At 39.5% G+C, this 144,179-nt stretch overlaps 6 protein-coding genes and 2 pseudogenes across 6 annotated transcripts; 4 read left to right on the top strand and 4 right to left on the bottom strand.

Moving 5' to 3' along the window:
- The first annotated feature begins 45,171 nt into the window (after positions 1-45,171).
- LOC148932595 (uncharacterized) lies at positions 45,172-48,575 on the top strand. Its single transcript, XM_089065174.1, has 2 exons — positions 45,172-46,473; positions 46,812-48,575. Exons 1-2 carry the CDS (start codon positions 45,172-45,174, stop codon positions 48,573-48,575), a joined length of 3,066 nt encoding a protein of 1,021 aa, XP_088921300.1.
- An 11,617-nt stretch (positions 48,576-60,192) lies between these two features.
- LOC148932592 (RNA polymerase II transcriptional coactivator KIWI-like) lies at positions 60,193-80,310 on the top strand. The gene is made up of 3 exons (XM_089063685.1): positions 60,193-60,315; positions 63,028-63,145; positions 80,243-80,310. The coding sequence occupies exons 1-3, from the start codon at positions 60,193-60,195 to the stop codon at positions 80,308-80,310; spliced, it is 309 nt and encodes a 102-aa protein (XP_088919811.1).
- LOC148932594 (E3 ubiquitin-protein ligase ATL42-like) lies at positions 60,562-61,709 on the bottom strand (annotated as a pseudogene).
- Positions 65,321-67,431, top strand: LOC148932593 (uncharacterized; annotated as a pseudogene).
- Positions 80,311-97,388: 17,078 nt separating the features above from the next.
- On the bottom strand, positions 97,389-102,048 carry LOC125204329 (protein OSB1, mitochondrial-like). Its single transcript, XM_048102989.2, has 4 exons — positions 101,779-102,048; positions 101,565-101,706; positions 98,378-98,459; positions 97,389-97,960 (listed from the first exon to the last, which is right to left on the bottom strand). Exons 1-4 carry the CDS (start codon positions 102,024-102,026, stop codon positions 97,686-97,688), a joined length of 747 nt encoding a protein of 248 aa, XP_047958946.1. The 5' UTR covers positions 102,027-102,048; the 3' UTR covers positions 97,389-97,685.
- A 30,756-nt stretch (positions 102,049-132,804) lies between these two features.
- LOC148932591 (uncharacterized) lies at positions 132,805-133,344 on the top strand. The gene is made up of 2 exons (XM_089063857.1): positions 132,805-132,882; positions 132,976-133,344. The coding sequence occupies exons 1-2, from the start codon at positions 132,805-132,807 to the stop codon at positions 133,342-133,344; spliced, it is 447 nt and encodes a 148-aa protein (XP_088919983.1).
- Positions 133,345-134,682: 1,338 nt separating this feature from the next.
- Positions 134,683-135,348, bottom strand: LOC148932590 (protein FAR1-RELATED SEQUENCE 5-like). Its single transcript, XM_089065170.1, has one exon. It carries the CDS (start codon positions 135,346-135,348, stop codon positions 134,683-134,685), a length of 666 nt encoding a protein of 221 aa, XP_088921296.1.
- An 81-nt stretch (positions 135,349-135,429) lies between these two features.
- LOC125196820 (protein FAR1-RELATED SEQUENCE 5-like) lies at positions 135,430-137,003 on the bottom strand. Its single transcript, XM_048095462.2, has 3 exons — positions 136,946-137,003; positions 135,595-136,357; positions 135,430-135,478 (listed from the first exon to the last, which is right to left on the bottom strand). Exons 1-3 carry the CDS (start codon positions 137,001-137,003, stop codon positions 135,430-135,432), a joined length of 870 nt encoding a protein of 289 aa, XP_047951419.2.
- Positions 137,004-144,179: the final 7,176 nt, after the last annotated feature.

Here is a 144,179-nt window from a genome sequence, read left to right as displayed (position 1 = left end):
AGAATACACTCAAAAGGATTGGGCTCGGATGTATTACTAAAATAAACAAAGATAGGCCCTAAATTTTATTCTTTGACCACTCATTTATATTTGAGAAAAAAATATAATTTCTAATTTCTCCTCAAGAATCGTGTATCATTCCTCGATAAAAGAAAACAAAGGTGCAAAAATTTCCCGGTGCTCAAACGACATCCCTTTAAGAACAAAAAGAAATGTGGAAAAAGTCGGGGTGTTACTATCTACCCATCTTAACAAAAATTTCATCCTGAAATTTGGTTACGTCCTTCGAATAACATTATTCTCCATCATCTTGTCTTTCCATTTCTAAGGATAGAAAACACAATTGAATCGCGACTAGGGGAGGATTAAAGAAGAGGGGAAGAAAGGGGAAAACAACGAAACTCGACCATAGCTCGAAATAAATGGGAATAGCTCGAATAAAATCAGAGTGTCTCAACAATCAACAACTTGAAAAGAATATTATCTCAACAATACAAGAACTCAAAAGAAAGAGAACTACTCAGCGGAAGCATTCGAGAGAAGGAATATGCCACGTGTGAAGACATGACACATTCTGAACACTTATATTTCCTTCACATTTTTAAAACATATGCAGGGCTGAGTACTTGATGTACCCAGTGAACACATGCCAAAATAATTCAATAAAATATTGTGTCAGCATTTAAAAGTGAACTCGGGGTTTTACAAAAGACCAAGTCACCAAAACATTTCTCGCTCAAAAGTATGGCTGAAGCCCATTTTTCTCTCTCCTCATACCATATCTGAACCTCATATGTGAAACGAGAACGTGGCCACATTCTCGATCACCGCACCGGCCAACTCGAAAGCTAGTGCACGATCCCCTCTGTGTCCACTAGCTTGAATAGGGACTCACTCCCTAGACAACCCCGAATTCGATTAAACTCATAACTTCTAGTAGGGACTCACTCCCCACTAGGGCGATCAGATAGTGGCACATCCTTAAAAACAAAATACGGCATGACACAACATATTTGAATTTTAAGTACATAAATCATACTTGAAAGATATTGCGTAAATTTAAAAGTTAGCCTACACAGTAATGTAGGATAGAAAGGCCACCTCGTTCTCTTAATATTCTTAACTTGAAAATTCTCACTCTGCCTAAACTCGCTTGCGAAAATAAACCCTGCAGAAAAATCTTGGTCTCTACTCACGGCTTTCTCCGTACTCCTCTATTTTCCCTCTCTCAGATTTGAATGTGATGAAACGTGAAATCGTGTGGAGAGTATATATATATATATAAAACGGATTGCTATTGTTGGGGGAAAGATATATCAAAAAGATCCGATTTTTAGTTGGAGATATTTAAGGCGGTGCGATAAGGATGAAGCCGTTTAGAATTGGGAGTGGAAGAAAGATTTGAAGAAAATTTGGGCTTCTCCCAGAATACACTCAAAAGGATTGGGCTCGGATGTATTACTAAAATAAACAAAGATAGGCCCTAAATTTTATTCTTTGACCACTCATTTATATTTGAGAAAAAAAATATAATTTCTAATTTCTCCTCAAGAATCGTGTATCATTCCTCGATAAAAGAAAACAAAGGTGCAAAAATTTTTCGGTGCTCAAACGACATCCCTTTAAGAACAAAAAGAAATGTGGAAAAAGTCGGGGTGTTACAATCTACCCATCTTACCAAAAATTTCGTCCTGAAATTTGGTTACGTCCTTCGAATAACATTATTCTTCATCATCTTGTCTTTCTATTTCTAAGGATAGAAAACACGGTTAAATCGCGACTAGGGGAGGATTAAAGAAGAGCTGAAGAAAGAGGAAAACAACGAAACTCGACCATAGCTCGAAATAAATGGGAATAGCTCGAATAAAATCAGAGTGTCTCAACAATCAACAACTTGAAAAGAATATTATCTCAACAATACAAGAACTCAAAAGAAAGATAACTACTCAGCGGAAGCATTCGAGAGAAGGAATATGCCACGTGTGAAGACATGACACATTCTGAACACTTATATTTCCTGCACATTTTTAAAACATATGCAGGGCTAAGTACTTGATGTACCCAGTGAACACATGCCAAAATAATTCAATAAAATATTGTGTCAGCATTTAAAAGTGAACTCGGGGTTTTACAAAAGACCAAGTCACCAAAACATTTCTCGCTCAAAAGTATGGCTGAAGCCCATTTTTCTCTCTCCTCATACCATATCTGAACCTCATATGTGAAACGAGAACGTGGCCACATTCTCGATCACCGCACCGGCCAACTCGAAAGCTAGTGCACGATCCCCTCTGTGTACACTAGCTTGAATAGGGACTCACTCCCTAGACAAACACGAATTCGATTAAACTCATAACTTCTAGTAGGGACTCACTCCCCACTAGGGCGATCAGATAGTGGCACATCCTTAAAAACAAAATACGGCATGACACAACATATTTGAATTTTAAGTACATAACTCATACTTGAAAGATATTGCATAAATTTAAAAGTTAGCCTACACAGTAATGTAGGATAGAAAGGCCACCTCGTTCTCTTCATATTCTTAACTTGAAAATTCTCACTCTGCCTTAACTCGCTTGCGAAAATAAACCCTGCAGAAAAATCTTGGTCTCTACTCACGGCTTTCTCCGTACTCCTCTATTTTCTCTCTCTCAGATTTGAATGTGATGAAACGTGAAATCGTGTGGAGAGTATATATATATATATAAAACGGATTGCTATTGTTGGGGGAAAGATATATAAAAAATATCCGATTTTTAGTTGGAGATATTTAAGGCGGTGCGATAAGGATGAAGCCGTTTAGAATTGGGAGTGGAAGAAAGATTTGAAGAAAATTTGGGCTTCTCCAAGAATACACTCAAAAGGATTGGGCTCGGATGTATTACTAAAATAAACAAAGATAGGCCCTAAATTTTATTCTTTGACCACTCATTTATATTTGAGAAAAAAATATAATTTCTAATTTCTCCTCAAGAATCGTGTATCATTCCTCGATAAAAGAAAACGAAGGTGCAAAAATTTCCCGGTGCTCAAACGACATCCCTTTAAGAACAAAAAGAAAGGTGGAAAAAGTCGGAGTGTTACAATCTACCCATCTTAACAAAAATTTCATTCTGAAATTTGGTTACGTCCTTCGAATAACATTATTCTCCATCATCTTGTCTTTCCATTTCTAAGGATAGAAAACACAATTGAATCGCGACTAGGGGAGGATTAAAGAAGAGGGGAAGAAAGGGGAAAACAACGAAACTCGACCATAGCTCGAAATAAATGGGAATAGCTCGAATAAAATCAGAGTGTCTCAACAATCAACAACTTGAAAAGAATATTATCTCAACAATACAAGAACTCAAAAGAAAGAGAACTACTCAGTGGAAGCATTCGAGAGAAGGAATATGCCACGTGTGAAGACATGACACATTCTGAACACTTATATTTCCTGCACATTTTTAAAACATATGCAGGGCTGAGTACTTGATGTACCCAGTGAACACATGCCAAAATAATTCAATAAAATATTGTGTCAGCATTTAAAAGTGAACTCGGGGTTTTACAAAAGACCAAGTCACCAAAACATTTCTCGCTCAAAAGTATGGCTGAAGCCCATTTTTCTCTCTCCTCATACCATATCTGAACCTCATATGTGAAACGAGAACGTGGACACATTCTCGATCACCGCACCGGCCAACTCGAAAGCTAGTGCACGATCCCCTCTGTGTACACTAGCTTGAATAGGGACTCACTCCCTAGACAACCCCGAATTCGATTAAACTCATAACTTCTAGTAGGGACTCACTCCCCACTAGGGCGATCAGATAGTGGCACATCCTTAAAAAAAAATACGGCATGACACAACATATTTGAATTTTAAGTACATAAATCATTCTTGAAAGATATTGCGTAAATTTAAAAGTTAGCCTACACAGTAATGTAGGATAGAAAGGCCACCTCGTTCTCTTAATATTCTTAACTTGAAAATTCTCACTCTGCCTTAACTCGCTTGCGAAAATAAACTCTGCAGAAAAATCTTGGTCTCTACTCACGGCTTTCTCCGTACTCCTCTATTTTCTCTCTCTCAGATTTGAATGTGATGAAACGTGAAATCGTGTGGAGAGTATATATATATATTTATATAACGGATTGCTATTGTTGGGGGAAAGATATATCAAAAAGATCCGATTTTTAGTTGGAGATATTTAAGGCGTGGGATAAGGATGAAGCCGTTTAGAATTGGGAGTGGAAGAAAGATTTGAAGAAAATTTGGGCTTCTCCCAGAATACACTCAAAAGGATTGGGCTCGGATGTATTACTAAAATAAACAAAGATAGGCCCTAAATTTTATTCTTTGACCACTCATTTATATTTGAGAAAAAAATATAATTTCTAATTTCTCCTCAAGAATCGTGTATCATTCCTCGATAAAAGAAAACAAAGGTGCAAAAATTTCCCGGTGCTCAAACGATATCCCTTTAAGAACAAAAAGAAAGGTGGATAAAGTCGGGGTGTTACAATCTACCCATCTTAACAAAAATTTCATCCCGAAATTTGGTTACGTCCTTCGATTAACATTATTCTTCATCATCTTGTCTTTCCATTTCCAAGCAGCTTCCTCGTATTGATAAAACTAACAACTATAGTTAAAGGTTGTATCTTCATATTATTTTTGTAATGTCACAAATGTCATTCTCGTAGAATATTTTAATCATCCCCGTGCTTCTATGCATGCTCTAAAGGTTCTCTCTGTCGTGTCGCCACTTTTAGCAAATTACGCAAGATTAGCGTATACAAATTTAAATCGCGAGTACGATCTCTCGTCGTTGCATGGTTACATCACTTGGCATCTCCTCTTGTCTCACACTCTTTCTCGTCTGAAAATTCTTTTCATTTTGAACTTCTTTTCTTCTTGAACTCCTTATCGCACGCAACATCGTTTTGTATTCTCCTTGTTTTTAAGGTTCAGGGAAAATGATAGGAAATTGTAACTACCCATCTAAACTCGAGCTCAACTACAGATTTTAGTTAATCTTATCACTCAGGAAAGTGGGGTTGCAGCTGAAACTTCTTAACTAAATTCGAGCATGTTCATCCTAGCCTATCTCTTAGTTACTCTATGTTCGCACGCAAAGCTCATTGTCTCATACTTCACTTCCATCAACAATTTCATAATCTACCCCATACCTCAACATCTACAAACCATTACTTAAAACGTCATTCATATCTCACATAATTAAACATGCATAAACACATAACACCTCGCATCCTATGTCGCAGCACCTTCGCGTTTCTCGTTCATTTCCACAATCCAAGCTCTTCGAAAGAAACAAAACTTACTCGTTTTCACTTGAAACTCAAAATATTTTTGAAACTCACGCATTTTCTCCAAACTCAAAAGCCTTTGCTTTCAAACTTTAAAAGGTTTTGACTCGAAACAAACATCATCAAAAACTCTCAACTTATCTTAAAAAAAAATTGAACTGTCTCTCTCACTTTCAAACTCAAAATTCAAACTCCACTCAAACTCAAACTCAAACTCATCATTCCTCTTCAAAACTCGCTCTTTTCTTAAACATAGCAAATACTCATCTCAGTTTGAAATCAGTCCCTCACGGAAAGATTTTACTTCCTCATTCTTACAAAAATTTTCTCTTCTTTCTTTCTCAAAAATTTTCTTCTTCCTTTTCTCATAAAAATATATTACCTCTTTCTCGGTTGAGCGTGGTGAGTCGGGATGTTGAGCCTTCAATACTAAAACGGTTTAGTCTAGTGAAACGAAACTAGACTAACGCTGAAAAAGACTCTCGGGTCCAGAGCGGAAAGAAAAATTGCTCTGATACCAATTTGTCACGACTGCATTTTCTAAGGATAGAAAACATGGTTGAATCGCGACTAGGGGAGGATTAAAGAAGAGGGGAAGAAAGGGGAAAACAACGAAACTCGACCATAGCTCGAAATAAATGGGAATAGCTCGAATAAAATCAGAGTCTCTCAACAATCAACATCTTGAAAAGAATATTATCTCAACAATACAAGAACTCAAAAGAAAGATAACTACTCAGCGGAAGCATTCAAGAGAAGGAATATGCCATGTGTGAAGACATGGCACATTCTGCACAATTATATTTCCTGCACATTTTTAAAACATATGAAGGGCTGAGTACTTGATGTACCCAGTGAACACATGCCAATATAATTCAATAAAATATTGTGTCAGCATTTAAAAGTGAACTCGGGGTTTTACAAAAGACCAAGTCACCAAAACATTTCTCGCTCAAAAGTATGGCTGGAGCCCATTTTTCTCTCTCCTCATACCATATCTGAACCTCATATGTGAAACGAGAACGTGGCCACATTCTCGATCACCGCACCGGCCAACTCGAAAGCTAGTGCACGATCCCCTCTGTGTACACTAGTTTGAATAGGGACTCACTCCCTAGACAAACCCGAATTCGATTAAACTCATAACTTCTAGTAGGGACTCACTCCCCACTAGGGCGATCAGATAGTGGCACATCCTTAAAAAAAAATACGGCATGACACAACATATTTGAATTTTAAGTACATAACTAATACTTGAAAGATATTGCATAAATTTAAAAGTTAGCCTGCACAGTAATGTAGGATAGAAAGGCCACCTCGTTCTCTTAATATTCTTAACTTGAAAATTCTCACACTGCCTTAACTCGCTTGCGAAAATAAACCCTGCAGAAAAATCTTGGTCTCTACTCACGGCTTTCTCTGTACTCCTCTATTTTCTCTCTCTCAGATTTGAATGCGATGAAACGTGAAAACGTGTGGAGAGTATATATATATATATAAAACGGATTGCTATTGTTGGGGGAAAGATATATCAAAAAGATCCGATTTTTAGTTGGAGATATTTAAGGCGGTGCGATAAGGATGAAGCCGTTTAGAATTGGGAGTGGAAGAAAGATTTGAAGAAAATTTGGGCTTCTCCCAGAATACACTCAAAAGGATTGGGCTCGGATGTATTACTAAAATAAACAAAGATAGGCCCTAAATTTTATTCTTTGACCACTCATTTATATTTGAGAAAAAAATATAATTTCTAATTTCTCCTCAAGAATCGTGTATCATTCCTCGATAAAAGAAAACAAAGGTGCAAAAATTTCCCGGTGCTCAAACGACATCCCTTTAAGAACAAAAAGAAATGTGGAAAAAGTCGGGGTGTTACTATCTACCCATCTTAACAAAAATTTCATCCTGAAATTTGGTTACGTCCTTCGAATAACATTATTCTCCATCATCTTGTCTTTCCATTTCTAAGGATAGAAAACACAATTGAATCGCGACTAGGGGAGGATTAAAGAAGAGGGGAAGAAAGGGGAAAACAACGAAACTCGACCATAGCTCGAAATAAATGGGAATAGCTCGAATAAAATCAGAGTGTCTCAACAATCAACAACTTGAAAAGAATATTATCTCAACAATACAAGAACTCAAAAGAAAGAGAACTACTCAGCGGAAGCATTCGAGAGAAGGAATATGCCACGTGTGAAGACATGACACATTCTGAACACTTATATTTCCTTCACATTTTTAAAACATATGCAGGGCTGAGTACTTGATGTACCCAGTGAACACATGCCAAAATAATTCAATAAAATATTGTGTCAGCATTTAAAAGTGAACTCGGGGTTTTACAAAAGACCAAGTCACCAAAACATTTCTCGCTCAAAAGTATGGCTGAAGCCCATTTTTCTCTCTCCTCATACCATATCTGAACCTCATATGTGAAACGAGAACGTGGCCACATTCTCGATCACCGCACCGGCCAACTCGAAAGCTAGTGCACGATCCCCTCTGTGTACACTAGTTTGAATAGGGACTCACTCCCTAGACAAACCCGAATTCGATTAAACTCATAACTTCTAGTAGGGACTCACTCCCCACTAGGGCGATCAGATAGTGGCACATCCTTAAAAAAAAATATGGCATGACACAACATATTTGAATTTTAAGTACATAACTCATACTTGAAAGATATTGCGTAAATTTAAAAGTTAGCCTACACAGTAATGTCGGATAGAAAGGCCACCTCGTTCTCTTAATATTCTTAACTTCAAAATTCTCACTCTGCCTTAACTCGCTTGCGAAAATAAACTCTGCAGAAAAATCTTGGTCTCTACTCACGGCTTTCTCCGTACTCCTCTATTTTCTCTCTCTCAGATTTGAATGTGATGAAACGTGAAATCGTGTGGAGAGTATATATATATATTTATAAAACGGATTGCTATTGTTGGGGTAAAGATATATCAAAAAGATCCGATTTTTAGTTGGAGATATTTAAGGCGTGGGATAAGGATGAAGCCGTTTAGAATTGGGAGTGGAAGAAAGATTTGAAGAAAATTTGGGCTTCTCCCAGAATACACTCAAAAGGATTGGGCTCGGATGTATTACTAAAATAAACAAAGATAGCCCTAAATTTTATTCTTTGACCACTCATTTATATTTGAGAAAAAAATATAATTTCTAATTTCTCTTCAAGAATCGTGTATCATTCCTCGATAAAAGAAAACAAAGGTGCAAAAATTTCCCGGTGCTCAAACGACATCCCTTTAAGAACAAAAAGAAAGGTGGATAAATCGGGGTGTTACAATTTACCCATCTTAACAAAAATTTCATCCCGAAATTTGGTTACGTCCTTCGAATAACATTATTCTTCATCATCTTGTCTTTCCATTTCCAAGCAGCTTCCTCGTATTGATAAAACTAATAACTATAGTTAAAGGTTGTATCTTCATAATATTTTTGTAATGTCACAAATGTCATTCTCGTAGAATATTTTAATCATCCCCGTGCTTCTCTGCATGTTCTAAAGGTTCTCTCTGTCGAGTCGCCACTTTTAGCAAATTACGCAAGATTAGCCTATACAAATTTAAATCGCGAGTACGATCTCTCGTCGTTGCATGGTTACATCACTTGGCATCTCCTCTTGTCTCACACTCTTTCTCGTCTGAAATTTTTTTTCATTTTGAACTTCTTTTCTTCTTGAACTCCCTATCACACGCAACATCGTTTTGTATTTTCCTAGTTTTTAATGTTCAGGGAAAATGATAGGAAATTGTAACTACCCATCTTAACTCGAGCTCAACTACAGATTTTAGTTAATCTTATCACTCGGGAAAGTGGGGTTGCAGGTGAAACTTCTTAACTAAATTCGAGCATGTTCATCCTAGTCTATCTCTTAGTTACTCTATGTTCGCACGCAAAGCACATTGTCTCATACTTCACTTCCATCAACAATTTCATAATCTACCTCATACCTCAACATCTACAAACCATTACTTAAAACGTCATTCATATCTCACATAATTAAACATGCATAAACACATAACACCTCGCATCCTATGTCGCAGCACCTTCGCGTTTCTCGTTCACTTCCACAATCCAAGCTCTTCGAAAGAAACAAAAGTTACTCGTTTTCACTTGAAACTCAAAATATTTTTGAAACTCACACATTTTCTCCAAACTCAAAAGCCTTTACTTTCAAACTTTAAAAGGTTTTGACTCGAAACAAACATCATCAAAAACTCTCAACTTATCTTAAAAAAAAATTGAACTGTCTTTCTCACTTTCAAACTGAAAATTCAAACTCAACTCAAACTCAAACTCAAACTCATCATTCCTCTTCAAAACTCGCTCTTTTCTTAAACATAGCAAATACTCTTCTCAGTTTGAAATCAGTCCCTCACGGAAAGATTTTACTTCCTCATTCTTACAAAAATTTTCCCTTCTTTCTTTCTCAAAAATTTTCTTCTTCCTTTTCTCATAAAAATAAATTACCTCTTTCTTGGTTGAGCGTGGTGAGTCGGGGTGTTGAGCCTTCAATACTAAAACTGTTTAGTCTAGTGAAACGAAACTAGACTAACGCTGAAAAAGACTCTCGGGTCCAGAGCGGAAAGAAAAATTGCTCAAATACCAATTTGTCACGACCGCATTTTCTAAGGATAGAAAACTCGGTTGAATCGCGACTAGGGGAGGATTAAAGAAGAATGGAAGAAAGGGGAAAACAACGAAACTCGACCATAGCTCGAAATAAATGGGAATAGCTCGAATAAAATCAGAGTGTCTCAACAATCAACAACTTGAAAAGAATATTATCTCAACAATACAAGAACTCAAAAGAAAGATAACTACTCAGCGGAAGCATTCGAGAGAAGGAATATGCCACGTGTGAAGACATGGCACATTCTGAACACTTATATTTCCTGCACATTTTTAAAACATATGCAGGGCTGAGTACTTGATGTACCCAGTGAACACATGCCAAAATAATTCAATAAAATATTGTGTCAGCATTTAAAAGTGAACTCGGGGTTTTACAAAAGACCAAGTCACCAAAACATTTCTCGCTCAAAAGTATGGCTGAAGCCCATTTTTCTCTCTCCTCATACCATATCTGAACCTCATATGTGATACGAGAACGTGGCCACATTCTCGATCACCGCACCGGCCAACTCGAAAGCTAGTGCACGATCCCCTCTGTGTACACTAGTTTGAATAGGGACTCACTCCCTAGACAAACCCGAATTCGATTAAACTCATAACTTCTAGTAGGGACTCACTCCCCACTAGGGCGATCAGATAGTGGCACATCCTTAAAAAAAATACGGCATGACACAACATATTTGAATTTTAAGTACATAACTCATACTTGAAAGATATTGCGTAAATTTAAAAGTTAGCCTACACAGTAATGTGGGATAGAAAGGCCACCTCGTTCTCTTAATATTCTTAACTTGAAAATTCTCACTCTGCCTTAACTCGCTTGCGAAAATAAACTCTGCAGAAAAATCTTGGTCTCTACTCACGGCTTTCTCCGTACTCCTCTATTTTCTCTCTCTCAGATTTGAATGTGATGAAACGTGAAATCGTGTGGAGAGTATATATATATATTTATAAAACGGATTGCTATTGTTGGGGGAAAGATATATCAAAAGGATCCGATTTTTAGTTGGAGATATTTAAGGCGGTGGGATAAGGATGAAGCCGTTTAGAATTGGGAGTGGAAGAAAGATTTGAAGAAAATTTGGGCTTCTCCCAGAATACACTCAAAAGGATTGAGCTCGGATGTATTACTAAAATAAACAAAGATAGGCCCTAAATTTTATTCTTTGACCACTCATTTATATTTGAGAAAAAAATATAATTTCTAATTTCTCCTCAAGAATCGTGTATCATTCCTCGATAAAAGAAAACAAAGGTGCAAAAATTTCCCGGTGCTCAAACGACATCCCTTTAAGAACAAAAAGAAAGGTGGAAAAAGTCGGGGTGTTACAATCTACCCATCTTAACAAAAATTTCATCCCGAAATTTGGTTACGTCCTTCGAATAACATTATTCTTCATCATCTTGTCTTTCCATTTCCAAGCAGCTTCCTCGTGTTGATAAAACTAATAACTATAGTTAAAGGTTGTATCTTCATAATATTTTTGTAATGTCACAAATGTCATTCTCGTAGAATATTTTAATCATCCCCGTGCTTCTCTGCATGTTCTAAAGGTTCTCTCTGTCGAGTCGCCACTTTTAGCAAATTACGCAAGATTAGCCTATACAAATTTAAATCGCGAGTACGATCTCTCGTCGTTGCATTGTTACATCACTTGGCATCTCCTCTTGTCTCACACTCTTTCTCGTCTGAAAATTCTTTTCATTTTGAACTTCTTTTCTTCTTAAACTCCTTATCACACGCAACATCGTTTTGTATTCTCCATGTTTTTAAGGTTCAGGGAAAATGATAGGAAATTGTAACTACCCATCTTAACTCGAGCTCAACTACATATTTTAGTTAATCTTATCACTCAGGAAAGTGGGGTTGCAGCTGAAACTTCTTAACTAAATTCGAGCATGTTCATCCTAGCCTATCTCTTAGTTACTCTATGTTCGCACGCAAAGCTCATTGTCTCATACTTCACTACCATCAACAATTTCGTAATCTACCTCATACCTCAACATCTACAAACCATTACTTAAAACGTCATTCATATCTCACATAATTAAACATGCATAAACACATAACACCTCGCATCCTATGTCGCAGCACCTTCGCATTTCTCGTTCACTTCCACAATCCAAGCTCTTCGAAAGAAACAAAAGTTACTCGTTTTCACTTGAAACTCAAAATATTTTTGAAACTCACACATTTTCTCCAAACTCAAAAGCCTTTACTTTCAAACTTTAAAAGGTTTTGACTCGAAACAAACATCATCAAAAACTCTCAACTTATCTTAAAAAAAAGTTGAACTGTCTTTCTCACTTTCAAACTCAAAATTCAAACTCAACTCAAACTCAAACTCAAACTCATCATTCCTCTTCAAAACTCGCTCTTTTCTTAAACATAGCAAATACTCTTCTCAGTTTGAAATCAGTCCCACACGGAAAGATTTTACTTCCTCATTCTTACAAAAATTTTCTCTTCTTTCTTTCTCAAAAATTTTCTTCTTCCTTTTCTCATAAAAATAAATTACCTCTTTCTTGGTTGAGCGTGGTGAGTCGGGATGTTGAGCCTTCAATACTAAAACTGTTTAGTCTAGTGAAACGAAACTAGACTAACGCTGAAAAAGACTCTCGGGTCCAGAGCGGAAAGAATAATTGCTCAAATACCAATTTGTCACGACCGCATTTTCTAAGGATAGAAAACACGGTTGAATCGCGACTAGGGGAGGATTAAAGAAGAGGGGAAGAATGGGGAAAACAACGAAACTCGACCATAGCTCGAAATAAATGGGAATAGCTTGAATAAAATCAGAGTGTCTCAACAATCAACAACTTGAAAAGAATATTATCTCAACAATACAAGAACTCAAAAGAAAGATAACTACTCAGCGGAAGCATTCGAGAGAAGGAATATGCCACGTGTGAAGACATGACACATTCTGAACACTTATATTTCCTGCACATTTTTAAAACATATGCAGGGCTGAGTACTTGATGTACCCAGTGAACACATGCCAAAATAATTCAATAAAATATTGTGTCAGCATTTAAAAGTGAACTCGGGGTTTTACAAAAGACCAAGTCACCAAAACATTTCTCGCTCAAAAGTATGGCTGAAGCCCATTTTTCTCTCTCCTCATACCATATCTGAACCTCATATGTGAAACGAGAACGTGGCCACATTCTCGATCACCGCCGGCCAACTCGAAAGCTAGTGCACGATCCCCTCTGTGTACACTAGTTTGAATAGGGACTCACTCCCTAGACAAACCCGAATTCGATTAAACTCATAACTTCTAGTAGGGACTCACTCCCCACTAGGGCGATCAGATAGTGGCACATCCTTAAAAAAAAATACGGCATGACACAACATATTTGAATTTTAAGAACATAACTCATACTTGAAAGATATTGCGTAAATTTAAAAGTTAGCCTACACAGTAATGTGGGATAGAAAGGCCACCTCGTTCTCTTAATATTCTTAACTTGAAAATTCTCACTCTGCCTTAACTCGCTTGCGAAAATAAAATCTGCAGAAAAATCTTGGTCTCTACTCACGGCTTTCTCCGTACTCCTCTATTTTCTCTCTCTCAGATTTGAATGTGATAAAACGTGAAATCGTGTGGAGAGTATATATATATATATATATAAAACGGATTGCTATTGTTGGGGGAAAGATTTATCAAAAAGATCCGATTTTTAGTTGGAGATAATTAAGGCGGTGGGATAAGGATGTAGCCGTTTAGAATTGGGAGTGGAAGAAAGATTTGAAGAAAATTTGGGCTTCTCCCAGAATACACTCAAAAGGATTGGGCTCGGATGTATTACTAAAATAAACAAAGATAGGCCCTAAATTTTATTCTTTGACCACTCATTTATATTTGGGAAAAAAATATAATTTCTAATTTCTCCTCAAGAATCGTGTATCATTCCTCGATAAAAGAAAGCAAAGGTGCAAAAATTTCCCGGTGCTCAAACGACATCCCTTTAAGAACAAAAAGAAAGGTGGAAAAAGTCGGGGTGTTACAATCTACCCATTTTAACAAAAATTTCATCCTGAAATTTGGTTACGTCCTTCGAATAACATTATTCTCCATCATCTTGTCTTTCCATTTCCAAGCAGCTTCCTCGTATTGATAAAACAAATAACTATAGTTAAAGGTTGTATCTTCACAATATTTTTGTAATGTTACAAATGTCATTCTCGTAGAATATTTTAATCATCCCCGTGCTTCTCTGCATGCTCTAAAGGTTCTCTCTGTCGTGTCGCCTCTTTTAGCAAATTACGCAAGATTAGCCTATACAAATTTAAATCGCGAGTACGATCTCTCGTCGTTGCATGGTTACATCACTTGGCATCTCCTCTTGTCTCACACTCTTTCTCGTCTGAAAATTCTTTTCATTATGAACTTCTTTTCTTCTTGAACTCCTTATCACACGCAACATCGTTTTGTATTCTCCTTGTTTTTAAGGTTCAGGGAAAATGATAGGAAATTGTAACTACCCATCTTAACTCGAGTTCAACTACAGATTTTAGTTAATCCTATCACTCAGGAAAGTGTTCCTGGGGTTGCAGCTGAAACTTCTTAACTAAATTCGAGCATAGTTACTCTATGTTCGCACGCAAAGCTCATTGTCTCATACTTCACTTCCATCAACAATTTCATAATCTACCTCATACCTCAACATCTACAAACCATTACTTAAAACGTCATTCATATCTCACATAATTAAACATGCATAAACACATAACACCTCGCATCCTATGTCGCAGCACCTTCGCGTTTCTCGTTCACTTCCACAATCCAAGCTCTTCGAAAGAAACAAAAGTTACTCGTTTTCACTTGAAACTCAAAATATTTTTGAAACTCACACATTTTCTCCAAACTCAAAAGCCTTTACTTTCAAACTTTAAAAGGTTTTGACTCGAAACAAACATCATCAAAAACTCTCAACTTATCTTAAAAAAAAATTGAACTGTCTCTCTCACTTTCAAACTCATAATTCAAACTCAACTCAAACTCAAACTCAAACTAATCATTCCTCTTCAAAACTCGCTCTTTTCTTAAACATAGTAAATACTCTTCTCAGTTTGAAATCAGTCCCTCACGGAAAGATTTTACTTCCTCATTCTTACAAAAATTTTCTCTTCTTTCTTTCTCAAAAATTTTCTTCTTCCTTTTCTCATAAAAATAAATTACCTCTTTCTCGGTTGAGCATGGTGAGACGGGATGTTGAGCCTTCAATACTAAAACTGTTTAGTTTAGTGAAACGAAACTAGACTAACGCTGAAAAAGACTCTCGGGTCCAGAGCGGAAAGAAAAATTGCTCAGATACCAATTTGTCACGACCGCATTTTCTAAGGATAGAAAACACGGTTGAATCGCGACTAGGGGAGGATTAAAGAAGAGGGGAAGAAAGGGGAAAACAACGAAGCTCGACCATAGCTCGAAATAAATGGGAATAGCTCGAATAAAATCAGAGTGTCTCAACAATCAACAACTTGAAAAGAATATTATCTCAACAATACAAGAACTCAAAAGAAAGATAACTACTCAGCGGAAGCATTCGAGAGAAGGAATATGCCACGTGTGAAGACATGGCACATTCTGAACACTTATATTTCCTGCACATTTTTAAAACATATGCAGGGCTGAGTACTTGATGTACCCAGTGAACACATGCCAAAATAATTCAATAAAATATTGTGTCAGCATTTAAAAGTGAACTCGGGGTTTTACAAAAGACCAAGTCACCAAAACATTTCTCGCTCAAAAGTATGGCTGAAGCCCATTTTTCTCTCTCCTCATACCATATCTGAACCTCATATGTGATACGAGAACGTGGCCACATTCTCGATCACCGCACCGGCCAACTCGAAAGCTAGTGCACCATCCCCTCTGTGTGCACTAGCTTGAATAGGGACTCACTCCCTAGACAAACCCGAATTCGATTAAACTCATATCTTCTAGTAGGGACTCACTCCCCACTAGGGCGATCAGATAGTGGCACATCCTTAAAAACAAAATACGGCATGACACAACATATTTGAATTTTAAGTACATAACTCATACTCGAAAGATATTGCGTAAATTTAAAAGTTAGCCTACACATTAATGTAGGATAGAAAGGCCACCTCGTTCTCTTAATATTCTTAACTTGAAAATTCTCACTCTGCCTTAACTCGCTTACGAAAATAAACCCTGCAGTTGGTCTCTACTCACGGCTTTCTCCCTACTCCTCTATTTTCTCTCTCTCAGATTTGAATGTGATGAAACGTGAAATCGTGTGGAGAGTATATATATATATATATATATATATATATATAAAACGGATTGCTATTGTTGGGGGAAAGATATATCAAAAAGATCCGATTTTTAGTTGGAGATATTTAAGGCGGTGGGATAAGGATGAAGCCGTTTAGAATTGGGAGTGGAAGAAAGATTTGAAGGAAATTTGGGCTTCTCCCAGAATACACTCAAAAGGATTGGGCTCGGATGTATTACTAAAATAAACAAAGATAGGCCCTAAATTTTATTCTTTGACCACTCATTTATATTTGAGAAAAAAATATAATTTCTAATTTCTCCTCAAGAATCGTGTATCATTCCTCGATAAAAGAAAACAAAGGTGCAAAAATTTCCCGGTGCTCAAACGACATCCCTTTAAGAACAAAAAGAAAGGTGGAAAAAGTCGGGGTGTTACAATCTACCCATCTTAACAAAAATTTCATCCTGAAATTTGGTTACGTCCTTCGAATAACATTATTCTCCATCATCTTGTCTTTCCATTTCCAAGCAGCTTCCTCGTATTAATAAAACTAATAACTATAGTTAAAGGTTGTATCTTCATAATATTTTTGTAATGTCACAAATGTCATTCTCGTAGAATATTTTAATCATCCCCGTGCTTCTCTGCATGCTCTACAGGTTCTCTCTGTCGTGTCGCCACTTTTAGCAAATTACGCAAGATTAGCCTATACAAATTTAAATCGCGAGTACGATCTCTCGTCGTTGCATGGTTACATCACTTGGCATCTCCTCTTGTCTCACACTCTTTCTCGTCTGAAAATTCTTTTCATTTTGAACTTCTTTTCTTCTTGAACTCCTTATCACACGCAACATCGTTTTGTATTCTCCTTGTTTTTAAGGTTCAGGGAAAATGATAGGAAATTGTAACTACCCATCTTAACTCGAGCTCAACTACAGATTTTAGTTAATCTTATCACTCAGGAAAGTGGGGTTGCAGCTGAAACTTCTTAACTAAATTCGAGCATGTTCATCCTAGCCTATCTCTTAGTTACTCTATGTTCGCACGCAAAGCTCATTGTCTCATACTTCACTTCCATCAACAATTTCATAATCTACCTCATACCTCAACATCTACAAACCATTACTTAAAACGTCATTCATATCTCACATAATTAAACATGCATAAACACATAACACCTCGCATCCTATGTCGCAGCACCTTCGCGTTTCTCGTTCACTTCCACAATCCAAGCTCTTCAAAGGAAAAAAAAGTTACTCGTTTTCACTTGAAACTCAAAATATTTTTGAAACTCACACATTTTCTCCAAACTCAAAAGCCTTTACTTTCAAACTTTAAAAGGTTTTGACTCGAAACAAACATCATCAAAAACTCTCAACTTATCTTAAAAAAAAATTGAACTGTCTCTCTCACTTTCAAACTCAAAATTCAAACTCAACTCAAACTCAAACTCAAACTCATCATTCCTCTTCCAAACTCGCTCTTTTCTTAGACATAGCAAATACTCTTCTCAGTTTGAAATCAGTCCCTCACGGAAAGATTTTACTTCCTCATTCTTACAAAAATTTTCTCTTCTTTCTTTCTCAAAAATTTTCTTCTTCCTTTTCTCATAAAAATAAATTACCTCTTTCTCGGTTGAGCGTCGTGAGTCGGGATGTTGAGCCTACAATACTAAAACTGTTTAGTCTAGTGAAACGAAACTAGACTAACGCTGAAAAAGACTCTCGGGTCCAGAGCGGAAAGAAAAATTGCTCTGATACCAATTTGTCACGACCGCATTTTCTAAGGATAGAAAACAAGGTTGAATTGCGACTAGGGGAGGATTAAAGAAGAGGGGAAGAAAGGGGAAAACAACGAAACTCGACCATAGCTCGAAATAAATGGGAATAGCTCGAATAAAATCAGAGTATCTCAACAATCAACAACTTGAAAAGAATATTATCTCAACAATACAAGAACTCAAAAGAAAGATAACTACTGAGCGGAAGCATTCGAGAGAACGAATATGCCACGTGTGAAGACATGACACATTCTGAACACTTATATTTCCTGCACATTTATAAAACATATGCAGGGCTGAGTACTTGATGTACCCAGTGAACACGTGCCAAAATAATTCAATAAAATATTGTGTCAGTATTTAAAAGTGAACTCGGGGTTTTACATAAGACCAAGTCACCAAAACATTTCTCGCTCAAAAGTATGGCTGAAGCCCATTTTTCTCTCTCCTCATACCATATCTGAACCTCATATGTGAAACGAGAACGTGGCCACATTCTCGATCACCGCACCGGCCAACTCGAAAGCTAGCGCACGATAACCTCTGTGTACACTAGCTTGAATAGGGACTCACTCCCTAGACAAACCCGAATTCGATTAAACTCATAACTTCTAGTGGGGACTCACTCCCCACTAGGGCGATCAGATATTGGCACATCCTTAAAAACAACATACGGCATGACACAACATATTTGAATTTTAAGTACATAACTCATACTTGAAAGATATTGCGTAAATTTAAAAGTTAGCCTACACAGTAATGTAGGATAGAAAGGCCACCTCGTTCTCTTAATATTCTTAACTTGAAAATTCTCACTCTGCCTTAACTCGCTTGCGAAAATAAACCCTGCAGATAGTGGCACATCCTTAAAAAAAAATACGGCATGACACAACATATTTGAATTTTAAGTACATAACTCATACTTGAAAGATATTCCGTAAATTTAAAAGTTAGCCTACACAGTAATGTGGGATAGAAAGGCCACCTCGTTCTCTTAATATTCTTAACTTGAAAATTCTCACTCTGCCTTAACTCGCTTGCGAAAATAAACTCTGCAGAAAAATCTTGGTCTCTACTCACGGCTTTCTCCGTACTCCTCTATTTTCTCTCTCTCAGATTTGAATGTGATGAAACGTGAAATCGTGTGGAGAGTATATATATATATTTATAAAACGGATTGCTATTGTTGGGTGAAAGATATATCAAAAGGATCCGATTTTTAGTTGGAGATATTTAAGGCGGTGGGATAAGGATGAAGCCGTTTAGAATTGGGAGTGGAAGAAAGATTTGAAGAAAATTTGGGCTTCTCCCAGAATACACTCAAAAGGATTGGGCTCGGATGTATTACTAAAATAAACAAAGATAGGCCCTAAATTTTATTCTTTGACCACTCATTTATATTTGAGAAAAAAATATAATTTCTAATTTCTCCTCAAGAATCGTGTATCATTCCTCGATAAAAGAAAACAAAGGTGCAAAAATTTCCCGGTGCTCAAACGACATCCCTTTAAGAACAAAAAGAAAGGTGGATAAAGTCGGGGTGTTACAATCTACCCATCTTAACAAAAATTTCATCCCGAAATTTGGTTACGTCCTTCGAATAACATTATTCTTCATCATCTTGTCTTTCCATTTCCAAGCAGCTTCCTCGTGTTGATAAAACTAAAAACTATAGTTAAAGGTTGTATCTTCATAATATTTTTGTAATGTCACAAATGTCATTCTCGTAGAATATTTTAATCATCCCCGTGCTTCTCTGCATGTTCTAAAGGTTCTCTTTGTCGAGTCGCCACTTTTAGCAAATTACGTAAGATTAGCCTATACAAATTTAAATCGCGAGTACGATCTCTCGTCGTTGCATGGTTACATCACTTGGCATCTCCTCTTGTCTCACACTCTTTCTCGTCTGAAAATTCTTTTCATTTTGAACTTCTTTTCTTCTTGAACTCCTTATCACACGCAACATCGTTTTGTATTCTCCTTGTTTTTAAGGTTCAGGGAAAATGATAGGAAATTGTAACTACCCATCTTAACTCGAGCTCAACTACATATTTTAGTTAATCTTATCACTCAAGAAAGTGGGGTTGCAGCTGAAACTTCGTAACTAAATTCGAGCATGTTCATCCTAGCCTATCTCTTAGTTACTCTATGTTCGCACGCAAAGCTCATTGTCTCATACTTCACTTCCATCAACAATTTCATAATCTACCTCATACCTCAACATCTACAAACCATTACTTAAAACGTCATTCATATCTCACATAATTAAACATGCATAAACACATAACACCTCGCATCCTATGTCGCAGCACCTTCGCATTTCTCGTTCACTTCCACAATCCAAGCTCTTCGAAAGAAACAAAAGTTACTCGTTTTCACTTGAAACTCAAAATATTTTTGAAACTCACACATTTTCTCCAAACTCAAAAGCCTTTACTTTCAAACTTTAAAAGGTTTTGACTCGAAACAAACATCATCAAAAACTCTCAACTTATCTTAAAAAAAAGTTGAACTGTCTTTCTCACTTTCAAACTCAAAATTCAAACTCAACTCAAACTCAAACTCAAACTCATCATTCCTCTTCAAAACTCGCTCTTTTCTTAAACATAGCAAATACTCTTCTCAGTTTGAAATCAGTCCCTCACGGAAAGATTTTACTTCCTCATTCTTACAAAAATTTTCTCTTCTTTCTTTCTCAAAAATTTTCTTCTTCCTTTTCTCATAAAAATAAATTACCTCTTTCTTGGTTGAGCGTGGTGAGTCGGGGTGTTGAGCCTTCAATACTAAAACTGTTTAGTCTAGTGAAACGAAACTAGACTAACGCTGAAAAAGACTCTCGGGTCCAGAGCGGAAAGAAAAATTGCTCAAATACCAATTTGTCACGACCGCATTTTCTAAGGATAGAAAACACGGTTGAATCGCGACTAGGGGAGGATTAAAATAAATGGGAATAGCTCGAATAAAATCAGAGTGTCTCAACAATCAACAACTTGAAAAGAATATTATCTCAACAATACAAGAACTCAAAAGAAAGATAACTACTCAGCGGAAGCATTCGAGAGAAGGAATATGCCACGTGTGAAGACATGACACATTCTGAACACTTATCTTTCCTGCACATTTTGAAAACATATGCAGGGCTGAGTACTTGATGTACCCAGTGAACACATGCCAAAATAATTCAATAAAATATTGTGTCAGCATTTAAAAGTGAACTCGGGGTTTTACAAAAGACCAAGTCACCAAAACATTTCTCGCTTAAAAGTATGGCTGAAGCCCATTTTTCTCTCTCCTCATACCATATCTGAACCTCTTATGTGAAACGAGAACGTGGCCACATTCTCGATCACCGCACCGTCCAACTCGAAAGCTAGTGCACGATCCCCTCTGTGTACACTAGTTTGAATAGGGACTCACTCCCTAGACAAACCCGAATTCGATTAAACTCATAACTTCTAGTAGGGACTCACTCCCCACTAGGGCGATCAGATAGTGGCACATCCTTAAAAAAAAATACGGCATGACACAACATATTTGAATTTTAAGTACATAACTCATACTTGAAAGATATTCCGTAAATTTAAAAGTTAGCCTACACAGTAATGTGGGATAGAAAGGCCACCTCGTTCTCTTAATATTCTTAACTTGAAAATTCTCACTCTGCCTTAACTCGCTTGCGAAAATAAACTCTGCAGAAAAATCTTGGTCTCTACTCACGGCTTTCTCCGTACTCCTCTATTTTCTCTCTCTCAGATTTGAATGTGATGAAACGTGAAATCGTGTGGAGAGTATATATATATATATATATTTATAAAACGGATTGCTATTGTTGGGGGAAAGATATATCAAAAGGATCCGATTTTTAGTTGGAGATATTTAAGGCGGTGGGATAAGGATGAAGCCGTTTAGAATTGGGAGTGGAAGAAAGATTTGAAGAAAATTTGGGCTTCTCCCAAAATACACTCAAAAGGATTGGACTCGGATGTATTACTAAAATAAACAAAGATAGGCCCTAAATTATATTCTTTGACCACTCATTTATATTTGAGAAAAAAATATAATTTCTAATTTCTCCTCAAGAATCGTGTATCATTCCTCGATAAAAGAAAACAAATGTGCAAAAATTTCCCGGTGCTCAAACGACATCCCTTTAAGAACAAAAAGAAAGGTGGATAAAGTCGGGGTGTTACAATCTACCCATCTTAACAAAAATTTCATCCCGAAATTTGGTTACGTCCTTCGAATAACATTATTCTTCATCATCTTGTCTTTCCATTTCCAAGCAGCTTCCTCGTATTGATAAAACTAATAACTATAGTTAAAGGTTGTATCTTCATAATATTTTTGTAATGTCACAAATGTCATTCTCGTAGAATATTTTAATCATCCCCGTGCTTCTCTGCATGTTCTAAAGGTTCTCTCTGTCGAGTCGCCACTTTTAGCAAATTACGCAAGATTAGCCTATACAAATTTAAATCGCGAGTACGATCTCTCGTCGTTGCATGGTTACATCACTTGGCATCTCTTCTTGTCTCACACTCTTTCTCGTCTGAAAATTCTTTTCATTTTGAACTTCTTTTCTTCTTGAACTCCTTATCACACGCAACATCGTTTTGTATTCTCCTAGTTTTTAAGGTTCAGGGAAAATGATAGGAAATTGTAACTACCCATCTTAACTCGAGCTCAACTACAGATTTTAGTTAATCTTATCACTCAGGAAAGTGGGGTTGCAGGTGAAACTTCTTAACTAAATTCGAGCATGTTCATCCTAGCCTATCTCTTAGTTACTCTATGTTCGCATGCAAAGCACATTGTCTCATACTTCACTTCCATCAACAATTTCATAATCTACCTCATACCTCAACATCTACAAACCATTACTTAAAACGTCATTCATATCTCACATAATTAAACATGCATAAACACATAACACCTCGCATCCTATGTCGCAGCACCTTCGCGTTTCCTGTTCACTTCCACAATCCAAGCGCTTCGAAAGAAACAAAAGTTACTCGTTTTCACTTGAAATTCAAAATATTTTTGAAACTCACACATTTTCTCCAAACTCAAAAGCCTTTACTTTCAAACTTTAAAAGTTTTTGACTCGAAACAAACATCATCAAAAACTCTCAACTTATCTTAAAAAAAAGTTGAACTGTCTTTCTCACTTTCAAACTCAAAATTCAAACTCAACTCAAACTCAAACTCAAACTCATCATTCCTCTTCAAAACTCGCTCTTTTCTTAAACATAGCAAATACTCTTCTCAGTTTGAAATCAGTCCCTCACGGAAAGATTTTACTTCCTCATTCTTACAAAAAATTTTTCTTCTTTCTTTCTCAAAAATTTTCTTCTTCCTTTTCTCATAAAAATAAATTACCTCTTTCTTGGTTAGCGTGGTGAGTCGGGGTGTTGAGCCTTCAATACTAAAACTGTTTAGTCTAGTGAAACGAAACTAGACTAACGCTGAAAATGACTCTCGGGTCCAGAGCGGAAAGAAAAATTGCTCATATACCAATTTGTCACGACCGCATTTTCTAAGGATAGAAAACACGGTTGAATCGCGACTAGGGGAGGATTAAAGAAGAGGGGAAGAAAGGGGAAAACAACGAAACTCGACCATAGCTCGAAATAAATGGGAATAGCTCGAATAAAATCAGAGTGTCTCAACAATCAACAACTTGAAAAGAATATTATCTCAACAATACAAGAACTCAAAAGAAAGATAACTACTCAGCGGAAGCATTCGAGAGAAGGAATATGCCACGTGTGAAGACATGACACATTCTGAACACTTATCTTTCCTGCACATTTTTAAAACATATGCAGGGCTGAGTACTTGATGTACCCAGTGAACACATGCCAAAATAATTCAATAAAATATTGTGTCAGCATTTAAAAGTGAACTCGGGGTTTTACAAAAGACCAAGTCACCAAAACATTTCTTGCTCAAAAGTATGGCTGAAGCCCATTTTTCTCTCTCCTCATACCATATCTGAACCTCATATGTGAAACGAGAACGTGGCCACATTCTCGATCACCGCACCGGCCAACTCGAAAGCTAGTGCACGATCCCCTCTGTGTACACTAGTTTGAATAGGGACTCACTCCCTAGACAAACCCGAATTCGATTAAACTCATAACTTCTAGTAGGGACTCACTCCCCACTAGGGCGATCAGATAGTGGCACCTCCTTAAAAAAAAATACGGCATGACACAACATATTTGAATTTTAAGTACATAACTCATACTTGAAAGATATTGCGTAAATTTAAAAGTTAGCCTACACAGTAATGTGGGATAGAAAGGCCACCTCGTTCTCTTAATATTCTTAACTTGAAAATTTCTCACTCTGCCTTAACTCGCTTGCGAAAATAAACTCTGCAGAAAAATCTTGGTCTCTACTCACGGCTTTCTCCGTACTCCTCTATTTTCTCTCTCTCAGATTTGAATGTGATGAAACGTGAAATCGTGTGGAGAGTATATATATATATATTTATAAAACGGATTGCTATTGTTGGGGGAAAGATATATCAAAAAGATCCGATTTTTAGTTGGAGATATTTAAGGCGGTGGGATAAGGATGAAGCCGTTTAGAATTGGGAGTGGAAGAAAGATTTGAAGAAAATTTGGGCTTCTCCCAGAATACACTCAAAAGGATTGGGCTCGGATGTATTACTAAAATAAACAAAGATAGGCCCTAAATTTTATTCTTTGACCACTCATTTATATTTGAGAAAAAAATATAATTTCTAATTTCTCCTCAAGAATCGTGTATCATTCCTCGATAAAAGAAAACAAAGGTGCAAAAATTTCCCGGTGCTCAAACGACATCCCTTTAAGAACAAAAAGAAAGGTGGATAAAGTCGGGGTGTTACAATCTACCCATCTTAACAAAAATTTCATCCCGAAATTTGGTTACGTCCTTCGAATAACATTATTCTTCATCATTTTGTCTTTCCATTTCCAAGCAGCTTCCTCGTATTGATAAAACTAATAACTATAGTTAAAGGTTGTATCTTCATAATATTTTTGTAATGTCACAAATGTCATTCTCGTAGAATATTTTAATCATCCCCGTGCTTCTCTGCATGTTCTAAAGGTTCTCTCTGTCGAGTCGCCACTTTTAGCAAATTACGCATGATTAGCCTATACAAATTTAAATCGCGAGTACGATCTCTCGTCGTTGCATGGTTACATCACTTGGCATCTCCTCTTGTCTCACACTCTTTCTCGTCTGAAAATTCTTTTCATTTTGAACTTCTTTTCTTCTTGAACTCCTTATCACACGCAACATCGTTTTGTATTCTCCTTGTTTTTAAGGTTCAGGGAAAATGATAGGAAATTGTAACTACCCATCTTAACTTGAGCTCAACTACATATTTTAGTTAATCTTATCACTCAGGAAAGTGGGGTTGCAGCTGAAACTTCTTAACTAAATTCGAGCATGTTCATCCTAGCCTATCTCTTAGTTACTCTATGTTCGCACGCAAAGCTCTTTGTCTCATACTTCACTTCCATCAACAATTTCATAATCTACCTCATACCTCAACATCAACAAACCATTACTTAAAACGTCATTCATATCTCACATAATTAAACATGCATAAACACATAACACCTCGCATCCTATGTCGCAGCACCCTCGCATTTCTCGTTCACTTCCACAATCCAAGCTCTTCGAAAGAAACAAAAGTTTCTCGTTTTCACTTGAAACTCAAAATATTTTTGAAACTCACACATTTTCTCCAAACTCAAAAGCCTTTACTTTCAAACTTTAAAAGGTTTTGACTCGAAACAAACATCATCAAAAACTCTCAACTTATCTTAAAAAAAAGTTGAACTGTCTTTCTCACTTTCAAACTCAAAATTCAAACTCAACTCAAACTCAAACTCAAACTCATCATTCCTCTTCAAAACTCGCTCTTTTCTTAAACATAGCAAATACTCTTCTCAGTTTGAAATCAGTCCCTCACGGAATGATTTTACTTCCTCATTCTTACAAAAATTTTCTCTTCTTTCTTTCTCAAAAATTTTCTTCTTCCTTTTCTCATAAAAATAAATTACCTCTTTCTTGGTTGAGCGTGGTGAGTCGGGATGTTGAGCCTTCAATACTAAAACTGTTTAGTCTAGTGAAACGAAACTAGACTAACGCTGAAAAAGACTCTCGGGTCCAGAGCGGAAAGAAAAATTGCTCAAATACCAATTTGTCACGACCGCATTTTCTAAGGATAGAAAACACGGTTGAATCGCGACTATGGGAGGATTAAAGAAGAGGGGAAGAAAGGGGAAAACAACGAAACTCGACCATAGCTCGAAATAAATGGGAATAGCTCGAATAAAATCAGAGTGTCTCAACAATCAACAACTTGAAAAGAATATTATCTCAACAATACAAGAACTCAAAAGAAAGATAACTACTCAGCGGAAGCATTCGAGAGAAGGAATATGCCACGTGTGAAGACATGACACATTCTGAACACTTATATTTCCTGCACATTTTTAAAACATATGCAGGGCTGAGTACTTGATGTACCCAGTGAACACATGCCAAAATAATTCAATAAAATATTGTGTCAGCATTTAAAAGTGAACTCGGGGTTTTACAAAAGACCAAGTCACCAAAACATTTCTCGCTCAAAAGTATGGCTGAAGCCCATTTTTCTCTCTCCTCATACCATATTTGAACCTCATATGTGAAACAAGAACGTGGCCACATTCTCGATAACCGCACCGGCCAACTCGAAAGCTAGTGCACGATCCCCTCTGTGTACATTAGCTTGAATAGGGACTCACTCCCTAGACAAACCCGAATTCGATTAAACTCATAACTTCTAGTAGGGACTCACTCCCCACTAGGGCGATCAGATAGTGGCACATCCTTAAAAACAAAATACGGCATGACACAACATATTTGAATTTTAAGTACATAACTCATACTTGAAAGATATTGCGTAAATTTAAAAGTTAGCCTACACAGTAATGTAGGATAGAAAGGCCACCTCGTTCTCTTAATATTCTTAACTTGAAAATTCTCACTCTGCCTTAACTCGCTTGCGAAAATAAACCCTGCAGAAAAATCTTGGTCTCTACTCACGGCTTTCTCCGTACTCCTCTATTTTCTCTCTCTCAGATTTGAATGTATTGAAACGTGAAATCGTGTCGAGAGTATATATATATATAAAACGGATTGCTATTGTTGGGGAAAGATATATCAAAAAGATCCAATTTTTAGTTGGGGATATTTAAGGCGGTGGGATAAGGATGAAGCCGTTTAGAATTGGGAGTGGAAGAAAGATTTGAAGAAAATATGGCTTCTCCCATAATACACTCAAAAGGATTGGGCTCGGATGTATTACTAAAATAAACAAAGATAGGCCCTAAATTTTATTCTTTGACCACTCATTTATATTTGAGAAAAAAATACAATTTCTAATTTCTCCTCAAGAATCGTGTATCATTCCTTGATAAAAGAAAACAAAGGTGCAAAAATTTCCCGGTGCTCAAACGACATCCCTTTAAGAACAAAAAGAAAGGTGGAAAAAGTCGGGGTGTTACAATCTACCCATATTAACAAAAATTTCATCCTGAAATTTGGTTACGTCCTTCGAATAACATTATTCTCCATCATCTTGTCTTTCCATTTCCAAGCAGCTTCCTCGTATTGATAAAACTAATAACTATAGTTAAAGGTTGTATCTTCATAATATTTTTGTAATGTCACAAATGTCATTCTCGTAGAATATTTTAATCATCTCCGTGCTTCTCTGCATGCTCTAAAGGTTCTCTCTGTCGTGTCGCCACTTTTAGCAAATTACGCAAGGTTAGCCTATACAAATTTAAATCGCGAGTACGATCTCTCGTCGTTGCATGGTTACATCACTTGGCATCTCCTCTTGTCTCACACTCTTTCTCGTCTGAAAATTCTTTTCATTTTGAACATCTTTTCTTCTTGAACTCCTTATCACACGCAACATCGTTTTGTATTCTCCTTCTTTTTAAGGTTCAGGGAAAATGATAGGAAATTGTAACTACCCATCTTAACTCGAGCTCAACTATAGATTTTAGTTCATCTTATCACTCAGGAAAGTGGGGTTGCAGCTGAAACTTCTCTTAGTTACTCTATGTTCACACGCAAAGCTCATTGTCTCATACTTCACTTCCATCAACAATTTCATAATCTACCTCATACCTCAACATCTACAAACCATTACTTAAAACGTCATTCATATCTCACATAATTAAACATGCATAAACACATAACACCTCGCATCCTATGTCGCAGCACCTTCGCGTTTCCTGTTCACTTCCACAATCCAAGCGCTTCGAAAGAAACAAAAGTTACTCGTTTTCACTTGAAATTCAAAATATTTTTGAAACTCACACATTTTCTCCAAACTCAAAAGCCTTTACTTTCAAACTTTAAAAGTTTTTGACTCGAAACAAACATCATCAAAAACTCTCAACTTATCTTAAAAAAAAATTGAACTGTCTCTCTCACTTTCAAACTCAAAATTCAAACTCAACTCAAAATCAAACTCAAACTCATCATTCCTCTTCAAAACTCGCTCTTTTCTTAAACATAGCAAATACTCTTCTCAGTTTGAAATCAGTCCCTCACGGAAAGATTTTACTTCCTCATTCTTACAAAAATTTTCTCTTCTTTCTTTCTCAAAAATTTTCTTCTTCCTTTTCTCATAAAAATAAATTACCTCTTTCTCGGTTGAGCGTCGTGAGTCGGGATGTTGAGCCTACAATACTAAAACTGTTTAGTCTAGTGAAACGAAACTAGACTAACGCTGAAAAAGACTCTCGGGTCCAGAGCGGAAAGAAAAATTGCTCTGATACCAATTTGTCACGACCGCATTTTCTAAGGATAGAAAACAAGGTTGAATTGCGACTAGGGGAGGATTAAAGAAGAGGGGAAGAAAGGGGAAAACAACGAAACTCGACCATAGCTCGAAATAAATGGGAATAGCTCGAATAAAATCAGAGTATCTCAACAATCAACAACTTGAAAAGAATATTATCTCAACAATACAAGAACTCAAAAGAAAGATAACTACTTAGCGGAAGCATTCGAGAGAACGAATATGCCACGTGTGAAGACATGACACATTCTGAACACTTATATTTCCTGCACATTTATAAAACATATGCAGGGCTGAGTACTTGATGTACCCAGTGAACACGTGCCAAAATAATTCAATAAAATATTGTGTCAGTATTTAAAAGTGAACTCGGGGTTTTACATAAGACCAAGTCACCAAAACATTTCTCGCTCAAAAGTATGGCTGAAGCCCATTTTTCTCTCTCCTCATACCATATCTGAACCTCATATGTGAAACGAGAACGTGGCCACATTCTCGATCACCGCACCGGCCAACTCGAAAGCTAGCGCACGATAACCTCTGTGTACACTAGCTTGAATAGGGACTCACTCCCTAGACAAACCCGAATTCGATTAAACTCATAACTTCTAGTGGGGACACACTCCCCACTAGGGCGATCAGATAGTGGCACATCCTTAAAAACAACATACGGCATGACACAACATATTTGAATTTTAAGTACATAACTCATACATGAAAGATATTGCGTAAATTTAAAAGTTAGCCTACACAGTAATGTAGGATAGAAAGGCCACCTCGTTCTCTTAATATTCTTAACTTGAAAATTCTCACTCTGCCTTAACTCGCTTGCGAAAATAAATCCTGCAGATAGTGGCACATCCTTAAAAACAAAATACGGCATGACACAACATATTTGAATTTTAAGTACATAACTCATACTTGAAAGATATTGCGTAAATTTAAAAGTTAGCCTACACAATAATGTCGGATAGAAAAGCCACCTTGTTCTCTTAATATTCTTAACTTGAAAATTCTCACTCCGCCTTAACTCGCTTGCGAAAATAAACACTGCAGAAAAATCTTGGTCTCTACTCACGGCTTTCTCCCTACTCCTCTATTTTCTCTCTCTCAGATTTGAATGTGATGAAACGTGAAATCGTGTGGAGAGTATATATATATATATATATATAACGGATTGCTATTGTTGGGGGAAAGATATATCAAAAAGATCCGATTTTTAGTTGGAGATATTTAAGGCGCTGGGATAAGGATGAAGCCGTTTAGAATTGGGAGTGGAAGAAAGATTTGAAGGAATTTTGGGCTTCTCCCAGAATACACTCAAAAGGATTGGGCTCGGATGTATTACTAAAATAAACAAAGATAGGCCCTAAATTTTATTCTTTGACCACTCATTTATATTTGAGAAAAAAATATAGTTTCTAATTTCTCCTCAAGAATCGTGTATCATTCCTCGATAAAAGAAAACAAAGGTGCAAAAATTTCCCGGTGCTCAAACGACATCCCTTTAAGAACAAAAAGAAAGGTGGAAAAAGTCGGGGTGTTACAATCTACCCATCTTAACAAAAATTTCGTCCCGAAATTTGGTTAAGTCCTTCGAATAACATTATTCTCCATCATCTTGTCTTTCCATTTCCAAGCAGCTTCCTCGTATTGATAAAACTAATAACTATAGTTAAAGATTGTATCTTCATAATATTTTTGTAATGTCACGAATGTCATTCTCGTAGAATATTTTAATCATCCCCGTGCATGCTCTAAAGGTTCTCTCTGTCGTGTCACCACTTTTAGCAAATTACGCAAGATTAGCCTATACAAATTTAAATCACGAGTATTATCTCTCGTCGTTGCATAGTTACATCACTCGGCATCTCCTCTTGTCTCACACTCTTTCTCGTCTGCAAAATTCTTTACATTTTTAACTTCTTTTCTTCTTGAACTCCTTATCACACGCAATATCGTTTTGTATTCCCCTTGTTTTTAAGGTTCAGGGAAAATGATAGGAAATTGTAACTACCCATCTTAACTCGAGCTCAACTACAGATTTTAGTTAATCTTATCACTCAGGAAAGTGGGGTTGCAGCTGAAACTTCTTAACTAAATTCGAGCATGTTCATCCTAGCCTATCTCTTAGTTACTCTACGTTCGCACGCAAAGCTCATTGTCTCATACATCACTTCCATCAACAATTTCATAATCTACCTCATACCTCAACATCTACAAACCATTACTTAAAACGTCATTCATATCTCACATAATTAAACATGCATAAACACATCGCGTTTCTGTTCACTTCCACAATCCAAGCTCTTCGAAAGAAACAAAAGTTACTCGTTTTCACTTGAAATTCAAAATATTTTTGAAACTCACACATTTTCTCCAAACTCAAAAGCCTTTACTTTCAAACTTTAAAAGGTTTTGACTCGAAACAAACATCATCAACTCTCAACTTATCTTAAAAAAAATTGAACTGTCTCTCTCACTTTCAAACTCAAAATTCTCAACTCAAACTCAAACTCAAACTCATCATTCCTCTTCAAAACTCGCTCTTTTCTTAAACATAGCAAATACTCTTCTCAATTTGAAATCAGTCCCGCACGGAAAGATTTTACTTCCTCATTCTTACAAAAATTTTCTCTTCTTTCTTTCTCAAAAATTTTCTTCATCCTTTTCTCATAAAAATAAATTACCTCTTTCTCGGTTGAGCGTGGTGAGCCTTCAATACTAAAACTGTTTAGTCTAGTGAAACGAAACTAGACTAACGCTGAAAAAGACTCTCGGGTCCAGAGCGGAAAGAAAAATTGCTCTGATACCAATTTGTCACGACCGCATTTTCTAAGGATAGAAAACACGGTTGAATCGCGACTAGGGAAGGATTAAAGAAGAGGGGAAGAAAGGGGAAAACAACGAAACTCGACCATAGCTCGAAATAAATGGGAATAGCTAGAATAAAATCAGAGTGTCTCAACAATCAACAACTTGAAAAGAATATTATCTCAACAATACAAGAACTCAAAAGAAAGATAACTACTCAGCGGAATCATTCGAGAGAAGGAATATTGCCACGTGTGAAGACATGACACATTCTGAACACTTATATTTCCTGCACATTTTTAAAATATATGCAGGGCTGAGTACTTGATGTACACAGTGAACACCTGCCAAAATAGTTCAATAAAATATTGTATCAGCATTTAAAAGTGAACTCGGGGTTTTACAAAAGACCAAGTCACCAAAACATTTCTCGCTCAAAAGTATGGTTGAAGCCCATTTCTCTCTCTCCTCATACCATATCTGAACCTCATATGTGAAACGAGAACGTGGCCACATTCTCGATCACCGCACCTGCCAACTCGAAAGCTATTGCACGATCCCCTCTGTGTACACTAGCTTGAATAGGGACTCACTCCCTAGACAAACCCGAATTCGATTAAACTCATAACTTCTAGTAGGGACTCACTCCCCACTAGGGCGATCAGATAGTGGCACATCCTTAAAAACAAAATACGGCATGACACAACATATTTGAATTTTAAGCACATAACTCACACTTGAAAGATATTGCGTAAATTTAAAAGTTAGCCTACACAATAATGTAGGATAGAAAGGCCACCTCGTTCTCTTAATATTCTTAACTTGAAAATTCTCACTCTGCCATAACTCGCTTGCGAAAATAAACCCTGCAGAAAAATCTTGGTCTCTACTCACTGCTTTCTCCCTACTCCTCTATTTTCTCTCTCTCAGATTTGAATGTGATGAAACGTGAAATCGTGTGGAGAGTATATATATATATATATATAAATATATATGTAAAACGGATTGCTATTGTTGGGGGAAAGATATATCAAAAAGATCCAATTTTTAGTTGGAGGTATTTAAGGCGGTGGGATAAGGATGAAGCCGTTTAGAATTGGGAGTGGAAGAAAGATTTGATGGAAATTTGGGCTTCTCCTAGAATACACTCAAAAGGATTGGGTTCGGATGTATTACTAAAATAATCAAAGATAGGCCCTAAATTTTATTCTTTGACCACTCATTTATATTTGAGAAAAAAATATAATTTATAATTTCTCCTCAAGAATCGTGTATCATTCCTCGATAAAAGAAAACAAAGGTGCAAAAATTTCCCGGTGCTCAAACGACATCCCTTTAAGAACAAAAAGAAAGGTGGAAAAAGTCGGGGTGTTACAATCTACCCATCTTAACAAAAATTTCATCCCGAAATTTGGTTACGTCCTTCGAATAACATTATTCTCCATCATCTTGTCTTTCGATTTCCAAGCAGCTTCCTCGTATTGATTAAACTAATAACTATAGTTAAAGGTAGTATCTTCATAATATTTTTGTAATGTCACAAATGTCATTCTCGTAGAATATTTTAATCATCCCCATTGGGTTCGATAATTTCTCCTCAAGAATCGTGTATCGTTCAATAGGTCGGCGAGGGCCGGGATGGTAGGTCTGTGTGTGCGAATAGTCTCCCATGTTGAGGATAATGTAAAATCCCCATGTCTTGATAACGTCCACCTTGGGCGATCACAACTCCCGCTGAGGATGGGAACATTCAGAATCTCCTCGTTGATTTGATGTGGCATCCCGGTTTGGGATTGAATAATGGACAATTTCGCGTTGTCCCATGTGCCGTCGCTCCAGAAATCGGCCACTGTGCTTAGTGGGTCCCCTCTCGGATCCATACAGACCTCTCTGAGTGGCCTATCTCCAATCCATATATCATCCCAAAACAGAGCCTTGCCATCACCAATAATCCATCTAATCTTCGGTTGAGCTTGGGGCCAGATCTTGGCTAATCTTCTCCAAGTTGGGCTATTTCATCCCGAGGTATGATCAGACATGGGTGATTTTTTCGAGCAATATTTGTTGTACATATGGGTGGACTAAAGTGAGCTTTGTTCCCTAAATCTCCACCACAGTTTGATGCCAAAGGCACGAAGAACCTCTTCAAACCTCCGTATGCCTAGACCCCCCTCGGAAGTCTGTCGGCATATTTGATCCCATCCAATCCAATGTGTTTTCTTCTTCTCCCTCGTTGCACCCCAGAAAAAGCGTGCTAACTGTTGTTCAAGAATGTGGAGGGCTGCATTGGTAGGTTCAATTGCTTGGAAAAGGTGGATCGGGATCGCTTCAAGGGTGCTCTTAATGAGGGTGAGCCGTCCTCCAAAGGATAAGTGTCGATGCGCCCATCCGGAAATTCTCCTTTCAATCTTGTCCCTAAGGAAGTAGAACATATCTGTGCGCTTTGCGCCCTTGTAGGTATAGAAAAGGGAAGGAACCTCTCGAGAACCCTCCTTCCGCCTCAATAGTTGCCGCCCACTGGTCATGTGCTTCAGTGATATAAAAGTTGCTTTTCGAGAGGTTAATCTGTTGACCTGAAACAACTTAGTAATCATCAAGGCAAGCTTTTAGCCGGCGGATTGGTCCCGGCGCCGCTTGGGTGAAAATCAGGATATCATCGGCGTATGCGAGATGACTAACTTCCGCACATTCCCGGGTGGATTTAAACACCATTTCCTTCTTTCCCAGGATCAGCCGATCCAAGGACCGTGACAAATAATCAGCGGCAATGACGAAGAGAGCCGGGGAGATGGGGTCTCCTTGCCTCAACCCTCAGGTTGACTTGAAGAAGCCCGCCGGAGCTCCGTTGACAAGGATAGAGAACCAGCAGGTGCCGATGCATCTTTTGATCAAACTCAACCATTCCTCAGGGAATCCCATTCGCTTGAGGATTTTGATGAGGAACGACCATTGAACCCGGTCGTACGCCTTAGCCATATCAAGCTTGAGAGCAACATTGGGTGCAGGATTACCCCTATGCAGCTCATGGAACATCTCTTGTGCCAAAAGAACATTGTCATTGAGCAAACGCCCCTTAACAAACCCGCTTTGGTTCGGGGCAATAACAGATGGGAGGACCGAAGCAAGTCTTGCCGAGAGAATCTTTGTAATGATCTTGTTAGACACATTACACAAGCTAATCGGCCGATAGTCCGCCCATGATTCCGGGTTGTCTTTTTTTGGTATCAGCACGATAGAGGTCGCCGTGATACTCCTCGGCAAATAGGCGCCATTGAAGAACTGCCCAACTGCCATCACCACATCTTGCCCAATGATATCCCAACATAGATGGTAGAAGGAAGCCGTAAAGCCGTCGGGGCCCGGTGCGCTATCTCCTGATATATCAAAGGCCGCCCGTTTCATTTTCTCGGCCGTTGGTTGGGCATAAGTCTCTCAAAGTTTGTCGAGTCCGGCAGCTGATGAATGAGGCTCAGGTCCGGTTCCACGAGATTTAAGGCCTCCGGGGCAAGGAGGTTTTGAAAGAACCGAACGGCCGAGTTTCTGACTTCCGAATCATCTGAAATGAACTGGTTTCCCTCATGGATGCCATGGATGTGAAGCCGTGCCCTCTTTTGTTTGACCCAGCTCTGATAGAATTTGGTGTTTCTATCCCCGTCCTTAAGCCATCGGATAGAAGCTTTTTGTCTCCAGAATTCTTCTTCCATTTTCAGCAAGAGGATGAATTGGGCGATGCTCTTATTGACTTGTGATCTACTAACTGGGTTAGGAAGAGGTTCAAAAGCTTCTTGTGCAGTGACTACTTCCCTTTCCGCCGCAAATGGGTTGGCATGAAGGTTACCAACCACCTCCTTGTTCCATAGTTTAAGGCTCTTCTTGAGTCTCGTCAGCCTTGTTTGAAGGGTAAGGAGTCCTCCAGGTTCCGTATGGCGGTTCCATTCTCTCTCGACAAGCTCCATGAAACCCGGGTGTTTTAACCACATGTTTTGGAATCTGAAAGCCCTTCCGAGGAGATTAGGGGCTGACGTTTAGCATCTCATTAGAAGTGGCCCGTGATCCGAGGCCACCCGGGGCAAATTTGTGATTCTCGGGGCTTCAAAAAGATTCACCCAAGCCTCGTTGACCAGCATTCTGTCGAGTCTCTCAAAAAGGCTGTTCTTTGCCCATGTGAAGGCAGCTCCATCAAATCCCATATCCATCATTCCACAATCATCAATCATTTCCGCAAAGTCCATCATCTCGTATTGCCGATTGGAGTCACTTCCCACCCTATCTTGGCTGTGAAGGATTGTATTAAAATCACCCCCTATCATCCATGGCCGGCCCACCATATTGGTCGCTATTTCACGTAGCTTATCCCACAAAGGGTATCTATCGACCCTCATGCATTTCGCGTACACAACCGAAATAAAGAGTGGATCCCTAAGTTGAGGGTCCGTGAGCTTACCATGTAGCACTTGCTCCGTATCGTCCAGCACCTCAAAACTAAGGCCAGATTTAATGAAGACCCATATTTTCCCATTGGAATTTACTCCTTTGAACTCCAAGTCCAGCAATTTCGAGTACAGGCCCGGGTTGGGTTGAGTGAATGGTTCCATTATCGCCATGAAAGAAACATTGTACAAAGAGATTAGTCTTTTAGCAACATTTCGGGAAGCCGTTTTCACGATTCCCCTAACGTTCCAGAACAAAATATTGAGGTGCATAATTAATCATTTCTTTTCGCACCTGAGCGGAGGAGAAACCGCCCTTGTGAGGTTGTTGTATTGCCATCATTCTTGCGAGGGTTGTCGATGATCAAGAGGTGCTCAGGTCCATCCTCACCAGCCTTGACATGAATCGGATTTTCCAGAATATCCATCTCGTCCTCTTCAAATGCCTCCGTGTCAAATTCTCCATTCTCCATGAGCTTGTAATACTTGTTGGAGCTCAATATCCTATTATGCATCTCTTCCTTTAAATCTCCCATGGAGGGGCTTCCACCGCTTGGGAGTTGGTGCCTACTCGACGGTGGTAGGGATCCACTTCTCGGTCTACCATCCGTTGCCTTTGGAGATTGGGTCTCTCCTCCAGATGTGAAGAGCCAGGTACCATCCGTTCCGTAGTCCCCCGCTCTGTTCCCCTGTTCCTTAGGAGTTCCCCTGCCCCTTCTCGGATTAATACAGTTTTCTCCCACCTCAAGGACGTCGGGCAGAGGTGTATGTGGAGTGTGGCTATTGTTGGGGACGCTGTTATCTTCTTTTTCAATGTTGACTCTTACAATGTTGCCATCTTTATCCTTCCTTTGCCATTCGGTCACCACTTTTTTCCCCTGTTTTTGCTTGGAGAGCTGTTCCTCTTCCTTCTTCTTTCTCGCCCAATTATCATTGTAGTTTCTTTTTTCGGGTCTCTCCTTTTTCCCGGCCGGATAGCAGATTGATGCCGAGTGTCCCACGTGTTTGCACTCCGAACAGAAGGTGGGTATTTTGTCCCACTTGACTTGTTGAATAATTTCTCTTCCACATAGGTCGAGGATGATTTCTTCTGTGGCCGGTTTCGTGATGTCAAGTTCCACACAAATTCGAGCGAATGACAATCTGGATTTGTCAGCCGTGGCTCTATCAATTTGTATCGGGTTTCCAAGTAGTTTCCCGATGGCGAAGAGTGCCGACGTATCAAACAAATGGATTGGTAACCCAATCAAATTGCACCATATGGCTGCGATCGGAGATTCACAAAACACATCAAACTCTGGTGACCATTTGAAGACACTCATCGGATGTCGGTCAACGTACCAGATCGGTACCTCTTTAGGTCCGTTAAGGATGCGTGCATAATCCGCAAGGTCGTCCAGCTGGATAAGAATTTGCTTCGCGTTGATATACTTCCATGAGTAGCCTTTTTTAAGCTTCATGTTATCCAACGCCTTCTGGATTTGCCGCGTTGCCGGGATGGAATGGGAGAATTTTCCCACGATGGTATGGCCCAGATTATCTGCCAGTTGTCTCGTTTCTAGCCCGGAGAAATAGATAGCAGGAGTGCCATTGTTGTTGGAGACGAAGCCCATGTTTTTGATCTTTTCCGGTTCGTAGACTTGTGGGCCGTGAGGATCTGGCTTGCTTCGTAGAATGTCAGCCATGGTTGCCGGCTTACCCCCAGTAGCTTCTCCTCCTCATCCATCCTTCTTTTGATGCAAGGGCGGAGGGGACGATTCACCACTGGGCCCTGCCTCAGTCACCTTCCGCACCTTAGGTTCCCCTACTCCACTTAGGCTCTGTTCTGTTGTTCTTCCGATCCATGCCGAGTTCGCCGCATTTTCAAAGTTGTTGCATAACTTTCTCGTGCGCCCTTTTTCCAATGGGGGGAAGTGGTCAAAAGGGGGGGAAAACGGCTGGCCTGGGCTTGACGTCTCCCTCTCCCCTGTATTGGATATGGTGTTGAGAATTTGGTTGGCAATCCCCTGAGACTCAACCCTTTGGTTAACTTCATTTTGGCATTGGAGGATGAGCGGTTTGCTGCGGCGTCCATTTCATCGGCGAGGTCTCCATGAGCCAGGTGCAAAAGGGAATACGATGCATGGCCTGGGGGTTCGTGAGTATCGGCTTCACGTGACTCTTTTGGATGGAAGGTCACCAATTGTCTTTCCATGTTGGTCATTGTTTTAATTACCACTTCCGGAAAGTTGACTAACCCAGCTGCTAAGAGGTTTGTCTCCATCTCCTTTGCAAGGACAGATGTGTCAGCCTGTGATTTTGTCTCCATCTCAACTTCAACGGTCGGAATCTGCAGAATCTGGCCTGAGCATGTATCTGGAGATGGTTCTTTCTCGTAGCAGTTCCCTTGCTTTTCCACTAGAACCATTGTACCGGCAAGGATTTCCGGCGAGATCTCCAAATTTTCCACATTCCTTTCCTTGGAGGCTAGGGTATCTTCAAGAGGGACTACGCCGCCGGCAGTCTTGCATTCAAACGTCACCATGAGTGTGCCGATGGGCTCCTCCTCGCCGACGCCAAAGTCTATTTTCTTCCGTATCTGTTTGTCTTCCGCCATTGGGGACACAATGTACCTTTTTCGACCGTCCCCTTTCGTCGGAGGAGCCGGAGTGCTCTTCCTAGACCGGATTCTCGTCGTCTGACTCTTGGTGTCCAACTTTCGGGACACGTTGTCCTCCTCCAAACTCTGTTTTTTGGCTTGGAAGATGATTTAGGATTTTGCGCCCGTTTCATTCCCGTTATTTGCCTAGTTGGTGCCAAGTGGGATTGGTGGTTTTTCTGGGATTCCAGCCATACAGCCTCCGACGGCGCACGGCAAGGTAACCCCAAACAGTAGAGGGCAACTACGCTGAGAGAATTCGGCTGTAGCTGGACGTAAGATGAAGCGGAACTGCAAGGGTTCCCGGAGAGGCGGCAAGCGGGTCACCGGAAAAGCAATGAACCGAGAGAGAGATTTTTAGAGAGAGAGACAATTCCAACTTCGTGCACGTTCATTTCCAAAAAATATGGACTGAAAACAATTCACTTGGAATCTCCTCTTGTCTCACACTCTTTCTCGTCTGAAAGTTCTTTTCATTTTGAACTTCTTTTCTTCTTGAACTCCATATCACACGCAACATCGTTTTGTATTCTCCTTGTTTTTAAGGTTCAGGGAAAATGATAGGAAATTGTAACTACCCATCTTAACTCGAGCTCAACTACAGATTTTAGTTAATCTTATCACTCAGGAAAGTGGGGTTGCAGCTGAAACTTCTTAACTAAATTCGAGCATGTTCACCTAGCCTAACTCTTAGTTACTCTATGTTCGCACGCAAAGCTCATTGTCTCATACTTCACTTCCATCAACAAATTCATAATCTACCTCATACCTCAACATCTACAAACCATTACTTAAAACGTCATTCATATCTCACATAATTAAACATGCATAAACACATAACACCTCGCATCCTATGTCGCAGCACCTTCGCGTTTCTCGTTCACTTACACAATCCAAGCTCTTCGCAAGAAACAAAAGTTACTCGTTTTCACTTGAAACTCAAAATATTTTTGAAACTCACACATTTTCTCCAAACAAACATCATCATAAATTCAAACTTATCTTAAAAAAAATTGAACTGTCTCTCTCACTTTCAAACTCAAAATTCAAACTCAACTTAAACTCAAACTCAAACTCATCATTCCTCTTAAACATAGCAAATACTCTTCTCAGTTTGAAATCAGTCCCTCGCGGAAAGATTTTACTTCCTCATTCTTTCTTTCTCAAAAAATTTCTCTTCTTTCTTTCTCAAAAATTTCCTGCACATATTTAAAACATACGCAGGGCTGAGTACTTGATGTACCCAGTGAACACGTGCCAAAATAATTCAATAAAATATTGTGTCAGCATTTAAAAGTGAACTCGGGGTTTTACAAAAGACCAAGTCACCAAAACATTTCTCTCTCAAAAGTATGGCTGAAGCCCATTTTTCTCTCTCCTCATACCATATCTGAACCTCATATGTGAAACGAGAATGTGGCCACATTCTCGATCACCGCACCGGCCAACTCGAAAGCTAGCGCACGATCCCCTCTGTGTACACTAGCTTGAATAGGGACTCACTCCCTAGACAAACCAGAATTCAATTAAACTCATAACTTCTAGTAGGGACTCACTCCCCACTAGGGTGATCAGATAGTAGCACATCCTTAAAAACAAAATATGGCATGACACAACATATTTGAATTTTAAGCACATAACTCATACTTGAAAGATATTGCGTAAATTTAAAAGTTAGCCTACACAATAATTTAGGATAGAAAGGCCACCTCGTTCTCTTAATATTCTTAACTTGAAAATTCTCACTCTGCCTTAACTCGCTTGCGATAAACCCTGCAGAAAAATCTTGGTCTCTACTCACGGCTTTCTCTCTACTCCTCTATTTTCCCTCTCTCAGATTTGAATGTGATGAAACGTGAAATCGTGTGGAGAGTATATATATATATAAACGGATTGCTATTGTTGGGGGAAAGATATATAAAAAAGATCCGATTTTTAGTTGGAGATATTTAAGGCAATGGGATAAGGATGAAGCCGTTTAGAATTGGGAGTGGAAGAAAGATTTGAAGGAAATTTGGGCTTCTCCCAGAATACACTTAAAAGGATTGGGCTCGGATGTATTACTAAAATAAACCAAGATAGGCCCTAAATTTTATTCTTTGACCACTCATTTATATTTGAGAAAAAAATATAATTTCTAATTTCTCCTCAAGAATCGTGTATCATTCCTCGATAAAAGAAAACAAAGGTGCAAAAATTTCCCGGTGCTCAAACGACATCCCTTTAAGAACAAAAAGAAAAGTGGAAAAAGTCGGGGTGTTACAATCTACCCATCTTAACAAAAATTTTGTCCCGAAATTTGGTTACGTCCTTCGAATAACATTATTCTCCATCATCTTGTCTTTCCATTTCCAAGCAGCTTCCTCGTATTGATAAAACTAATCACTATAGTTAAAGGTTGTATCTTCATAATATTTTTGTAATGTCACAAATGTCATTCTCGTAGAATATTTTAATCATCCCCGTGCTTCTCTGCATGCTCTAAAGGTTCTCTCTATCGTGTCGCCACTTTTAGCAAATTACGCAAGATTAGCCTATACAAATGTCGTGTCGCCATCATTTATCATAAAAGTCTCTTCCTTCTCTCTAACTTTCTCTCTCTAGCTTCAATGGTCACATTGTGACTGCCCCACCGCCAACCGTTCCTCCGGCAACCGAAAGTCTAGAATATTCAAGAAGCAAAAAGAGAATCGTGGACACTCACGCAACCCTCGGCGAGTCGCCGGCAATGGCCTCCTCGTCATATGATGGAGATCGGAATCAAGTTGAAGCACAGGAACTTACGGACCAGCAAATGGTCTTTAACGCGAAGCAGGCACCGTCTTCCCCGAAGAAGCCTCCTTAGAGGGAGAAGGTTCGAAAAGGGTCCGCGCGGTCAAGGAAGAACGCACCAGCACCGCTGGCCAAAGGCCCAGGGAGAAAGAGATTCATTATGTCACCGGAGTTGGATGACAAGCAAACTCGGAAGAAAATCGACTCCGGGACAAGCTCCAAGCTACCGGGGGAAGACTCGGGAAGTGACTTAAGGTGCAAAAGGTCTCTGCTGAGCTCGTCGGCAATGGAGGCAGACCAGTTTGCCAGAATTCACAACCTTCAAGGGGAGATAAAAGCTCCCTCGCACACTTCGCTGCAACAAGAGGAGGCAAAAATCGCTTTTCCGTCGGAGGAGAAGTCGGAGCCCAGCTTGCCGGCCAAGGTTCTAACCGTTGACATAATAGGTACGGAGGAAAGGGGACCTACTATTGCCAGCCTAGAAGACGTGCAATTAGTTACAAACCGACGGAAAGGAAAATCACTCTATTCCATTCACCCAGTGCAAGGAGGTGCTCATAATGCTAGTTATTTGGAGACACTCCTCAAGGGTAGCAACGTGGCTACGGTGTCATTTGGGAAACCCTATGACGAGGAGAACGATCCGGGAGGGAGCTCGACCAGCATCACATAGTGATGTTGATGATAATTCTGGTCTTATGATGTGGAGGTGGCATCACCCTAATTGTATTTAGTTAGTTAAGAGTAGATAGGTGACCGTTCTAGTTGATAGGGTGGCCCTCATTGTACTCTTGATGGTCTTGGCGAATCGTCACTTTTGGGCGATTCGGTTGTTTATTGTCTTTGGTAATGAACAGTTGTGGGTCTGCCTTAACCCTCCACCCCCGGGGTGAGTTTAATAAAATAAAAAAAAATAAAAAAAAAGAATAGAGGACGTGCAAGACAAAGGAGATGCTGCAACAAGGCTGGTCAACATACTGGAATTGATACAAAGTCTAATCTGGAAAGACAAATTGTCCTATACCCCTTTGAGGAGTCACGTGAGAAACCGGGAGAGGTGAATCAAGTCCAGCCAAAAAAAGACTCTCTCCTCCACCTAGCTGCTGATGAGTCGATTGAGATGCTAGACTGCCTTGCTGCGCAACCACTGCTAAACTGCAACCACCTTGGATTGACCCCCTCTGCAACAAGCCAACTCAAGCTTGGCACAAGCTATCTAACCGGAGGACATACAATCTGGAACAAACCGAATCATGCTGAATCGTTGGATGTGTCCTTAGAGCACTTCCCCCTATTGGAGCGAGGACGGACGAAAATCCTCTGCAAAAACTTCGAGAGGGGATCGTCATCTCACTCCACACCTCCGTGGGCTGGAAGTAGGAAAACAGGGGAACCCAACTCTGCCTCAGGAGCAAATGTAGGATGCAAGGATACCTCAACCCCCACCCAAAACACTTCGCTGCAGTCTAATGGCCACCCCTCTGCCGAAGTTCCAAACGGCCACCCAATGGAAGGGGTGAAATCCATGGCAGACCTGGTGCGGGAAAAGACAAAGTCAAGCGGACACCAACCATTTGAACCGGAGAAGATTGACAACATCGGGTTCGCAAGCCGTCACAACGGCACCCCCTCAATCTATTTCTCAGGAGCAGAAACAAAAAAGCTGGCGGATAACCTGGGCCATGCCGTCGTGGGAAAATTCTCCCACTCCATTTCGGCGAACCAACAAATCCAGAAAGCCCTCGAAAACATCAAGTTCATAAAGGGTTACTCTTGGAGGTACATTAATGCGAAACATATCCTAATACTCTTTGATGATTTAGTGGATTATGCTCGAGTTCTTAATGGCCCTAAAGGAACCCCAGTTTGGTATGTTGATCGTCATCCAATGAGGGTATTTAAATGGTCCCCGGAGTTCGACTCATATTGTGAATCACCGATTGCCCCAATTTGGTGTAACTTGATCGGGTTACCGATCCACCTTTTTGATGCAGCTGCTTTGTTTGCTATTGGAAAATTGCTTGGCGCTCCAATTCAAATAGATCATGCTACAGCCTCTAAATCAAGGCTATCCTTCGCTAGAATATGTGTTGAAATTGATATAACTCAGCCGCCGACAAAGGAAATCATATTAGATCTGTGTGGAAGGGAGGTGAGATAGAAAGTAAAATGGGATAAGATTCCTCCATATTGCATGGAATGCCGACATGTTGGTCATTCGAGCAACGTGTGCTACGCAGCGGATAAAAGGACAAAACCGAAGAAGAGGAACTATAACACCCATACACCAAGGCCGACACATCAAAGGAATGGGAACGTGGAAGAAATTAGCTCCAACCCGATTACAAAAGGAGGAACCAAAGATGGAATCAACCGTGAGACTCAAAACAATATCAAAGATTTTTCCGTTATAAGAACACAGGGAGAAGGACTTAGAGAGCAAGATCAGCCACCGGACATCTTAGGGGAGCAGGTTAGAATTGTGGCAGAACAGCAGGATTTTCAACTTGTAGGAAACCGAAAGAAACAGGGGAAACAGGGGAGGCAGCACCATCAGCCACCCCAAAGGGGAGAGTTCGAGCCTCCAGAGGCACGTCAAAAGGGGCTTCATCACCAATCAGCCATCCATCCTACCGAGACATATCAGAACCTACACTAGGAGATCTTCGGAATGAGAACCCGAGGGCCGTCTTAAGCTCCAACAAATACTATAAACTCATGAAAAAAGGAGTATTTGACACCGATACATTTGACACCGGTGAGGAGGCCTACATGGAGTGTGTGGAACATGAGGAACCTGAACCAGATAATCATGGGCTAATGGTGATTGAGACACATTCGGAAGAAATGAAAGGACAAACGGATGATCCACAGAGGAGGTCTTCAACCCCCTCGGGTACGGCTCTGATTTGTTAAATGTCTCTCAACTTAATGTTTTGGAACATTAGGGGAATCGCGAATGCACCGACCCAAAACGTCCTTAGAAGATTGATTAACTTATAATATTTCTTTTCTTGCAATAATGGAACCGCTCATCCCACCAAACCCGGAGCTGTTCTCGAAGATTCTGAATCTGGATTATCAAGGAACAAACGAGAGTGGGAAAATTTGGATCTTTGTAAAACAGGGGAGCTCCTTTTAGATTGATGATGATTCGACACAAGTCCTCCATGGACGTTACATAAGCTCTACAGCTGGCCATCCGACCTATATCTCAGCCATTTATGCAAAGTGCTCTCGCACAGAAAGGTTTGAGCTTTGGGATAAATTACATGAATATGCAGAAACTACAACGGGAGCTCCTTGGATTATAGGCGGCGACTTCAATACTATCCTTCACCTTCAAGACAGAGAAGGGAGTGTCACTAACCGGCAAGCGGAGATGGTAGACTTTGCAGAGACCATCGAGGAATGCAGACTGCTGGATCCCGGATTCGATGGGGCTAGCTTCACCTGGGCCAAAAACAAGTTATTTGAGAGACTAGACAAAGTCTTCATAAATGAAGCATGGGTGAACGCTTTTGAAGCAACTCGAGTTACCAACCTGCCGCGAATAGCATCAGACCATGGGCCAGTTCTTGTACGTTGCAAAGTGAAATGAGCATCACACAAAGGTAGGCCTTTCCGCTTCCAAAACATGTGGGTGCGACATCACGTATTTCTCGACCTTGTTCGCGAGATCTGGGACCAGACCACTGATGCCAGGGGGGTTCTTAATCTCCAAACAAAGCTTAGCAGAGTTAGAAAGGGACTAAAAGTTTGGAATAAAGAGGTGTTCGGAAACCTTCACAGCAAGGTTAAACAGGATGAGGAGACGGTTGCAGCTGCGCAAAATAACTTTGAAGCTGACCCTTCCCCAGCACACCGGGCAGCTGTTAACAAATACATTGCTCAATATATTCTTCTCCTCAAAATGGAGGAGGACTTCTGGAGGCAGAGGGCTACCCTCCGTTGGCTCTCGGATGGAGACAGAAACACCAAGTTCTATCAGAGCTGGGTAAAACAAAAAAGGACCCGATTACACATTCATTCCATCCATGTTGGCAACAGGGAGATCACAGATGATACCGAGATTCAGCAGTCCGCAGCCACATACTTTCAAGAACTCCTCGCGCTGGAGGCTCTCACACTGGCAGAACCGGACCTAGATCTAATACACCAGCTACCTCATGACTCCTTTGGTGCAGAGCTCACAAGACCCCCGGACGACGAAGAAGTGAAGAAGGCAGTCTTCTCGATTTCGGGAGACAGCGCTCCCGGACCAGATGGCCTTACGGCCACATTTTATCATGTATGCTGGCCTATTATTGGGAAGGATATCATCGAGGCTATTCAGCAATTCTTCGCGGGAGCTTACCTACCGCGCAGCATCACCTCGACTCTTATTGTTCTTATCCCTAAGAAGAGTTCTCCAACATCTTGGGCAGACTTCAGGCCTATTAGTCTCTGTACGGTGCTGAATAAGATCATTACAAAGATCATTACGGCTAGACTAGCACCATTCCTCCCGAGAGTCATCTCCCCCAACCAAAGCGGGTTTGTTAAGGGGAGACTCCTTAATGACAACGTCCTCCTCGCACAGGAGATGTTCCATGAGCTTTCTCGAAGTGTGCCCACCCCAAACGTGGCAATCAAGCTTGACATGGCCAAAGCATATGACCGCGTGCAATGGCCTTTCCTGCTTAAGATCCTCCGCCAAATAGGTTTCCCAGAATCTTGGATAAGCCTTGTGGAGAGATGTATTTGCACCTGCTGGTTCTCAGTCCTCGTCAACGGGGTCCCTTCCAGTTTCTTTAAGTCAACGCGAGGACTGAGACAGGGAGACCCCATTTCCCCAGCCCTGTTCGTTATAGCAGCCGACTACCTCTCCCGGTCCTTGGACAAACTCATACTCGGCAGAAAGGAGATGACGTTCAAATCCACCAGATATTGTGATGAAGTTAGTAACCTTGCCTATGCAGATGACATCTTAATCTTCACTCAAGCTGCCCCGGAATCCATTCGCCAACTCAAAAGCTGCATTACTATATTGATGATGCACATGTGAGATGGTCAGAGGGCATTGAGGCCGAAGGGGTGCTTGCGAAGGGTACCTTCCTGTTCCTACATCTTGGCGTCCCAAAATATCGTGGCCACAAGCGCACAGATATGTTCTTATTTATTCGGGAAAAGATTTCATAGAGAATTAGTGGATGGGCTCACAGACACCTCTCCTTTGGGGGTCGGCTTACCCTCATCAAAAGCACCCTTGAGGCGATTCCTATCCATGTCTTTCAGGCTATCGAACCGACGAGTGGGGCGATAAAACTGCTGGAGCAACAACTCGCTAGATTCTTCTGGGGATCAACTAATGACAGACGGAGTACCCACTGGATTGCATGGGAACAGGTGTGCCTACCCATTAAGGAGGGAGGTCTTGGAATCAGGAGGTTCGCGGAAGTTCTTAGAGCTTTCAACATCAAGCTATGGTGGAGGTTCCGAGAACAAAACTCACTCTGGGCCATCCACATGTACAACAAATATTGTAAAAAAGCTTCCCCTCTGGCCGTGTCTGTATCAAGCAGGAGCAGCCCTACTTGGAAGAGGCTTTCGAAGGCATGGGGTCAAGCACATCCTCACATCCGATGGGTCATTGGCAAAGGTAATGTCCAGTTTTGGGATGATATTTGGCTTCATGAGCGGCCTCTTCGCGAATTCTGCATTGATGAAAGAATAAGTCCCATGACCCGCATCTCGGATTTCTGGTGTGAAGGCCAATGGAACTGGACAAAAATTCAGAGTCTGCACACCAACGCAGGTCTTCCACAACGCTTGGTCAAAGATATCCTCATGGTGCCAATTTTGGCGGATGAACAAGTTGTGCCAAGATGGAACCTCTCGGACCATGGTGAACTCTCACTGTCCTCAGCGTGCGAAACCAGCCACTCACATCGGCCGACTATCCCAGCGTTGGAAGAGATTTGGAACGAGGGGCTGACCTTATCCATGTCTATTTTCACCTGGAGGCTTTTATCCAACCGAATTCCGGTGGACACGAAACTGCAGTGGAGGAAAATCTCGTTAGCATCAAAGTGCTATTGCTGCCCCTTTAGGCCAAGATGTGAATCACTCCAACATCTCTTTATCCAGAGCTATGGAGCCTTGAAAGTCTGGGAAGAGTTTGATAGGTGGTTCCCAGGCTCAACAGAGAACTTATGGAACGGGGATACAATACCAGGCCGCCTTGATAAATGGTCGAGGAGGATACAACAATCCGCCAGAAACCACCTATGTCGGATCATGCCATGTCTCATATTGTGGTTCACTTGGGTAGAACGAAATAATTGTAGGCACAATGAGACCAGATTCAACCCTCTTAATGTTGGCTGGAGAGTTAAAATGCATATATGGAATCTCATTAGTAATGGCAGTATCAACTCCGGACAGTGGAGTGGAGTAAATCTGCTCATACCGACTCCAGCTCGGGCCACAACAAGAAGAGCTACTCTGATTACTATGCAGATTAAGTGGCACCCTCCAGAACCCCCTTGGATAAAGCTCAACATTAAAGGAGATGTGGATGGTGGAGGAATCGTGCGAGACCACCGAGGACGCGTTCTTGCGGCCTTCTCCGCGAGACTTAATGCCAGGTCTATACTTGAAGCCGAGCTCTCAGCTACCCACCTTGGTCTCCAGTTGGCTAAAGATTTCGGAAATCATTTATGGGGCGAAGCGGATGCTGTCCAAGCCTTCTCGATCATCAACTCGAAGAGGCTAGGTCCGGCACACATAACGCACGCCATGGCACGCATCATCCTCAGCAACAAGGATTGTACAACAAAATTATCCACACGTCTAGAGAGGGGAACAAAGCAGCTGCGTGTCTGGCTAAGTTGGGTGCAGAGACAGACCAATTCCGACAGTTTGATGGGCAATCGATTCCGAGGCTTGTTGAGAACATCACTCGGCTTGAACAGGATGATACCCCTTACGTTGGACAGGCTGAACAACGGGAATGAAGACTCGCTGCTGGGCAGCTCAACCTCCACCCTCGGACCTTGAGCAGATTTTGAGGTGGAAGCGCAGATCGTATCTCTCTTGTAAAAGTGGTAGATTGTGGTCCAGTTCAATGGAATTTGGACCATTAGCTACCCCGTTTTAGTCGTCTATCTTGGCACATCACTTTTGGGTGTGGCCTAGCTTTGTAATTACCCTCCTTTGGAATATAGGGATGAGGGACCCACGAACCCTCCACCGAAAAGGTGTTTTATTAAAAAAAAAAAAAAAATTTAAATCGCGAGTACGATCTCAAGTCGTTGCATGATTACATCACTTGGCATCTCCTCTTGTCTCACACTCTTTCTCGTCTGAAAATTCTTTTCATTTTGAACTTCTTTTCTTCTTGAACTCCATATCACACGCAACATCGTTTTGTATTCTCCTTGTTTTTAAGGTTCAGGGAAAATGATAGGAAATTGTAACTACCCATCTTAACTCGAGCTCAACTACAGATTTTAGTTAATCTTATCACTCAGGAAAGTGGGGTTGCAGCTGAAACTTCTTAACTGAATTCGAGCATGTTCATCCTAGCCTATCTCTTAGTTACTCTATGTTCGCACGCAAAGCTCATTGTCTCATACTTCACTTCCATCAACAATTTCATAATCTACCTCATACCTCAACATCTACAAACCATTACTTAAAACGTCATTCATATCGCACATAATTAAACATGCATAAACACATAACACCTCGCATCCTATGTCGCAGCACCTTCGCGTTTCTCGTTCACTTACACAATCCAAGCTCTTCGAAAGAAACAAAAGTTACTCGTTTTCACTTGAAACTCAAAATATTTTTGAAACTCACACATTTTCTCCAAACAAACATCATCATAAATTCAAACTTATCTTAAAAAAAATTGAACTGTCTCTCTCACTTTCAAACTCAAAATTCAAACTCAACTCAAATTCAAACTCAAACTCATCATTCCTCTTCAAAACTCGCTCTTTTCTTAAACATAGCAAATACTCTTCTCAGTTTGAAATCAGTCCCTCACGGAAAGATTTTACTTCCTCATTCTTACAAAAATTTTCTCTTCTTTCTTTCTAAAAAATTTTCTTCTTCCTTTTCTCATAAAAATAAATTACCTCTTTCTCGGTTGAGCGTGGTGAGTCGGGATGTTGAGCCTTCAATACTAAAACTGTTTAGTCTAGTGAACCGAAACTAAACTAACGTTGAAAAGACTCTCGGGTCCAGAGCGGAAAGAAAAATTGCTCTGATACCAATTTGTCACGACCGCATTTTCTAAGGATAGAAAACACGGTTGAATCGCGACTAGGAGAGGATTAAAGAAGAGGGGAAGAAAGGGGAAAACAACGAAACTCGACCATTGCTCGAAATAAATGGGAATAGCTCGAATAAAATCAGAGTGTCTCAACAATCAACAACTTGAAAAGAATATTATCTCAACAATACAAGAACTCAAAAGAAAGATAACTACTCAGCGGAAGCATTCGAGAGAAGGAATATGCCACGTGTGAAGACATGACACATCTTGAACACTTATATTTCCTGCACATTTTTAAAACATATGCAGGGCTGAGTACTTGATGTATCCACTGAACACGTGCCAAAATAATTCAATAAAATATTGTGTCAGCATTTAAAAGTGAACTCGGGGTTTTACAAAAGACCAAGTCACCAAAACATTTCTCGCTCAAAAGTATGGCTGAAGTCCATTTTTCTCTCTCCCATACCATATTTGAACCTCATACGTGAAACGAGAACGTGGCCAAATTCTCGATCACCGCACCGGCCAACTCGAAAGCTAGCGCACGATCCCCTCTGTGTACACTAGCTTGAATAGGGACTCACTCCCTAGACAAACCCGAATTCGATTAAACTCATAACTTCTAGTAGGGACTCACTCCCCACTAGGGCGATCAGATTGTGGCACATCCTTAAAAACAAAATACGGCATGACACAATATATTTGAATTTTAAGCACATAACTCATACTTGAAAGATATTGCGTAAATTTAAAAGTTAGCCTACACAATGATGGCTCTGGGCACCCCATACCTATTGAAAATATTGGTCCGTAGAAATTTAGCTATCTCCTTTGACTCACTAGTGGGCGTAGCTTTTGCTTCTATCCACTTGGATACATAATCCATTGCAACCAAGATGTACGTATTCCCATATGAAGATGGGAAAGGGCCCATAAAGTCCATGCCCCAAATATCGAAAATTTCACAAACTATTATCGGATTCTGCGGCATCTCATCTCTTCTAGAAATTTCCCTGGTCAGTTGACATCTTTCATAGACTTGACAAAATTCAAAAGTGTCCTTGTTCAGAGTCGGCCAATAAAATCCACTGTCCAAAACCTTCCTGGCAGTTTTCCTAGGTCCAAAATGACCTCCACAGGCTAAGGCATGGCAGTGGTTTAAGACATCTTTCTGTTCCCACTCTGGGATGCATCGTCAGATAACCTGGTCTGAGCACATCCTCCAGAGGTAGGGATCATCCCGAAGTAGTATTTGGCTTCACTCTTCAACTTCATTTTCTGGACCCGGAAAATTTCGTGGGAACCTGGGATTTCTCCTGTGACTAAGTAATTAGCCAGGTCAGCGAACCATGGCTCTGCATTCATCGGGCGCTTCCCCCTGTGTGATGTTCCTAGACCTGTTACTGTCAACACTGCTTCCCAGTCAATAGGTATAGCTTCATCCGCATCCCCTTGGAATATTCGGCTTAAGTTCTTGCTGCAACAGAACCCATCTAATCAACCTTGGCTTAGACTCCCTCTTGGCCAGGAGATACTTAATCGCAGCGTGATCATTGTAGACTATTAATTTCGACCCTAATAGATACGGTCGAAATTTCTCGAATGAGTACACCACTGCTAACATCTCTTTTTCTGTGGTATCATAGTTCTTCTGAGCCTGGTTGAGGGTCTTCGTGGCATAAAAGATGACATAGCTTTTCCCATCAATCCTCTGACCTAGGACTGCTCCCACTGCAAAATCACTTGCATCGCACATTACTACAAAGGGTAATTCCAGTCTGGCGCGTGGATTATCGGGGCGAAGACAAGTCTATCCTTCAGCATTTGGAATGCCTTCTTGCACCCTTCATCAAAATCAAACTCCCCATCATTGTGCAAGAGATGCGCGTAAGCGGTTGGGCAATTTTTGCAAAATCCTTGATGAACCTCCTATAAAAGCCTGCCTGACCCAGGAACCCTCTAACCTCCTTCTGATTCGTGGGGTAGGGCAGTTTCGAGATTACATCCACCTTGGCTTTATCCACTTGAATCCCTCTCTCAGAGACTACATGACCGAGGACTATTCCTTCGGGTACCATGAAATGGCATTTCTCGAAGTTTAGGACTAAATTCTTCTCCTAACACCTTCTCAATACCAGATCCAAATTGGCCAAGCATGCATCGAAAGAAATTCTCATACACCGTGAAATCATCCATAAAAATTTCAATGCATACCTCCAACAAATCTGAGAAGATGCTCATCATACAACACTGGAATGTACCCGCTGCATTGCATAATCCAAACGGCATTCTTCTAAATGCAAGCAAAAAACACAGAGACAATCAATAGAGATAAAGGAATCCCAAGGATGTGCGTTCATAGTTGTGGTTATACAAATTCCAAACTAAAATACCCTAGCACAGTTATTACTTTGATAGGACGAATCGTCTAGCTTATGCTCATGCGATGCAAACGTTGATTACAAGATTAGGGTTGTCAATCCTAACACGTAACTCCAAATAGCTCCTAAGACCCTTGAAAAGTCTTCACTCTTAATTAACAGTGCCGTTTTAAGGGAAGCTAACTGTAGCGTCTACTAAGTGGATCTAAATCGCTAGAACTCTCTCACAGTTATGAAACAAGTTATATTAAATCAAGCAAGATTGTGTCACTCAATTAGGCAGCATCAGAATTACTTAGGGAAGAAACAAAGTAAAAACAAAATGGATATTAAATAGAAAATTGGAATTGTATAACCAAAGTCGATACAAACACATCCCTAGAATCCTATGAGTTGAGTTTAGTTACACATAGTGGAATAAGCTAAACACATCCCTAGAATCCTATGAGTTTAGTTACACATAGTGGAATAAGCTAAACCCTAAACCCTAAAACTAAAGCAAATAAAACCCGTAAGTTGAATCCTTGTCGTTCTTGATGTTCTTAAAATCCTTCTTCAACTCCTTGCACAATGACGTACTCTAGCTTTTAATCTCTGCGAATTTGATGAAGCTTGAGGTCTTATATATAGGGAAAAGTCAATCCCAATTGTAGAAGGAAAAGATCTTAAAAATATGGTAAATCTTAGAGCAGATCTCAGTCAAGTCGGATTCGCAGCCTTTCTCTGGCGGGCCACCGCACCTTGTCCGACGGTCGGAGTCCAGAGACTCTGTCCTTTCGGCGGCAGACCGCCGCATGACTTCCGGCGGTCGCCAGGCGAGACTCCTTTCCAAGCGTAAATATTCGAGACGGACCACTGCATGATTCTGACTGCCGGGCGCTGGTGGTCGCCGTACAACCTTGCAGCGGTCGCTGGTCGTCGTCTGACTCCAGATTTCCAGACTTTGCGTTTTGACTCTCTTTTTCGGCTCAATTATGCACATTTCTCACAAAACACGTCAAAATACCAAAATAGATAAATTGTGCAAATAATCGATATGTAAAGTGACTTTGACATAAAAAAACGGACCTAATAATGGCCTTAAAACCGTGCAAAATCCGAGCGTATCAACCGCCATGGCATCCAATCCTGTCTTCCTCAAAAATCCTCCATTTGTCCCTGAATCCAACATTGTACAAATTTTCTCATTAAATCCATTGTAAGGGATTCCTAACTGATGGTCCACGGTGAAACCGTGGTTGGGGCACTTGCGGAGGAGGGCTTTGAAACAAGCAAACGCCTCATAGAGGGGCTCATCATGGCCTTGCATAAATTGGAAGATCTCGCTCTTGGGCTTTAAAATTGTGCCTGGTGGGTAATACTTGTCTGGGCAGCCACTATATCCTTCCATGTGGAGACTCGTTCTGTGGGCATACACTCAAACCACTCTTTAGCAGAATCAATTAAGGAATAGGGAACGAGTGTTACCATTATGGCATCGTCGTCGACACCATTTAATTTCAGAGTGTTGGCGATTTCCACGAACGTCGAGAGATGGCGGTTGGCGTCTTCTGTGGCACTACCTGCAAAAGGAGACTGCTCGACCATTTGTATGAGGGTCATTCGCAGTTCAAAGTTGTTAGCATCAACACGAGGACCTTCGAGAAAAGTAATCATATCCCTGTGATTAAACATGCGCATCACATGTACTATCTCCTGATATTTCTTTTCCTATGCCTCACGAGCAGCCTTTTCCGCATCTCTCTCATCCATCAACATCTTGACCATGGCTTGATGCCTTTCTAGCTCTGATCCGTCTGTCATTGATCCTTGTTCACTTCTTATTTTCCTTCGGGTTCTCTCAAGTCCGGGATTGAGCTGTTCGAGGTTGTCCTTCCTAGAACGTGTTCGCATACATAACTTGAAAGAAACAAAAACATAAATAAATTAAATTAAATTAAAAACAATAAACAATCAAAATCCAAAGTAGTAAAATTATTTGTTTGAAGATATCAATCACAAAGTGACTGTAATCACCGGCAACGGCGCCAAAAACTTGATTCAATTTTAATTAGCACTATAAATCCCTGTATACAGAGTAGGAATAGTATAGCTAAAGTTCACTATCGGATATCAATCACGGAAAAAACAATCACAGACTGGCTACCCTCTACTAAAACTCAATTAGTATTTGGAAAAACCGAAGGATTAGGGAATTTTTAAAAACAGAAAATAATGGAAAGCAATAAACAACTAATTGCAAATAAATCACGAACATAAAAATATAGAAATACAGGAATTTCATGGATGTGCGTTCACAGTTATGGTTATACAAATGCCAACTACAATACCCTAACACAGTTATTACTTTGATAGAACGAGTCACCTAGCTTATGCTCATGCGATGCAAACGTTGATTACTAACATTAGGGTTGTCAATCCTAAATATGTAACTCCTAAAAGCTCCTAAGACACTTGAAAATTCATCACTCTCAATTAACAGTATCCTTTTAAAAACAAACACCGACTCGCCCAAAAGTGACGAGTCGCCAAGACCATTGAGAGTACAATGAGGGCTTCTCTATCAACTAGAGTGGCCACCTATCTACTCTGAACGATCCCTATTACAGTTAGAATGATGCCACCCGCATCACAAAACCAAGATTTCCATTGACCTCACAAATTGAGGTTGGTCGAACTTCCTCCCGGATCGATCACACCTCGGCACCTATCCCAAAAGACATCGTCGCCACGTTGCTGCCCTTGAGGAGACTCTCCAAATATTTAGCTTTATGAGCACCTCCTTGCGGTTGGTGAAAGGTATATGTCGGTTTTCCTTTTTGTCGGTTTGACACTAATTAAAACCCATCTTCATCAACTTGGATTTGCACCTTCGTTGGTGCTTTCACTCTTGATGTCCCGTCCGCACCCCCCATCTCTTTGCTTGTCCCCGGCTCGGTTGCCTCCCTGGACGTAGTCTCTCGGTTCGGGTTCGGGATGTGGATGTCGGACGAAGGCTCTTTTGGCCTCCAAGCCCGTCGGGTGGAATCCCACCCGAGATTGGGTCGACGGGTATGAGCAGGTCGACTAGGCTCCTTCGTGGGCTGCTCCGCCTTTTTCTTACTCAATGTGAAGCATGCTTCCTTGACGTGCCCAACATGCTTGCATTCCACACAATACAAAGGGATACGCTCCCACACCACCTTGTACCTACTGTCCTTGCCTAGGATGTTGAGGATGATCTCTTCCGGTGGAGGCGTTGAGATATCAATCTCAATACAAATCCGGGCAAAAGTGAGTCGGTTTGGGTTAAGTGTTGCATGATCAGCTTGAATAGGCTTCCCCAAGAGCTTGTCAATTGCAATAAGGGTTTATTGGTCGTAGAGGTGGATTGGGAGTCCAATCACCCTACACCAAACCACGGCAATCGGGGATTCAAAGAAAGTGTCAAAATCTGGTGTCCACTTGAACACCCGCATAGAATGTTGCTCTATGTACCACACCGGCGCTCCGTTGGGGCCATTGAGCATCCGGCCGTAGTCTCGGGCATCCCGAAATTGAATGAGGATGTGTTTGGTATTCACAAACTTCCACTTGAAGCCATCAATGAATTGGATGTGAGATAGGGATTTTTGGATTTGTTGTGGTGTCGGGATGGTGTGGGAGAACTTCCCGATGATGGCGTGCCCAATCTTGTCCGTCAAATGCTTTGTTTTGTCGTTTGAGAAAGTGAGCGATGGAACTCCCTCGCACCTCCCGGCTGTTCCCAGCTCCTTATCCTGTCTGGCATCAGGGGTCACCGGGTCGTTATCCACTGCTCCTTCATTCTCTACCTCGACACTTTGGTTCTCTAACTTGTCCCCAAGTGCCGGTTTGACACGGTGGTTCCAAGCATTACCGAGCGGATCAGCATTGGAAACCATCGGCTCCATTGGTCTCCCAAACGGTACAACCATGCTGCTGCCTTCCTCAAATGCTGGGTTGTCGGGTTGGGAATGACCATTATCATGCTGGGCCATATTTTGCTCTGGCGCCGGCGGCTTCCCGTCAGCCTCAGCCTATCCATCCACGTTGGCTTCCTTGGGCAAGGTGGTTGTACCTGCATCAGATTTGAATTCAAAATTGCTTTCACTTTGAGACAAGTCACATGTCTCACTATTATCTAGTGCACAACTAGACATTTCCGGAAGTGGTGCAGCAAGAAAGGTTGACTCGGAAAGCATGTTGGCACCATCCCCGATCTGGAGTATGTCCTCATCTATTGTAGCTATGCTTGCAGCTACCCCCACAAGTGTTGACCGAGCCACATCTAGTGCAACAGCACTATTCTCCTCCGGCCGGGTCATCCTCCGGCCGAGCTCCAGCCACGCTCGTCTGCCCCGTTCCGGCAGCTACTTCCGGCTGATACTTGGTCGAGGTTTCCCTCTTACCCATAGAGAAACGCAGGTCCTTCGCAAGCAATGGAAGGACTCCCGGCTCCACTTCGTTCAGGTCCATGGAGAGGTGCAAGGCCTCAAAAGGACCAGGTCAAGCCTTTCTAATCCACCGGCCTCCCTTTCTATCACCGGTCGGCGAGCTCACCTTGCCCACTCCGGCGGGGGAGTTTCCACCATTAATTCCGGCGGCTGACTCTTCGAACTCGAAAACAATCTTCTTCCTCACCCGCCCGGTCTCCGTTAGTGAAGCAAGAGCATCACGTTTAGTATTAACACTAGATTTTCCGGGGTGAGGAGTGGTTGTTCTTTTCAGTTTCCGTCTTGCATTGGGTGGCCGAAAAACCCATTTCGGCGGAGGGGACGGATTTGTGTCCTTGACCGCCTTCACCGGCGAATCCCTTCCGGGCTGAACCATGGCCAAGGGGACAATGGTCACATATGCACCTCACACAAAGGTGAGGGAGATGACCGAAATTCAAGAGAGAAGGTAGAGAGTTTTTTAGAGAGAGAATTTTTAACTGTAGTAGGTACTAAGTGGATCTAACTCACCAATCTCCTCTCACGGTTATGTAGCAAGTTATATTAAATCATCCAAAGTTGTGTCACTCACATGAAGTATCATTATGCACATAGGGAATAAACAAAGTAAAAACAAAACGAATATTAAAATAGAAAAGAAATTGTATAACCAAAGTCGTTACTAACACATCCCTAGAATCCTATGAATTTAGTTACACATAATGTAATAATCTAAAGACATAGACTAAAGGTAAAACAATTGGAACATAAAACTAAACCAAATAAAACTCAATGGTTGAATCCTTGTAGCTTTGATGCTCTTGAATCCTTCTTCAACTCCTTGCACAATGAAGCACTCTAACTTTTGATCTCTAGAAAATATGTTGCAAAAAGAGGATACTAATAATGAAGCTAGAGGGAGGGATTTATAGGGGGAATTTCTAGCTCCTCAAATAAGGCAAAGGGCTGCAAAATATGGTAAATATTGGAGAGGAAATTAGGGCAAATCTGCTCGCCGCTCTTTTGTGGTGGGTCCGCACCCTGGTCGGCGATCGCCAGACAATGCTCCAAAACTTTCTGACTCTTGAGTGGCGGTCGTCGGGCGTGTCTTCATTCCATGCACAGTTTTTACGAAACGGACCGCAACAGATTGTCAGCCGCTGGACTCCGGCGGTCGCCGGACGCCACCTGAAACTCCGGATTTCCTACTACGCGTTTTGACTCCCTTTTTAGGCTCAAATATGCACATTTCTCATAAAACACGTCAAAATACCAAAATAGATAAAATATGCAAATAATGGACATGTAATGTAACTTTAACATTAAAAACGGACCAAATAACGGGCTTTAAACCATGCAAAATCTGAGCATATCAGTTGTTCCCAAAAATAAAACGGCTTCGTCTTGTTCGTTGCAGCACCGCAGACGGAACAAGCTCCGGCGAACTAGATGATGGCAAGGGTAGAGCTTCGACGAAAGACTATGCAGAGAGAGAGAGAGAGAGAGAGAGCTATGCAAATGATATGCTTAGTTTGCTTGTGAATTTTGTGTAGGGAATGCAAGGGATGTGATGAGGCTCTTTTCATGCATGTGTTCCATAGTAAAACTGCACCATAATCCATGAACTAACAACCATTTTTGAGCCAAGTGTGTGTTAAATTCGCCAAAGTCAGGAGATCGCACAAATCAGGAGGGAGAAAGCAAGAATTAAGAAAAGAAGGAGAAAACGGCGGCATTAAGCTGATCAAGTCAATATTCAAACGGAGCCAGCCAGAGTTCTGCATTGGAAGAGAAAGCGAGAGACCCCACCTACGAGTGTGAAGGGTAGCATTAACATTTCAGGGAGATGTGGTACCCTAGGAATCAGAGCCCTACGCCTCCCTAAATAAGGAAGTCCAACACACGAAGAAAAGGGAGTTCCCCCATTTTAGTTTTCGCTCAGTAGTTTAGAGGGGGTTCTCAACAGCTTTCCTAGAGTAGGTTAGGGTCGTAGCTCTCTTCCAAGGCTGCAACCAGAGCTCATTTTCCTTCCTTATTCTTGAATTCTCGTACACACACACTTGGTCCTGTTTTGTTAGCTGGTAGTTCGGTGTTTGGTGTTAGTTTCTGCATATTTTAAGCTTTCGGTTTTGTAATCCACCTCGAGAAGGGGTGATGAAACAATTTACTGCTTCCCTTGTTTGTTTCCTGTTTTTCTTTTGATGTAATCGACTTTTTAATGTTTTGTTTTAGTTAAATCCGAAGTCATGTTTCCATTTCTAGTTTTTGCATTTTGTTTTATGCGTGATATGTTAGATCTGCTTTCATTTTCGCTTTTATATTTAATGTCTTAGCTTAGACGTGTCTTATTCTATTTTGTTCTGGTTAGACCTGTTGTTTTCCGTTTGAGTCATCTTAATATGTTTAGATCTAGAAGTTTTTGTTTCATTTCTTGCATGTGTCCGTCTTAGTTCTTGTTTTTACGTGGCCGTAGCTTAGATCTTAGGCGTAAATTTAAGTTTTATGTGTTTTCTGATGTCTCGTCTTCTTTAACTTTCCATATCCGTGGTTAATTGTAACGGTCGGTGGTTACATATGTTATAGACGTTACAAACGTCAATCATGGAGTATGAACATAGACGGATGTATCTAGACACCTCTCACGTAGTTGTTCGTTCCAGAAATGTATCTGTACTACTAGATCAATGTGTACGCATTCTACGAAGCTTTCTCTGTACGCTCATTTGCCACATCATTTTATCTACGTGTCCAAAATAATACTCCCTCCGTCCCCCATTAGGAGTCACACTTTGACCGGGCACGGGTTTGAAGAAATGTAAAGAAAATTTGGTTGAAAAAGTTAGTGGAATGTGGGACCTATTTTTTTATATTGGTTTTATAATAAAATGTGAGTGAATTGAGTTAGTGTAATGTGGGACCTACTTACTACTTATGGTAAAAATGAAGTGTGACTCTTAATTGGGGACGGACCGAAATAGAAAAGTGTGACTCTTAATCGGGGACGGAGGGAGTATTAATTAATTATTTAATTATTTAATTACATATCTCCATATATCGTTACATACTTTAATATATTATTTCTCACTCACCGGAATCGGCTTAGAGAAAGTGAATGTATCACAATCATCTACTCGGAGCATAGATAGATTATAAATTATTTAATTATTTTTAAAATTAAATAATCCGTCACTTATACGACCCGGTCAATTGCGTTGACTGGACTACGATTCCAACACCACCTACCCCAACACGGATTATCACAATCATCTACTCGGACCGTAGATAGATCTGCACCATCACATTGTGGTGAAGAGAAGGGTGCAAGAGACAATGGGAGGTTCACAATCACACGACATTAATAGCAGGTAGTGTGATTTTCTTTTCAAAGTCCGGTTAAACCGGCCAGCAATCTTAAACGGCTCAATAATAAAACCCTAAAGCATCGCATTCCTCTTGTTTCCCCAATTCATCCAACTTCCGTACATCTCATCCCCCTTTCTCTATCACTCACTCTTCTCTCACAATTATTCTCATTTGACTTCTTTTGCTGCATTTGCTTGAAATAAGTGGAAATGTTGAACAAGGGCAAGAAGAGGGAGGAGGAAGGTGCGCTCTCCGAAGGCGATGAGCCTCGAAAGATGATTTCGAAGCCCGACAATGATTTAGATGACCCTGATCAAATCGTAGTATGTGAGGTATCTGTGCCTATTTTCCGTCTTTTAATACCGTAAGAATTCGGAAAAAAGGGCTCAATTCGCAAGTATTTCAAAATTTGATATTAAATCCGTTGACCTTTTGGAATTTGGGTTCGTGGTATGCGAATTTTTCGGAACAAGGGATTTTCGAATTTTTATATGTTATATTTCTCTCAAAATATTTAAGAATCGACCAAATTACACTCTAATATTTTTATTATTTTTTACTCCCATTATTTTCACTTTTCACCACGGCCACCGCCACTGCATTTTTTTTTCGAAAAGCCAAACCTTTCTCCTTCTTGGATGAACCACGATTTCCATTTTCCAACATGGATTTCTTCTTGTCAGGATTCCGAGAGACCGATTCAAACCCTAATTTCTTGTCCTTCTCCTCACCTGAGTTGAGGAGCATTATGTCGGAACAGATCACGTTGCTCCACCGGCTCTTCAACATTAAGATCATATGGTTCAATCTGTGCAGCGGTGGCATGCTGCTCTCCGGCATCGGCACCTCCTCACTTCCGCCAATGCAGAATCTGGAGGATCCACGACGGCCTCCTCCTCTCTCTCTGCCTAGAGCTCGAGATCGGAATCAGGCGCCGGCAGCGGAATGTGTAGTAACCGGAGACTTTCAGGGAGGTCGTCGGCGGTGCCGTAGAGGCGGCAGAGGGGGCACGTGCGTCTCGAGCCACTAGTCGATGTGTCGATGTGGCCGATGTGGTTGCATTTGGGGATGAGGCGAAGGACTTCGGCTACGTCAAATTTGATGAGGCAGACGCGGCATTCAAGGCCGAGGAGAAAGGAGAATCGGAAGAAAGGGAGGGTTCGATGGGGGATTTGTCAAAGCCGGAGGCGGATTAGGAGAGGGGGATGGTGTTGGTGTTGGTGGCGGCGGTGGTTGGTGGTGGTGGAGGCGGAGGTGGTGGCAGAACTGGGCGTAGAGGAGGAAGAAGGTGAGTGATACGCTCGGATTTTGCACTATTTTAAGGCCATTATTTGTTCCGTTTTTTATGTCAAAGTCACTCTACACGTCCATTATTTGCATATTTTGTCTATTTAGGTATTTTGACGTGTTTTGTGAGAAATGTGCATAATTGGGCCGAAAAAGGGAGCCAAAACAAAAAGTCTGGAAATCTGGAGTCAGACGGCGACCGCCGCGGAGGTGTGCGGCGACCGCCGGCGCCCGGTGGGCAGAACAATGCAGCGGTCCGCCTCGAAAAAATACGCTTGGAAGAGAAGTCTCGCCCGGCGACCGCCGGAAGTCATGCGGCGGTCCGCCGCTGGAGAAACAGACTCTCTGGACTCCAACGCGGCGACCACCAGCCAAGGTGCTGCGGCCCGCTGGAGAAAGGCGGCGAATCCGAGACTAGATTTGCTCCAAGATTTGCCATATTTTAAGATCTTTTCCTTCTACAGCAAGCATTGGCTTTCCCCTATAAATAAGACCTCAAGCTTCATGAAAAAAGAGAGAGCTTCTACTTGCAAAATAATTCATAGAGATCAAAAGCTAGAGTACTTCACTTGTGCAAGGAGTTGGAGAAGGATTTCAAGAACATCAAGAACGACAAGGATTCAACCTACGGGTTTTATTTGCTTTAGTTTTATGTTCCAATTGTTTTCCCTTAATCTATGTGTTTATCTTATTTCATCATGTGTAACTAAACTCATAGGATTCTCTAGGGATGTGTTAGTAACGACTTTGGTTATACAACTCCAATTTTCTATTTAATATTTGTTTTGTTTTTACTTAGTTTCTTCCCTAAGTTAATCTTGATGCTTCATGATTGAGTGACACAATCGTGTATGATTTAATATAACTTGCTTCATAACTGTGAGAGAGTTCTAGCGAGTTAGGTTCCCTTAAAACGGCACTGTTAATTGAGAGTGAGGACTTTTCAAGGGTCTTAGGAGCTATTTGGAGTTATGTGTTAGGATTGAAAACCCTAATCTTGTAATCAACGTTTGCATACGTGACTCGTCCTATCAAAGTAATAACTGTACTAGGGTATTGTAGTTCGGAATTTGTATAACCATAACTGTGAACGCACATCCCTGGGGTTCCCTTATCTCTATCGATTGTCTCTGTGTTTTATTCGCATATTTAGTTGTTAATTGCTTTTTATTGTTTTCTGTTTTCAAAGTTTTCCAAAACCTTCTGTTCTTCTAGATAGTAATTGAGTTTTAGTAGAGGATTGACACTTTGTGTTTGCCTTTCCCGTGTTCGATATCCCGGTACTGACCTTTAGCTATACTATATATACTCTGTATGCTTGCAGGTATTTTTAGTGCTAATAAATAGTGCATTAGTGAGGGAGTAGACAACGGCGAGCATAGCCAAATAGTATATCGAAGCTCCATGATTTTGATACACAAATTAATTGAGCATTACAGAGAGCTGGAAAAATTGGAGCTTTCATAATTACAAAGCGGCGATGATGGTAAATAATACTACTCCAGGAGTCTAGTAATGTATTAAAATTGTTGTGAATGAATATAGAGGACAATTTGGTCATTTTATAAATATTTTGAAAGAAATAATATGAAAAGAGAAAAGATAACATATAAAAATTCGAAAATCCCTTGTTCCGAAAAATTCGCATGCCACGAACCCAAATTCCAAAAGGTCAATGAATTTAATGTTAAATTTCGAAAGACTTGCGAATTGAGCCCCCTTTTCCGAATTCTCTCTTTTGATTATGTGGAATGTAGTTGTCGAAGAATCGGAAAGTGTTGGTGAGGAACTGGCAGGGAAAGGTTGTGGTGGACATTAAGGAATTCTATTCTAAAGACGGCAAGGAATTTCCTGGCAAGAAAGGTCTCACTTTTTAAATTTTTAATCTATGTTTAAACGACCTTCTAGTTTGATAATGTTATGTCAACTATATGTGTCTATGTGATAACACAAAATTATACATACAAACTCAACATATGTTTCTTGACTTGAGTGTAGATGATAGCTTGTTTACATGTGCTTGAAGTTGAGTGTATGAGTTTGGTTGAAGTACCTCCAATTACATAATATACATTAGTTTCTTAGAGTATGTACTGCCCCTTCATAAAGTTTTAGTGTTACTGGGTAATGGTTCATAACTAGGTTTTCTGACCGTGTTTATATCATTGACTACTAGATTCTCTGATTCTATCATATAGGTTTTTTGACCGTGTTTATATCATTGACTACTAGATTCTCTGATTCTATCATATATGATAATGAGTGCTGTTAACACCATCTTGGAAGTTGTGAAGGAGACATTAGTTGATGTAAAGCTAATAGATGAGATACATTTGACTCATCAATTTTGGACCTTTAGTGCCCTATAGTGTATCATTTTTAAAGACTTGAAAGTGGTGGAAAGATTGGGAATGTGGAGTTGAGCTTATGCTTCTTGCTTAAACTTTTTAGCAGTGTTCTTCGTTGTCCTTTGTTCTATAAGATTTGTTATTACAATAGGATAATCTTTTAAGGGGGTGTTCGGTTCACAAGATTGTATCTGGGATTAAGTTTGTAGTGTGTTCGGTCCATATTTTTGGCCCCCCACCGGTAACTCCTCTAGGAAAAAAGAGTCTCTCTCTCTATAATTTCCTCTCTAGAACCTCCCACCCTTTCGCTCTTTCCGGCCATGGCCCCCCACCGGTAATCCTCCCGCCACCCCTCCACTCCCACCTTCCATCTTCTCCGTCCCCTCCCCGGCCACTTTCATGTCTACGCTGCTTGGCTCATCTTCCCGTTCGTGCACTCCATCTGTTCCGGCGTTGACAGGACATCCTCCGCTCATGGAGGCGCCGGAGGGGAGTACGGACATCTCTCAGCCGGTTGTCTTCCGAGCTAATGCTAACTCCAGCTCCAGCGAGATCCCAGATGCAAAGGAACAAAAGAAAGGTATTACTAAACACACCAAGACCAGAAAATCAATCCCCCGACCTATGATGAAGGATGGAGGAAGGAAGAGGTTTGCTTTATCTCCGTCGCCGGACCTCAAACAAGGTTTTAAGAAGTCTACTAGCCAGGAGCTGGACGAGGATCGAAACAGAGTGACGCGAAACCGACGTAACCTCTTGTCGGACTTATCAGAGGTTGCTGATATGATAAACATTGTCCCCATCCCGGAGTTAAGCTCGACGAACACTGAGCTTACCTCCCGGCAACAGTGACAGTCGACCCTCCGGCAGGACTTCCCTCAGAGCCGGGGTTGGAGGCCCAGGCCACCCTAACGAAAAACATGAATAGTGAAGAGACTCCGATGGAAGTCACCGGAGATAGGTCGGAGCAGGAGCCGTTGTCTGTGACCACCCACCACCAACCTCCGACGGCTGATCTAGATGCTCACCAGCTTGCTGCACCCAAAGGATCGGATGTACCCTCTGTTGACAGAAAGCATTTTTTTACTGAAGACACAAAGCCAAAATCAGAAAGACAAACCAACCTCTTCCCATAAATAGACGTAACGGTCTCCTCGGTCAACGAGAGGTCAAAAAACTCCAAAAAACCCCAACCTGCAGCTAGCTGGCAATGAAGCAGTTGACCTTGATGGAAATATTGAAATTGAAGCAGGTAGCTTCGGGGAAACTTTGGCCATGGTACTTTTTCCGACGGCCGACTACACCCCTCCGAGTGATGAGGACCTCCCTCAAGCAAATCAAATTGTGGTCTTTGAAGGAGTGCCTCGCCGAATGGAGATTGAAACCTGCCAACCACCTCCGGACACCAAAGGCTATCATGTGAAATGCTCTAGATTCTCTCTAGTTTATCTCTCTAGCTCAACAACAACTCGGTAACTGCCCCACCGTCCCCCGCCGCCTCCACCCGATCTTCCGACCGCCGGCCGTGCACCATGGCTCGGCGGTAACCACCTGAACCCCTGCCACCTCCAGCCACGCCCCTCCACCCGCTCCCCTTTTCTCCCTCTCGAAACCTCCCCCACCTCGTTGCTGTCGGCCACTTCCGAGTTTCAACAAGCTTCCTCTCGGCTTCGGTTCCGAGAAGGCTCGGCCAACGGTGCCCATGTCGACACCTTCGGCTCACAACCCACCTGACATCGAGAATGCCTCAACCATCCCGGACCAACTGATGGTGTTCCGGTCTAATGAAGCTCCCCCTCCACCGAGATCGACTAACAAGGCGATGATGAAAGCTGCCAAGACAAAGCTCAAGTACCGGAAGGCCACCCCGGCGCCACCAACTAAGGAAAATGGCCGGAAACGTCTTGTACTCTCGCCATTACCGGAAGATAAGCAGCTTCGGAAAAGAATTGACTTTGGAACCACGGACAGCCCGACCTTGGAAGCTCCTAAATGCAGAGGATCCATTTTTCCGGCCACCTCTACCCATGGCTCGGTCGGAAGCTCACTAGACATGGAGTTAAAAGGGGAAGGCATTCCTAAAGAGGTGAACCAAGATATGACTATGGTTTGCTTTAACTCCACTAATGGGGATGGAATCTCGCCGGAAACCGCCGCGGTCGCCGGCGACGAGGAGGACGCCGGCTGCGAAGAAGGTAACCTCCAACAGCAGCCTCGGTCAAAGTTAGATGCCCCCACCAATTCAAATGTGATGGTAGTTGGAGATTTAGTCAACTTACCCAAAATGGACCTAGAGACAAAAATACTTTTGGAAAGCAACTTGGACCCTTGCCAACTTGAAGAGTCGCATGCTACCCTAACCGTTGGAGATCAAATGCAGCCAAAGAATGACAATATCATACTCCTTGCACAGCTGGACTCGCTGGAATTGCTTGACTCGCTGGTGGCGCAGCCTCTCCTCGCCGGCAGCCGGCCGGTGGAAGCCCAGCCGGCCTCTGCCACCAAGCCTCCCTCGGCAAGTGACCCCCCCGTGCTTACCTCTGAATCAGCCGAAACAAGCCTGAATGGAATGGTTATTCCAATGGAGGTCCAGCTACCTTCCGCTAATGGAGGGACGTTTGACGGGCCCGTGGCCGGTACACCCCGCTATATCCAACCGTCGGAGACTGCCCTAGTCATGTTTGATCCCGTTGCAGCCTATGCTCCGTCCTTTGAGGAATTCCCCCCACTGGAGAAAGGTCGAACATTGAAGATTCGTGACACATTCGATGCTGGCACGCCTTTCCTTAGGAATGGTTCGGCATGGCCGAAACCGGTCTCGGTCGACCAAGCCCCACAAGGATCAGGAGCATCAAAGGGCGATACGTCGGCTGGGTCCTCGATAGGTACTCAAGTCCTTGCTGCCACGAACACCCCTAGCACTGCCGCACAACCGGGCGCTCCACCGAGACATGCCGAGACATCCTCCGGGATGGGGGCCAACATCACACCCGCCCCGGTCTGCACGAGCATTGCTGGAGGAGCTGCTAACCACGGGGGACACATGAATGGGACCAAGACCATGGCCGAGATTCTTCGGGAAAAGCCGGACCCTAATGGCCCTCAAGTGTTCGTGCCGGAGAAGATCACTAACATAGGCTATGCCACCACTTCAAATGGCCTGCCGGCAATTTATTTCTCCGGGGCTGAAATTCAAAAGCTAGCGGATAACATTGGTTATGCCATTGTGGGTAAGTTCTCTCATTCCATCCCTAACTCGAAACAAATTCAAAAGTCTCCAGATAATATTAAATTTAGTCGTGGCTTCTCATGGAAATACATTAATGCTAAGCATATTCTTGTTCAATTTGAGGACATTGCGGATTATGCCCGGCTGCTTGGTGGACCGAAGGGCACCCCCGTGTGGTATGTCGACCGGCATCCCATGAGGGTCTTCAAATGGACCCCTGATTTTGATGCCTATTATGAATCTCCGATAGCGGCAATTTGGTGCAACCTAATCGGTCTCCGCATCCATCTTTATGATCAGTCCGCTCTTTTTGCCATTGGGAAGCTCCTCGGCACTCCGATCCAAGTTGATCGGGCCACAGCCGACAAATCTAGACTTTCTTTCGCTCGGATGTGTATCGAGATCGACATTACAAAGCCTCCACCGGAGGAGATCATTCTCGACATTTGTGGTCGTGAAACGGTGTAGCAAATTAGATGGGCAAAGATTCTGCCATATTGCCGGGAATGCAAGCATGTGGGCCATTCAAGCGATGTGTGCAATGCGTCGGGAAAGATGGCAAGGCCGGAACGGAGGGACTATAATACGGCCACGCCAAAACAGAAACAATATGGGGAACAAGGCGGGAAAGGGAAACATGAACAACCACATCAAAAACCGAAGGAAAATGGGAAGGGGCAACAAGGCAAGAACTATGGCAAAGGTAATGAGACAATGGGTGGAATGGAGGAAACCGGGCACCCTTCTACCCTCGTGCCAAAGGGGAAAGAAGCCAAAGATTCGGAATGGCTGGGCCCGGATATCATGGGCGAGCCTAGTGCCGCTCAAGAGGGGTTGCCCCGTGAGTTTGGGGGGCGATGAGGTAGGCAAAGGAGCGAGGCTCCGGGGTTCGATCAGAACCTAGATTTAGCTACTACCAATCATGAGAAGGGATTCATGAGCCACGGGAGGGGTTTCAGTCTTGCTCGGCGAGGGACTTTCTCTAAAACCCGAGGTGGCGCGAGGGGGGCTGGCCATTCTTCGTCGGCGGGAGGCCGGGGCAACTCGTTTGCTTCAAACTATATGAGCTCAAATCAATACTACTCTCTCATGGCCAATGGAGAATTTGATGTTGATGGATGTGGGGAGAATGAGAACGTGGAGATGGAAGTTCTCATCCCTACCGGAGCTACCTTAAGCAACCCCTTGCGTATTGAAGGGGGGAACGAATGCCAAGCTAACGATTGCCAAGGGGGGACTTCCAACTCTCCGGGTACGATCTTACCTTGTTAATCATGTCGCTTAATTTTATGTTTTGGAACGTTAGGGGAATTGCAAATGCACCTACCCAAAACGTCCTCAAACGTTTAATTAAAAATTTTAATGTTGGCTTTCTTGCAATAATGGAACCGCTCATACTTCCTAATCCGGAAAGATAATCCAAGGCTTTGGGGCTGGTCTTCAAAGGCTCCAACACCAACGGAAAGATCTGGATTTTTGTGGAGGAAGGGGCTGATTTTGTAGTCGAGGATGATTCGGAGCAGATCCTGCATGGCCGATTCTCCTCTCCCCGGCTAGCTACACACTTTGCCATCTCGACCGTCTACGCCAAGTGCACTAGGGCGGAAAGGTACTTGCTTTGGGATAAAATGAGGGGTCTCTCAATCAGTCTTGATAGTGCGCCGTGGATGATCGGGGGGGATTTCAATACCATTCTAACCCCGGGGGATAGGGCTGGCAGCGATACCAACCGGCAAGCCGAAATGGTTGACTTTGCGGAAACTATTGAGGATTGCAGACTTCTGGATCCGGGCTTTGATGGCTCGGAGTTTACTTGGGCTAAGAACGGGCTGTTCGAGAGGTTGGATAGGGTCTTGGTCAGCGAGATGTGGGCTAGGACATTTGTGGCATCAAGGGTGACAAACCTGCCTCGGGTGTCCTCGGATCATGGGCCGGTCCTTGTTCGATGCAAATTGGCCAACACCACGACAGCAGGTTGCGCTTTCCGTTTCCAAAATATGTGGACACGGCATGAAGGTTTTCTGGATCTGGTTCGGGAGGTGTGGGATCAGCCCTCGGGAGCGCATGGTCTTCTTGGTCTCCAAATCAAACTTGTCAGAGTAAAAAAGGCCCTCAAGTGGTGGAATAAAGAGGTGTTTGGGAACATTCATGCCAACATTAAGGCTATGGAGGAGGAGATTGCGCTGGCCCAAGCCAACTTCGAAGCTAACCCCTCGCCTACAAACAGAGCGACGATCAACAAAGCCATTGCTACCTATATACTTTGCCTAAAAATGGAAGAGGACTTCTGGCGACAAAAAGCAGCCATGAAATGGCTTGTGGAGGGTGACAAAAACACTAGATTTTATCAAAGTTGGGTGAAGCAAAAAAGGGTTCGGCTTCGCATCCACAAAATTCATGTGAACGGTAGAGAGGTTACTGATGATTTGGAGATTAAAAGCTCTGCGGTTGATTTCTTTAAAAACCTTCTTGCCCCTGACGCTCCAGCCCTTGCTGAGATGGACCCGACCCTCATTCAGCCACTCCTCCGGATGCGGACGAAGTGAAGAGAGTGGTATTTGATATCTCGGGGGATAGCACACCTGGGCCGGATGGTTTCTCGGCTACCTTCTATCAATCTTGTTGGAGCATTATTGGATCTGATGTTATTGAGGCAGTTCAACAGTTCTTTAACGGGGCCTTCTTGCCGCATAGCATCACGGCGACAAGCATCGTCCTCATCCCAAAGAAGACCCTTCCAGAGACGTGGGCTGATTACCGCCCCATTAGTCTTTGCAACGTCATCAACAAAATCATTACCAAGATTCTTACAGCGAGAATCACCCCCCTCCTCCCGTAGGTGATCTCCCCTAACCAAAGCGGTTTTGTGAAAGGGCGACTTCTCCACGACAATGTCCTCCTTGCCCAAGAGATGTTCCATGAACTCCACAGATGTTCACCAGCCCCAAATGTTGCGATTAAGATTGACATGGCTAAGGCCTATGATCGCGTTCAATGGCCGTTCCTTATTCAAGTCCTTAGGTGCATGGGCTTCCCGGAGGCGTGGCTGTCCCTTATTGATAGGTGTGTGGGGTCGTGCTGGTTCTCGATCCTCATTAATGGCGCTCCATCGGGCTTCTTCAAATCCACGCGGGGGCTTAGACAAGGTGACCCTATCTCCCCGGCGCTGTTTGTGATTGCAGCGGAGTACCTATCGAAAGCCATCGACAAGCTTATTTTGGGCAAGAGAGAAATGACATTCAAGGCGGCTCGGCGGTATATGGAGATCAGCCATCTTGCCTATGCCGATGACATCATTATTTTCACGCAAGCAGCTATACCCGCCTTACGCCAACTTAGAAGCTGCCTCACCGAGTATGAGGCGGTTTCCGGTCAACAGATTAATCTCGGCAAAAGTAATTTCTACATTGCGGAGGCGCATGTGGGATGGTCCAGCTCTATTCAGCGGGAAGGAGGTTTCTCACCAGGTTCGTTTCCTTGTACCTATTTGGGTGTGCCTATCTTTCGTGGTGCCAAACGCACAGAGATGTTTATGTTTCTTCGAGAAAAGATCGCCAACAGGATCTCGGGGTGGGCCCACCGACATCTGTCATTTGGGGGGAGGCTCACGCTCATCAAAAGCACCCTTGAAGCGGTCCCGATCCACATCTTCCAAGCCATTGAGCCGACTCTCAGCGCACTTAACCAACTAGACCAGCTCATGGCTCGATTCTTTTGGGGCTCATCAAACGAGAGGAGAAGGACCCATTGGATTAGCTGGGACCAGATTTGCCGCCCAACCACCGAAGGAGGGCTTGGAATTCGAAATTTCAAAGAGGTACTACGAGCCTTCACTATTAAATTGTGGTGGCGGTTCCGGGAGCAGAACTCCCTTTGGGCACGATATTTGATGGCAAAATATTGCTCCAATTCTTCGCCGCTCTCGCATGGTGCCTCGAGTCGTGCCAGCCCAACATGGAGAAGGATATTAAGAGCCCGTCCTTATGTGCAACCGCACATCCGGTGGCTGGTTGGGGAAGGGAAATTCTATTTCTGGGACGACATATGGATTGGCGACAACACCTTGAGAGAGATATGCCTTGATGAGAGGGGCAGCCCTAAAACCCTCGTTTCGGAGTTCATTAGGATCGGGGGAACCTGGGACGAGCCCAAACTCCAGCAGCTTCAAGATCATGCCGGACTCCCTCATCACATCATTATGATGATTCGGAACACCCCAATCATCTCAGGGGGGCCGGACATCCCTAGATGGACCTTATCTCGGCTTGGCGATTTCTCTGTGTCCTCCACTTGGGACACAATCCGTACACAGAGGCCGGTCGTCCCTATCCTTGATGACATCTGGAAGGCCGGTCTCACCTCATCCATCTCCATTTTCGCGTGGCGACTCCTATCGAACCGAATTCCAGTTGACACCAAGCTCCAATGGCGCAAGATCGAGCTGGCGTCTAAGTGCCTTTGCTGCCCCCTTAGACTCGGCATGGAGTCCCTCCAGCACCTTTTTATCCAAGGCAGTGGGGCTTCTAGAGTTTGGAGAGAGTTCGATGGCTGGTTTGAAGGCTCCTCCCCACCACTCCGCATCAACGACACTATCCCGGATAGGATCGAAGTGTGGCCCCAAAGAACCCACCAAACAAGCCGTTCAATGTGATTTGGCAAGTCCAAATGTTTGTCCGAAACAGCATCGCCAATGGGAGTATCAAGCCGAAGCATTGGAAGAATGTCAAGCTTGGTGTGTGCAGCCCAAATCGTGATGAAGGAAGGCACCCCATTCCGCGCGCGTTGGCAGTGAAATGGAACCCCCCGGACCGCCCGTGGATCAAACTTAACACGGATGGTGCCTTTGTAGAATCAACAGGGAGAGCAGGGGGTGGAGGCATTATCCGAGACCACTTGGGAAGAATGATCGCCGCCTTCACTTCCCCCTTTGAGGCACATTCAGCTTTGGAGGCTGAACTCTTGGCTATCCATCATGGAGTGTCCTTGGCTAGAGAGTTTGCTCAGCCAATTTGGGTTGAATCGGACGCCGCCCAAGCAATCAGCCTAGCCAAGGGTCTAAGCTGGGGCCCAGCCCACGTTCGCCGAGCCATGGCCCACCTGGCCTTGCACAGGAGACATGGAGAGTTTCGCATTTCCTTCATCCACCGGGAAGGGAATAAAGCCGTGGACCTTCTAGCCAAAATGGGATTGGAGATTGAGGAACTTACCCGCTTTGATGCCCAAACAGCCGCAAGATTACTAAAAGCTATCGTCCGGCTGGAAGAAATGGGACTACCTTACATTCGTGTGTGTGAGGAGGAACATGTTTAAGCTTCGAACCACGGTGATGACAATCGGATGCTGCTCCCTCGCGGTCGCCTTAGAGTAGGTAGGTGTCGAACTTCTTTAGCTTGTCCCCCGCTTACTCTTATGGTGATTCGCTTTTGAAATATCTAGCATGCCTTGCTTCTGTTCTATCTCGTAGATTGTTGATAGGACTGATTGTCATGTTTCTTCCCGGCACGGCACTTTTGGTCGTGGCCAAGTATTGTAAGGTTGTTTGTGTTCCTTTGGCACGTCACTTTTGGGCGTGGCCATCCCCCGTCTTCCGGAAGCTCCGTGGCAATCCCCAGAGAGACTCTCCACATCTACCTTGAATTTCCTTTTCTCTCCTGAGGAATTCCCCCCACTTGGCCGAGGAAGAACTAAGAGAATGTGCAATATCTTTGAACCTGGTGGTCGTTCACACCCTCCCTCGTTCTACGCGGATGAAACACTAGAAGCGGTTCCCCCTGCTAATCCTCCGCAGAATCCGACAAATCAGGAAGGGCGACTGAAGGCTGGTAATTCCTCGGCATCCACCAACCCGTCTAGCAAACCTCAATCAAGATCAGCAGCCAATATCCTACGAGGCTCTAGATCAATCTCCGGACCTAAGCCGTTCGAGGTACATGCTATGAGAAAGATTGGCACGGTATCCATCAACAACAATAGACCTGCGATCTATTTCACAGCAGAAGAGACACACTCACTTGCTGAAAACATGGGGCTAGCCATTGTTGGAAAGTTCTCTCAGTCGATCCCGTCCTCACTCCAAATCCAACGAACTTTGGAAGACATCAAGCTCACATATGGCTTCAAGTGGAAGTACATTAACACAAAGCACATCTTGATCCAACTAGATGACATAACAGATTATGCGAGGTTGCTAAATGGGCCGAAGGGGACACCAATGTGGTACGTTGGGCACGCACCAATGCGGGTTTTCAAGTGGACATGGGACTTTGATCTTTTCCATGAGTCCCCCATTGCTGCCATATGGTGCAACTTGATTGCTTTGCCGCTGCACCTTTACGACACATCGGCCCTGTTCGCCATAGGGCAGCTCCTCGGCAACCCCATACAAATTGATCAATCTACGGCCGATAAATCAAGACTCTCCTTCGCACGGCTGTGCAGTGAAGTCGACATCACAAAAGCCCCTGAGGAGGAAGTAGTAATTGAAATGGGGGGAAGTGAGGTTGTAGTAAAGGTGGTCTGGGATAAGTTCCCCTCGTACTGTCGGAGTGCAAACATGTAGGGCACAAAAGTGTGAATTGCTATGCATCCTCCCGGAGACAGCACCAACCCTGGAACGTACAACCCAACAACGGCCAAAAGGACAAAGAAAGTGAGGAGAGGAATGGTAAGAAACGGGAAGCTCAACAAAACCAAGGCAAAGGAAGATATGAATGGGCCAGAAAAGACCAACCGTCTACTTCGCAGGCAGGGGTTCTGATCGTAAGGCCATTAAACAAAGGAAACCACGAACCCCCGACCTTGCCCTCCAGACATCTATGGTGATCAAGCGCACGACAAGGACCTCGATGTTGGATTCCAAACCCAAGGCAGAAGGCGTGATTGAGTAAGGAGGAACGAGCCTCCCATCCACAAGAGGTCCAGCCTTTCCCCTGATCGTAGAGGCACGAGGACCCCAACCGAAAGGAGCGGCAACATGCCAAGGGGGCAATCTGCATCCCCGCCGGGTCAAGCGGTTGGGAGGGGGCAAGGAGGAAGAGATCAAGATAGGGACACAAATGCTCCAAGCGCGAACACCCTTAGCTCAAATAAGTACTACAAATTGATGGAAAATGGATCTTTCGACACAAATGCATACGAGGATGAGGAAGATACAGATGGAGACATGAGCATGGCAGTTGGCCGTGTAGAGAGGGGAAATTCCTCGGGCAATGCTGAGTGTATCATTAAGGCAAGAGGCAGGGGAAGAGGCGATCCCCCAGGTACCAACCTCTCCTTTTAAATGTCTTTAAATCTTTTGATTTGGAACGTTCGAGGGGTGGCTAACAAACCCACTCATAACGTCATTAAAAGACTGATTGTAACTCATAATGTTGCTTTCCTAGCCATCATTGAACCTCTCACGACCCCGGACCCGGCCTTCTACTCGCGTGCCTTGGGGCTGACTTTTGTCGGAAGCAACACTAATGGAAAAATATGGATCTTCTCGCACCGAGACTCGTTGTTTGAAATCGAAGCAGACACGGAGCAAGTTTTACATGGGAAACTCACGGTGGGATGGCTCCCACGACCTGCCTTCATCTCCGTGATTTACGGCAAATGTACGAGGGAAGGCAAATTCCCACTTTGGGAGAAACTAAGGGAGTTGGCCGAACCTATGGAAGGGGTTCCATGGCTGGTAGGAGGAGACTTCAACACCATTCTTCACCCATCGGAAAGAGAAGGGAGTGAGACGAACAGACAACGAGAGATGATTGATCTGGCAGAGACCATTGAGGATTGTAGGCTTACTGACCCTGGATTCGACGGTCCGAGGTTCACCTGGGCTAAGAATAATCTATTTGAATGACTGGATCGCTTGTTGGTAGGAGAAACCTTGTCTACCTACTTTGCAATATCTCGAGTCACCCATCTTCCCAGAATCTGCTCGGATCACGGGCCGATCCTCATGAGATGCAAACTGTCCGATGAGCCTCGACGTGGGAGGAGCCACTTCCGCTTCCAGAATATGTGGATCAGACACCAAGGCTTCCAACAACTCGTCCGGGAATCTTGGAGTGAAGAGACAGAGGCTTCGGGACTTCTTCAACTAGTGACTAAATTGAAACGACTTAAAGCCGTTCTCAAGAGGTGGAACAGAGAATCATTTGGGAACCTGTTCTCCAATCTCCAAAGGGCAGAAGAAGGCATCGCGGAGGCTCAAGTGAAGTTCGAAGAAGATCCCTCTGGCTATAACCGAGCTCAATCTAATAGGCTGATTGCGAAGTACATCCTTTTGCTCAAGATGGAAGAAGATTATTGGAAACAAAAAGCAGCGGTTAGATGGCTTGCGGAAGGGGACAGAAACACAAAGTTCTACCAGAGTTGGGTTAAACAAAAGAGGATCAAAGCCCGGGTTCACGCCATCCGCGTTGGGGATAGAACCATTTCAGAGGCTGAGGAAATTCGGACTTCGGCGGTTGATTTCATCCAGGAACACCTCGCCCCCCCGGAGCTCCACCTCAACGAACCGGACCTCCAATTAATCAAGAGACTCCCGGAAGCTACTGACCGAAACGCGCTCGTCGCCCCACCAGACCACAAGGAGGTTAAGGAGGCAGTGTTTAGCATCGCGGGCGACAGCACTCCTGGGCCAGACGGTTTTACGGCCGCCTTCTTCCACACATGCTGGGATACGGTCGGTCAGGACCTCACCGAAGTTGTGGCTCAATTCCACAACTTAATCCTAGATGGATAATCATGGGATAATTAGTCATAGCTAACCCCCTGTGACTAACAGCCCGGCATTTCTAGGGTATACTCCCTCCGTCCGGGAATATGAGTCCTGGTTGGCCATTTTCATCCGTCCGCCATTAGGAGTCCCGGTTAGACATTTTATCTTGGGAGTATAAAAAATGGCCCCATTGTTCCCTTAATTTAGAAGGTGCAATTAATTTTAATCCACTTTGATTGCAATTTCTCACTCTCTCTCTTAATGTTAGATTTCATTATTCCAAAGAATAAAGCAAATAATAATATAAATGGGTCTCACATTCCACTATCACACACTTTAATTATTACACTCAAACTTATCTTAAAACCCGCACCCAACTCAACCGGGACTCCTATTCGCGGACGGAGGGAGTAATAAATACGGCGACTGTTAACTAGGCAAACTTAAGGCGACAAGAATGTAGACTAGGGTTTCATTTAAAGAGATTTGACCAAGTTTTTAATGAAGATCAAGGCAATAAGTCAACGGCTTTAAATACGAAAAACAAGATTTAATAGCTAACATAGGCTAAGCTCAAAAGTCAAAGGGTTATTGTAGCTCCAATAAAACGCAATAATTAACCATATTCTAATTCGAAGAAATAAGTTCACAACAACCAAAGATAATAAGTTTTAAAATATTCGGCGGAAGCAAACCAAGAGAAAGCGGAGCCATGTATGAAGACACGACTACACTTAAAGTTCCAATCATCCATTTTATTCGATTCACTGTCTCAACACCACCGACCGCCCATCGCCGCTCAACCTGCACATAGGGAAAACACATGCAGGGCTGAGTATTTTAAGCATACTCAGAGGACTCATGCCAAAACGTTTTAATAGTTATGCCACCCTTACCATAGTGAACTCGAGGTTTAGCATTTATTTAAAGAATAGCATCGAGTATCACAAAATATTTCATGGACTGGCCAGTCAAACAATACCTCCCATTTTCTCATCAATCAACAATTCATATGGTGCGACGAAGTGTGGCCACACTTTCGCCCGCGAGACCGGTCGATTAGCAAGGACGGCTCCCGATCTCCAGTGTACACTAGCCTGATAGGGTTTGCGGCCCTACTCAGACCCGATTTCGTTTTTATAGCCCTTTAGCCTAATGGAGCGCACTCACAATCTAGGCATCAGGCACACACAATATCCAAAATAATTATAGGCATGGCATAACAGTTTAATCCACCCTTATTGCTCCACTTTCATATATTTTCAACATAAGACAGAATTTAGAATAAAGCCCACCTCGATTTCCTCCGATTTCAAGTACGTACTTCTTCTTGTTATCACACCGAGAACGCGAGCTATCACCTTTAGTTCATGTATTTCAAATAAGTCTCAAACATGGATCAAAATCATGCATGTTCTCACGTTTCCCTTTCCCATCGATTATTTTTAATATTCCCATTCAAAATCAAAGTGCGATTATCATAACGCTTCTATTCGCACAACAACCCCAGATTTATCATCAAATCGTGTCACGCATGAGTGTTTCAAAACACACAACACACGCACAGACACACAACACACGTGCACGCATACCGAGGCATACGCGCACACACACACACACGGTCACACGCACACGCACACACACACACACAAACTCAATCTAAATGCATGTGGACTCAAGAACACCGATTGATCGGTAGAAGAAGAGAAGATCAAAAATAAAAATACCTTTTCAATAGAACAATTGGTAGGAAACAAATACGATCTTGATTCTTCAACAAATTCTTCAATTTCAGCTTCAATTCTTCTCCAAAAGATGAAGAATTAATGGAGAAAGTAGAAGAAAAATTTGAGAGAGAGTGGGAGAGAGAGAGATCGAGATTGAGGGAGAGTGAGGGACGGTTTTTGTGATGCTAGGGTTTTGGTTCTCACTCTTATTTATAGAGTGCAAGATATAATCCAATAATTAAATAAATCAAGATTTGGAAGAGATTTGGTGGTTGAAGTGGCGTTAAAATGGTAGAGAAAATAGGGGATTTCGAAATTTCTAGGCTACTTAATTAGCCTATGATTTAATTTGAATATTTCACGGAGGAGGATAAAATATCACGGAGCAGAATAAAATAATAAATCCTCCCTAAAAATAGTAAAAAAGTGGCGTGAATTTCACTTCCCTCCACAAGGAATTAATTAAAATCCTAATTTAATTAGGATATGGCAAGATCTTCTTAGATATGACAAGATATGCTAGGATATTTGAATTTATTTATGGAAGAAAATAAATAAGGGATCAAATAATATAATAAAAATTCCCTTCTCCCATAAAATAAGGGATTTTCGAAAATCCCCCTAGACACAATCATAGGGGCCGAAAATTTCATCAAATAAATAGGAATATTCGGACTTTGGATTTAATTCGGATAATTATCCCTAGCAATAATTTAAATCCAAGAAAAATAGGATCTCTTTCCAATAAATATGAGGGGTCGAAAATTCCACTTTATTAAATAATGCTCCTATTAAATTCTCACTTATCCCTTAGGAAAATAATTCACCACAATGTTATTATCCCCGCATCAAAATATTCACGTATTCGAATTTCCACCTCCACTTCACATTTTCCAACGACTTTGACCATTCCACGACCACGTCATATTTTCCACAATGTTGACTATTCAATAGTCACGTCACATATTCAACAAGTTTGACTATTCAACTCAAACTCAACTCCATATCGCAATTAGAATATTGCAATAACTCACTCATCATTTAATCCACACATATCATAGCATCAAAAGCATTTAATGCAAAAAAATTTCACGTCTCAAAAATTAGGGTTCGAAAAAGTGGGATGTTACAAAAATAATCTCACAACTCAATCCTAGATTATATCTTGGTATTATTTTATCTTGGAAACCGAACACCACCTGAGATGATTGTTGGAGCCAAGAAGGATTGATCTTACTAAAAATTTTGTTATTTTGCTAATGTATTTTTTTATGTTGTGTTATGTGTGTCCGTGTTTTCCCCCTCTTTTTATTTGTAGGTCGTGTAAGTACACGTTATAACCATGATGCTTTCGACTTTGCTTCTTTACTTTGTTATATAAGTGTGAATTGACTTTAGTTGTTTGAAGGAGGTTAAGATCGAGTAACATTTTATTGAATTGGTCCATATTGAGCATGGAATAGTGAGCCTTTTCAAACTCAACTGATTTGTTTCTCAATCGCCCATGCTCATTTTTCTTTTACATATAATTTCTGTCTTTTTGAATGGTAAGTAGATATCGATAAGAGAAAATGTGCAGAGGGAAGTTTGTTATGATATTATGTGCACTGAACTATTTATTACACTTGGATTAGAGAAGTTGGTTATCTATGTTATGACTTGAATGTGTCGACAAGTGTCATGGTCAATGGGATATGTTGTAGGGTCATGGCGGTTTATATATAGTTTAAAAAACATTATTAAAAGCCATTATGTATTATGGCTGCAGCGACGGCGGCGCTAGGCGAAGATGGGGGGCTGGAGGGCTGCGAGGTTCTTGAAGAAGGTGAGGGCGGGGCTGGAGAGCGGCACCGCTAGGGATAGAATTTTGGGTGGGAGAGAGAAGAAGATTAGGGTTTTCTCACCTCAATTTCCAGCCCTTGCCTGTCATCCACCAACTTCCTCATCTTCGACAATTTCTGCCCCTTCATCGGGTGCCTTTGTCACAATCATGCCCTTGTCCAGCCTCCGTCGCCAATTGCTCCTTTAGGTGAGGTGACAACAGAGTATACAGTTTGTGATTGATGATTCTTGAGATAAGTGATTTGATATCTCTCCTCTGACTAGTAGCATAGCACTCACGCAAGGGTGATAACTTTGGGCTGAAAGTGATTAGTGCAAGAATAGTACCAGAACATCAAAGAAATTTTCAGCAACATTACTGGGTGTACTTGCATGATGCGTATGACTTCCATTTCCATAAATCCGGCCAGTCATTTATATTAACAGTTTGTGCGCATTACAATTTAGTCAGTCCTTTTATCAAACACATTTAATACACATTCTGATGTCGATGATATCAATGAGAATGAGGATGGCAGTTTAGGTTGTTGATGTTGATTGAGGAGGATTCAAATTTGGACTCAATTAGCAATTCGATATGATGGTTTAATATTTTAATTATTGAGCTAAGACTTCAGTTATTGGAGATACTATGTAATGGTTATGAATTTATATTTTAATTGTTCTAAAATTTGAAATATTATGTTTTTATCATTTACTTAATTTTTGTCTTATTTTATTTATTCATATAGCGGCGGCAATATCCCGCCACATCCTTGTGGTAGTTTTTTACGCATTTAATCATATGGATTCTGATACATTGTTATTTTGATATCTTCACTTGGATTGTAGATTGTGCTGTTGTTTTACACCTTATATATTCATACTAGTCTTTCTAAATTACAGAGAGAGTTTGCTAATATTTTTGTAGTATTGTATTGTGATTAGTAATGTAAAACTTATACATTGTTGATATGAAACTATTACAGTATATTTTTGTTTTATGGTGGCGGTAAGTAACTCTCCTTTATGTTTGATTACAGGTATCTCATTGTCCAGGTATGTTTCAGTTATAACTCACTCATAAGCACACTTGCTCCATGCTTTTCCTATCTTAAGATGTGTTTGCTGTTCATCCCTTCTTGCAGTGGAAAATTCTTAAGGATCACGTCGATGAAATTAATCAGGAGATTGAGAATACATAACGGTATCTATGGATCTGTGTGTTTTGTTCCTTGAAAGGAATTGGCAAGGGACCTCCAACTTACTAATGGAAACAGTTTAGGGATGAGCATTTGATTTGTATGGTCACTCTCTGTGAAATGTTTTTGTAACATCCCGGATTTTAGAACCCTAATTTTTGAGCCCTAGAATTTATTGTTGATGACGTGGCATCGAGAATGCAGTTATTTCACTAGGTGATATGGTCGAATTAAGTTTAGGGTTTGTGTGAAAGTTTGAAAAGTCAAACTATTTGACTTAATGATGTGGCATGTGATTTATTTATTTGTGTGATTTATGTGGTAAATTATTTGTTTAAGGGTGAGTGAGAATATTAGAGAAAATTGCCATAAATATTTGTCACCCTAATTCTTGTGATTTTCGAACCCTAGACCCTTTTTAAGAGAATTTCTATTTTTCCGGAATTTATTTAATCCTTGGGATATTTATCCAAATTAAATTCCAAGAGCCAATTATTTCCTTGTTTAGAGATGTAAAAATCGAGCCCCCTTGTTACCTTAGTGATTTTCGAAAATCACTTAATTATGGGAAGGAAATAATTATTTTATTTTAGTTAATCCCTTGTTTGATTCCTTCCATAACTAGAATTTAATTATTCTACCAAATCTTTCCATACTTCAAGAGATCTTGCCTTACTTTGTTTTAGCCAATATTCAAAAATCCATGCCTTATTTAAAAGGCATAGAAATCGGCCCCTACCTTGTTTCATGGAGGATTTTCCTTATTTTTATTTTGCTCCATGATATTTTATTCTATATGGAAAAATACCAAAAACAAAACCATGGCTAATCCCCTAGCCTAATTTTCGAAAATTTGCGAATATTGTCATCTTCTATTTTTGTTAATTCTTCTTCCCTACTTCACAATATTATTTTATTTATTTATTTAATTGGGAGAATGAGATCTTACCAAATATTCTATTCTAATTACCTAAAGATCTCATTGGACTCTATAAATAAGAACCAAAACCCCAACCCTAGCCCCCATATTTTCGCCCCCCTCACCCCCATTCACTCTCTCAATTTTCTTCCACTTTACTCCATAAATCCTTCATCTTTTGAGAAGAAATCGAAGTTTAATCCGAGCATATTGAAGAACCAAGCCTCTACTTTGTTTCTACCGATTGATTTTCTCTAAAAAGGTATTTTTGCTTAAGAATTTTGTTGTCCTTCTTCTACCCCTTCTTTTCTTTTTCTTCCAACCGATTTAATCGGTGTTCTTGAACCTTCATGCATATTAATTGAGAGAAAAAGGGATAAGAAGGGATATGGGAACATGTGTGTGTGTGTGTGTGCCGAGGGTGTGAGGTGTGTGTGCCGTGTGTGTGTGTTATGCGTGTGGTGTGTGTGTGTTGAGGTGTGTGTTGTGTAGTATGTGCTTGATGGCTAAATACTTTTGTATGACATATGATGATAGATCTAGGGTTGAGACGCTAAGAAATATATGTATGATAAGCACGACTTGAAATTAGTAAATCATGATGAGTGTGACTCGAACTCTCTAACTTATGAAGATTAAGGTGAATCGATGGGAAAGAGGGAAGTAACGAGACATGCATAAGTTAAGAGTTATAATTGAACCTAATTTGTGAATATGTGCCTATGTGAATTTAAAGGTGAAACCTCGGTTGCGAAGCCAGATAACGGAAAAGCGAAACTACTTGAAATCTAAGCAGTCGAGGTGGGCTTTACTCTCAAAAACTCTCTTTTATTTTGTCAAAGATAATTATCAGAGCTATAAGGGTGGTTTAACTGTTATGACATGCCTATGTTTGTTTTATTGTGAGATTGTGTGCCTGATGCCTAGTTTGTGAGTTCGCTCCATTGGGCTATAGGGCTATGGATATGATTATACGAATTCGGGTCTGAGTATGGGCCGCAAACCCTACCAGGCTGTGTACACGAGGGGATCGGGAGGCGTCCTAGCTAGTCGGCCGGTCTCGTGGGCGAAAAGCGTGGCCACGCTTTCGTCGCACCATGGAAAGATTGTGATATGTGATTGTGGAATTTGATGAGAAAATGGGGAGTTATTTTGACTGGCCAGTCTATGAAAATATTTTGTGATACTCGTGATATTTCTCTTAACTGCTTAAAACTCGAGTTCACTTGGTAAGGGTGGCATAACTTTTGAATAAAATGTTTTGGCAACGAGCTCACTGAGTATTTCAAAATACTCAGCCCTGCATGTGTTTTTCCTATGTGCAGGTTGAATGATGACGAGCGGTGGCGGGTGTGGAGCAGCTCAATTAATTAATGGATATGTTGAACTCTAAGTGTAGTTGTGTCCCCATACATAGCTATGCTTTTTCTCTTGGTCGTTTTCCGCTAAGTTCTAATACTCTGATATTGATTTGGTTGATTGGCACTCTTCTTCGTTTTTGAGGCCTTATACTTTTCTCGTGACGTTATCTTGAAACCTATGTCTTTCTCTTAAGTTTTGATCGTCATTTATAAAACTCCCTTTTGTTTACCTATTTAAGTTTCTAGGTTAAGTTGTTGCATTAAATACTCTGATATTCCTTCATTTCTTTGGTCGGTATTCTTTGAATGAAACCCTAGCCATGTATTGATTTCTTGGAGTCGGTTTTGGGTAACAGCCGCCGCATTTATTGTACTCTAGGAGGGCGGGCTGTTACAGTTTTCTTGACAAGGAGCCCCATGTGCAATATTATTCTCGAATACAATGTACTGACTGCTCGATGATTGGTGCAATATGCATCTCCGTTTCATCATCTTTTTTCCTCTTTGGTTCTAAGAATGTGCGTAGATTGAAACATTTCATCTTTTTCGTAACGCCCCACTTTTTCAAACCCTAATTTTCGGGTTATAAAATTTTTGCATTAAATGCCTTAAATGTTATGATATGTGGATTAATTGATGAGTGATTAATTACATGATGTCTTTGTGACCTAATTGTGTATGGAAGTTGAGATTGAGTTGAATAGTCAACTTGTGGAAAATATGACGTGGCCGTTGAAAGGTCAATGCGTTGAGAAAATGAAGTGAAAGTAAAGAAATGATTGATTGGTGTGAATATTTGATGCGGAGTAATATAATTGTGGTGAATTATTTTCCTAAGGGGATGGATGAGTGAGAATTTAATAGGAGCATTATTTAAGTATGTGGAATTTTCGATCCCTCCTATTATTATTTGGAGAAGGAATCATATTTTTTTCTTGGATTTAATTACTTATTTGGGATAATTATCCAAATTAAATCCAAAGTCCGATTATTCTTTAATTCCACCTTGGAATTTTCGAAACTCCACCTTTGAATTCCATGAGATTTTCGAAAATCTCATATATTAGGGAAGAAGGAATTATTTATTATATTTTGATCCCTTATTTATTCTCTTCCATGAATAAATATAAATATTCTAGAATATCCTAGCATAACTTACCATATCTAAGAAGATCTTGTCATGTCCTAATTGAATTAGGATTTGAATTTAAATCTTAGGCATAAAAATCGCCTATTCTATAATTATTTGGGAGGATTTATTATTTTTCTGCTCCGTGATATTTTATTCTACTCCGTAAAATATCCAAATAAAACCATAGGCTAATTAAATAGCCTATAATTCGAAAATCCCCTTATTTCTCCCAAAATACACACCAACTTCTACTATCAAATCTCTTCATATCTTCTCAAATCTTTAATTTATTTAATTAAAGATATTATATCCAACACTCTATAAATAAGAGGGAAATCCTAAACCCTAGCATCACAAATCAACGCCCCACTCCCCCAAGAATTTCGAAATCTCTCTCTCACTCTCTCCAAAAATTTCTTCTACTTTTCTTCAAGATTTCTTCATCAATTGAGAAGAATCCAAGTTGAAATTCAAGAATTTATTGAAGAATCAAGGCAATAACTTGTTTCTACCGTTCGTTCTTTTGAAAAAGGTATTTTCTATATTAATCTTTCTTCTTCTACCGATCAATCGGTGTTCTTGAGTCCACATGCATTTAGATTGAGTGAAGGGGAATTAAATTGATGAATTTGGGATGCATGGATGTGTGTGTGTGTGTGGCCGTGTGTGTGTGTGTGCACGCCTCAGAAGGCGTTCGTGTGCGTGTGTTGTGTGTGTAGAACACTCATGCGTGACACGATTTGATGGTGAATCTGGAGTTGTTATTCGAATAAAAACGATATACTAATCGTACTTTGATTTTTGGATGTTGATATTAAAGATTTATCGATGGGAAAAAGGGAAACGTGGGAACATGCATGATTTTGAATCAATGTTCGAAACTGATTTGTGATACGCCTAATTTAAAGGTGATACTTCGCGCTCTCAGCGTGATCAACGAGGAGAAGAGAACACTTTCGAGCTAAGCCGACAAGGTGGGCTTTTCTTTTAAAATAAGGACATTGTCCTAAACTGATATTGATGAGAATGAAATATGTGTTATCATGCCTTGATTTGTTTTGTCGTGCCTATCCCTCGTGGCTATGCCACTATTGATTTAATCGAATTCGGATCCTTGTAGAGCCGCAAACTCTACTTGGGTTAGTGTACACCAATGTTAGACAGAGTGCTGGCGTACGGGTCGGCCGGTCTAGTGACCTGGATTGCGGCCGCATTCCTTGTCATGTAGAATGAGGATATGGTAAACGTCGATGACAAAAATGGTTGCGCGACCGTGATTTTGGATAAATGATATATATATTGTGGTGCCTCGGGCCTTTCTAAAGATAAAACCCCGATGGACACTTGAAAATGGCATGATAACTATTTTTGTGATAAAACTGTTTTCGGCAATGAGTCCACTGAGTATGATTATAGTACTCAGCCCTGCATGTGTTTTCCCTATGTGCAGGTTGAGTGGTGACGAGCGGGCGGCGGTGTTGAGTAGGAAATAATAACATGATCTGTTGAAACTTTAAGTGTCGTTGTGTCTCCATACATAGCTTCACTTCTCTCTTGGTCGCTTCCGCTAAAATATGAAAACTTGTGATCTTTTGGTTGGGTTGAATTATTTTATTTCGTGGGAGTATTTTTGATATGAAACAGATGAGATTATTTTGGAACTTTGCTATTTCGGAGCATTTATTGTGATAGCCTTTTTTTGTTGGATTCCATTGCTAAGGCATTATTCTTCTCCTACTTAATTGTTCATTAAATGCTCTGGTAAAATTTCCTTTAAATGAGACCCTAGCCTATGATCTTTGTTGCATTTAAGTCTTCCTAGATAGCGATCGCCATTATTATTATACCCTAAAATGGCGGGTCGTTACAGTTTTCTTGGATCATTGGGTTTTTCTCCCTTCATCCAATTCATGCGTAGTTATTGTGATTTGGAGTGGGCCTTTTTTCTCCTTTCATCCATTTTATGTGCTGTGACTTGGCTTTGCAAGAGCTATTGTGATTTGGAGAAGTTATTCGAATTAGGATTCTATGGAATTGAATTAGAAGGAATTGAATTCTAATTTAATTTTAAATCCTTTCTTTGGTATAATTAAAGAATTGGTGTGGAATTGTAATATAGTTCCAAATCACATGTTCGGTAACTCAAAACAAATTTGAAATTGAATTAGAATTTAAATCAAAATTCAAAATTTTTAAAATAACTATTTCTTAATAAATATTAAATTTTTACTCTTTTGTCGTGCTCTAAAATTCAAAAAAATTCAATAATTATAATTATATTACAAAAGGCAAATACTATATAATACTATAAAATAAATAAGTAATGATAATTAATTTGTAATCAACATACAAAATAGTATATACGGGAGGAACCGATTAATATCCCTAACAATAATCTCTCGATCTGCAAAGTTGGACATGAACCGATTAAGGGTCTCTCCTCTACTGCAATTTCTCAGCAAACGCTGCTTCTCCTCAGTATCAAGCTCGTACAGCACCGCTTTTGTCTCCGGCACATACCACTACTCCATCATCTCCTCCGACAGCTTGACCACCAAACCATGGATCTCAATTTGAGGATTCAGCTCGTCCACAAACCTAATCGACTACACCCTCTTCTTCTGCAACCCCTTCTTTTCCAACAGCTTCTTTACTCTCTTCACATCTTATATCTCAGCAAGAAGCACATAGTTCCTCGCATTTGTGGGCTCAAGCTCAAACAACATTTCTGCAAGTACTAGAATCAGATATAGGAATTGAACCAAAGATTTTAGCTACTCATCATCGTTTCCAAACCCCCATGATGCCAACCGGGACAACCCCCATGAAGCAAGTTCCCCGTATTTGTGGGCTCAATCACAAAGCAGTGTTGGATTGCCAACCGGGACAACCCTGTCAAAAACTCTAATCCCCTGCTGACCCTCGGCATCAGTGGCAAGCTCATCATCATCCGCGATGGCAGTGATCCGATCCACTTCTAGATTTTCCTTTGGTTAAATTCCTATTATCTGATAATGTTTCATGCGATCAGATCATACAAACCAAAGAAAATTTGACATCTTGAAACTACACTTGAAATAGTAATATATCAATGATGAACAACAGTTAGTTATGCCTTGTTGAGGGGGTATATTCTTAAACTGTGTAAACTTTTAGTTGGTTGATTTTATATTTTTTAACAAGATTCAAATCCTTAGAGAATATTGAACTCTCTTTATTCGAATAAACTCTATTACGCTACAAAATACAAACACACCAAATCGAGAGTCAAATTTTATGTTTGAAAAGAAGCATATAAAAACCGAACCAGTGGCGGATGAACATCAAAAATTATTCACAACTAAATAATTTGGAACATTACCTGATTATCCATTAATTGACACAACGCAATTGCAGAGCTGCTAAGGCACGCGAAGAGAGAGCGCTCAATTGCAAAGTGAGAGCGCAATTGCAGAGAGAGAGCGGTTAGGGAACGTGAAGAGAAAGATTGACCCGATTCAACATGGAATTGCATTATAATGTCAATATTCAACTGATGCATCGAGAATTCATCAAACTAATCTATATACTCCCTCTGTCCCATTAGAAATGAAACATTTTCCTTTTTAGTTTGTCCCACTAAAAATGAAACGTTTTCTAAAATGGAAACATCCATATCTCTACTTTTTCATCTTTCTTATTTTACTCTCTCTTCATTAATTCACAAAACAATACTATATAAAAACTCGTGCCGATTTCCAAATATTGCAAATTTAATGGGACGGAGGGAGTAAAATATAAGGATACTCAAGAATCACTGCCTCAAGCATTCATTAAACAAGGTCAAGATAGCATTCATTAAACAATGTCAAAAATCAAGTCAGTTCCAGTGGACTTTAATTCTTATTTCGACAAGAAATAAAAAATCTAATTATTCTTAACTCTGTCTTATCTCTTTCTACTGTATTCTGTCACTTATTTTGTTTTATTTTTATTTAATTTATTTAATATAATTTTTTCATTTTCATTTTCAAAAATTTTGTACCAACTTAGTTGAGACGATAACAGAGAAAGGATTGAACTAACATCATAGAACCTGTAAAGAAGGCTACACAAACCCTGACCATATTACGGCCGGCCATAAATAGATTATTTTATAGAAAACTGGACCAGTTCAATAAAGAATTTATTCATCTTAAAAGCATCAGATTTTGAAGGACAATTATACTCTTTTTTCTCTAGTCTTTACATATACTACTACAACAAAGCATAGTTAGAGCATCCACAATAGAAATCGGCCAGCCATAGGTCAGCCACTCTCTCTCCCTGCCACGTCAGCAGCACTAAAAATCCACCTGCCACGTTAGCATTTACTCAAATAGGCCAGCCATAGGCCAGCCGCAACAAAAATAATTCAAAAACAACTACATTTATGGAATTAAATTTACGATTAAATTGCGGAATTAAATTTACGAGACATATACGGGAAAATTCATTCATTTCATTAAAAAAAAGGTACATAGATAAAAAAAAATACATGATATTTTTCAAAAAAAAGGGCTTCCACACACGAGCCCCGCCACTCTCTACTCCTCGTCGTCTCCGCCGACACCCGGGGTATCTGAGCCCGCGTCTGAACCCCCCACCAGTGCCCTCGAGGCATCCAAATCCACCCGCATGTTCTCGAGCATCGAGTAGAGGAACCTCTTCTCCGTGGGGTCGGTTGCGGCCTTCCACTCTTGGAAGACGGCGAACATCCGTTCCTCCGTTTTTGCACGCGAGAATAAGGTGTACGCGCGTGGGGGGGCGGGTGCCGAGATGACCTCGTGGGGCGATAGGGGGGATCCTCCCCTCGCTGCCCGTTGCACCCGCTTTTGGCCAACCGAGCGAGGGCGACGAGTAGAGGATGGAGGGGACGAAAACTCCTCAGCATCCGGGGGGAGGTCGTGGGATCCGGCGCTACTGCCGCTGTCGTCGCCGGAATAGTTCAACCTCTGCTTCTTCGGCCACCCAGCGTCGCACCCCGCCCGGAACTTCTCGGAGTCCTTCAGCAACACATAGCATTCCCAGAAGAGGAACTCCTTATACTTCCCCGGCAAGGGGAACTGACTCTCCGCTATCCTCCGGGCGTCCTCCTCAGTCTGCCCACTAGTCAGCTGGCGGAGGGCGTTGGCGTACAACCCCGAAAATCGGCCGACCGCGGCCCTGATCCGTTCCCACCCCAAGGCACCAAGACTCTCTTCTATTCGTTGGGAGACAAGGTGAAGGCAGAGCCGGAGGAAGCCGAGGAAGCCATGCCGAGTGAAGAGGTTGAGGAGCTGCGCAAGGAAGTCCAGGACGTGAAGAAAGAGATGCAGATGATGAGGAGAGATATGATCAAGGAGCTCGGTGGGATAAGGAAGGAATTGATGGGAAATCGGGAGGAAGTACAGACCCTAAGGGGAAATATTGCTGATTTGGCGGTGAAGTGTGCCAAACAGAATGAGCGGATGACGGAAGCGGTGGAGCTTTCATTGAAGATGCTAAAGTGGTTGCAGCAGACGCTCCCCTTGACCCAGTCGAGAACGACTCTTGGGTCCAGCAGTGAAGTTAGGCAGCGCACTCAGAGCAGTCCCTCCGTCAGGCAGTTGCAAGAATCGCTCAAGCAATTGATCTCCCCGACCGTTCCCATGCAAGTTCCAGCCCCACCAAAACCAAAGTCTATCGTGAGAAAGCCAGTATCTAAACAAGCAACACAGGAGGAAGAAGAGCTGGAGCAGCCAGCAAAGAAGAAAATCAAAGTGACCCGACCCGGAATCCCACCCCAATCTGGCTCTCGAGGGAGCCAGCCCCAGAAGTGACCAATCATCTCTTGACCAAGTAGCTTTTATTTGTCGTTCTTTTAGTTTTTTTTATTTTATCAGTGTTATATACATGTTATTAGTTGCTATATCTTCTCCCACTTAGCCCACTGCGTGGTCTAAGTGTGAGAAGTTTTGTGTTTCTGTTGTTATGATTGTTTTCTTATGTTTCTGTGTTTTTTCTCCCACTTAGCCAATTGCTTGGTCTAAGTGTGAGAAGTTTGTATTTTCTGTTTGTTGTGTTGTTTTCTTATATTTTCTGTGTTTCTTCTCCCACTTAGCCCATTGCTTGGTCTAAGTGTGAGAAGTTTGTGTTTATATAGACTGTTTTGTTATTTTGCATTGATCTCTCTATTCCCCCCTTCACGACGATGGCTTGAGGCCAAGCTTGAGTGAAGTGGGAGGGGGAGAGGAGTCAATGCATTACCTTTGTCTGCATATTAAGAGTCTGTTAGTCTTAAGTGTTGTCGCATGAGCCAGTGGATATAATATGGCATGATTCCCTTAGTGAAAGTAATTGAAGATATGAGGCATTTCAACTTAGAAGCTTTTTTCTTAAATAAGCCTAGTTAATTTGAGTGAAGCAAGAACGATGGAGAATGCCTCTACTTACTTAGTTGTGAAGCCCTACTATATAGTGAGTTATAAGCCTTAGATAACTTCGAGCTAACACATGTTTAAGGGCCACCACTGAATGCTTAGGGAGAAGAGCTATGAAGGAGAAAAAATTGGGAATTGGGTTATGAAGGTATAAGCTGGACGAAGTCCAGGGAAAGGCGTTATAAGCTGGACGAAGTCCAGAAGAAGGGAGAAGTGGAGGAATAAACTTGACAAAGTCCAGAGAAAAAGAAAAAAATAATATAAAAAAAAGGAGGAATAAGCTGGACGAAGTCCAAGGGGGGGGGGGGAATGATCTAATAAAAAAAAAAGGAATGATAATAGCCTGACCCAGGAAGGAGAAACTCTCATAACCCAACGCTTCAGTGGTGTAGCATTAACTTAAGAGAGAATCGATCCTAACATCCCTGGTGAGGAATGAGTGATCGAGTGAACCCAACAAACGGGTAAGTGGAAGCTATCTTGACAAGCTGACAGATTAGCTAGGTAAAGGAAGGGAAAGGGCCTATTTGGAGGAGTGCAACCTATTGAATTGACCTTAATCTTGTGGGGACAGATGCCTAAAAATTGAAGCTAGCTCATGCATATGTGTTTACGTGTTTGTATGTTTTCTTATATTTTCTTAGTTTTTCTTTGTGTCTAGGTCTAGGAGTCGGTCAAGAGATAACCGTGCTTGAAATTCGCCTTATTCTCTTTCTTTTCTTGTCTTTATACTTGAGGACAAGTATGGTTTAAGTGTGAGCAGTTTGATAAGGCTAATTTCATGCATCGGTAATGTGCGAAAAAAATGTTATAATTTGCTGGGTCTAACACTTTTCCTAAGCCAGGTGTGTGAAGAAAATCGCTAGATCAAGGAAGTACTGAAGGAGATGGTCTAGCGAAGGAAAGGAGCAAAGTGAGCAGGAATTACAAGGAAATTGGCGTGACAGAGGAGTCAATAGCTGAGGGCATCAAAGTCTTATCTATACCTCGCTGGGCCCCACTCAAATGCCTATATATAGAAGAGCGTGCAACGCAAGAAATCATCACTTTTTCACTCTTCTTAGCTCACACACTTTACACACACTTGGGAATGGATCTGGGGTAGTCGGGAACGGATGGTTACTTTCTTAGAAATTTCGTGGTTGGCAACACCGTCCGAGTGAGGACGAAGATACAATTACCTTTAATTTCAGTTGTTTTGCTTGTTTTTACCGTCGAACTTCACTTTTGGGAGTCGACCTTGATGTTGATGATGCTTATTTGTTTTACCGTTTGTTGATTTGCGTTTAGTAGTTAAATTTCAAGTCAATTTGCATAGATCTCTCTGCAGTTAGTTTATTTCTTCAAATGTCATGTCGATCTCTGTTTATTTTGATGTTGAGGTGTTTGATATGGAATTTGGTGACAGATCTGTGGTTGTTTGAGTATTCGGAGTTCCTTGTCTAAATCTGACGTGGTGGAGAGTTTCTGTTGTTTGGAGTTCATGTCGGACGCTTGGATCCGGAGTGGATTTAGCGTCTGAGGTTGGATTCGACGTGTGGAAAGATAGTTGTTCGATAGATTCTGTTTTTCTTCTTGACTTCTATTTTACTTCGTCTAGAGTATGCAGATCTGTTTAGTTCTTCGTTTGTTATGCATTAATTTGATTTCAAGTCAGTTGCTCTGTTTTAATTTTGCTTATGTTGCATTTCTTAAGAAGTTTTACGCTATTTGGTTGTAGAAGACGATGTCACTGTCAGTTAGTACGAGAGTTAGTTATTCTGCCAAGTTTTCATTCGTACCTTGCTTTTTCAAACATGGTCCCCACAGTAGGTTCATTTCCTAGGTCTAGTAGTGTAGAGGTTTTCTTAGATCAAGTGTCGGACAGTTAAATTTCCTTACTACGCTCTTTCATGATTTTGCCTAGGTCTAGATGTTAGCTTAAGAATATTTAAAAGTTCCCAAGTCAAGTTAATTTTGATTTTCCTCAACCCAAGAAAAATGCGTGGCAGCAGCCAACACCAAAAACACACCCAAATCCTTGAACATGAGTATTACGCATCCTTATCTGTGGGATCGATCCCTACTTCCCTATACTATGTTTAGTAAAGTGGTTGAGGGTTTTTGAAAGCAGTACTTTGTGTGTCCGACGACCGGGATTCCTCGCGTTCAACGAGTTCCTAGACCACGTGATCTAGTGGATTAGCTGGATCTAGGGAACCTGTTATTCTCTATTTCTGAATATTCACACACACAATAAGGATAATCTGGCTTTTCACATCCCTCCCTCCCACATCATCCCCATCATCTGCTGCAACATCTACTGCTGCATCTGGGGCATACCTCCTCACCCCGGCGCTGACTGCCTGCCGCTCGCCTGCACCCCGCTCGGCATCCCCCACGGCATCCCCCCCTGTTTCCCCCCTGCATCCCCCCCGGCGCTCCAGCCATCATCCCCATCAATTGTTGCCAAGGGACGTTAAACCCTGGGCCCATCTGCCCGCCCATCTGGCCCCATCCAGATCCCACGGGTACCGTGGGAGTATGAGAGTCGCTCGTCGCCGGACTGGACTCGTTGTTGTTGTCCATCGCTCGATGCTGCTCTTGTACAGAAATTTAGAGAGAGAGAAAACTCGTTAAAACAAGTGGTGCAAATAAAAATGAAACTAAAATCGCGTATATATAGGTTTTTAAAAAAAAATTTAAAAAAAAATGAAAATTGGCGCTGGCCGATCGCTGGCCGATCGGCACGCCACAATGGCGGCCAGCGCACGCGAATCGGCTAGCCCACGCCGAATGATTCAGTTAAAAGTTTAACTATTCAGTTAAATATAAAATTAATTGAAATACTATATTGTTTCAATTTGACTGAAGATCAACCAAATGTCCAGCTTAATTTAGTTTCAATTGAAATTCGAACTGCTCAAGATTAATTATATCTCAAAATAGACCTAAATACGAATGATTCTCAATTGAATCGAAAACTAATGAAAATTAGCATTTGATAAACTGAATCTAGGATGATTCGAAATATCAAATTATTTAAATAATAGTATGATATATTTAAATCTATATTTAGGTATTATAGAATTTATATAATGTTATGTCACAATTTAATATGAAGAATAGTTACAGTCATAATGTCATGTAATAACTAGGTGGTATTCGCAGTGACGAAGTCACTATGGGGCCTGAGGGGCCATTGGGGCCCCAGCTTATAGAATTATTAGTATATATATGCTATTACAAAGATAAAGATTGTGAGTAGCCCAGTTGGTTTCGGCTGAAGTCATTCTTCTTGCAATACCCGAGTTCAAATCCCTAAGCTAGCAAATTGTTCATTTTTTTTATCCTTTGCACAATTTACTTACATTTTTATGCTCCCAAGTCGACCCCCCTTAGAGCCTAAAATTCAATTTTTTTTCTTTGCTTTATTTTCTTACACTCTTATATCTTAGGAGTTTGTTTAATGTTCCCAAAATTCAATTCATTCAGTAACAAATCATTATTTTTACACTTTTACTTCCAAGAATTTGTTTTAGTTTCTTAATTACAGTATTTTTTTTTCCAAGTTCAAATCCTTCTACCTATAAAAAAAAAAAAATATCCTTATTTTATTTTCTTACACTTTTATGTCTAATAGTTTTACTCTCACTGCTATTTTATTTGCATATATCCAACTTTTAGTTTTATATTACTCTAATTTACTTGCACCTTGTTTTATAACAATTATAAGCACATATAGTACTAGCATAATTCTAATTTCTATTATGCATTCTCTTTTTTTTTCCTCTCATTATTTATCTACTATATCTTTTGCAATTCTCCATTGCTGATGCTAAAAAAAACTTCGACGATGCCAACACTAAAAAATACCTAAGCCTCGGGCCCCCCAACATAAAGTTTCTGGCTTCGTCTCTGGGTATTCGGTTTGCAAGATAAAATAATACCAAGATACAATATAGGATTGAGTTGTGAGATTCTTTTAGTCATATGGGGTTAGCTATGACTAATTATTCCATGATTATTCATCTAGGATTGAGTTGTGGGATTGAATCTCATTAACCAAATACACAACAAATTTAATATCGGATACAATCTTGCAAACCGAACACATCATACTGTCATAGTATATGTTATTTTATGGAGTACAAAAGATTCAAATGATGCGTAATTACATAATTTGAATCGAATTCCCAATTATCAAATGGAGGTTCATTTGATTAAAGAGTATTTGATGTTCAATCGATCAATTGGAAAGGAAAATGTTTTAGAGACATAATGTCTCCAAGCCATAATGCTATAATGAGGTTAAAATAGTCATTTTAGATTATTTTAAATTTTTATTTAAATTTATGTTTTGTACATGTACCATACTACCCTCATGCATATGAAACATTTATTTGTATTTAAAAATTACTTGCTTAGGAAAGTTATGTGTATATTTATGGATGGCTTGATTTAAGCAAATATATATTCAAATCTTCTTATCAATCTCTCATAAATTTCCAAACAACTTATTAGGTAATATTAGTTTATTTAAATTCATTACATAAATATGCTTTTGAAGTATTCTTTCTAACTTCACGTAATACGTATTAGTTTATTTAAAATTTAATTTAATATAATGAATTAACCTGTATTTAAATAATACTTTATATAATATTTTTTAAATTCTAAACTTATAGGTATTTAATAGATTTAATAAAATAATTATTTAATATTATTAAAATACTTTATACAAGAATGATTATTACTATTTTAATAATTATTTAGTACTAATAAAATAATTAGATGTGAATGACTATTACTATTTCGTTGGACAATAACACTAAGAAATTAAGTATGTATATGCATGTAGTCATTTTTATGACTAAGAATTTTAATAGTTATTTTATAGTACAACTAATAAAACAATTTGATGTGAATGACTATTATTATTTCGTTAGATAATAACAATTAAAAATGAAGTGTATGCACATAGTAGTCGTTTTTATAACTTAGAATTTTAATAATTATTTAATACTCTCTTTAAAAAATAATTATTTAATAGAGTACTAATAAAATAATTTGATGCGATGACTATAACTATTCCGTTGGACGATAACACGAAGAAATTATGTATGTGCATGTCGTAATTTTTAAGACATAGAATATTAATAATTATTTAATACTAATAATATAATTTGATGCGGATGACTATTACCATATAAGTTGGATAACAAGACTAAGAAATTAAGTATGTGTGTTTATGTAGTCATTTTTACGACTTAGAATTTTAATAATTATTTAATACCACTAAGAAAATAATTTGATGCGAATAATTATTACTATTTCGTTGGATGATAACAATTAAAAATTAAGTGTGTATACATGTAGTCATTTTTATGACTTAGAATTTTAGTAATTATTTAATACTAATAAAATAATTTAATTCGAATGAGTATAACTATTTTGTTGGATGATAATACTAAGAAATTAAGTATGTATATGCATGTAGTCATTTTTATGATTTATGGAGTGAGAAATTAATATATTTGAGATTTCGTTAGTTTTGATTGAGTATATTTAGATGATTGAGTATATTTTGATAAAAGAGTGTAATTTGATGAGTTGACTTTTGATATGAATTTGATTGATTATTTAGATAAATGATATAATAAATGAATTGTCTTTCCTTTTATAATTTAAAATAAGGGTAATTAGTCCATATAATAATTTAATTTATGGCAAAGTGACATAGGGGTATTATGGCTTGGAGACATTATGTCTCTAAATCATCACTCAATTGGAAAAGGGGAATAAATATGAATTAAATGGATGACTCGGAAATTTGATCAATCTAAGTTATAGTACCATGAGAGTAATCAATTACTGACTAATTAGCAATCACAAATTTAGCCATTAGATTAGGAGATCTAGTAGCTGAAATAATGCAACATGGATTATATTTAAAATTAAAAAAATTAAAGATTCCAACGAGATCTCAATTGCATATGCTCCGACGATGTTCGGATGATGAAATTTGACAAATTATATTTCAATTTTCGTACATATTCATAAGCAGATTTTATCAAGAAATACAAAAAAAATCTCAATATATGTATAGAAAATCTCAATATAGTGTAGGTAAAATATCAGTAAAACTGTGTTGATATTTTCTTATATCTTGTGTTGATATTCTCATGTCATATTATTGATATTTGTAATACACTATGTTGATTTAAAAAAACACCCACGAAAATTATCATATGATAACATAATGACGAATATTACCATTTTGTTGATATTTTGTCTACCATTTATTGAAATTTATGAGCTTTAATCTCATTCACTCATTTCAAAATCTAAGGGTGTAGATTTAATCTTTGTTTTGAATTAGGGTATTATAAGCAATTAGAAGAGGATCCAATAATAATATTTATTAAGTATGGAAAAGTGAATGTTGAATCAGTTTATTTAAAAAAGTGAGATATAGTTCAATCTTATCTATATTCTCACACTTTAATTATATAAATCGTTACTAAAATTATACAAATGCAAAACAAATAAAAATAAATTAGTGAAGAGAAAATATTATTAAAAGAAAAAGAACATAATAAATATCAAGTAGAAACAAAAAAAAAACGTTTGCTTTTAAAAATGAAAGGGTAGTAATGTATAAATATTTGAGCATTAGATCAGAATTAAATAAATAGTACTCCATCTGTCCCATAATAGATGTTACACTTTCATTTTTAGTTTGTCCCACAAAAGATGTCACATTTCTTTTTTTTGGAAAAAGTTGTCTCTCACATTAATATAAATATATTATTTTCTCTTTCCATTTATCTCACAAAACAATACCTCCTAAAATCCTGTGTCAGTCCTCAGGTGTGACATTTACTATGGGACGGATACAATTAATATATTTACTATAATGTCATTTTATGGCCAGCTACATTATGACTAAATAGTCATAATGGCTTTTCCCTAAAATATAAGGAGACTCAGAAATCACTGCCTCAAGCATTCATTAAACAATGTCAAGAATCAAGATAGTTCCAATGGACTAAGTAATTCTTATTTTGACAAGAAAAAAAAATCTAATTCCGCTTAACTCTCTCTTATCTCATCCTACTGTATTCTGTCACATATTTTATTTTATTTTCATTTAGTTTAACCAATACAATTTCTTAATTTTCATTCCCAAAAGTTTTGTTCCAACTTAGTTGGGACGATAACAAAAAAAGGATTGAACTACCAACCTGTAAAGAAGGCTACACAAACCCTGACCTAAAACTATATTCTTGAGCGATTAAAGCATAGAACCAATAACGATCTGTGTCACCAGCACAAACTATACAGTAAATGTCCTCATGGTAGACTGTTGCAGTAGATGCTTTGATATCATACCAATATCTAAAACAACAAGGGTTTGGGGTACTACAGTCTCATAGATATAGAGATTTTATGATCCAGAAACACAAACACAGCAATGAAGATTTTGACTTTTTTTCTGATGCAGAAATAAATAGTGATTTCATCATCTGAGATCCATACCCTGGCTTCAATTTCTTATAAATTCATCATAAACCAAAGGGGACAAGTGAGACCAAGCCTCTGTCCAGTCTATATCTTCGTTGAGTTGATCTTGAATCGTGCAATTGGAGTTGCTGGTTGATCCATGGAGGATCACTGTCACTTATCCATAGTGCCTCACCAGTATCCTTGTGCCTAAAGTCTGGTGCTCTTCCTTCCATTTTAGAGTTCCGATTATCCCACCACTCTGACGGATTAGCAAAAAATACTTGCCACAAATAAAGCCGGTTCCTACGCTTGTGCATCATATCTTCCAATGAAACTGCCACTTGAAGAAATTAACAAATAGCTAGAAAATACAAAATAAAATGGGTGTAAACTTGTTCATCACTTCATTGTATGCTAGTACACATGGTATGCAAACCCCTATCAATCCAAAGTAGAATCCAGTAAGAAGAAATATGATCAGATGAAGCTGAGTGGAGAAGAACAAAAGGGTAAAGCAATGAGCCACATACTTTGGTTCCAAACTGTATCAATGTCATTAGAACAATGCATAGAATAATAGTCCTATATCGAATAATGAAACTGATTATTAGAATTCAATTATTCATATGCTTGAAACTATGTTCATATATGATGAAAAGTGGATCATGAAAGTGAAAGTAGAAAGGGATTGCTGAGAGAGTATCCAAGGTTCATTCTTCTCAACTAAAGGAATAAATAATAGAAACTGTACCTTTTGGTTCCAACTTGACAAGGTTTTGACAGGCCAGCTCTGGAACATTTTGAGCAACAAAATTCATTTCTTTGACATCAACCTATATACATAAATCTCATCATACTGACACAGAGATGTTTTAACGGACAAACATGCTTCACATTTATATAATACTACATTCGTCTTTAAAATTAGCAACTTTTGAAATGGCACGGGTTTTAAAGTACAATTGGTAATGTAAGAGAGAGTTAGAAAATATAAGTGATTGAAATATTGGTTAGGCGAGAATTGGTAAAGCAAGAGAGAGATAGAAAACATAAGCAGATTTCTAACATAACTTATTGACATAGTAATTATAACAAACACCAATCCAAATGAAACGCATTATGGAAAGCAGCAATGCCTGCAAATTAAGTTTGCAAGAATCAAGGTCTAGAAACTTTTAGAAAGGAGCAGAGCTGTTTTCTACAACTCGTATCTTGGAAATATTAGCTTTTCTTTTGGAAATAATTATGCAATAATTTAGGGCAACATTCCTCTTGAATTGAGGTTTGTCAAGGCTCTAATTTCTTTATTTGCATTTTCTGTAATGTCTACGGTAAGAAATAAAAACATTACTCCCTCCGTCCCTAAAAGGTATGATCTTTTTCATTTTTAGTCGGTCCCTGAAAGTAGGAGCTAATTTTAGACTCCACTACACTACTAATAATGTGGACCCATCTCCACTAACACTACTCCCACCATCCTTTCTCTTCATCTCTCTTAATTTACCAATTGTGCATTAAAACTCGTGCCCAACCAAGACTATTTTTATAGGACGGAGGAAGTACTATTCAGGGACGGAGGAGTATATTTTATTCTATAACTTTTGGTTCTATGTAAACATGTTCTAAAGTCATCTTTGTCTAACATTTTCGATGGTCGCAACCCCAATTATGCAATCATGATCTTGACTGTGTGAAAGCCAAGCTCCCTTTGTACATAAGAGCAAATGGAGCAATTGGGAATTTCGGATTTTCAACTTGTTTTTTACCTTGTTTTCAGAAATATTGGCCCTACCAAGGTCGATGCTTGTGGACGGAAAACGGCTTCTCTAGGTGGAAGACTAGATGACTCCATCATGATCAAAGTTTTCAAACTTTAGATGGATATGGAACTCGAGCATTATGCTAAAGCATATCGATGACAAGACATATAGATGACAAAAAATTGTTTTGCCTGGAGATTCATGATCCACAAGATAAATGTGATACTTTAGGGAGCTTGAATCCCAAAAATACAACTTCACCAAAGCAATATATTCCAAGAGTTTTAATATGTGTTGTGCAAGTTAAGTATCTATGAACCCCTCACTTAACCTGGGGGCGAGTGTTGGAAATATTATATATAAATCATGAGATAAAATTAGAGATTGATATAAATCTACAATAGATAGGAAATATCCCACATATATTACTCACCCTATATAGATTAGATCTCTCTTGTGTATTTCTCACCCTATATATTACTCGTAGATCATTCAATGATATATAGAAGCCATATATCAAGGTGTGTTTATATATTTGGAGTTGGCCAATCTGGAGGAGTTGTTTACTTATATCAAGTCCTTCATCGAAAGCATTGTGTTTTGTTGGGTACAGACACCGTGGATTGAAGAAGTCATGGTGGTTGACTGGGCCAAAAAGTGACCTTGAAGTTAGGTGACAATGGTGCCAAGCTTGGCAAGATCGGTATTGTTGGCCATGGAGGAGAGGTCAAAGAGGAAAACAAAAAATTAAAGTTTTACAGGCATGAATGAGCAAGAAATTGGATTGAAAGAAGATGTTTGATTAATAAATTTTTGTAGCACTAGTGCACTACCATGAATTCAATACAGATAATAGGCAAGGATGCAAGGAAAGAAGAAAGAATCTGGTAGAAAAGTACTCTGAGGAGAGGAGAGAATGGCATGAGCTAAGATCTGACAATTAATGCCTATCACATGATTACCCCATCGTTATTTATAAATCAGTGAGAACAAATGTGTAACCAATATTGGCATCTACCAAGGTGTTAGTTAGGGACGTGGGGCACACCGGATCGATCAGGTAAAAACCCAGAGTGTGGGGTACGTGCCCCACGAATTGTGGCACAATTTAAAAAATTATTATAATCTGAATAAGTGGACCTAATTAAGACTTAGCACTGTTCTATACTAACTATAATAAGTGGACCTAATTCCAGAGAACCCTAATCGCCATACAATTGCCGCTGCCCCAGGCTCGCCCCCATTTCTCCTGCCGCCCTGACCTCGCCCCCCGGATCTCACACACCCCCGCCACCTCGGGGCAGTTCTGGTGGAGCCCAAGTCGGCCCCCGCGCCCCTGGCGCACATTTAACAACACTGATCTAGCCCCAAAGATATTCCTTCAAAACCACTGGTCCATTCTCTCACGCAACAAAGAAGCAGGCAACCATATTTAAAAACTCACGCAATCCTATGAGGATTTGATGATAAGAAAACCTTCACAATTAGAAATGTTATTCTGCGTGGAGATCACATAATCATGAGCAAGAAGGTTAAGCTAAAATTTTGATGAGGTGTATAAAACAAGCCATGGATGGAAAAGTGTTGTTAGTTGGTAACTTGGTAGTATTGTGATTCTCTATGGGAGAAGATTTTTTTCATTTGTTGTCCTTATTTAACTTAATTTTAGAGCTCAATGCTAAAAATTCCATATTTTCTACCAATCGTATAGGTAATACAAGCAATAACCATCCTAAGTGGCAGACGCATTTGTTCTAATTCCGATTTTCCATACCATTCCATCACCTGAACCACATATCTGGAACTGACACAACCTTAAACTGTGTGCTAGGTGATATAAAAAAGAATTATGTGGTTATATTTATTTTTTTTTGCTATATCAACTTGGTTACTCCAGCCAAGAAAACACCAGCTTTCTTCCTTAAGATCCTTGCCTAATTGTGTAAGAAGTTGATTGCTCAGTCCAAATCCTAAACAATTAATTGCAAACCAACATAAACTAACACAAGGAAGGGCATTACCATAGTAGTAGTGGTTGGGTATTTATCTAAAAGTTTCTCCAGAAAGGTAAAACCAAAGGAGAAAGGTATCTGAGGGTAAATGTAGGCATGAAATTTGAAATAAAGGTATCAATCAAAAAAGTCACATTTTGTTGGTAAGGGATTCGAAGGGGGGGACCTCGTAATTACGCACAAAGCTCCCGTCTTCAGAGAGCTTGAGGTATGATCCGAGATGACCTGAAACGTAAACTAAATCGTGTAGCTTAAGATGCTGGACAGAGACTTGCGCCATTTCCCTCCGAAATTTAAGCAGTATCCTGCTGTTAAATGTTAATCAATCATTGTTTTGTTAAGAATTCAAATTGATATGACGAAATTAAGCATCTACTCACACTAAATCGCGGTCGGGCGCTCTAACATTTAGGAAAGTGTAGACGCCGAATTGGGCAGTGGCGCTGCTGCAAGGTCTGATATGATAATCAATCTCACCAATCAAACTGACAAAGTTGTGCAGAGATTGTTGGTAGCGGACAGTGGAGGGTCGCTGGAGCTTGAGGGCGCGTAGGTAAACGGATTCTGAGTTTGAGGAGAAGACGCGGGCAGAGATGAAGGCTGTGTGCGTCAATTGCTTTGTCCCCATCAATTCATATTTAGGTTTTGGATTGTTTTTATGTACACTTATTTTCGGCAATCAATTTTCAATATTTTATGATTTTTTTCTTCTCAACTTTTATTTTGTATTTAAATTTTTAAAATTTTTCTTTATATATATATATATATAGGGGTGCAATATGGTGCCACCATAGATAGGATAACACCATACCACCAATATAGTCCGTTAGATCTCATCTATGGACGGCTAGGATTAAGTTTCGTGAAAAAACACGGGTTTGCAGTCTACTGTATTAAATATTGCAGTCTACTGCATTAGATACTGCAGTCGTGGTAAACTGCAATATTGTTGTGGTAAGACTGCAATGTTCAATGAACAGCACTGCAATCTGATAACGTAAAACTAGAAATTTCCTATTTTACCCCTCCGTGTTTTTACACGTGGCAGCATGACAAGCACACTATTTCCAGATCCAATGGCCTAAATTGGTGGTATGGTGTTACAATAAAGAGGGTTGTCATCTTACTACATCCCTATATATATATATATAGAGAGAAGTGATCCATGTTTAACTAATTTTAAGTGTATAACTAGAGAACAAATCTCAGCCACACATCTTAATACTCTAAATTAATCTTATGGCTTAACTATTTTTACATATTTTAATTAAAAAGTAATTAACAAGGGCATTTTTGGAAACCATAATCTATGGGAGATTCACGCTTCATCCAGATTCACACAAAATCATTCAGATTTCGGCGACGCTCTCCTCCGCTCCGCCACTGATAAACCTCCATGCTCGCGCCTCACCTTCTCGTGCTCCTCTTCCATCTCCTACAACTTCATCTCCATCTACGCATCACCAGCGTCTTGCGCAACAACAAGAGAATCCTCTTCTTCCTCGACGGAGTCCATCGCTTCAATATGGCGCAACAAAACTTATACAGATTTGCTATAATCTCCATCGCTCACGCTCTTGTTCATTGTTCAACAATCACATCTTGCAAAATCTTCATCTCAAGAGCTAATTTCCTCATCTTAATTGTCGATTTCACGAACTGCTATATCACTTTTCATAGCAAGAGCTGATTTCTCCATCGTCAGTTGTTAATTTCACGATCTGCTATATCAATTTTCATAGCAGAGCTGATTTCTCCATCTCTATAGTCGATTTCATGATATGCTAATTTAGTATTTCATCGCAAGAGTTGATTTTTCTATCTCATGAATTTGTGAGACGATCAAAGATGGTGCATTGTAAGGCGAAATTAGTTCACTTTACCTTCATTACAATTCACTCGTATAAATACATATGAAGCATTTGTTGATGTTAGTATATAATGAAATATGTTTTGAGTGCTTAAACATGTAATGACAATATACTACACTATAAAGACAATACACTTCACTCTAAAGACAGTATACTTCACTATAAAACCCATACAAAATCGTACACACAATATACTTTACTATAAAGTCAATACAATTCACTAAAATACGATATACTACTTCACTATAAACGTGCATCACAAACACTTCACTCTAAGCACATTTTACTTCACTGAAATGATAAAATAATGCACTATATGCATGGATCACAAACACTTCACTCTAGGCATTGAATACTTCACTGTAGCCATTTTAGTGAAGTATATCAAACATATAGTGATATATATTGTGCATATAGTGAAGTGTGTTTTGAATCCTTAGAGTGTACTGATTTTCCATTTTAGTGAAGTATATTGAGTATATAGTGATGTATATTGTGCACATAGTGAAGTATATTCTGCATGCGTTGTAGTGTACTGTTTTTTCATTTCAATGTAGTACATTGAGCATATAGTGATGTATATTGTGCATAGTGTACTGTTTTTCCAATTTAGTGAAGTATATTTGAGCATATAGTGATATATATTGTGCATATAGTGAAGTATATTCTGCATGCGTTGTATTGTACTGTTTTTTCATTTCAGTGAAGTATGTTGAGCATACAGTGATGAATATTGTGCATATAGTGAAGTATGTTCTGCATGCCTTAAAGTGTACTGTTTTTCCATTTTAGTGAAGTATATTGAGCATATAGTGATGTATATTCTGCATGTGTTTTAGTGTACTGTTTTTTCATTTCAGTGAAGTATACTGAGCATATAGTGAAGTATGTTCTGCATGCTTTATAATGTACTTTTTTCCATTTTAGTGAAGTATGTTCTGCATTCCTTATACTATGAACCAAATATTAATGTTAAATATGAACAAACTATTTAATATAAATGAACTAAATAAATTTTACAGTGAACAAAAGAGACATATGTTATGAATTATATCACTTTGTACAATTGTTCATGAAATTTGTTGAAGTTCGCAATCATTTTTTCCACATCTATGTTCATATGTCTACTACAATCTTCAATCATAGAAGCCAAAGTTTCATTCATGATCTGCTTCTGCTGTTCTATGTCTTTCTCTCCGTCTTTCATTAAGTATACCTGCAATTTTCGAAAATGTTAATAACATCATTCGTTATAAAGGCAAAACAATTCATTGTAAACAATATATACATCACTATTAGCATAAAACACTTCACTATAAACACAATATACTTGATTCAAATGCCAAAATGGTAAACTCACAATATACTTCACTATAAACACAATATACTTCATTCTAACACTAGAATACTTCACTCTAAGCATGTTTTAATTCACTGAAATGGAAAAACAAAGCACTTTAGGCATGGATGACAAACACTTCACTCTAACCATGAAACACTTCACTTTAAGCACAGTTTACTTCACTGAAATGATAAAATAGTACTCTATAAGCATGGATCACAAACACTTCACTCTAAGCATGAAATACTTCACTGTAAGCACGTTTCATTTCACTGAAATGAAAAAATAGTGTATTATAACCATGTATCACAAACACTTCACTCTAACCATTGAATACTTCACTCTAACCACGTTTTACGTCACTGAAATAAAAAAAAAACTGAGCAATATAAGCATGGATCGAAAACACTTCACTCTAAGCATGGAATACTTCACTCTAAGCATGGAATATGAACTCTAAGCACGTTTTACTTAACTGAAATGAAAAAATAGTGCACTATTAGCATGTATCACAAACACTTCACTCTAAGCATGAAATACTTCACTTTAAGTACGTTTTACTTCACTGAAATGATAAAATAATGCATTATATTCATGGATCACAATTCACAAACACTTCACTCTAACCATTAAATACTTCACTCTTAACGTGTTTTACTTCAATGATATAAAAAAACAGAGCAATATAGGCATGAATCGAAAACACTTCACTCTAAACACGTTTTACTTCACTAAAAAGAAAAAATAGTGCACTATTAGCATGTATCACAAACACTCCACTCTAAGCATGAAATACTTCACTTTAAGCACGTTTTACTTCACTGAAATGATAAAATAGTGCATTATAATCATGGATCATAAACACTTCACTCTAACCATTAAATACTTCACTCTAAACACGTTTTACTTCACCGAAAAGAAAAAAAACAGAGCAATATAAGCATGGATCACAAACACTTCACTCTAAGCATGAAATACTTCAGTCTAAGCACGTTTTATTTCACTGAAATGAAAAAACAGAGCAATATAAGCATGGATCACAAACATTTCACTATAACCATGGAATACTTCACTAAAGTAAATATAAATTAATGATGCATCATATACTTTACTATAACCATAATTTGATTCACTGTTAAGCATAATATGACTCCATGTAGAGTTAATATACTTCATTCATATGTCAAAATAGTATACTCACGTTTCTACGTTTTAGTTCATTGTAAACTGAAATGAATAAGCATAATATGACTCCATCGTTAACCTGAAATGCAAATAAAATCGGTAAAATGAATCGTTCCTATAATAAATAGGTTGACGAACATACGTTTACGAATTGAAGGCATTAGGTATGTTGAATCGAAGGCAACGACAGAATGAGCAACCAAAAGGAGGCGACAACAAAGTGAATCAAATGAACTTTAGGCGCAGCTGAAGAAGGCGGCGGCGACGACATAAAGTTGTCGTTTATGAGTGAGAATTGGTAGAGAATTCGAGCAGAAGAGAGAAATCGGTGCAGAGTCGATGGAGAATTCGAGCGGAAGCGAAGAATTGATGGAGAATTTGAGCAAAAGAGGAGGATCGGTGGAGAATCGATGGCGAATTTGAGCAGAAGAGATAGCGGGCAGAAGAAAATTAATCTAAATGAGAGGAATTCAAGATCTAACCACAACTTTGTTTGTTAAATGACTATTTTACCCCCGCCTTTATATAGTGAACCAATTCTTGCTTATAGTGAAATAATTTTTTGGACCAATTTTGAAATCCTATGCTGAATTTCAGCCCTTGATTTCTTAATCTTGTGGTTGAAATTTGTTCTCTAGTTATACACTTAAGGGGAACTTGCCCTATATCACCACTCTATATATATATATATATATATATATTTATATATATATAGGTGCGTTAAAATGACAACACTCTTAAAATGACACTGTGACACCACGCTAGACTGCAATATTATATATGCTAGACTGCAATAGTATAAACGCTAGACTGCAATCTATAGATTGCAGTCTAGCGTATTGGATATTGCAGTCAGGAAAAATTGCAGTCTAGTGTATTGGATATTGCAGTCCGTGAAAATTTATCCTTGAGCAATTTTTATGATTGCCACATGGCAGCTTATTATTCGTCCACATGTACAAATGATTGGCTAGGAATGGTGGTATGGTGTTACTTTAAGAGATGTTGTCATTTTAACACAATCCTATATATATATATATATATATATATATATATAGGGTCTTGTTAGGTTGAGATTATTTAGCTAAATTGAGAAATGAGATGCAATATGGGCCACTAATCCACAAGATTAACAAAATGTCAACAAATACCACATTATGTCAACAAGGGGGTATAATTGTCTTTTCATTAAATTGTGTTTGAAATCATTTTCTAAAATCCTCTCTAAAATTCTAGCTACAAAGTTTTCAAATCTTCAACATTCAAATATTCAAATCTTCAAATTTTCAACATTCAAATCTTCAAATCTTCAACATTCATATCTTCAAATCTTCTAATCTTCAACATTCAAATGTTCAAATCTTCGAATCTTCAAATCTTCAACATTCAAATCTTCAAATCTCTTCAATATTCAAATCATCAAATCTTCAAATCTTCAACATTCAATAAAATAACACTTATAATTCGCATATCAATACCGAGAATATCGAATGTCAACAACTCGTATTAAAATGTCAACAACTAAAAAACAACACTTACAATTTACATATCAATACCGAGAATATCGAAGGTCAACAACATGTATTAAAATGTCAACAACTAAAAAACAACACTTACAATTCACATATCAATACCGAGAATATCGAATGTCAACAACTCGTATTAAAATGTCAACAACTAACAAATAACACTTACTATTCACATGTCAATATCGAGAATATCGAATGTCAACAACTAACAAATAATACTTATAATTCACATATCAATAGCGAGAATATCGAATGTCAACAACTCGTATTAAAATGTCAACAACTAACAAATAACACTTATAATTCACATATCAATAGCGAGAATATCGAATGTCAACAACAAACATTATTTATGTCAACTACAATGTCAACAACAAACTTTATTTATGTCAACTACGATGTCAACAAAAACTTTATTTATGTCAACTATTATGTCAACAACAAATATTTTCATGTCAACGACGTATATTCTTTATGTCAACAACAATGTTTTACTTATAATTCATGTCAACAATAATGTTTTACATATAATTTATGTCAACAACATTTTTCATAAAATTTATACCAACGATCTATATAATTCATGTCAACAACAAACGTTATTATGTCAACGAGCTATATAATTCATGTAAAAAATAAACATTTTCATGTCAACAACTTATATAATTTATGTCAACAATACTATTTTAGACAATATCACAAACACCTTATCTACACAACTCAAAAATTCCAGCAACATAATCGAATTAAAAACTGCATCCATATATTTCACAAAGTTCATCGTACAATTAAACACACGCAAATTTAAATCTACAAATATTGACAAACACCAAACCCAGCATGGCTCCGAACAAATACACAAAAAATACAACCTAAACTCAACCCTTCTCACCATCACCCACAGCTTCATCTCATCCACAACTCCCACACCTTCCACAACATGACTCTCCACATCTTTCTCCACCACTAATCACACTATTTCTATTCAATTTTTACAGTGAACAAACACTTCATTTATTGCTCAACATATGAACACAACAATCACTTATTATCTCTTTGCATCATCAACAATCATATACACAATAATTAATGTCAACCACAAATATTTTCATGTCAACAACCTATATTATTTATGTCAACAACAACGTTTTACGCATATCAACAACAATGTTTTACATATAACTCATGTCAACAACATTTTTCATAAAATTTGTGTCAACGACTTATATAATTCATGTCAACAACAAACGTTATTATGTCAACGAGCAAATGCAAGTGATTTACGGAGCAGATTTGAGAGGCATAAATCGAATTAAATAAAAAATTGCAAGATCTGTGCTGAAGTCGCGAGATAAAAGCGAAATTCAGCATTGAAATGAGCAGAAATCAGTATTTTCAGATTTTTTCCCAAATGTTCAAGCATTTTGATAAAAACAGCGAAAATCGTGAAGATGAACCTCAAAATAGTCGACTTTTACACAGAGCTCCGACGAAAAAACAGAGGTAGCAATTTCTCTCACTAAAAATCAGTTCACATCCAACACAATTGATAATGCAAAGCTTAATACCTCCAAATCCATACTCGAATCAACAATTAAGCTTCCGGCGAAGCGACGGCGTGAGAAGCGAAGCTGTTCAGAGCTTCGTACAGCAGGAGCGGCGAAGCGCGGTGAACAGCGGCGGCGTTAAACCGCACGCGCGAGAGAGGGGGCTTGTCTGGAGGCGTCGAGGATTTTCCTTTGATTGTATTTCGAGGATTTCCTTCGGATTGGATCCGGCGGAGCTGGATTTGTCGCCAGAATTCGGCCACCTCGCCTCCTCCTCTTCCCGCCACCGTCCACATCATGATCCTCCGCCTTCGCCGCGCCGATCTCTATCTCCAGTTTCGCCTTCTCCGCATCGTCTTCTCCGAGCTTCGATTTCAGCTCGCAGATATGCTCAATTCAACACAAATTCAAAAATTGAAGCTCAGTTTTCCCTGCCGCCGTCCAGATCCTGATCGTCCGCCTCCGCCGCGCCGATCTTGATCTCCAGTTTCGCCTTCTCCGCATCGTCTTCTCCGAGCTTCGATTTCAGCTCGCGGATCTGCTCAATTCAACACAAATTCAAAAACTGAAGCTAAGGTTCGTGAGATGGAGATCTTCGTGTAATTGAGAAGAGGATGAATCTAAACCCCTTTCCTAACTAAAACATGGAATTACTATTCTACCCTTTCATAATAAATTAATCTAAAATTATTTTTTATGTGGCAAAATCTGGACCACTCATTTAATAAAAATGAGTGGCTGATATTGCATCTCATTTCTCAATTAGCATAAAAAATCTCAACTGATCACAATCCTATATATATATATATATATATATATATATATATATAGGGAGATGATCAAAACAAGTATGCATTTAAATCCAGAAATGCAGCCCAAATCTTGGCCCTTAGACTAAGTGATCTAATGGTCAATAATTAACCAAAAACACAGAGGGTCATAATTAAGCAATTTTAGGCCATATTATAAAATTCGATTTTATGTCATGTTAAGATCATTTTAGGTCATGCTAACAAAGCATGACCTAAAAATAAACTAATTATGACCTAAAAATGCCCTACGTATGACCGTGTTCTGCGTTTCTGTATTTAAATCTAGTTTTCATAGATCAAAACCCTATATATATATATATATATAGGGGCGCACTATGGTCCATAAGGCAAATTCTGTCAAAAATCAAAGCAAATCGCAGCCCTTGGATCCTTAGATTGGATGATTGTGATCATAATATACGAGCTACATTATTACACTAAAAGTGTTACATTATTAACAAGGTTACATTATTAGACTAAAGCGCGTTACATTATTACCCGAGTTACATTATTAGACTACACAATCTACAGTATTAGATGACACGTGGCATTAATCTAACGGTTACATCACAGGATCCAATGGCTGAGATTTGCTTTGATTTTTGACAAAATTTCACTTATGGACCTGATCACATCTCCATTATATATATATGGATGTGATCATATCATAACCCATATTTATGGTGATAACCTAATAACCCTCATTTTATGGACGAAAAATATCATTTTATGGAACAGAATATCATTTTACGGAATAAAAGTATTATTTTATCGTGTATAAATATCATTTTTAGTAAAAATGATACTTTTGACCCATAAAATGATAGGGTTATTAGGTTATCACATAAATATGAGTTATGATATGATCGCACCCCTATATATATAGAGAGAGAGAGAGAGAGAAGTGATCAATGTATAACTATTTTTAAATCCATAACTAGAGAACAAATCTTAGCCACACATTGTATTAATCTAAAGATTAAAATAAAGGTAAAATATCCTTTTAATTAACAGATTAAAATAAAGGTAAAATAAAGGGCATTTATGGAAAGCAGATTTATTTCCAAATTCACGCTCCCCATCTCCACCATTCCAGACATTAATCACTTCTGCAATTGAAGACTTGCGAATAAATTTCTCGTCTGCGATTGATACGATCTTCATCTTGAATCGAGCGCATTTTTTATCGAATCAACGAACAATCTTCTCTAGCTCTCTAAACACAGCACCTACAAGTTTTTAGTTTCACGATCTGAATTAATCTGCTTAAGCTGGTTAGTTTCACGATCTAGAATTCATCAATAATTTCCATATTCAAGATCGAGAATCTCATCTCTTACAATCTTCATTTTTATTTCTAGATTTCTCACCAGAAATTGTCAATTAAACATTAGATTTCATGTCATCTTACATCGGATTTTACTAGTTTAGATTTCACGCTAGAAATCGAGAATCACTCGTCATCACCCAAACAAAAAATCTCAATTTATTGTCTGAAACCGAGATCAGGCCATCTTCATGCAATCTCCACGTATTAATCATAGAATATGATGTCTAGAGTGAAGTAATATGAAATTTGATATTTTAGTGAAGTATATTCTGGAAACTTTAGAGTGTACTGTTTTTTCATTTCAATGAAGTATATTGAGCATATACTGATGTATATTTTGCATATAGTGAAGTATGTTCTGCATGTCTTATATTGTATTGTTTTTCCATTTTAGTGAAGTATATTGAGCATATATAGTGATATATATTGTGCATATAGTGAAGTATATTCTGCATGCCTTGGAGTGTACGGGTGTTTTTTTAGTGAAGTATATTAAGCATATAGTGATATATATTGTGCACATAGTGAAGTATGGTCTGCATGCCTTATAGTGTATTGTTTTTTCATTTTAGTGAAGTATATTGAGCATATAGTGATGTATATTGTGCATATAGTGAAGTATATTCTGCATGCCTCTTTTAGTGTACTGTTTTTTTTTTCCAGTGAAATATATTGAGCATATAATGATGTATATTGTGCATAAAGTGAAGTATATTCTGCATGCCTCTTTCAAGATCATATATGATGTTTGAGTGAAGTAAATGTTGTTTATAGTGAAGTAAATATGATGTTTGATATTTCAGTGAAGTGTATTATGCAAATAGTGAAGTATATTCTGGATTCCTTATAGTGTATTGTTTTTTCATTTAAGTGAAGTATATTGAGCATATAGTGATGTATATCTTGCATATAGTGAAGTATGTTCCGCATGCCTTATATTGTACTATTTTTCCATTCTAGTGAAGTATATTGAGCATATTGTGAAGTATGCATTATAGTGTACTGTTTTTTTTTCCGATTCTCCAACTATTGCTCAAAGAAAAAAAATCAGAAACTTTTAAGAGATTTTAATTTTACAATCTGGATTAGAAGAAAAGGCAATCGCAGCGATCGTGAGGCGGTGAAGTTAAATGTATACAAACAACTAAGAAACATGATTGAGAAAATTAGCTAAAGATTAATCAATGAAAATGAGTAAATTTGTAAATAATATTCACTTCAACGATTGGAGATGAAAGAAACGGTAGCTGAAGGCGGAGGAAACGACGAATGGAGGTGAAGGAAACGATGTTGGGTGAATTTCCAGAGAGTAGAGAAGAATAGAAGAAGGACAAACGAAGTTGAATTTTGAAAATGAATATAATAGGGTAGTTGATTTTAACCTTAACTCAATTGTTAAATGTCTATTATAGTGAAGTTATAAAACTATTGAATGTAAATGAGCCAAATAGGTATTACAGTTAACTGAATATATTATGAACTATATCAGTTTCTACAATTGTTTCATTCTCCATACATGCATCAACTTCCCCTACTCTTTATTTTTCCGAAAGATTCCCTGGTTATCCTATCATATAAAGAAAGTAAAAAATGATTAATAACATTATTCAAACCCAATATACTTGAACATAATAACATTCAAACACAAAAAGATCGCTAATAATATGCATCACAAACACTTGACTCTAACCATGAAATACTTCACTCTAAGCACATTTTACTTCACTAAGAATAAAAATAGATCACTAATAACATGCATCACAAACAATTCACTCTAACCAAGGAATACTTCACTCTAAGCACATTTTACTTCACTAAGATGAAAAAACAGTGCATTATAAGTATGGATCACAAACACTTCACTCTAACCATGGAATACTTCACTTTAAGCACATTTTACTTCACTGAATTGAAAAAACTGATACTTCACTCTAACCATGTTTTACTTCACTGAAATGGAAAAACAAAGCACTACAAGCATAGATGACAGACACTTCACTCTAACACTGGAATACTTCACTCTAACCATGTTTTACTTCACTGAAATGGAAAAACAAAGCACTACAAGCATAGATGACAGACACTTCACTCTAACACTGGAATACTTCACTAAATGAAAAACAGATCAGGTAGTTGTTACTCACGATCGGAGTCTACGGTTGTTGTTTTTCTTTTCGGTCGATCAAAACCTACACAAAAAAATATAAGTAGTTAACTGTATTAATTAACTGTAAGCAGATTTCTTATGTTCAATTTGGATTCCATAATAAACTATTGCAGATCTCACTTATTTAAAACTGTCGATGTTTGAATTTACAGAATTCTCAAAACTAACTTTTATTCTAAAACTAAATCTAATTCAGAATGAGAAATCTAAATCAGAAACTAGTACTCCCTCCGTTTTGCCATAGTTGAGGCGAAACTTTTCGGTACGGAGTTTTAGAAAAGAATATTGGGTGTATTAAATAAATAGATAAAAAAGTAAGAGAGAAGAAAATGTGGAGAGAATAAAGTATAAAGTGAATAAAGTAGAGAGAGTAAAGTAAGAAAAAGAGAAAAATGTTACCATATGTAGATATGACTCAACTATGAAAAAACTTCCCGAAATAGAAAAATGACTCAACTATGAAGAAACGGAGGGAGTATAACAACTTACATTTTGAAAAATCTTTCTGATTTGAATTCATTGTTCGATGATGGATGGAGGCGACGGTGATTGCAGCGACGGGAAGACAGCGACGATGGATGGAGGCGACGACGATTGCATCGACGGGAAGACGACGATTGCAGCGACGGGAAGACGGCGACGAAATTTCGAGAATAGGTGAAGAAGGAGAAGACGGGAAGAGGAGTGATGGCGATATGGATTGAATTCCGTAATGAGAAATTATTTCAATTGATAACCCTAATTTTATTTATGAAATGTCCAATATACCCCTGCCTTGTATAGTGAAGTAAATCTGTGATAGAGTGAACTGAATTCTCCTTCAAATTCGAAAATTACATGTGTTAAAACTAGCCTTTGATTTTCTTGATCTTGTGGCTGTGATTTGTTCTCTAGTTATGTACTTAATGGGCACTTACCCTGTATCACTACTCCATATATATATATATATGTTTGTGTTAAAATGACAACCCCTCTTAAAATGACACCGTGACACCATTTATACAACAATATTATAAACGCTACACAGCAATATTACAAACACTACACAACAATCTATAGATTGTTGTATAGTGTGTCGGATATTGCTGGACAAGAAATATTGCTGGATAAAGACCAGCAAATTGTTGACCGTCTTTTTCAGTTTTTTTTTTGCCACGTGGCAGCTTATTATTCGTCCACGTGTACAAGTGATTGGCTAGGAATGGTGGTATGGTGTTATTTTAAGGGGTGGTGGCACCCTAACATGACCATATATATATGTATATATATAGGGATGTGATCAAATGAAAACTCTAAATATTGTACAAACTCAAAACTATGATCTGGACCACTGAAAAATGTCAACGGATCACAAAAAAGCATCAACAGGAAAATGTCAACAAAATTTCAACGATAGTCAATGATTGACGCTGTGTTGATATTGTGTTGAAACCGTGTTGAAATTAAAATCTTGAAATTTTACACTGCGTTGATATTGTATTGAAACTGTGTTGAAGCTGTGTTGAGGCGTTTTGAGTTTGTACAATATATAAGTTTGCATTTTATCACTGCCCTACCAATATATATATATATATATATATAGGGTAGTGATATAATGCAAACCTATATATTGTACAAACTCCAAACTATGATCTGGACCGTTAGAATATATCAACAGATGATAAAAATACATCAATAGAAAATGTCAACACAATGTCAACACAACATCAACCGTTGACATTGTGTTGATATTTTCTGTTGATATAATTTTGTCATCTGTTGACATTTTTTAATGATTCAGATCATAGTTTGGAGTTTGTACAAAATTTAGAGTTTGTATTTGATTACATCCCTATATGTATATATATATAGAGAGTTGTGATCAATGTCGAACCAATTTTAAAGACCGAACTAGAGACCAAATCTGGGCCATTAGATCTAGTTTTTTTGATGAGATGTGCTGCTGTGAAAATTTTTTCCGCTTCATTACAAGCCCATTTTACTTCATTATATAGGTTTATTACTTCATTCTGTACTTCAAATGCTTCTACACATCCTTCATTCCAATAATTTATTACATTATTCTATGTGTTTATTAAACCATATTAGCGCCATGGCGTTGGTGATAGATATTGTAGAGAGAAAGAACGGCACGCGACGGCGAAACCACATTTACGTACTGGAATGAAGTAAAAACCTACTGGAATGAAGTAATAACCTACTAGAATGAAGTAATATATTCTGGAACGAAGTTAAATCTTCGTAACATGTTAGTATGACTTATTTACCTTCAGATGAATTAAAATAGGCTCGTGATGAAGGCGAAAATAATTTATAAATTTCTGTATCTTATCCATAAAAAACTAGATCTAAAAGCCCTAATTTGGTAGGGTTCGATGGTTTGGTCTTTAAGAGTGGATTTGTGGATAATGGGACTCTATAGCCCTTGGATCCTTGAATTGGATGCATGTGATCAATGCATTATTAGTCTATAATGTTGCATTATTAGCCGTTGTGCATTATTAGAATGAAAATGTGCGTTATTAGTCTATAATATTGCATTATTAGCCTGTAACGACCCGCCCATCTAGGGTATAATAAATGCGGCGATCGTTAACTAGGCGGACTTAAATGTATCAAGATCATAGGCTAGGGTTCCATTTAAAAAGGGATTTAACCAAAGCATTTAATGAACAATTAAATAGGAAAAGAATAATGCCTTAGCAAAGAAATCCAACAAAAGGCTATCACAATAAATGCTTATCAAAGTTTCCCAAAATATTCTCAACTGTTCCATATCCAAAATATTTCCACGAATTTAAAAGTATTCAACCTAACCAAAAGATCACAAGTTTTCATAATATATAGCGGAAGCGACCAAGAAAGAAGTGAGGCTATGTATGGAGACACAACGACACTTAGAGTTCCAACAGATCATGATATTATTTCCTACTCAACACCGCCGCCCGCTCGCCACCGCTCAACCTGCACATAGGGAAAACACATGCAGGGGTGAGTACTTATAATCATACTCAGTGGACTCATTGCCGAACACAGTTTTATCACAAATATAGTTATCATCATGCCATTCTCAAGTGTCCATCGGGGTTTTAACTTTAGAAAGACCCGAGGCACCAAAATATTTTCTTTATCAAATATCACGGTCGCGCAACCATTTGTTTCTCATCGACGTTTACCATATCCTCATTCTACATGACAAGGAATGCGGCCGCAATCCAGGTCACTAGACCGGCCGACCCGAACGCCAGCACTCGGTCTAACATTGGTGTACACTAACCCAAGTAGAGTTTGCGGCTCTACAAGGATCCGAATTCGATTGAATCAATAGTGGCATAGCCACGAGTGATAGGCACGACAAAACAAATCAAGGCATGATAACACATATCTCATTCTCATCAATATCAATTTAGGACAATGTCCTTATTTTTAAAGAAAGCCCACCTCGTCGGCTTAGCTCGAAAGTATTCTCTTCTCCTCGTTTATCACGCCGAGAGCGCGAAGTATCACCTTTAAATTAGGCGTATCACAAATCAGTTTCAATCATTGATCTCAAATCATGCATGTCTCCCATATTTCCCCTTTTCCCATCGATTATTTTCAAATCATCAATCAAGATCAAAGTATGATTAGCATATCATTTTTATTCAAATAACAACTCCAATTTCACCATTAAATCGTGTCACGCATGAGTGTTCCACACACACAACACACGTATACGATCACCACACATGTGCACGCATGCCGAGGCGTGCGCGCACACACACACACGGTCACATACACACACACATCCATGCATCCCAAAATTCATCAATTTATTTCCCCTTCACTCAATATAAATGCATGTGGACTCAAGAACACCGATTAATCGGTAGAAGAAGAGGAGATCAAAGATTAAAGTACCTTTTTCCAAAAGAACAATCGGTAGAAACAATTTATAGCCTTGATTCTTCAATAAAATCTTGAACTTCAACTTGAATTCTTCTCAATTGATGAAGAAATCTTGAAGAAAACTTGAAGAAAATTTGGAGAGAGTGGGGAGAGAGATTTCGAAAATAATGGGGGAGTGGGGCGCCGGTTTTTGATCTCTAGGGTTTAGGATCTCCCATGTATTTTTAGAGTGCCAACAATAATATCTCTAATTAAATAAATTAGAGATTTGAGAAGATATGGAGAGATTTGAAGAGTAGTTGGCGTTGAAACCGTTGAGAATTAGGAGGATTTCAAAAATTTAGGCTATTTTAATTAGCCTATACTTAAATTCAAATATTTTACGGAGTAGAATAATATATCACGGAGCAGAATAAATAATTAAATCCTCTCCCAACAAAAGGAAATAGGCGTGTATTTTCAAATCTTCCAAGGGATTTGAATTTCAAATCCTAATTTAATTAGGATGTGCAATATCTTCTTAGATTTGGCAAGATATGGTAAGATATTCTAGCATATTTATATTTATTCATGGAATGGAATAAATAAGGGATCAAATAAATAAATAATTCCCTCTTCTCCAATATATGAGATTTTCGAAAATCTCATGGGAAAAATCAAAGTGGTGGTTCGAAAATTCCATGTAGGATTTATAGAGTATTTGGACTTTGGATTTAATTTGGATAATTATCCCAAACAAATAATTAAATCCAAGAATAATATTATTTCTTCTCCAATAATCACGATGGCCGAAAATTCCACACATTTAAATAATGCTCCTATTTAATTCTCACTCATCCCTTAGGAAAATAATTCACCCACAATTATATTTCTCCGCATCAAAAATTCACACCCAATCAATCATTTCTTCACTTTCTCTTCTTTTTCTCAACGCATTGACCTTTCAACGGCGACGTCATATTTTCCCATCTTTGACTATTCAATAGCCACGTCAACATTTCAACAAGTTGACTATTCAACTCAATCTCAATTCTCATACGCAATTAGGTCACAAAGACACTATGCAATTAATTACTCATCAAATAATTCACATATCATAGCATTTAAGGCATTTAATGCAAAAAAATTTGTAACCCGAAAATTAGGGTTTGAAAAAGTGGGGCGTTACATTCCACCACCCTTAAAAGAAATTTCGTCCCGAAATTTGGTACCTCATGGAAAAAGTTTCGGGGACAGTTCCTTCATCTTGTCTTCAAGCTCCCACGTGGCTTCTTCATATTCGTGGTTCCTCCATAGCACTTTCACACTAGCAATGGATTTATTTCTCAAATTCTGAACCTTCCGGTCCAAGATCATTTGGGGTCTCTCTTCGTAGCTCAAGTCGGAATTCAATGCGACTTCTTCGTAGTGAATCACTTGCTTCGGATCGAACACATATTTTCGCAACTGCGATACGTGAAAGACGTTGTGCACGTTTCCAAGATTTGGCGGTAGCGCCAATCGATAGGCTACGGGTCCTATTCCTTCTAGAATTTCGTAAGGCCCGATAAAACGTGGTTTCAATTTCCCTTTAACGCCAAAACGTGTTATCCCTTTCGACGGGGACACTTTAAGAAAAACTTTATCACCGGCTCGAAACTGTAAGTCAGTTTGTCGGACGTCAGCATATGACTTTTGTCTGTCCTGGGCTTCCTTTATTCTCACACGAATTTGTCGAACGACTTCAACCATCTCTTCGACCGCATCGGGTCCTAGCACCCGTCACTCCCCAACTTCATCCCAGTATCTACATTTTCTTCCGTATAAGGCTTCATATGGCGCCATGTTGATTGTTGCTTGGAAGCTGTTATTGTAAGCAAATTCAATTAGCGGTAGTACGGACTCCCAACTTCCACCGCGGTCGAGTATCACAGCTCTCAACATATCCTCGAGGGTTTGGATCGTCCTCTCGGATTGCCCATCGGATTGCGGTTGAAACGCCGTGCTAAAATTCAATCGCGTTCCAAGCTCGCGCTGTAGACTAATCCAAAATTTCGATGTGAACTTCGGGTTACGATCGGATGTAATTGTCACTGGAACTCCGTGTAATCGCACGATCTCCTTTATGTAGATCCGAGCCAGCTTGCTCGATCCATGGGTTACCGGAGTCGGTATGAAATGCGCATTCTTGGTAAGGCGATCTATAATCACCCAAATTGCGGTGTTCCCATTTAGGGTCTTCGGCAAGGCCGTCACAAAATCCATGGCGATGGGCTCCCATTTCCACTCGGGTATCTCCAATGGTTGTAATTTTTCATGCGGTCGTTGATGTAATGCCTTCACCTGTTGGCAGGCTAAGCAACGTTCTACAAATGCCGCGATATCTCTCTTCATGCCATTCCACCAAAAGGACTTTTTCAAGTCTTGGTACATCTTCGTGCTTCCAGGATGGGCAGTGTATGGAGTTTCATGAGCTTCGCTCATGATCTCGTTCTTGAGTTCTTCGTTGTTTGGCACGCACAACCTTCCTTCTAAGGTGAGGGCGTTGTCGGACTCCTCACTAAATTTTCCGGATTCACCGGTTCTTACTTCAATACGGATTTCCTCTAGTTCCGCATCCATCCGTTGCATTGCAACGATTTTCGTTTTCAGATCTGGTTTAACCACCAAAGTGGCAATTCGCTCTTCCACTGTTTCGGGTGTTCTTATCACTTCTAATCGCATTTTGCTAAATTCTCGTATCAAGCTCTCCTCTTCCGTTAGAAAGGTAGCTATTTGCGAATGATCTCTACGGCTCAAAGCATCTGCCACTACATTTGCTTTGCCGGGGTGGTAGTTAATGCCACAATCGTAGTCCTTCACTAGTTCGAGCCATCTTCGTTGTCGCATATTCAAGTCTCTCTGCTCGAAGAAATACTTTAAGCTCTTGTGGTCCGTAAAGATTTCACATCTAACTCCGTAGAGATGATGCCTCCAAATCTTTAGGGCATGTACCACTGCTGCTAACTCCAAATCGTGCGTTGGGTAGTTCAACTCGTGTGGTCTTAATTGTCGTGACGCGTAGGCGATCACTTTATTATTTTACATCAATACGCATCCTAATCCAACCTTCGAAGCGTCGGTGTAGACTACGTAGTTCACTCCAGACTCGGGCACAGCTAACACTGGCGCGGTTGTCAACTTTTCCTTCAAGAGTTGAAAGCTTGCTTCACACTCTGGGGTCCAATTCACTTTGACTCCCTTCTTGAGTTGTTGCGTCATTGGTCTCACTATCTTGGAGAATCCTTCAATGAATCTTCGGTAGTATCCTGCCAATCCTAGGAAACTCCGAATTTCGTTTGGTGTTGAAGGCGACTTCCATTGTTGTACCGCCTCAACCTTGGTGGGGTCCACTCGGATTCCTTCTGCCGACACAATGTGTCCTAGAAAATTCACTTCCTTTAGCCAGAATTCACACTTGCTGAATTTGGCGTACAACTTCTCGGTCCTCAACGTTTCCAACGTGATTCGTAGGTGCTCCTCATGCTCCTTCTCGTTCTTTGAGTAGACTAGCACGTCATCTATAAAGACTAAAACGAATTTATCCAAGTACGGATGGAATATTCGATTCATCAAATCCATGAATACCGCTGGGGCATTCGTCAATCCAAACGGCATCACCACAAACTCGTAGTGGCCATATCTTGTGCGAAATGCAGTCTTGGGTATATCCTCCCTTCAAACTCGTAGCTGGTGATATCCGGACCTCAAGTCTATCTTTGAAAACACGCCTGCTCCTCGCAGTTGATCGAACAAGTCATCTATCCTTGGCAGTGGATACTTGTTCTTAAGAGTCAACTTGTTTAGCTCCCTATAATCGATGCACATCCTCATTGATCCGTCCTTCTTCTTTACAAAAAGTACTGGTGCGCCCCATGGCGAGACGCTAGGCCTAATGAAACCTAGGTCCATGAGTTCCTGGAGTTGTATCTTTAATTCCTCCAACTCTTTTGGCGCCATTCGATATGGTGCCTTTGATACGGGTGTGGCTCCCGGTTCAAGGTCAATCGTGAACTCCAATTGACGATCTGGCGGTGGTCCAGGTAACACTTATGGAAAAACGTCGGGAAATTCTTGCACAACAGCAACATCTTCCATCTTCTTCTCATCCTTCTCTTCTCCATGGAGGTAGACGAGATAGGCAGTTCGCCCTTTTTTCATCATTGCGGTCGCTTGAAGCGCGGATATGATGGTGGTTTGCCGATTCATCCAGATTCCATGGTATATGGTGGGTTCGCTTCCCGGAGCTTGTAGAGATATCTGTCTCTCCTTACAACGAATCGTCGCAAAGTTCGTTGTCAGCCAGTCCATTCCCAAGATTATATCGATATCCTCAATTTTTATGACTCGTAAGTCATGAGCGACTATCTTAATTTCTCCCATAACAAATTCTATGTTCGAGCACGTTCTAGATATTTCTATCATTCCTCCTACTGGTGAGGACACCATCATTCTACGTTCAGATTCGCTAGTAGGCAAGCTCAAAGTGCGCACACATAATTCAGATATAAACGAGTGCGATGCGCCCGTGTCAAACAACACAACAACAGGGGTGTTGAGAATTTCGCCCATACCTGTCAAATTTCCTTTCCCATGATCGTCTTGTTCTTTCTTCGGCTTCTTCTGTTCCAGCGCGAACGCTCTAGCTTGGGGAGGAAGTCTGGGGCGGTGAGGTTGTTGTTGCCGCGACGATGAGTCATGATTTCCTCCCGATTCATTTGGCGGTGCCCTCGCTTGCTGACGGGATCCCTGATCATTCTGTCTCGCTCCCGATCCTACCTTGTTATTTGGACACTTCCTAGAAAAGTGACCGTTTCCTCCACAAGTGTAGCACTTGATCACGTTCTGATATCGGCATTCTCTGAAATGGTACTTAGAGCACACATTGCATTGTGGTGCCCTAGGTCGGTAGTCTCCTCTCTGGCTAGACGTACGCTGCCCTCCTTCGTACTGGGACCGATGCTGGCTCGACTGGTGCCGTTTTCCATCGTGTGAAGCTCTAGGCTCATCCCACTTCCGTTTCTCTCTGGAGTAGTGCGGTGGGGGTAAAGACGAGGTAGTGTTCTCCTTAGCTTTCTCCTTAGGCATTGCTGCCTCAATATCTAGCGCAAGTGCTAATGCTTCGGTGTAGGGGAGTCTCCCTCGGCTGGCCAACGACATTCTTATCTCAGGTTTCAGTCCCTCACGAAACTTGTCGGATAGCTTCTCGTCGGTGTCGACTTGATCGGGGGCGTACCGGGTCATGCTGTTGAGCGCTCGATCGTACTCGGTCACCGTCATGCGTCGTTGAGTCAGATTGAGGAATTCCGCTGCCTTTGCTTTCCGATAGCTCTTCGGCACATACTTGTTGTGTATTTCCGTCTTGAAACCTTCCTACGTCATCGCATCTACTTGGTCTCGTGGCATAGTCTTCGTTCTAGTATCCCACCAAAAGTCGGCTGCTTCAGTCAGCTGATGGGTCACACAACTCATGCGTTCTCTATCGTTGCATCTCAATATCGCGAAGATGCGCTCTATTGCCCAGATCCAAGATTCAGCCTTGGCCGGTTCTCCCAATCCGTCAAACACAGGTGGCTTTTGCTCTAAGAATAGTTTCACGATTTCTCGATCGACCGGAGGCGGCGGAGGTGGAGGATGCGGAATAGGTTGTGACACACTGTCCTCTTCCTCCGTTTGAGGAGTTGGTTCTCGGTGGCGTCTTGGTGGCATTCTGATTTATCAACAAAAATATTCCCATGATTCTAACAATAGTCACGTGGTATAGTTGAATAACAAGGTTCATGGGTCAATTGTTTTAGAGTATATGGCCAAGCACAAGATATCAAAAGTTCGTCACGTAGACGGATTGCAAAGAGTAGTGTCAATCAACATTGTTACCAAAAATTGGCTGCGTCAAGGTTATCAAAAGATCAATGTTTCCATATCATCAAGGCAATTGCACTTAAGAAGCAGTCGTACACTTTAAGTGGCGAATACGGGGCGCCATAAGGTATTCAAAAATGGTGGTGCGACAAGAGGCATGATGTGATGGCGTGATAACATAGTGATAGATAATTTGTACCATGTACGAAAGGCAATCCATTGAATCAAAATAATATCTCCCCATGGCATATTAATCAAAAGAAAAACGTTGCCTCATAGAGGTCTTAGTATCAATGCAGAAAAAAAAACGAAAGAGTAGCAAAAATCATGAGGCAGAAACTCAACAAATCCATCCAAAAACGTGGGGGAAGCCAAAACAAATATTCCACGACTATCAATCCTAGTCGATATCGTTCATATCCTCCTCGAGGTCATCGTCCTCATCCATTTCCAAAGCAGGTCCTTCCTCGTCCGGTCCCTCATTCTCGCCATATTCACCAACATCCGGGGGCGGCGGAGTTATCGCACGCATGTCCTCCACATTCCCATGGATGATCAAAGGGTTGGCCACATTAGCCTTAAGTCTTGGCCTATTAGGGACACGATCAACATGTGGCTCCTTGTCGCGACGATACCTCCATCGGCGAGCCTGTCCTGGTGGATACTTGTGCGCTGGGGGACTAAGCGGCGGTCCATTCCTCGCAGCTGCCATAGCTGGGAGTAGCACTCCTATTAAGCCGATTATATCGCCTCGAGGCTTGTACTCTGGCGGACTGAACCATGTATATGGCAATGCAGCTTGGGCAGTCCATTCGCTCCAAGGACTCGGCAGAGTGTAGATCAATCTCGAGATCCCCGCGTGATGGGTAACTCCTCCATACGCGTATGCATCCATCCAGCGATCGTAGAATTCAGTGACGTAGGATAAGAGAAAGGACTTTCCATCCCACTCAAACTCTTGGTAGGTTTCGACAGGGAAAACCTTGTTCTTCGCGTAACGATCGCGCATCGGTGCGTAATAATGATTAGGCATCTACAAAAGAAATCTCAGCATCAGAACAAGGATCGAAGAAAATATCAATAGTGTATAAGATTTCAACTGATGCTGAGAGTATGATGGATATATATATATATATATATGTGTGTGTGTGTGTGTGTGTGTGTGTATGCGTCGAACGACGGAGGTGTGAAGATAATATCATATCAAGAAATAACGGAATTTCCTTTCCGTACCAAAAGATGTGTATATATATATATATGTTTTCGCGTTTCGATGATTCGCAATTCGTTCTCATAAGTCGATCGCCTCGTATTCGGCGTTTGATGCCTCCAAGTTCGATATTATCACAAAATTTTCATTCACGGCACGACTTACAACTATGTATAGCGGCATGCTCAAGTTCATTCTCATAGATATCGTTCATCACATATCACGCAAATCACAAATCATATAAAATTTCATTTATTCGATTCGTAGCGATCTTAGTCGCAAATCACTTGCATAACAGCATTCATCTTTTCTTTTGCATAATCATGATCCGCAATTTCAATTGCATGCATAATCATCGTTTTATACTCCATCGCAAATTTTCAAATATATCAACAACTCCCATTCGCTTCAACTTCCAATATTTCATAATTCAAATCAATATTTAAGAGATACTTGTTACCTCATTCATCGTGGTTGAGCGGAGACGAGTTGCGGTGTTGAGCCTTCGACGATTATCCATTAATCAATTTACACAAATTTCAGATTTTTAATTCAACAAGACTCTTGGGTCCAGAGCGGAAAGAACGATTGCTCTGATACCAACTGTAACGACCCGCCCATCTAGGGTATAATAAATGCGGCCATCGTTAACTAGGCGGACTTAAATGTATCAAGATCATAGGCTAGGGTTCCATTTAAAAAGGGATTTAACCAAGGCATTTAATGAACAATTAAATAGGAAAAGAATAATGCCTTAGCAAAGAAATCCAACAAAAGGCTATCACAATAAATGCTTATCAAAGTTTCCCAAAATATTCTCAACTGTTCCATATCCAAAATATTTCCACGAATTTAAAAGTATTCAACCTAACCAAAAGATCACAAGTTTTCATAATATATAGCGGAAGCGACCAAGAAAGAAGTGAGGCTATGTATGGAGACACAACGACACTTAGAGTTCCAACAGATCATGATATTATTTCCTACTCAACACCGCCGCCCGCTCGCCACCGCTCAACCTGCACATAGAGAAAACACATGCAGGGCTGAGTACTTATAATCATACTCAGTGGACTCATTGCCGAAAACAGTTTTATCACAAATATAGTTATCATCATGCCATTCTCAAGTGTCCATCAGGGTTTTAACTTTAGAAAGACCCGAGGCACCAAAATATTTTCTTTATCAAATATCATGGTCGCGCAACCATTTGTTTCTCATCGACGTTTACCATATCCTCATTCTACATGACAAGGAATGCGGCCGCAATCCAGGTCACTAGACCGGCCGACCCGTACGCCAGCACTCGGTCTAACATTGGTGTACACTAACCCAAGTAGAGTTTGCGGCTCTACAAGGATCCGAATTCGATTAAATCAATAGTGGCATAGCCACGAGTGATAGGCACGACAAAACAAATCAAGGCATGATAACACATATCTCATTCTCATCAATATCAGTTTAGGACAATGTCCTTATTTTTAAAGAAAGCCCACCTCGTCGGCTTAGCTCGAAAGTATTCTCTTCTCCTTGTTTATCACGCTGAGAGCGCGAAGTATCACCTTTAAATTAGGCGTATCACAAATCAGTTTCAATCATTGATCTCAAATCATGCATGTCTCCCATATTTCCCTTTTTCCCATCGATTATTTTCAAAATCATCAATCAAAATCAAAGTAAGATTAGCATATCATTTTTATTCAAATAACAACTCCAATTTCACCATTAAATCGTGTCACGCATGAGTGTTCCACACACACAACACACGTATACGATCACCACACATGTGCACGCACGCCGAGGCGTGCGCGCACACACACACGGTCACATACACACACACATCCATGCATCCCAAAATTCATCAATTTATTTCCCCTTCACTCAATCTAAATGCATGTGGACTCAAGAACACCGATTAATCGGTAGAAGAAGAGGAGATCAAAGATTAAAGTACCTTTTTCCAAAAGAACAATCGGTAGAAACAATTTATAGCGTTGATTCTTCAATAAAATCTTGAACTTCAACTTGAATTCTTCTCAATTGATGAAGAAATCTTGAAGAAAACTTGAAGAAAATTTGGAGAGAGTGGGGAGAGAGATTTCGAAAATAATGGGGGAGTGGGGCGCCGGTTTTTTATCTCTAGGGTTTAGGATCTCCCATGTATTTATAGAGTGCCAACAATAATATCTCTAATTAAATAAATTAGAGATTTGAGAAGATATGGAGAGATTTGAAGAGTAGTTGGCGTTGAAACCGTTGAGAATTAGGGATTTCGAAAATTTAGGCTATTTTAATTAGCCTATACTTAAATTCAAATATTTTACGGAGTAGAATAATATATCACGGAGCAGAATAAATGATTAAATCCTCTCCCAACAAAAGGAAATAGGCGTGTATTTTCAAATCTTCCAAGGGATTTGAATTTCAAATCCTAATTTAATTAGGATGTGCAATATCTTCTTAGATTTGGCAAGATATGGTAAGATATTCTAGCATATTTATATTTATTCATGGAATGGAATAAATAAGGGATCAAATAAATAAATAATTCCCTCTTCTCCAATATATGAGATTTTCGAAAATCTCATGGGAAAAATCAAAGTGGTGGTTCGAAAATTCCATGTAGGATTTATAGAGTATTTGGACTTTGGATTTAATTTGGATAATTATCCCAAACAAATAACTAAATCCAAGAATAATATTATTTCTTCTCCAATAATCATGATGGCCGAAAATTCCACACATTTAAATAATGCTCCTATTTAATTCTCACTCATCCCTTAGGAAAATAATTCACCCACAATTATATTTCTCCGCATCAAATATATTCACACCCAATCAATCATTTCTTCACTTTCTCTTCTTTTTCTCAACGCATTGACCTTTCAACGGCCACGTCATATTTTCCTATCTTTGACTATTCAATAGCCACGTCAACATTTCAACAAGTTGACTATTCAACTCAATCTCAATTCTCATACGCAATTAGGTCACAAAGACACTATGCAATTAATTACTCATCAAATAATTCACATATCATAGCATTTAATGCATTTAATGAAAAAAAATTTGTAACCCGAAAATTAGGGTTTGAAAAAGTGGGGCGTTACATAGCCGCTGTGCATTATTAGAATGAAAATGTGCATTAATCTAACCGTCTGATGACAAAATCGTGGGGCTAGGATTAAGAAGGAAAAAGGACAAAAGATATGAAAAGGATTTGAATACATCCCTATATATATATATATATATATATATATATATATATGTTTGTGTTAAAATGACAACAACATATACAATAATATTATAAACGCTACTCAACAATCTATAGATTGTTGTACAGTGTGTCGGATATTGCTTGCCAATAAAAAATTGATGTATAGTGTATACCATATTGCTGGCCGTCTTTTTTAGGTTTTTTTTTGCCACGTGGCAGCTTATTATTCGTCCATGTGTATAAATTGATGAATGGTGGTGGCACTCCTAACCCAATCTATATATATACAGGGGAGCATTCAACTCCTTTTACCCCTTAAGATACTATTTCCTTCTTAATCACATCCATTAGATTATAGTATTGGACGGTCAAGATTAGATTTATGAAATTCATCCCGCGTTGCATTATGAGTAACATTCTGTATATTATAAGGCTAATAGTAAAAATATATTGTCTGGAACACGTTTCAAAACGGTAGTCCCGATAATTAAGCGAGGTTCTGATACACCTTTCCAACTTCTTACTCTCTCTCTCCCATTCTATCAAATCAAAAAACCGAACACATACCATTCTCTCAATTTTTCCAAACCAGTTGAACCCTAGCCGCCACCGTTGAAATTGCCTTGAACCAGCCGTAACTTTGATTGTTACAGTGGAAAACGACGTGGGTCGACGATTCCCATTCACAGTTCAGTTTTAAGAGCACGGTCGCCGTCGGTCAAGTATACATCTCCGATCTTCATATACGGTACGAGTATGAAGTCTCGATTTTTAGTAAATTTTCTGTGATAAATGTGAAATTGTGAGCATTAGATGATGGGTTTTCAGTATTTGGATGTTTATTGTGGGTTTGTGAGTTGAATTTGGTTTAATATTAGGGTTTTGGGTTGTATTCGTCCTCAATTTGACGATTATTGTCACTTTTGCTTTAGATGTTCCTTTTATGTGGTTCTGCGTGTGTTTTCTAACGCGGTTTCTGTGGTTGTTGTTATTCTGTGTGTTAGTTTTGCGATGTCAAAAAGAGGACGCCCCTACAAGAGCCAGCCCACGCAGACCGAAGGTGATAATGCTGCGCCTTTATACGAAATCGAAAGTGTCATTTTTCATTGTGTAGTTCATTATTTAATGTTCGCTGTGCATTTTATGGTTATTTGTTTGCATTACAACTCTTTTGCATTGCTGTGTAGTTGTTCTTACAAGTGGTCTCTGAATTATTTATCTCGGTTTCATCATTTTTTGGTCTATAGTACGGCTGCACAGAAGTTTGATAACTTTGTGGACATTTTTTGTGGATTTTGTTCCTGTTTTGTTTGCATTACAAATGTATTTCATCTCTTTGTTAAACTTGGTAGAAGTGGTTTACCTTTTTGGTACATTATTAAGTTATTTTTATGCATTATTCAATGGGATATCAACATTATTGTTGTTGATTGCAAATTTATAACCATTATTCATGCATTCTCTTATTGTCTGTTTGCAATACAACTGTATTGCATATCTGCTAGTTGTATTGCATATCTGCTTTACTGTTCCTAGAGGTGGTTTACCCTTTTTTTAATTAATGCAGTTCTTATTCTGCATTATTTGTGTTTGTGTTAGTTTTGTTGATGAAGGTGTGTAGTTCTAGTGGTTAATGTGGTTGGAATACTACATTGCTGCTTAGAGAGCTTTAACAATTAGTAGGTGGCTTGCAGTTTAGATTTCTACATTATTTAACTTTTTTGGTGCATTTTGTTCCTGTTCTTATGCATTACAACTATAGGGTGGACTAGAGATAAGTTTCATACATTATGAACGCATGTTGGTGCATTTTGTTCATGTCTTTTTGCATTACAACTGTGTTTCATCTCTGCTTTAATGTTGCTAGAGGTGGTTTACCTTTTTTTCACATTATTTAGATTCATTAGCTGCATTATTTGTGTTTGTGTTAGTTATGTTCATGAAGGTGTGTAGTTGTAGTGCGTATGTGGTTGGAAGACTACATAGCTGCTAACAGAACATTAACAGTTAGTAGATGGCTTGAAGTCAAGATATCTCCATTATTTTACATTTTTTCTGCATTTTTGGTCATGTTTTTTTGCATTACAAATATATTCCATATCTGATTAAATGTTTCCAGAAATTGTACACGTTTTTTTTACATTATTAAGTAAATTATCCAGTTATTATTATGCATTAATGGTAATTTTGTACGTATTCCTTTTTGCAGCTTCCAAACATCCAAGATTAGATATAGATCAGGCTGTGGATGATGTACTGCCTTTATCAGTAGCACAAAAGTTTAGAGATAGACTTAAGGAACAGCAGAGGGCAGAGGCTAGTACCTCAACTGAAGAAGCGGATAAGAGGAAGACTCGAGGGAAAAAGGTTGACCATTTATACATCAGGAGCACCACAGAATTTGTAAATTGTTTGAAAGATCTGACCCCACGGCAAAAGGAAGCAATGGAAGAACTTGGATTCGGGGCCATGCTACACTACAACATCAGCGAGATCCCCGGGTACATCGCCTACTGGGTTCTCAACTCATTGAATCTTGCACGCTGCCAGATACCTTTGTGTGGGGGTGGAGGCTTGACGATCGATGAGGACGATGTCCATCTGACGCTAGGTTTTCCAAAAGGGCCAACACCCATCTCAAGGCCAGTTGATAAGCAAACCGAATTCCAGTTCAACGACTACGTTGCAGAACGTTGTGGAAAGAGTAGTTACAAAATGATAGCGGCTGATGTTGCGAAAGTGATTAAGCAGGAGGTGAACGATGGTCCTGATTTCAAACGGATGTTCATGTTCATGCTAGAAAATGCAGTAATTGAGACGCCGGCGGATGGTAATTTGAAGCCAAAGATTCTACATTTCATCGACGATGTTGATGAGATTAGGAATCTCAACTGGTGCGGCTACGTCTTATCAGTATTAGAGGCCACCTATCCTACATGGAAGAGAGGTGAAACTGTATATTTCACCGGGCCTATGCACTTTTTATTGGTAAGTGAAACCCTTTCTGCATTAAAAGTGAATTTTGGTCATATTGAAGCATATTTCATATTTTGTTTTACTTATGCATTACTGTCCCTCATTTCTTGCATTAAAAATAATGTATTCATGCATTAAGCATACCAAAAAATGGATTATTGACCTTCAGTAACTCTGTGTTTACCAGTTGGCGTATGTGGACCGCGTAGTTCACATCCAGAGGCGAGTCAGCCGGGCCTGGCCAACAGTAAAAGGCTGAACGATGGAAAACTTAAAACAAAGAGAGGAGGCTGAGCGCGACCAGTTCGGTACTGGAAGATTGGAGGACCGGATAGACAAAAGATAAGTATTTGGTGGAAGAGGAAGCAAGGAGACTGGAAGATGTGAACAGAGGAGGCGGTGCAGGACCCAGAACAGAGCTAAGCGTATAAGAGATAAGTATTTGGGCTACGCGATTTCGACGTGGGTAGATGATTTCAAAATGATTCCTATTGAAATGATGGAGGATGACTGCGTACGAGTAGGTACTCAAATTGGGAAGAAGTTGTTGGAGTTGGAGGAGGAACATGTGGTTGAGCAAGAAGAGATTGTTACACGTTTGACTCAAGTGAGGGAGGATGAAGAGGAGTACAGTCAAGAGTGGATTGATGAGATGGAAAAAATGATGGCGGCATACGACAAGAAGAAGACGATTGCAAGAGGCTTCGATAGGCCATCTTTTGTGCTGGACAGATTTGAATGTCCTGATCCGTTTGCTACACAGCAAACCCAGACGACAGACGGGGCTGGTGGTTCAGGGAAAAAAACCACTGATTATACAGCACAAGATGAGCCGGGTGGCGCTGCTGACCAGGCTGGGGACACAACAGGAAAAGATGGTGGTGGCCAGCATGAGAAAACTTCCAGTGTAGCAGCGACTGAGGTATGTTCTAAGATACTAAATGATTAAGTGTTATTAATTAGTAAGAATATTACAGCTTTTCATTTTTGTTCGTTTGTTTGTAGATGCCTAGAAGCAGTGGTGACGATGAAGTGAAGGATAGGGTGGATGCAGCGGCAAAGAGTAAAGCCGAGAAAAATAAAGACAAAACAAAGAGTGCAGCCGTAGGGGACACCGCAAGGTGAAAATATCTCAATCACAACTTGCATTGTGTAATAATATAATCTCAAGTATAACTTGCATTATTTTCAGTACTTCTGTACATTATATGTATATATGTATGCATTATTCAGTGCATTTAGATTAATTATTTTTTGAAAAAAAAACCAGACAACTGAAGGGAAACGCGCTGAGGTTCCGGCAGCGAAGAGAAAACAGCCAGCGAGGAATGGACCTTCAAAGGTAGCAACGGGCAAACAGATGGATATTCGGCAGGAGGTTGAGTATCTAAAGGAAGCCTTCATTTTCTGCATTATTAGTTTGAAGCCATGCATTATTGAAATGTTATATTATTTCTTGTTTAAAGGTACAGGCTGCTGCACCCCGTAAGGGCATAGTGATTGGTGTTGTGCGAACAAGTGAGCCACCGCAACTTGTAGATCCAAAACATGCAGGTGGAAAGGCTGGTGATCAAAAAAAGGCAAGAGGGAAACAGATCGCACAGGAGTCGGATGCGGATGAGGTATCGAATAGTGTAGTTAATACAAGGACTAAAGTAATAGATCTACTAAATGATTGTTATGTGTCTTTATTATTTTGCAGAAAGCAACCGGACGAATGAAGAAGCCAAGTCTGGCTACCCGGTCTCCATTCCACGAGAGAGCAGTTAGACTGACCGCAAAGCCACACACAGTGGACAAGCAACTCTACTACTAGGTTCTTAACACGGCGGAAAAGAACATGTAAAATTTATACTTTAGATATTCTTACTTTTGGGACATATGAAACTATTTTAACTGGTTAAACATGTACAGGTATCAAGTTGTCTACCACGACAACTGGAAGAGTACTGTGCAGATCGAGATGCAGTCATTAGCGCCATTCAAGCCTGTGAGCCCCGATGTTATCAACACATGGAGCTCTTACCTGAATACAATGGAAAAGAACAAGCCGCCGGAGACAGATTTCGGACTTTTCTTCTCAACAAGACCATGCGTGAGTGAACACCATTCTCTCCATGTTTCTATCTCGTTACTATAATTATCTAAAGTTTGTAACGGCTAACACAAATAAACTACAGATTCAGTCAATGGTGGACGCACAACCCGAATGGACAGAAGAGTTCCAGTTCGATACATTCTGGACGAGGGTGTTGGAGGAAACAATTGGAACGAGAAGCTATCAGTGGGACAAGTATGAAATGGTGAGTTGTAGTTCAATAATGTAGTCGTTTCTTAGATATTACTGGAGAGAACAGTGTGTGCTAATGTTGCTTCCGTTGTGCAGTTTTTCTTCCCAGTTTGGGGGGCGTCCCATCAGTATGTGGTCTGTTTTGATCTTGGTGATTCCAAGATGAACATCATTGATCACACATTGGCTGAGACACACGTGACATTTGGAGAGAAATATGGGGACACACCCTCTGTTCTGGTAATATACATTACACATTATATTTTGTGCATTATACATCACAAATTGTACATTATGTTCAATTGTGCAAATTTTTTTGGTTTTGGCGTGTAGAAAAAATTCTTTGCAGCAGCACTTACAAAGTCCAAGGTTTCAAAAATGGCGGCACAAGTAAAAAAATGTTGTGCGCATGTCGTGACAATGCCGTGGAGGAACAATAGTGGCACCGTGGACACGGGGGTGTATGTGATGAGGCATATGGAGACGTACTTCGGAGAGAAGGAAAAGGATTGGAACTGCGGTCTAACTGCAAAAGGAACGAAGAGCCTGGAATTGTTGCGCATGAAGTTTGCGACGGCGCTGCTAACTTCTCCACACAACTCGAAGACCGGGACCAACCAAACACAAGCCACGAAGCATTGGATGGATAGGCCGCCTAAATTCAGCTTTGAAAAGTGGGTCGAGAATTATGGGCTCGAGTGAACTAGATGGTTTTTGATTTGGATATGAACTAGATGTTTTTTTAGGATGGGAAGGGTGAACATCGAATTTGTGGGTTCGAATGCTTTGGATATCTTGAAATGTTTTCGATTTTTTGGTACTAAAGGTTTTGGATACTCCTGAACTAGGTGATTTAGAATGTTTTGGATATGTAGGTACAAAATGTTTGCTCCACAAAACTGGTAATTGCTTCAGATAACTTAATAATTACAAAATATTACCTAATAATGTATAATATACAGGGAATAATGTATAACAAAGCTATCGAACATATTAATGTTATACATTATGCAAACTACAATGCATATAACTATACAAATAATGTAAATAAATTGATTTATAATGCAATTTTCCGTTATGTTAATGAAGTGACATACCAGTGCATATAACAAATAATGTAACACTTATACATGCATAATGTATGTAAATATGCCTGAAATGCAAGGTTATTCAAAGTATAGAAAATACTGTTTCTCCAAATGACCAGCTCCTGTAATAATTCTGAAAACGAAACAAGTACTCAATTCAATTAATGTAATAAATAGATAACAATAATGCACAATAAAACTTTTATAATGAATAATCATTTAGACAATCTAGTTCAAAGTGGGAAGAAATAGACTTAAACACTGAGCATAAAACGCAAAACCAAGAACAATAATGCTGTTATAATGAAAATTAATCAAGATTTCCTCTTTCCCTTACGCAGCTCATTCTCCGTTTCAAGCTCTTTAAGCATAGGACAATTTCTTGAGTCGTGATGGCACAACTCATCGCACGCCTTACACCGTCTAAGAGGCCTAGTAGCATCCTTGATAGCCTTTTCTCTCTTCGAAATCAGACGACTAGCGGAGCTGCTCGCGTGCCCCTTCGTCTTTACCACATCCGGAGGGTGGACCTCGATGACTTCCGGCCTTTCCATTCCATAAAACTGTTCAATCATTCGCCTCTTCTCAGAAGCGGATGGCAAAGGAGTTCCAGCGTGAAGTGAATTACCAAGTTCCTCCAATCCACCTACGAATGCACGAAGCACATCAATGTTCGTCACAAATCGACGAAGAAATCCATAGAACAGTGAGATCCCTTGCTTTGAAACGTTTTGCCTTTCATAAAAAACGGACTGTGTAGGTAAAGTCTCATCAACATCTCCATGGACAGCCTTAACCAGCGGAGTCTTCATCCATTTACTTGCACAGTAGTTATCAGGAATCTTTTTTACTTCATTGTTCCAGAACAAAAAGAAGACATGGCTGCACAGATAGCCCTGCCTACTGAATAGTTTGCAATCACAAGAGTATGAGTCGTCAGTCCTATCATGTCTCACAAAGTAGGAATGTAGGTGTCAACACTGTCTGCAGATGAGAACCCCAAAACGCGACATCTGTCATTTCTCTCAACGATCTCCTCTTGTATTTTCTTGAACATACTATCTGTGTACAGAGTAGAAGCATGTTTCTCGAAAGGCAGAGTAGTGGCCAATATAGGCAGGGCAGTCGCGTCTTGGTAGTCCAGCTTTGTTCTACTATTCCTCTGAAAATCCACAGCTTGGTTGAAATTCAAGTAGAATTCGGCAATGTTGTTGCGTGGCTTGAGAAATTTTTTATAGAAGCTGTTCTCTGACTCAGAAATAGAGGTGGTCCTAATCGTCGAGCCCATTGGGAAATCTCTGAAGTATGCAGGTATGCATAATTGCCTGTAGTCGTACAATGTCTTCAACCAACCATGGTCTTCCAGGTCGTAACGTTCAAGTACTCCATTCCACTCTTCTTCGAACTCGTCGGGTTCAAGCAGATCCGACCAGACGCAGGCATTAAACTCTTTCTTGAAATCTTCGTCCCGCAAAAACCGACCAGGAACTTTATTGGCCAACTTATGCATGATATGCCACATACACCATCTGTGGCGAGTCCCGACAAGAATCTCTTCAATAGTCGATCTCATCCCCAAATCTTGATCTGTAACAATCATCTTCGGAGCAACCCCCATACATTGGACAAAATGTCTAAACAGCCATGCAAAAGCGCCTGTCTTCTCGTTGCTTACCAAACCAGCAGCGAAAGTCACTGGTCATCCATGATTGTCCTTTCCCGTGAATGGCGCGAAGATCATACAATACCTGCGTAACATAAGCCAACATAATTCAAGAAAAGTGCATATGTAATGCATGCAAAATACATTGTAATGCATACAATAATGTACATATTCAAATGTTATAATGCACGACAGGTATACCTATTGGTGTTGTAGGTGGTGTCAAAAGCTACAATATCACCGAACATGTGGTAATTCCTCTTCATCAAACCATCACACCAGAACAAAGCAACAAGCTGGTTGCTAGCATTAACCTCGTACTCATATGTGAATGCTTCGGACATCTCCTTCTTCCTAGCCATATCATCCAAAACCATTTGTACGTCAAAGCCATGAGCGTATGCCTTGATGTCCCGTGAAGCATTCCTTATATCCCCAACATTGCAGCCAACGAGCTGAAAACCACCCAGAATTTCCTTCAGCACATTAAACGTGAGCGTGGGACCTATGTTAGCCTTTGAACAATCAAGGATAAATTGGTGATGTACGTCGTCCAACTTTCGATTGATTGACATAAACTGCTGATGCTCGGTCCCAACCATGTAATGGTTATGAACTTCGTTAAACTCCTCAACAGTATAACCTGAAACTCCTCCGTCGGAGAAGAACTTGAATGAGATACTGCCTTTACAACCACAACGCTTGGATAAACGTCGGCGTTTTAACGAAAAACCAAACCGTGCATTTGCTTGGTCATCCTCGCTCGACTTCTTGCTGCCTTCCCTGTTGCATACTACGTTATACCAAGTAATTATACCATCAGTTTTCCTCATTTTTGATTTACGAGTATCAAAACCAACAGCCCGGGCATACACATCGTAGAACGCGAAACAAAAATCCAATGATTTGAACTTCTGGCCAACCACAGGCTTCAACTCTTTCGAACACTCAGGTACAACAACCACTGCACACAATCACAAAAAACAAAACTCAGCTAACATAAACATTATGAACCATAAAAGTTGCATTATCTATCTAAAAATTTACATTATCCAGAACTAAATCTACATTATATGTATCTAATATCACAAACACAACACCCTAGTTTAATTAACGTGTCTAAACCATAACACAGGCAACATAAAACGTGCATTATCTATCTAATAATGTACATTATATAGTACTAAATCTATATTACTTGTAGCTAGTACCACAACACCCTAGATTAATCAACGTTTCTAAACCATAAACAAGACAAACTAATACTTGGATTATTTATTCACAACTTTACATTATCCAGTAATGAATGAACATTAAGATTAACAAATAATACAACATCCAAGCCGCCCGTCCCTAAACCCTAGCCCATGCAAACTCAATTCTAAACCCTAGGCGACCCCCTTAAGCAAACTCATGCTCCTTGTTAGCGTCAGTTATGGAACTAGATTTAATTAACAGATACAGAATGTCAAACAAGTTTGCGTTAATATGTGTGATTTGGAAATTAATGAAACGTGGATACAAAAAACTATGACTTCTCGAAAAAAATTACCTTCGTCCAGGTTTGAATCATAATCTTCGTCCATTGTTGAGGAACCACCTTCTTCCATTGTATTAACGATAATATTCCAGGAACACTCCCAAAAATAACGCACAAACGCACAAACGCACAAACTGCATACGATAATTACAACCAAGGCATGTTTCGCACGATTTGATTTTTAACGAAGAACTAACGTTGAAAGATGAAATAGAAGAAAGGTTAATTTCACGATGAAAGAGAAGAAAAAATTCTGGGAGAAGAATTAAAAAACCGACGCAATATTCTGTGAGGAGAAAATCATGGACATTCCATAACCACCAACATTGTCATTCCCTTAAAAGCCCTTTTCCATTTTTTTAATTAATAAAAAATGCATGATCAGGCCTTAATTTCGTATATATATATATATATATATATATGGGAGTGTTCAAATCCATAACCCAATTAATGTCAAATATCCATGTTAATCACATCCCTTTATTTTATCAATCCAACAGATGACATGGCTCCCTTTTATTTGTTTTTAAATAAATATTATAATAAAAAATGGTAAGAATGGCATATGATATTTGATGCGGTTAATATCATTCCATGATTCACGCCATTTCATGATTTTATTCTCTCCCCTATAATTGAAAGCAAATCAATTTCGGAAAAATAATTTGTCTTGAGATTTTTTTTTTGTGAACTTAATCTCCTCCGCGCCGTCCTTCATCATCTAGTAAGAATCTATGTGCCGTGATTCATCATCCGAACTCTAATTTTGCTATTATCAACAATGGAAGATTGTAAGTATATTTTACGCATACGATTTTGTTATTGAATTTACGTTCTTAAATTCATTTTCCAATTTTGTATATTTCAGATCATTAGAAAGATGAATGCATATCATAATTTGGTTTTATTTTGCGATTAAGGTTTTTATACGCATTCATGGAATTTGATGCTTAGTATAATGTATTTTGTATAATGTATTCATGGGATTAAGGTTTTTATATGCGTTCATGGGAATTGCGAGTAAGGTTTTTACATCGTAATGTAACTTGATGCTTGAGTATAATGTATTTCGTATTTTAGGTTAACCTATCGATTTTAATCGTGAGTGACATCTTATAAATTTTCAAAAAGTAATGTACAATTTTAGGTGTATAATGTAGATTTTCTATACATGATGATGTAGATTTTGTTAGGTTTGGTATACTGAAAAGCATGTTTCGAGCAAGTTTCGCTCGAATAGAATCTTGCTTGTATATGTAAAACTCTACAATCAACTTTTAACCCGATTCGGTATTATTCGAGCAGTTTTGCACGAATAGAATCAATATATTATTACATTGTGTTTGCTTATGCATTTATAAGATGTTTTATAAACATTTAAATGTATAAGAAGCAAACAAAGTCTAAGTCTTTTGCTTAGTAGACTGGTTGTGGGCGTCGTCCACTTTAAGATAACACAGTCGGTTCTATGCAATGCTTTGCAAAAGAAAAAGAAGAATTTCACAACCCAGATAGGGTTGGACTACCTATCGTGAAAGGTTGCAATATCAGTCCGATTATTTCTAAACCTTTCTGAAATAATATGACGTTGGTGTGGTATAGCACTGAACGGATCTAACAGCAAGACGTGTCTTTATGCTATCTACTGAAAGACTAGGTCTTGATAAAATACTATTTCTTAATCTACATATGTTAGCATTGAGCATACGGTATTGATTATGCACTACTTTGACTTATCAAATGGTGCGGGTTTTTCGCAACCCAATAATCCTGATATATTGCGTAGTGGTGATTAATATCTAGCGGTGCTAGGATTGCTATTATGTTGAATCGTGCGCTAGGTGAGTCTCGTTTGATAATGTCCTCAAGAGGAGCTCGAACAAGGTTTTATTATTCAGAAAACTGGCCAGTTGGACTTTTATCACTCTATGAATAATAAATAAGTGTTTCTTGCTAAGTCCACTCTTGGAATTAATAAGATGTTAATTAATTAAGTCCATAGCAGACATTAATTAATTAATGGACATTTATATCTTAAGCGCGAGAAATAAATAATATAAATAATGGAAACCCGGATTACTTGTAATTTCGGATTTGGATAGGGAGAGTTCAATATTACTTCTGTAGTGGCTGCTCGTAATATTCCAATATAAGCTTGTATTAAATTGTGGGTTCAATTTAATTAGGAAAAAGCTAATTGGGATCGAGATACAGTTTGGGAACCAGTCAGAAGATCCGTGGTCTAGTATTGAAGATCATCACGTGGAGAAGGCGCGAGCAATCGACGATTCTTTGGAGAATCAAATCGGTAACTCTAAACCGTAGAATTCATGTTTTAGGATTTACTTTCTATAAGCATGAATTATTTGCGTTCTAGCATGCAATTATCTATTTAACATGTGAATTGATTAATCGCATAATCGGTCAAATAGATCCGTATCTGATTTATTGTTTTGTACAAGTCTTCCGCTGTGCAAGGGGCACCAAACCCCAGCAGATTTGATATAGGTCAGGTAGCATGAATCACATGGTTCAATAAGAGTCAGAAGTTAAATTAATTCCCCTAGGGTTTAGCAATCTATAGGGCTAGGATGTAGTACCAACTTGTTAACACAACGTTCACCAAGAGAATCGAGTTAGAGCCATTCCCCATAGGGTTCAATTATCCATTGGGCTAGGGTATAGCAATCACAACTTCACGTAGGGACCTCAATTGACCGAACTTAGTTCCAATCCCTTAGGGTTAAGCTATCCATAGGGCTAGGGCATAGTACAAACTCGTACATATAAGTACGATTTTGACATTATGTTTGTTGAATTCGTTATGATTCTTATGTATGAATTTAATAGTGTAATGTATACTTCTCTTACTGAGTAATGTACGAATATAGTATGTTAATGTATATTTCTCTTACTGAGTAATGTACAAAGATAGTAGTTTAATGTATATTTCTTTAATTTTGTTTGGTGACTGTTATATTTCAACCCTCCAGATTAGTGAAAACTAAGGGATCAGGTAGCGACTCTACTAGCCGTATCATTTCTCAGATGGAAAAGACTATAAAGAAGGCGAGCAGACATCTTCGAAGGTGTAAGATAAGCAATCAAATGGGTCATCATGATTCGAGAAACTGTCCAACGCTGAAAGATATGGAGAATGATAAGGAGAAGCGTAAGGGGAAGGGGAAATGTTGACATTTTTTAATTTATTTTCCAGACATATTGTTTTTTTATACTTGCGGTAAGACATACATTACTAGAAGTTAAGTATTACATTATTTTGGAGTTTTTCTACATTATAATTTTATCCCTAGTATTATTATATCATACATCTACATTACTATATGCTTATGAGTTACATTATTGTGAACTACATATACATTGTCAAACTAGTGTGTAAAAACAATATTTATGTTAACAAATAATGTAGACACTTTCAGCAAGCAATGTACTAAACGAATTGTCACAAATATACATTATTTGCGTTACATCAAGGTTCGTGTTTGAGTTTATTTTTGTAGAATACATACAAATCCTAATGTATAAATATACGAGTTTAATGTACATGACTCTTATTGAGTAACATAGATTTTAATTTGTTCGCTAAGGGGCAGACGTTTAATCCATTCCCAAGGGTTTTACAATCTATGAGGCTAGGGTGTAGTACCAACCCAGTAACCTAGAGTATATTTCACATTCCACATGGGGTTAACTTATCCTTGGGGCTAGAGTATAGTACCAACACAGTCAACTAACATCAATTCTCACTTAAGTAGCACATTAGTACAAAATAATATAAACATTTGCCTACACATAATGTATCACAACCGAAAGCAAGCAGATAATTTACCGTTACGAAGCATATAATGTAACCTTAAAAAATGTATTAATCTCACAAAACATAATACAACACCAAAAAATGTAGCACATTAGTAAAAATAATGTAAACATTTTCCTAAACAATGTATCACATCCTAATGTAAGCAAATAAACATTTCTTCACGCATTTCTTGCTGCACTGATGCGATAGGAATTTCATCGTCGAAGTCGTCATCGTATCGACTCTGGCCCGTGTTTGTACCTATTCAGAAAATTTTACATTGGTTAGTTATAATGTTACATTACCAGTAAACTCATGATTACATTACTAGCAATAACAAACTATAATGTACACATCATTGTGAAATAATGTAAATATCAGTTGCAATGATGTGTAAAAGCGCAATGTAAGCTTATTTACTGTACCAATAGGGAGCAGATAATGTAAATAATAATGTACATATATGCCTAAATATACATATTTAATGTAGACAAATCAAACAACACACAATAATATAGCAGATTAATAAATAATAATGTACATATATGCCTAAATAATGTATCATAGTCTACTGTAAAAAGATAATGTACCCTTATGAAGCGTACAATGTAACACAAGATAATGTAGCAAACCAGTAAAAATAATGTATAAAAGCGTGTTGTAACATATAGCTTACTCACATGTTTTTTGACTTGCTTGGCTATTATAGGAAGGGTGTCCTTTTTTACCATTTTTGGAATTAAGAACAAAAACACAATTACTCACTTCAAAATGACCAAATTTACGCTATCAAAAATCAAGATGAAGCACAATCAATTCAGTCTAATGAACAGAAACGATAATCCTATGAATACAAACCCAGAAAATTAAAATCTATAATTAGTATAAAACTGAAATATAAGTAATGAACAGAAATACAAACAATTTGAATCGATAATTACCGAAAACCAAAACAATCACTAATGAAAAGAAAACCATTTGCAAAACTATCAGAAGACACATTATGTTTACATTATTTCTTTTATTAGTATACATTAATGCGTAAGATATGTTTTAACATACTTAGTGGTCGAAATAATGTAAAGTTTAGTAGAACAATGTTTAAAAAAAAACTGTACATTATAGTCGGTATCCTATTGCATAATGTATCTGTCAGATGTAAACAATGTAACAGAGAGCATGCCAAAAAATACCAACACAAACCTAAATATGTTACATTATTCAAAGTTCAAGATCTCAAGCCATAACAGAGACACAAAGCTTACCATCTTCGTTGTTAGAATTGGTCTTGAAGGGTCGCCCTCTTTTAACCACGTTCTCCCCTTTTTCCATCTGTTAGAACTGACTGAAAAAAAATATAAACGAGAACATTAGAATTCAACTAAAAAATCCTAAAAAAATCAAACAAACAAGCAACCTATTCTCAGTTATACTGAAAAATGTAATGTAAACCAACAATTCAACGAAATACTATTCCCAAAAAAACCTAGGATCGAATAATCTTAGTAATGTAAACCTATGGTCGATTAATCTCAATAATGTAAACCAAAAATCCAAACTTTGTTTTAAAGCAGTCGATCAAATCTTTGTTCGATTAATGTCAGTAATATAAATCAAAAACCCAAAAATCAAATCTCAGAAATGATCGATTAAAGCTTTGTTAAAAAAAAACAAGTTCAATCACCTCAAACATGTAAACTTCCAATTTGGGTCGTGTCTACCACCGCCGCCATCGTCACTTTGATTATCCAGGCCAGGTACGATTTTCCCGACGCCTCCGTTGCCGTGGACAAGGAATCGCCTAGGGTTGAATGTGTAGAGAATTTTAGGGAACTAGGTTTTTGGAGTCGATTCGGCTGCTTTGGAGTGAGAAATGGAGAGTGAGGGGAATATGGGAAGTTTGTTGAAATAAATTGCCGCTTATTTCGGAGCTTCCTTGTTAAAACCGTATGATATAGTTGATGTTCCCAATATACCCCCACAATGTAATTCGAAAGCCTGAATAATGTAACACGGAAAAGGAGATACATTACAAATCTACACCCTCCATCTAGTTAATCCTAGGGTTGGAAATATATTTGAACTTAACACTTAAGAGTCACTTGGACCCTAATGCTCCTATATATATAGGGATGTATTCATATGGACCATATATATATATATATATATATATATAGGGATGTATTCATATCCTTTTCTAATATTATGTTCTATTGTCCTTTTTAATCTTGGCCCTCCATTTTAGAGATCTAATGGCCTAAAATAGAGGCTGATTTATTTACTTTTAATCATTGAATTAGACGAAAAGGGCTGATTAGGAATACAAAATATAGTTAGTTATGGTAAGTCCTAGATTTTCTCCTCTCATGATCGCATCGGTTTTTCTACAGAAATAAACGATTCTAGCTTTATTTTCTGTGTAATCTTTTCTCCAATATTTTCTCCCTTTTTCTCCGTTGAAGACATACCAACGTCGACAACTAACGCTGCTGAAACATTCTCCGTAAACTTTTTTTTTTTGGTTTCTCGTCGGAAACCGTTTTTGGGAGCAATTGTTGATTGAGTTCGTTTTTTACAAAATGGAAGAAGGTAATTAAATTTCTCCAATCATCGATTATAAATCCGATTGGCTCAGTTGAATACAGATTAGTTGGATTAATGGTTAATTGCAAATAAGTTGTTGTGATCGTTTTTATATCTATGCGTGTTTGTACGTAGTAAGTACCACGTCTTCTATTCAACGTAAACGAGTTTCAGTTAATTCTGTAGGGTTTACAATTCGGCTGGGTTAGGGAGTTATTTTAACCAATACACATAATCGACATGTAGCATTATATAATGCCTATAATAGACTCTGTAATGAACGATTTATGATATGTAATGCATATGTTTGCTGAGCCATATGTTCTCTCGTTTAATCTGATGTTGTTTTTGAGAATTAATTTGTTGTCTTGTTTGAATGTACTGTGCGAGTTTAATATAATCCACTAGGGTTTAGCAGTCATTGGTGGTTATGGCGTAGTATTTTGTTGAGTCGACGAGTTTCATTTGTTTGTCTAGGGTTTAGTTATTATCTCGGCTACAGTGTGGTATTAATCGGCGTATGTAATGTTCAAATATTAAAGTATAATGCACTATTTCTTAGTTGTAATGTTCGATTTGTATCATATAATGAAACTTAATTCTAATATGCTTGTTGGTTTGATTTTATTTACAGTGTTCGTTATACCTGAATGTTCTCCACAATTGAAGGCTGTGATTGGTCAGAAGTTCCAATCCCTAGATTTTGCGTTTGCATTTTATGATGTGTATGCCCGCGCTGTTGGGTTTGATACGCGCAAACAAGGAATGAGGAAGGCGGCGGACGGTGTTACTACTTGGTATTCTGTGGTATGCAATAGGGAGGGCTGCAAGAGGTCGAATGAG

Source organism: Salvia hispanica, chromosome 2 (genome assembly GCF_029641045.1).
Source record: "Salvia hispanica isolate PSC_SH4W2 chromosome 2, Shi_PSC_v1, whole genome shotgun sequence".
Classification (NCBI taxonomy): domain Eukaryota; kingdom Viridiplantae; phylum Streptophyta; class Magnoliopsida; order Lamiales; family Lamiaceae; genus Salvia; species Salvia hispanica.
Note: the sequence above shows the minus strand (reverse complement) of the source record. Positions and strands in the feature narration are given on the sequence as shown.

Bases quoted from the DNA above. Each gene is read 5' to 3' on its own strand.
- LOC148932595 (XM_089065174.1), top strand. From the start codon at position 45,172: ATGTGGGTGCGACATCACGTATTTCTCGACCTTGTTCGCGAGATCTGG. The intron at 46,474-46,811 runs GTTAGTAACCTT...CATGTCTTTCAG, and splicing joins CCACCAGATATTGTGATGAA to GCTATCGAACCGACGAGTGG.
- LOC148932592 (XM_089063685.1), top strand. From the start codon at position 60,193: ATGTTGAACAAGGGCAAGAAGAGGGAGGAGGAAGGTGCGCTCTCCGAA. The intron at 60,316-63,027 runs GTATCTGTGCCT...TGTGGAATGTAG, and splicing joins ATCAAATCGTAGTATGTGAG to TTGTCGAAGAATCGGAAAGT. The intron at 63,146-80,242 runs AAATTTTTAATC...TTGCTGTTCATC, and splicing joins CAAGAAAGGTCTCACTTTTT to CCTTCTTGCAGTGGAAAATT.
- LOC125204329 (XM_048102989.2), bottom strand. From the start codon at position 102,026: ATGGGGACAAAGCAATTGACGCACACAGCCTTCATCTCTGCCCGCGTC. The intron at 98,460-101,564 runs GTCCCCCCCTTC...TTATGTATATAG, and splicing joins GCTTTGTGCGTAATTACGAG to GTTGATGTCAAAGAAATGAA. The intron at 97,961-98,377 runs GTACAGTTTCTA...TTCAAGTGGCAG, and splicing joins TGTCAAGTTGGAACCAAAAG to TTTCATTGGAAGATATGATG.
- LOC148932591 (XM_089063857.1), top strand. From the start codon at position 132,805: ATGAACATCATTGATCACACATTGGCTGAGACACACGTGACATTTGGA. The intron at 132,883-132,975 runs GTAATATACATT...TTTGGCGTGTAG, and splicing joins GGGACACACCCTCTGTTCTG to AAAAAATTCTTTGCAGCAGC.
- LOC148932590 (XM_089065170.1), bottom strand. From the start codon at position 135,348: ATGGGGGTTGCTCCGAAGATGATTGTTACAGATCAAGATTTGGGGATG.
- LOC125196820 (XM_048095462.2), bottom strand. From the start codon at position 137,003: ATGGAAGAAGGTGGTTCCTCAACAATGGACGAAGATTATGATTCAAAC. The intron at 136,358-136,945 runs GTAATTTTTTTC...GATTGTGTGCAG, and splicing joins TGATTCAAACCTGGACGAAG to TGGTTGTTGTACCTGAGTGT. The intron at 135,479-135,594 runs GTATACCTGTCG...TATGTTACGCAG, and splicing joins ACCACCTACAACACCAATAG to GTATTGTATGATCTTCGCGC.